Source organism: Mercenaria mercenaria, chromosome 19, assembly GCF_021730395.1.
Source record: "Mercenaria mercenaria strain notata chromosome 19, MADL_Memer_1, whole genome shotgun sequence".
Taxonomy (NCBI): domain Eukaryota; kingdom Metazoa; phylum Mollusca; class Bivalvia; order Venerida; family Veneridae; genus Mercenaria; species Mercenaria mercenaria.
The window spans coordinates 10,401,836-10,523,731 of NC_069379.1; the positions used below are offsets into that span (position 1 = coordinate 10,401,836).

Here is a 121,896-nt window from a genome sequence, read left to right on the forward strand (position 1 = left end):
GTCAAGGTCTTTGATGCAAAGGCTATGGGCTAGCTGTCTGTAAACATGTGCAACCCAGGCCTACTTGTAATGTGACTGGCTTTTTGGAATTGTAGTATGCCAAAACTGATGCCTTTAACATTGCTATTTCGACCTTTTCTGAAGCGTTGTCTTGCATACTGTTCCAAATGACCTCAACGTCTTTTTAGCTCACCTGATCCAAAGGCTCATGGTGAGCTTTTGTGACCGCTCAATGTCCTTTGTGTGTCGTGTGTCCGTCAACATTTTCTAAAAAAATCTTTTCACAAAACCACCGGGCAGAATTACACCAAACTTCACAGGAATGATCCTTGGGTGGCCCCCTTTCAAAATTGTTCAAAGAATTAAATTCCATGAAGAACTCTGGTTGCCATTGCAACCAAAAGGAAAAACTTTAAAAATCTTCTCGTCCAAAACTGCAAGGCTGAGATCCTTGATATTTGACGTGTGACATTATCTAATGGTCCTCTATGAAGTTTGTTCAAATTGTGCCCCTGGGGTGAAAAGAGGCCCTGCCCGGTGGGGTCCCAAGTTTACATAGACTTGTAAGTGTAGGAAAAAACTTCTTGTCTGAAACCGCAAGACCTAAGCCTTTGATATTTGGTATGAAACATTGCCTTGTGGTCCTCAACCAAGATTATTCAAATTATGCCCCTTGGGTGAGAAGAGGCCCTGCCTCAGGCGTCTCAAGTTTTACAAAGACTTGTATAGGAAAAAATTTTTTTAAATCTTCTTGCCTGAAACTGCAAGGCCTAGGCTTTTAATATTTGGTATGTTTCATTGCCTTGTGGTCCTCTTCCAAAATTGTTCAAGTTATGCTGCTGGGCTGAAAAGAGACTCTGCCCTGGGGTCCCAAATTTAACGTAGACTTGTACAGGGGGAAAAAAATCTTCTTTTCTGAAAGTTTGATATTTGGTGTGTAGCATTGCCTAGTGGATCTCTAACAAGATTGTTCAAATTTATAATGCCCCTGGGATGAAAAGAGGCCCGGCCCTTGGGGTCACTTGTTATTTGAGTTATACAGAAATAAATACATCAAAAATTATCAAAAAAATGATCATATTTCCAGTTTAATTATAATTACCTGATGACCCCAAGTGATTAGGAGCCACTTGACTGTGACCTTGACCTACTGACCTACTTTCTTGTTTTTTAAGATACAGCCTTGGAATTTGGATGACATATACAGTTTTGCACACCAATATTAAAACTGACTCTCAGTGACCATGAGTTTGACCTACTGACCTACTTTCTAATATCTTAAGGTCAGTTTACCATTTGAAACATGTGGCTCATATTACTCAGGTGAGTGATTCAAGTTCATCATGACCCTCTTGTTTCATTAAGTCATGCATGGGACTCTGCCAGTTTTGAATCGAACTTGGACAGATAAGTGATCATATACAGGAAAGTTTCTAACTCTGTTTTGTTTATTGGGGCTTTCATTTCCACAATTGCACAACTTTTTCTGGATCGGGCTTCAAGCCGTCAGCTGTAAGTACATGACGGAAGTATTTTGCTTCTTGGGAGCCAATTATATATTTGTCCGGGTTAAACCTTTTACCCTTTTCATGTGCTCTGTTTAACGCATATATAAGACATACATCGTGCTCCTCTGTTGTCCATCCATAGATCAAAATGTCGTCTACTTTTTATGTAATGCCCAGTATGTCCTCGAAAAAAAATTCTGACAAAATATGTCTTGGGAACTCATGATTCCCATGGGAAGCCTCAAATAACGATATCTTACAAAGGGGCTGTTAAACATCGTCAAGTATGAGGAATTGTCAGTCAGTTTTATAGACCAATAACCTTTGGTTGCGTCTAGTACACTGAAGAACTGAGCACCTGTCAATTATATCGTCGCGTCTTCTATAGTCCTAGTGAGATAGCGAGGTCTGATTATATTGTCATTTAGTGCTTTGAGGTCCAAGCACACTCTTTATTAGCCCAGCATCATCAGATGGTGGGCTATTCAAATCACTGCGTCCGTGGTCCGTCGTCCTTCCGTCCGTCCGTCATTCCGTCCGTCCTTCCGTTAACAATTTCTCGTTATCGCATCTCCTCAGAAACTACCAGGGGGATTTTGACCAAACTTTGTCAGAATGATGTATTGGTACCCTAGTTGTGTCTCCCTGAAAATCAGACTAGTTCAACAAATTTTTAGTAAGTTATGGCCCTTTGTTTATTTCTATAATTTACATAGATTTATATAGGGAAAAACTTTGAAAATCTTCTTGCCCCAAACCACAAAACCTAGGGCTTTGATATTTGGTATGAAGCATCATCTAGAGGTCCTCTACCAAGATGATTCAAATTATTTCCCTGGGGTGTAATATGGCCCCGCCCCGGGGGTCACATGGTTTATATAGACTTATATAGGGAAAAACTTTGAAAAACCTCTTGTCCAAAACCACAGGGCCTAGGGCTTTGATATTTTGTATGTGACATCATCTAGTGGTCTTCAACTAAGATTGTTCAAATTATCCCCCTAGGGTCAAATATGGCCCCGCCCCAGGGGTCACATGGTTTACATAGACTTATATAGGGAAAAACTTTGAAAATCTTCTTGTCCAAACCACAAAACCTAGGGCTTTGATATTTGTAATGTAGCATCGTCTAGTGGTTCTCTACCAAGTTTGTTCAAATTATCCCCCTAGGGTAAAATATGGCCCCGCCCTGGGGGTCACATGGTTCATATAGACTTATATAGGGAAAAGCTTATTAAAACTTCTTGTCAATAACCTACAACATTCAGATTTGGACCACATGTATGGTTTTGAGTGGCAAGATGAACCTTGACATGAGTTGACCTTGATTTTGACCTAGTGACCTACTTTCACATTTCTGTAGCTACAACCTTCAAATTTGGACCACATGCATAGTTTTGTGCACTGAAATAAACTTTGACCTTGACATTGACCTAGTGACCTACTTTCACATTTTTGAAGGTACATGCTTCAAATTTTGGACCACATGCATAATGTTGTGTTCCGAAATGAAATTTGACCTTGATTTTGACCCAGTGACCTACTTTCAGATTTCTGTAGCTATAGGCTTCAAATTTAGACCACATGAATAGGATTGTGTACCGAAACAAACTTTGACCTTGATATTGACCTAGTGACCTACGTTCACATTTTTGAAGGAACAGGCTTCAAATTTGGACCACATGCATAGATTTGTGTTGTGAAGTGAAATTTGACCTTGATTTTGACCTAGTGACCTACTTTCTCATTTCTCAAGCTACAGCCTTCAAATTTGGACCACTTGCATAGTTTTGTGTACCGAAATAAACTTTGACCTTAAGATTGACCTAGTGACCTACTTTCAAATTTCTCAAACTACAGTCTTCAAAATTGATGCACATGCATAGTTTTGTGTACAAAGAACTTTGTCCTTGAAATTGATCTAGTGACCTACTTTCACATTTCTCAAGTTACAGCTTTCGAATTTAGACCACATGCACAGTGTTGTGTACGGAAATGAAATTTGACCTTGAGCTAGTCAGTAAGTCTTGAAATTTGGAACACACAAAAATGACACATTGGTGGGCGCCAAGATCACTCTGTGATCTCTTGTTTACCAGTGCTGGGCTTTTTTGATGCAAACTAATGAATAAACCCACTCAGTCGGCCTAATAACTTTCTGAATAATGCCTTTATTCTCCATGGATTTGAGTTCATTTTAAGCTCATCTGATTTTTTGAAAAAAAATTATGAGTTATTGTCATCACTTGATCGACGTCGGCGTTGCCTGGTTAAGTTTTATGTTTAGGTCAGCTTTTCTCCTAAACTATCAAAGCTATTGCTTTGAAACTTGGAACACTTGTTCACCATCATAAGCTGACCCTGTACAGCAAGAAACATAACTCCATCCTGCTTTTTGCAAGAATTATGGCCCCTTTTGGACTTAGAAAATATCAGATTTCTTGGTTATGTTTTATGTTTAGGTCAATTTTTCTCCTCAACTATCAAAGCTATTGCTTTAAAACTTGCAACACTTGTTCACCATCATAAGCTGACCATGTACAGCAAGAAACATAACTCTGTCCTGCTTTTAACAAGACTTACGGCCCCTTTTGGACTTAGAAAATATCAGATTTATTGGTTAAGTTTTATGTTTAGGTCAGCTTTTCTCCTAAACTATTCAAGCTATTGCTTTGAAACTTGCAACAGTTGTTCACCATCATAAGCTGACTATGTACATCAAGAAACATATCTCCATCCTGCTTTTTGCAAGAATTATGGCCCTTTTTGGACTTAGAAAATCATGGGTAGGACAATTTTTCTATTATACAAAAAAAATCAGATGAGTGTCAGCACCCGCAAGGCGGTGCTCTTGTTCAAAGGTCATCGCGGTGCCGGGTGATTTGGATTTTTGGCCAGATTTCTTCCCCAAGTAGTAAACGTCTTTGTTCCCAGATCGAACTCAATTGTTGTTTTGAATATTCAATGTTTTGAGTGATTTAGATAGCTTTTTCTAATGTTAATGTAGCTCCTTTGTTAATAAACTTCCTACATACTCTAGACAAATTTGTTCCAAAGACATTTTTGTCATGTATCATTTCGTCAGTATTGACAAAGCTACAATCTCGCACACATTCTTAATCTTGTAACAAATGAGTCAATAGTGTCCATGTCCTGTGTCTGATTAAAGAATTTGTAAAGAGCAAATATTGGTGTTTAGGTTTTACATACATCTGAAATTTGTTGTAATACGTCTAAAGCTTTTTTGGCATCATCTTCCAATGTCTTTCCACCTACAGTGGATGTCTCTGCCTTTATCTCCAATCAATAGTAGAAAGTAGGAAACGTGCTCTTCCTCTGTTTTTTCCTTCAACGGTTCAGAAAACTCTTTGAATTTTGTAAATATTGTTTTAACTACTTTGTTTTGTTCGTCCGTTAAATTCCACGAGAAGTGTATTGTTCTTCCTCTGTCTCCAGTCCAAAGTAAAATGTATGCACATTGTTCTTTTCTGGTACTTCCCTTGAGAGAACCGTCAGACATTAGTTTACAATGTTTCTCGAACTTACTCAATGCGTCTGGTAAGTTGCTTGATTCCTAGTCCATGGTTGGATAAGGTACACCTTTTAAATCCATCTTTTTAGCCCACCATCATCAGATGGTGGGCTATTCAAATCACTCTGCGTCCGTGGTCCATCGTCCTTCCGTCCGTCCTTCCGTCCGTTAACAATTTCTCGTTATCGCATCTCCTCAGAAACTACCAGGGGGATTTTGACCAAACTTTGTCAGAATGATGTATTGGTACCCTAGTTGTGTCCCTCTGAAAATCAGACTGGTTCAACAATTTTTTAGTGAGTTATGGCCCTTTGTTTATTTCTATAATTTACATAGATTTATATAGGGAAAAACTTTGAAAATCTTCTTGTCGAAAACCACAGAGCCTAGGGCTTTGATATTTGGTATGAAGCATCATCTAGTGGTTCTCTACCAAGATGATTCAAATTATTTCCATGGGGTCTAATATGGCCCTGCCCCGGGGGTCACATGATTTATATAGACTTACATAGGGAAAAACTTTGGAAAACCTCTTGTTCAAAACCACAGGGCCTAGGGCTTTGATATTTTGTATGTGACATCATCTAGTGGTCTTCTACTAAGATTGTTGAAATTAGCCCCCTAGGGTCAAATATGGCCCCGCCCCGGGGGTCACATGGTTTACATAGACTTATATAGGGAAAAACTTTGAAAATCTTCTTGTCCAAACCACAAAACCTAGGGCTTTGGCATTTGTAATGTAGCATCATCTAGTGGTTCTCTACCAAGTTTGTTCAAATTATCCCCCAGGGTAAAATATGGCCCCGCCCTGGGGGTCACATTGTTCATATAGACTTATATAGGGAAAAGCTTTTAAAATCTTCTTGTCAATAACCTACAACATTCAAATTTGGACCACATGATTGTATGGTTTTGAGAGGCAAGATGAACCTTGACATGAGTTGACCTTGATTTTGACCTGGTGACCTACTTTCACATTTCTGTAGCTACAGCCTTCAAATTTGGACAACATGCATAGTTTTGTGCACTGAAAAAACTTTGACCTAGACATTGACCTATTGACCTACTTTCATATTTTTGAAGGTACAGGCTTCAAATTTGGACCACATGCATAGTTTCGTGTTCCGAAATGAAATTTGACCTTGATTTTGACCTATAGTAGTGACCTACTTTCACATTTCTCAAGCTACAGCCTTCAGATTTGAACCACATGCGTAGTTTTGTGTACCGAAACAAACTTTGACCTTTACATTGACCTAGTGACCTACTTTCACATTTTTGAAGGTACAGGCTTCAAATTTGGACCACATGCATAGTTCTGTGTTCCGAAATAAAATTTGACCTTGATTTTGACCTAGTGACCTACTTTCACATTTCTCGAGCTACAGCCTTCAAATTTGGACCACTTGCATAGTTTTGTGTACCGAAATGAACTTTGACCTTAAGATTGATCTAGTGACCTACTTTCACATTTCTGTAGCTACAAGCTTCAAATTTAGACCACATGCATAGGATTGTGTACCGAAACAAACTTTGACCTCGACATTGACCTAGTGACCTACTTTCACATTTTTGAAGGTACAGGCTTTTAATTTGGACCACATGCATAGATTTGTGTTCTGAAGTGTAATTTGACCTTGATTTTGACCTAGTGACTTACTTTCACATTTCTCAAGCTCACACTGGCCATAGCTTTATCAGATCAAGTGGTTCCAACGTTGTTTGAGCGGTGAATTTTACGCCGATCAGATGGAGAAATATGGCCGATACTACAAATTTCCAGTATTGTAAGTATGATTTAAAGGAATTTCTACCTGTTAAATAACGAATCAAATGAAAACGATGGGTGCACCTGGAGCGCAAATGTGTCTATGTTTTAGCACGTATGTCCATTTAGCTGAGATTTGTACCGTTTATTCAAACACTTCTGTACAGTCCGGCGGGAGAAGGAGATTTTTTTACAGTTTTTGACAATGTCGCCTCAAATATAGTGTTAATCGGGAACAACTAACTGTTCAAACACTTTTTATGTAAAGGGCTACCTCTTAAAACAAGGGGAGTGTATTTTCATAGAATTATTCAGCGTTGTTTCTGAAAAATCGGCCAAAAACCTAATGCAACGCTGTTTCGAGTGGGTCGCTATGCAACGTGGATACCGTTCTGTGTCTTACTTGCGAAGTCTTATCCGTCTTAAAAACAGTCTAAAAGCCTAACAATGAATAAATTTAGAGAGTTTTATATCATTTTAATGATCCCGCCATTTCTTATATATTGTACTTTTACATTTTTATGTTAGCTTAACATTTAACGTATCTTTGAGGACATTGTCAAAAAACATCAACACAAAAACATAAAGCTAGGATGAACATCGAACAATATCATTAAGTAAATAATAGTAATAGTTCGTAAAAACAAGAACCAGTTCACGGGTATTTATCTCCTCCACGAATGTTACTGAACAGCATACCAAAATCGGGTTGACTCTTTAAATCAGTAGAGTTACAGTTGGTTACTTTTTAGTCCCATAAAACCAACACGTTGCGATTTCATTACTGATTTGTTGTGCATTTGAGCTGTTCATACAAAATAAAGAAAATTTGGTCCATGATAAAAGTATTGATCAGTTGTTTGTATATATTTTCAATCATATTCCTGTTCATTTATTTTCAGAGAGATAAATCACAGAGAACGTTAAAATTGGCCAGGGAAAAGGCAATATTTTATTTGTCCTCCATAAAACAGAAACGACGTAATAAACCTCTATGGTCGCAGTTCAAAATGAAAATACAAATGAAATACAGACACCAATGAAAGAAAATAACCGGACCAGCAATACTAATAGAGACGTGTCATCAAGCAAACGATTAAGAGCGTTTTCTTCATGTCCTCAAAGTAAATAATAACTAATAAAAGCACACACACAAAAAACCCCGAAAAGACTGCTAACTCGAACTTCAAGCACCAAATTATCAAGAAAAAGACAGGTTCACTAAAGAGAGAGTTTTATGTGACGAAATGTTTGAAGAATTAACAGAGGAAGAGACAGACTTTTAGACATTGCAAGCGACAATGCTATCCTGAGACAAGTTTCTGCAGCAAAAGATACATTATTTCACAATATTTTAACTCTTATCAAATTGAATAAGTACCCGTTGGCAAGCATCGCTTTTGTTATTTGTTTAGAGACAGTTAAATAGTACAACTGTTGCACATCTCTATTAGTATTGCTGGTCCGTTTATTTTCTTTCATTGGTGTCTGTATTTCATTTGTATTTTCATTTTTGATTGGCGACCATAGAGGTTTATTACGTCGTTTCTGTAGGGATAACGCATGTTTTTTCGTGTTATAACATCTGCAGAATCCCGAGGGAGTGGTTGGTACCCGAGTCCTCGGGTACCAACGATTCCCGAGGGATTCTGAAGATGTTATAACAGGAAAAGAACATGCGCTAATGCTATTCTAGCATAAAACGCATGAAAACCAGGTAAATGAATATATTGTCCCTCGGCGTCATTGAATTTCCATGAAATGCGCGGTAAAGTCTACGTTGTTAATTCACGTTGACGTCATTTCTTTTTGAATTATCCGTTTTGGGGCCGTAATACGTTTACGCTTTGCCATGGAAAGCGCATATATAAAAAGGTGTTATAACAGCACATGAGCGCGAGAATCTCTGTGTTAACACACGTTTTCTCTCCTGTTAAAACACCCCGAAAAGTGGCAATAACAGCAGTTTTATGCTAGAATGTTTGATGGAGGACAAAAAAAAAATTGTCCTTTCCCTGACCTGTTCTCTGTGATTTATCTCTCTGAAAATTAATGAACGCTACCACAGGAATATGAATGAAAATATGAACAAACAACTGATCAATACTTTTATCATGGACAACATTTTATGTATTTTGTATGAACAGCTCAAATGCACAACAAATCAGGAATGAAATCGCAATGTATTGGTTTTAAGGGACTAAAAAGTAACCAACTGTAACTATACTGATTTAAAGAATCAACCCGATTTTGGTATGCTGTTCAGTAACATTCGTGAAGGAGATGAATATCCGTGAACTGGTTCTTGTTTTTACGAACTATTACTATTACTTACTTAATGATATTGTTCGATGTTCATTCTTGCTATATATTTTTGTGTTGATGTTTTTTTTATTAATGTCCGCAAAAATATGTTAAATGTTAAGCGAGCATAAAAATGTAAAAGTACAATGTATTAGAAATGGCGAGATCATTATAATGATATAAAACTCTCTAAATTTATTCATTGTTAGGCTTTAATGACTGTTTCAAGACGGATAAGACTTCGCAAGTAAAACACAGAATGGTATCCACTTGATTGCGTTGCATAGCGACCCACTCGAAACAGCGTTGCATTAGGTTTTTGGCCGATTTTTCACAAATAACCCTGAATAATTCTATGAAAATACACACGCTTTGTTTTAAGAGGTAGCCCTTTACATAAAAAGTGTTTGAACAGTTACTTGTTCCCGATAAACACTATATTTGAGGCGACATTGTCAAAAACTGTAAAAAATCTCCTTCCTCCGCCTGACTGTACAGAAGTGTTTGAATAAACGGTACAAATCTCAGCTAAATGGACATACGTGCTAAAACATAGACACATTTGCGCTCCAGGTGCACCCATCGTTTTTATTTGATTCATTATTTAATAGGTAGAAATTCCTTTAAATCATACTTACAATACTGGAAATTTGTAGTATCGGCCATATTTCTCCATCTGATCGGCGTAAAATTCACCGCTCAAACAACGTTGGAACCACTTGATCTGATAAAGCTATGGCCAGTGTGAAGCTACAGCCATCAAATTTGGACCACTTGCATAGTTTTGTGTACCGAAATAAACTTTGACTTTAAGATTGACCTAGTGACCTACTTTCAAATTTCTCAAACTATAGCCTTCAAACTTGATGCATATGCATAGTTTTGTGTACAAAGAACTTTGTGCTTGAAATTGATTTAGTGACCTACTTTCACATTATTTAAGCTACAGCTTTCGAATTTGGACCACATGCACAGTGTTGTGTATGGAAATGAAATTTGACCTTGAGCTAGTCAGTAAGTCTTGAAATTTGGAACACTCAAAAATGGCACATTGGTGGGCGCCAAGATCACTCTGTGATCTCTTGTTTACTAAATATGTATTATGAATGAATGAAAATGTTTTTATCCCAGTTCTGTCACCATGTTTTGGTATCAACAGATACCCAATTTATGAATATATAAAACACAACATGTGTTACTTATGCCGCATGTATTATCAGACTAAAGCTTCTATATAGAGGGGAGTGCGCCAGAATTATAAACATCATTACGCATGCGCAATACATGAATATTCAACATGTAACACCTAATAAAAATTCCCAGTAAATTTCTACATCTTGGCATTCTTTGAATAAAATAGACCTGCTGTAACTGATGTTTCGTAGTGTTATAGTCAAGTACTGCTAAAATCGGTGTGTCTTAACCTTTAACCTCCTGGCGGTAAGTGATTTTGTCTTTGCGAACAGTGCAGACCAAGATCAGCCTGCAAATCCATGCAGTCTGATCATGGTCTGCACTGTTTGCTATTCAGTCAGTAAATTTTTAATGTGAACACCCCTTCAATTGAAATTAAAATGGCACTGTCCAAATTGAATGATAGACCAGTCCAATTTAGAAATTTAGCAGGGTAAAGGTTAGATATTACTAAAGCAAATGTATAAGTCATTTGGAAACTACAACTGACTGGAAATGTTGTGAATGATGGTGTTAAATGGAATGTGCCTCTTTGATTCTGCACATTTGTCCTAAAAAGTCTGGTTTGAAACTGTTGATATAACAAATCGTTCCACAACAGTCTGAATATCTCCACGAGCAGGTCAACAGAAACTGCCAGGTTTATGTGTTGGTGGCATGAAGTTATAAGGTTTAGTATGTAAGCTGGAATCTCAGTAAACACTTCAGGGAATGGATTGAAATTTCACACACTTATTTACTGTGACGAGCTGACTTACACTGTAGGGACCTCCGTGGCCGAGTGGTTAAGGCCGCTGACTTCAAATCACTTGCCCCTCTTCGATGTTGGTTCGAGCCTCACTTGGGGCATTGAATTCTTCATGTGAGGAAGCCATCCAGCTGGCTTACGGAAGGTCGGTGGTTCTACCCTGGTGCCGGCTCATGATGAAATCATGCACATAGGGGCAGCTGGGGTCTTCCTCCACCATTAAAGCTGGAAAGTCGCCATATGACTTGTCATATGTTGGTGTGACGTTAAATCCAACAAAAAAAACAAAAAAAGACTTACACTCGCAGCACAGGTTACATAACTCTGTTTTGCTCTTTAGGCTGACTATTCGGCATTGGCGTCTGCATCACACCTTTGTTAAAGTTTTGCATGCAAGTACATATGGCTGTCATTTAACGGCATATTGCTTTGAAATTTATTTTTTCTTTTTCTAGGTCAATTACCAACCTCACTGGGTCAAGTCCCACAACTCTGATAATTATGTATTTTGAGCGAATTATGCCCCCTTTTGGACTTAGAAAATCCTGGTTAAAGTTTTACATGCAAGTTACTATCTGCAAAACTAAAGCAGATATTGAATTAAAACTTCAAGTGTCTTGGGGGTTTAAAAAAATTAGCTGATAGCATCAAGTCCCATAACTCTGACCTGCGTTTAGGCCAAATTATGCCCCCTTTTGGACTTAGAAAATTCTGCTTAAAGTTTTGCATGCAAGTACATACAGCTATTACTTAAAGGCATATCTTTTGAACTTAATTTTTATTTTTCTAGATTAATTTCCAACTTCACTTGGTCAAGTCCCATAACTCTTGACATGTATTTTAGGCAAATTATGCCCCATTTTAGGCTTAAGATATATAGTTGATTTCTTGTGGTATGTTTATCTAAGAAAAGTTCTGAGGGGTTCTACCCTGAGGTGCTCGCTTGTTCTTGAAATAATGCCACCATCAAAAGTTGGAAGTCGCCATAATAATGACCTTAAAAGCACTGGACCATACAAAGATGAGACGGACCAAAGTTTGTTGATGATCGGGATCATCCATTAATTGGTTCATAAAAATTTATTTAGTTCTTCTATTTTAACCTATAGCGGTCCCATAAAGGGGCAAAATGGAACCATTTCAACAAATTTGTGAGAAGACCTTACAAAGGTTACTACAGACCAAGTTTGGTTACTGTTTCCATGTCAGTCTAGCAGTTTCTAATGCTCCAATTACATACATTTATTGAAAAGTGACCTAGCCCTCTAAGTGGTTAGGTGTTGATGAAACACGAAAACTTGAACGATCTTAGTAGTGGGTCACTCACAGAACATTTGCGTAATATTACACGAAAATGGGACCAGAAGGTTTCTGACAAGATTATTTTTAAAGCTTCCGCGATATCCATATTGGGGAAAAGAGATTAAGCACTCTGGTTGCCATGTGTTTTATGAATCAGAAAATTTTTAACAATCTTGTTAAGAGTCAAACTAGGAACATCTCTGTGGAATTATTATGAAAATGGGCAAGCTGTTTCTTACAAGACTTTCATTATCCCATTATGTACATAAAGATCTCCCTGCGGCAATATTTTTCAACAAATTGGAATAACTTGAACAATCGTGGTAGAGGGGTACCCAAGGCACATTTTTGTCATTTTGAAATCCAACATTCTACATGGGAGTAAAATTCTTTACACAACTTTGTTAGAGGATCATGCAGTGCGCACTCAGGCTAAGTAAAAAATAATTGATTTCCACCAAATGCTTTTAGAGCAGATATCATTTGAAGAAGTGTGGATGGATGGATGGATGGACATACGGAGTGATTACAGTAACTCATCCCCTGTTCTGTTGCACAAAAACAACAAAAATGCATGTTTACAGAGACCCTGTGTCCATATTGTTAAATGAATGTTAAATGTTTCATTCAATTACTGTGCAATTACTGATAACTGATTGGTACTAAAATTGACTTCATATAACAGCCATTTTGGCATGAACCTTGAAATTTAATGAAAGCAAAATTAACAGATTTAGCAGTTGATTGACTTGCCTGAGCACAAACCTGAACTAAACAGCTCACTTGCCTGAGCACAAACCTGAACTAAGCAGCTGACTTGCCCGAGCACAAACCTGAACTAAGCAGCTGACTTGCCCGAGCACAAACCTGGACTAAGCAGCTGACTTGCCCGAGCACAAACCTGAACTAAGCAGCTGACTTGCCCGAGCACAAACCTGAACTAAGCAGCTGACTTGCCCGAGCACAAACCTGAACTAAGCAGCTGACTTGCCCGAGCACAAACCTGAACTAAGCAGCTGACTTGCCCGAGCACAAACCTGAACTAAGCAGCTGACTTGCCCGAGCACAAACCTGAACTAAGCAGTCACTTGCCTTAAGCAGCCAGTCCCCTAACTTCCTGAATTGACATTTAACTTTTGTCAAGCCCGCTTGCAGTGAGCTGGATATAGTCGTCACTTTTGGTGGGTCGGTGTGCATCCGAGCGTGCGTCCGGACGACAACTTTGACATGCATAGACAAATAATGTTTATATTTAGCACAAATGTTTACCTTAATGAGAAGGAGTGTCATGCGCAAACCCCATGTTCCTATCTCAAAGGTCAAGGTCACAGTTGGAGGTCAAATGTCAAATTGAAGTTTTTCTGGAGCATTTCTTCTTGCATGGTGGGATTTTGATGTAACTTAGCATGAATGTTCACCATTATGAGATGGAGTGTCATGCGCAAGAACCAGGTCCCTAAGGTCAAGGTCACACTTAGGGGCCAAAGGTGCTGGTGGGCTCAACATTCTGCCTGTGGGCATGCAGAATGTACTTCTAGTATTCTAATTTCTTCTCCGCCTTAGCAACCAAATTGTGTTGTGTGCCCTTAGCTGGCTGTTTAATACAGGTCTGACATACAGAAAACAAAACAAAAATAGCAGTAATGTATTTTTATTTTTCAAATTGCTATTTGGGATATATAACAGTATATAGGGAATCACACAATTTTATGTTTTGCGGGTTTTTTGAGAAGCCCCTACTGGAATATTCACTGAAACAACTGAGCGTGATAAATAGGCTTTGTATTTTAAAATCCTTTTAAGGTAGCAGAACTGTAATTACATTCAGCAATTTCCGTATCCTCATTGGCCTTTAGCAAGCGATTCTGCCTTTGTGACCAGTGCAGACCAAGATCAGCCTGCACATCCGAGCAGGCTGATCATAGCCTGCGCTGTTCACTATTCAGTCAATAAATTTTCAGTAAACACCCTTTTAAATAATAAATGATACTGCCCAAATTGAAGGTCAGACCTATCCATTTTAGAAATGTAGCAGTGTAAAGGTTAGGCTATTCGGCATTTTTCGGACGCAAGTATATCTCAACAGGCACAGGGCTTCAAAGTACGTATTACTAAAAACAAGAGAATGCTGAAAACACATGCAAAATAAGTAATTTGCCAAATGTAGTCACAGGTTTACTACCTTAAATGGGACTGGTTCACTAGAGGTACTTTCCCGAAATATAGACACAACATTTTATTACAAAAAAATCTTTCTTCACAATGTTGCCTTTAAGTTTAATATATTACGATTAAACTGAGAGAACTTCCATTTGCTTAAAATACATCAAAATTGTTCAATGTCTGTAATGTGTTCATTATCAAAACTTGAAAAAAAAAACACAGCTGAAAGTGGTTTCTGTGCCGCAGTAAGTTTGCCAATTTCAAAATACAAAGCCGATATACCTCGAACTACTAACATATTCCTGGTCAAATTCAAAGTGAAAACTTCGTACAATTTACCGCTACACAACATTAACAAATGACAGCAAATACAACTTTTTTTTCTACTTCATGAAAATAACAAAAAAAAAATCCCATCAGACTGATGGCAAATCATAAAACTTTTAACACCAAAGTAAAGAACGTTATTCGCAAGTTCTTGTTATACTTTGATTAAGTTTATTATTGCACTTTTAACAAAGAAAGGTAATACCCTGAACCAAATATCCTATATATATTCACCCATAAGTCGGGTACAAATATCCTATATACTCATCCATAAGTCTGTCTATAAAATAAGTCTAGGCACAAAAGGACTCTAGAGTAGAACCACCTATTTTCCACAAGCCAGCTTGATGGTACATTTAATAAAATCTGAAAGTCTGATATGCCAGGTTTTCGTGTTTTCATGTGCAAATAAAATGAAAACTTGAAAATTACTGGATATTCAGATTTTTCACAAGTATCAGAACTTTTCATAAACAATACTTAAATTCCCACCTTGTGCTCCTATCCAATATGAATGAATTTCTTGATTATTAAAAGCACATACTGTGGCACCTTAAGGCAACATTATATTTTTCACAGGCACTAGATTTTACTGGACATAAAAATTATATCTAAAATTTAATTTCACTAACAGTTTTTCAAGGTAAGAGCGTATTTTTTAGTGAAGTTCCAACTGATAATGTTACCTCCAACACTTTGAAAAACAGTACTCAGTTTATACTTTGAAAATGACCAGTCAAAATTCAACAAAAAAGATAAAAACAATTGTTTTTAAACAAGAGAGTAACAATAGAAAAATAACCACATATATTATAGGTTTAACACCACAGTAGGCTAACAGCTTCATGGTGTTATCATGTAAACAACACACCGTGACAAAAAGTAGATAGCACATTGTGGTCTCATACCTATATATTCAGTGAGAGAATCTTCATAGTATATACAAAATACATATAGAGAGACTAACGCAGAGCAATAGCTACCAACTTCAGGGTACAAGCAACTATAATTAAGACCAGTTCTATCTACAGATTACAGAAACTTTGAAAAAATAATTTTCTTAAGTTATATGTTGTAAAAATTGGGCCCCTAGTAGCAAACCAGACAGTCAATAAGTATCTGGGTCTACATACACGATAAACATCATTCTTTTTCAGCAAAATCACAAAATAATACTTGTAAATGACAAGAAAAATGTCATCAAATTAATGTGCAAAGGAATTTTTGAAAAATTAAAAGATTTTCTAAATGCATGTAAAAATGGCCACATATGGTAAGTACTTTTGGACAATTACACCGATCTTAATAGAAGAATTGGTCTCAATTACCTAGCTTGTGTTTACACCATTAAAAGCATGATTTCTGACCTAACGTACGAGACATTTAAATTTCATATGTGTACAGGTATAGTTTCAGTAAAGAATTACTTAGCACTAGTCTATACACCTGACAACTTGTCACACACGTACATGTATGGTTTCAGTGAAGAATTACTAAGCACTGGTCTAAACGCCTAACAACTGCCAACTTCAGGGAGTCAATTTTATGCACGGGTACAGTGTCAGACTTCTGATCCAGCAGTCAAGGGTTCAAAGCCACATGAGGGCAGAATTTGACAGGAATTTCCACTATCCCTTACAGAGGCATGAATGTTGGTCAGAAATCCAGAAAACTGCCATCATGCGTAGTTAACACAAGTTGTAAGAACTTTCTCTACAACTGATGTAAAATAAAACAAGTTTAAACTGATGTGAAATTTCAGAAAAAAAGAAAACACTCTTCTGCTACGACAGTACCAAGATTAGGCACTTGTTTAAAAGCCTTGTTGGTATAAAATCAAGAGGTCTATGACGGCACTGCATCACTCATTTGGTAAGCTTTCTTTCTCACCACAGGGAAAACATACCCCACACTTCGCTATGTCTTTTACAGGCTCTTTAGAAAAACAACCCTTTAGAAAAACCATCTCCTAGTAACAATTTCTTTGTAACCATGTCAAATTCTGACCACTATTTACGAAGTATGACAAATTTCTTTAAAATCCATTTTGGAAAGCCATGTACCACCCCTGCATGGATTAGCCAATGAAATATGAAACATTTAGATAATTTTCAAAGGATACATTTTTTTTCTACCTCAATTATTTTCACCTTAATTATTTTTACTGATATCCATACTTGTACACACAATGAAATCAGAACTTCTCTCAGTATAAACAAAATAACAATAACAATATACTTAAACAGCTCTGCACCTTTAACAACCAAGTTTAAAGCTCCTATCAGCTAAATATCATTCATTAATAAAACATGTTCTTAGTACATTAATACAGTCGACATCGTACTTGCGGCCACCTCTATTAAGTGATTTTTGTATTAAACCACCGGTCAAAATCCCTCCCGAATGTTTTCAGTAAATAAATTCATTCCATTAAACAACTTTTTTATTAAAAGACTAGCGACCTAATTAATGTAGTCCCGACAGGTAAAATATCCGACGAAAGTATCTATTAAGCAACCGGGTACTAAAATTCTACCGGGCATTTCTTCATCTGTTTAATTAGCGAGTACGTTTTGCACGTGGCTGAATGCAATAACCCTTGTATCAGTCGAACTGACAAACAATCCAGCTATAATTTTCACAGTTTGTGGACTTGGAAAAGTGTTCATGATGTTAAAACAGATTTTGAAATCATACAAGTATGTTCATAATAAAATTAATACAGTTACATTAACAGTTAAAAATAACTTTTCTTTTCATCTAACTGAAATTCATTAAGAGACCACTTCTTAGCAGTCCCTTGGGTGGTCTCTTAATACAATGTCGACTGTATTCACCTTTAACATGATGAGCACTAGTAGATTTTTATTCAAGCTGATATATGAAAATTTGATACATTTTCACCTTTAAGTCTATCATCTTTACCTAAGAATGTGCTAAAAGCAGTATACCAATACCCCGACTTATGACTGTGATCATTTAACCAATTCACTTTGCTGAAATTCAGCATCCAAACATATGGCGAAATTTAAAACTTGTGTATAAGCATATACAAAACCAAAGTCTATGATAATTTTTTTGCTCAGATGTAAACTAAGAGTCAGAACAATAAATCTGTCAACAACTTGCACATATTTATTTAATAAATAAAAAGACAGAATATTAAAAATACCTGTTGTCTGCCTAGAATGCAAGTTCAAATGCTTTTCAAGAGTAAATGTACAACTTAATTGACAGTAACATCCAACTTGTTTTAGGAAACTATTCAAGACAGCAACAACTAAAAACAAATAGTACTGTTCTGACAGACATTAAACAAGAAAGGTGCAAGAACTTTCAACAATCTACTCACAAACTATTTGAGGACAGCAATAGACTTTCCACATTAAAATGTAAATTTTTGTTCATAAAAATAATTAGAAGAAGGAATTATGAATTTATTTAATAACATTGCCCAAATGAAGCCATACCCTTAATAAATATTATAACATTTCTGAAGTACATTTGAGCCATGCCATGAGAAAACCAACATAGTGGGCTTGCGACCAGCATGGATCCAGACCAGCCTGTGCATCTGCGCAGTCTGGTCAGGATCCATGCTGTCCGCTTTCAAAGCCTATTGCAATTGAACAAACTGATAGCGAACAGCATGGATCCTGACCAGACAGTGCAGATGCGCAGGCTGGTCTGGATCCATGCTGGTCACAAACCCGCTATGTTGGTTTTCTCATTGCGCGGCTCATATGTTTTCAAGCTGAAACCAGACAGATCATAACAAAGTAGTATATTTTGAGTTCATTTCTTAGTGACACACTGCACAGTAACTTGCAAAATATGGGAAACATCGCTCACTTGAGAATCCATGGTAAAGTGCTTTACACAGAACCGTATATTTAGTTATCACTACACAGGAACTGTGTATATTGCTCTATACAATATCATGCATATAGTGGTCACTACACAGGAACTGTGTGTAAAGTGTTCTACACAGTATCGCTCTCATATAATGCTAATTAATAACACAGTAACCAACATATAAGTAACAAAGTTTTGCTTTTCACTGATTCTCAAAATAAGAGCCCTGGTACCTCTCCTTGTATGTCAACATTTGAAGGACACCTTTTCCATAAGCCAGTTTGACAGCTTCAACACAAGAGAGAACTTCTATATCTATTGCCATCATGAATTAGAAGACAGTAACTATAATTTATCCGCTAAAGAGGCCCTTTGTTTCTATAATGAACAGTAACTATTTTTGATTAAACATTTAGACAGACTGGCCCCAAGGTTATAATACTGAGAATGGAGAATCAGTCTAAGATTGCAGCCTTTTCATAGGTCAATTTTGAAACTGTTATCAGAAACAACCAATCAGATGGCGAAAAGAACAGACTGTTTTCCAAATCCAAGTTTCATAACCTTGCAGCCTGGTTTGTATTGTTTTTGAATATAACATATGTACAGTTATGTCAATTTATGCTGTGTATATGAAGTGGAGCTAACACTACAAATTACCTTTAAACAGAAATGCTTTACACAGCAGTCTGTGAACACACGGCAAAAGTATTTGACACTTCAGAGTTTACACTACTTTCTATGGAAATCGAGGTTATATTTTATCCATACATACATGTAATAATTCAACAACTAAGCCCTTTTGAAGGGAAAAAAAAATAACATAGCAAAGTGCTTTAAAAAGGGACAAACGTGTGTGTAATCTTATTCTTAACAAGTAAGACATAGAACTATGACAATACCATGAAAAAAATAATACTATATACAAATATCAATTTGAACAAAAATTGATCATAATGGAAGGGCAAAAAAAATGGAAGTTTAAAAAAATATGAATATTTAACAACAATTAAATTGCTTTTAACATGCATTTTAAAACATCAAGCATAAAATATGATAAGCAACTGCAAGATAATATTTTAATGTCACATAATGATAAGTCAAATTTCTGACCCAGGAAGTATACTGGGCCGTAACAATCGATTGGAAAAAATTCTCACGAAACCTTTTTCTCTTCTGCAACGATCGCAGACACACTGCAATAAATGTGCCGCGTCATGAGAAAATCAACATAGTGGGTTTGCGACCAGTATGGATCCAGACCAGCCTGCGCATCTGCACAGTCTGATCAGGATCCATGCTGTTCGCTTTCGAATCCTACTGTAATGAGAGATACCATTAGCAAACAGCATGAATCCATTCTGGTCGCAAAGCCACTATGTTGGTTTTCCCATGACATGGCTCAAATGTGTTTGCTAGGCCAGGACATGTGAATGTTTAACAGATATTAGAACAATTACCAAAACCCTCCACAGTATTGAAATTTTAACAGTTTAATTTACATTGAAACAGTAACAGTTTAATTTACATTGAAACAGAAACAGTTTCATTTACTTTGAAACAAAAGTCAATGCAGTATCCCTTTAAATCAATAACCGGAACTTTATCCAACTTCAAAGTTCCATAAGGCTTTCATTTTTATGTGAAATTCAGAAAAAAATATCTGTCCAAACAGAGGCATAATTACATGGTTAGAATTTTGCACATGAAACTCAGTCAGAGCCATAAAGGGAGGTAATAAAAACAAGAGCACCGCCTTGCGGGTGCTGACGCTCATCTGATTTTTTTTTTGTGTAATAGAAATATTGTCCTACCCATGATTTTCTAAGTCTAAAAAGGGGCATCATTCTTGCAAAAAGCAGGATAGAGTTATGTTTCTTGATGTTCAGTGTCCACTTATGATGGTGAAAAACTGTTGCAAGTTTTAAAGCAATAGCTTGATAGTTTATGAGAAAAGTTGACTTAAACATAATACTCAACCAGAAAATGATTTTCTAAGTCCAAAAGGGCAATATTATTGCAAAAGCAGATGGAGTTATGTTGCTGTTGTACAGGGTCAGCTTATGATGGTGAACAGTGTTGCAAGTTTCAAAGCAATAGCTTTGATAGTTTAAGAGAAAAAGTTGACCTAAACATAAAACTTAACCAGAAATCTGATATTTCTAAGTCCAAAAGGGCCATCATCTTGCAAAAAGCAGGATGGAGTTATGTTTCTTGCTGTAGAGGTCAACTTATGATGGTGAACAAGTGTTGCAAGTTTTAAAGCAATAGCTTTGACAGTTTAGGAGAAAGCTGACCTAAACATAAAACTTACAAGAAAACTGATTTTCTAAGTCCAAAAGGGGCAATAATTCTAGCAAAAAGCAAGATGGAGTTATGTTTCTTGATGTACAGGGTCAGCTTATGATGGTGAACAAGTATTCCAAGTTTCAAAGCAATAGCTTTAATAGTTTAGAGAAAGTGACCTAACATAACTTAACAAGAAATCTGATATTTTCTAAGTACAAAAGGGGCCATAATCTTGCAAAAATCAGATGGGTTATGTTTCTTGCTATACAGAGTCAGCTTATGATGGTGAACAAGTTCCAAGTTTCAAGCAATAGCTTGATAGTTTAGGAGAAAAGCTGACCTGAACATAACTTAACCAGGCAACGCCGACGCCGACGCCGACGCCGACAACCGCTCAAGTGATGACAATAACTCATCATTTTTTTTCAAAAAATCAGATGAGCTAAAAATAGTTTCAATAATACTTTTAACTATGTTGATCAAATATTTAGCCTATGACACAATATCTTAGATTTAAAATACCCAAACTTTGAATACAGAAATATTCATACATTTAAGTTCTTGCCATGACTAGTGGCTTCTACTTTGAAATTATGTGTTCAAAGATGAGAACTACGGCAAAATATTCACCAAAAATTAGCTATGGTAAACTAAAGGTGATTTTGATACTATTACAATTCATTTTAACTTCAGTATATACTGTTTGCAATTTGGATTCCTTGAAGAAGTGCCTTTAATATAAGATGTGTAAAGCAACAGCACACAAAACTGCATTTATAAAACGGGCATATTCGTCAAAATAAATCTCATAATCTTCAAATTACTGAAATACATGAAGCAGAAGTGTCCACTGTACTAGTGTATTTTCTCAGACAACCAAAAAATTCAAAACATTGAGAATACCCAAACATCTACAGAAATGATCAGTAAACCTTAACCCTAATCATGCTGGACACGATTGATTCTGTCTTTGCAACCAGTGTAGATCATGATCAGCCTTCACATCCGTGCAGTCTGACCATGATCTACACTGTTCGCCATTCTGTCAGTATATTTTTGGAAAGTACCCCTTTTGACAGTTAATGGTACTGTCCAAATTCAAAGATGAACCAGTTCATTATAGAAATTTAGCAGGGTAAGGGTTAAGAATGCATGCCTAAAACTGTTATACCTAGATTTGAAGAAGTTTCAGAATACAGAAAAGATACTTTCAACTTCAGTTTATTTAAAATTGTCCTGTCTAGCCGAGAGAAAGATCCTTTGGGTTATATCATACCAGACAACCATTTCAGACGATATGTACCCATACTAATACACATCAATAAAAAAAAAAGGTTTCAAAAAAAGCATCTGTATGACACAGACTCGGCAGCAGTAAAGCATCTAAGAGATGTTGATCACAGATTCTTTTACACAGGTACACCTATATACATCCAATTTAACACGTATTATACACAGTATGATGTACCAATGCTTAAAGCCTCGATTTCAAACTGACAACACATACTTTCTAAACTTTTTTGTCAAAAACTAATTGACAGCAGCTTAAGTCCAAAACAAAATATCTACCGTGTTAGTGACACAGTAAAATATTGATAATATTCTATCAGTACCTTTTTATCCTCCCCATAAAATATAATCTGATTTTTTATTATCTTATAGTATCTGCCTCTTTTTTAAATTTTGATTGGACGTTTCAAAACACAGACTCTGATCTCTTATCCGCATAGTTTACCAATTTGACTAAAAAAGAACTCTCAAAAAAAGACTTTACAACTAAAAATATCAAATCTCATTGACGTCACGCCATAATGTTCTCCATTATGTTACATATTTCAGAAAATGAAGCATTCTTTGTTTGTTTTCTTCAAATTGTAAGGTTTTTTGGAACAATGTCACATTTTTGAATAACGCAAGTCTTTCAGTTATGTTTCGTTACATCTTTGTGAAATAAGGTTACATTTTTGGGGGGAATCGCATAAACACCAAGAAATAAAAGTCAGTTTGAAGACGAGGTTTAATATAGGAATAATGAATAATGAATATCATTCAACTACCCTGCTCATCTGTATAGGCACAAACAAAAGGAATTAACAATATGTGAGAAGTTACTGTAAAGTGCAAACATTTTCCCAACAAACTCAGTCCTACACTGCTGTTTATCACCAGTCACGTCTGTTTATCACCAGTCTCTAAAGTAAATCATTATCAGTTTCTAAAGCAAGTCTTATTTGTTGTTTATCACCAGTTTCAAATGTAAGTCATTATCAGTTTAACAAGAGCACCGCCTTGCGGGTGCTGACGCTCATCTGATTTTTTTTGTGTGATAGAAATATTGTCCTACCCGTGATTTTCTAAGTCTAAAAAGGGCCATCATTCTTGCAAAAAGCAGGATAGAGTTATGTTTTTTGATGTACAGTGTCCACTTATGATGGTGAAAAACTGTTGAAAGTTTTAAAGCAATAGCTTTGATAGTTTATGAGAAAAGTTGACTTAAACATAATACTCAACCAAGAAAATGATTTTCTAAGTCCAAAAGGGGCAATAATTATTGCAAAAATCAGGATGGAGTTACGCTGCTTGCTGTACAGGGTCAGCTTATGATGGTGAACAAGTGTTGCAAGTTTCAAAGCAATAGCTTTGATAGTTTAAGAGAAAAAGTTGACCTAAACATAAAACTTAACCAAGAAATCTGATATTTTCTAAGTCCAAAAGGGGCCATAAATCTTGCAAAAAGCAGGATGGAGTTATGTTTCTTGCTGTACAGGGTCAACTTATGATGGTGAACAAGTGCTGCAAGTTTTAAAGCAATAGCTTTGATAGTTTAGGATAAAAGCTGACCTAAACATAAAACTTAACCAAGAAAACTGATTTTCTAAGTCCAAAATGGGCAATAAATCTTGCAAAAAGCAAGATGGAGTTATGTTTCTTGCTGTACAGGGTCAGCTTATGATGGTGAACAAGTATTCCAAGTTTCAAAGCAATAGCTTTGACAGTTTGGGAGAAAAGTTGACCTAAACATAAAACTTAACCAAGAAATCTGATATTTTCTAAGTACAAAAGGGGCCATAAATCTTGCAAAAAGCAAGATGGAGTTATGTTTCTTGCTATACAGGGTCAGCTTATGATGGTGAACAAGTATTCCAAGTTTCAAAGCAATAGCTTTGATAGTTTAGGAGAAAAGCTGACCTAAACATAAAACTTAACCAGGCAACGCCGACGCAGACGCCGACGCCGACGCCGACGCCGACAACCGCTCAAGTGATGACAATAACTCATCATTTTTTTTCAAAAAATCAGATGAGCTAAAAAGTAAGTATTATTTGTTGCTTATCACCAGTTTCCCAAGTCATTACCAGTCTCAAAAGCAAGTCTTATTTTAATTTTATTGTTTATCACCAGTTTCCCAAGTCATTACCAGTCTCAAAAGCAAGTCTTATTTTAATTTTATTGTTTATCACCAGTTTCCCAAGTCATTACCAGTCTCAAAAGCAAGTCTTATTTTAATTTTATTTTAAGTTTATAACCAGATTCCAAAGTAAGTTATTATAAGTTTATAAAGTATAACTTATTTACTGTTTATCACCAGTTTCTGAAGCAAGTCATTACCAGATTCTAAGCATTATCTATTGTTTACCACCAGTTTCCAAAGTAAGTTTTAAAAGTTTATTAAGTATAACTTCTTTATTGTTTATCACCAATTTTCAAAGTAAGACTTTACTACTTATAAAGTAAGTCTGATCTATCGTTTATCACCAGTTTCCAAAGTAAGTCTTTACTACTTATAAAGTAAGTCTGATCTATCGTTTATCACCAGTTTCCAAAGTAAGTCTTTACTACTTATAAAGTAAGTCTGATCTATCATTTATCACCAGTTTCCGAAGTAAGTCTTATTTACTGTTTTTCACAAATTTCCAAAGTTAGTCACTATTACTTTATAAAGTTGAAGTCTCACATACCTTATTTAATAACAGTTTCCAAAGAATGTTTTGACATATATTTTGCAATTAATTGCCAAAATAAGTCTTAATACACTGTTCATCACTAGTTTTCAATCCAATTAAGTTTACCACCAGTTTCCTAAAATCTGGTTCATATAAATTTTCATCAGACTTTTACAAAATGTAAATGCACTTCAAACACTAAAAGGATCAATTTTTAAGATGTAGACACAGAAATATATAACTCTTAACCAAGATGTTTTTTAAAAACATAAAATAAGCCTTGTTTAACAGGTGGATATAAATGTACACAAAAAAAAACATACTGTTTTTACCTACATAAAACTAAATGTCACTGACCTAAAGCATTCATATCAGTCTAAAAATTCTGCCCATTCAAAATTAATTAAAGGAACCTGTCTTTTAGACAAGTTAATACGGTACAATCATGTTATATTGAAGAATGAAGACACGGGTATCATCTAATAGTAATCCTTCTTTTCTTTCTTTAGTTTTTAAATCACTTAAGATATGAACCTGAACAATATTCAGACCATAAATGAAATATGGGAGAAAATCGTATCTACTGGTTGGGATCTAGTTTCAGGACAGTACCAGTTTCCAGACAGTACCAGTTTCCGCACACTTGCAATAACCACTTTAGGAGTAAAATACAAATTGCTGACATTCTAAACCTTAAAACATTTAGACATAAAATACATAATATTTTAGACATAAAACAGAACTGATAACATTTTAGACATAAAACAGAACTGATAATTAACATTTTAGACATAAAACAGAACTATGTATCTTTTATTACAAACAGTCAAGCACGTTTTATAAACAAAAATTTAAGCATATTTTATAAACACCATAACAAATTTGTTATACTGCTATATATATTCTTTATATACATGTCATTATCAAAATTCACAGATACTGATTTCAGGACACTGAACATATTGTATGTATTTCAAAGACAAGTGTACAACAAATTAACATAACACATGTACTTTGAACAGATATTTCATTGACAAACGGGACATTTCCGATATAAATGTGACAATTTACACAATAACACAAATAACATACATTAATAGGTAAAATCATGTGATATTGTCAGCTTGTAACTTCAGAAATGTTTTTTTTTAATAGAAATTTTCAGCTTTGCTAATAATTTCAGTAGGTTAAATAATTTAAAACTTTTAAGAAGTTACAAATCAACAGAATGCTTTCTTTTCAGACTTTCTATGTTTCTATTTAAATACTGTTCAGCCAGTTTCTGTTCCAGCAACAGTTTCACGTCTGCTGCAGGTTCTTTGACCCCATTTTCTTCTTTGGGTTCATTTTCTAAATTTTGCATTATAAAACTCTTCAGTGTTTCATTCCACTGGTAATCCTCATTCTCACCAATTAGTTCATCATCTAGTGGAAACTGGTTCCCTGCATTATCACTGACATCTGAAAACTGGTTCCCAGTATTATCAACAATATTGGAAATTTGGTTGCCAGCATTATCAGTGATAGCCGGAAACTGGTTTCCATTGTTATCAATAATATCTGGAAACTGGTTTCCTTTATTATTACTGATACTGGAAACTGTGTTACTTCCATCATTGGAAACTGGAGTTCCATTCATGGAAACTGGATAATTTGAGAACGAATCACTTTCTGCAGAGAATGCAATACTGCTACCAGAAGCCGGATTACTGCCAGTGGAAACTGGTTTAAAACTTAAGGAAACTGGTTTACCATTTACAGAGACCAGACTGCCTGAAATGGAAACTGGACAATCTACAATGGAAACTGGATTGATATTTTCCAGGCTATGATCTTCATCTAAGTTGTCTAAATCTAAACTTGCAAGATCATCAGTAGACCAGTCATGATCCGGTAATCCATTGGTCAGTCCAGGATTACTATCAGGTATCTGTGGAGATGTTTCTACACCAACTTTTGTATCAGACTTATTTTTGGCATATTCACCAATGTTCAGGTTCTGAGATTCACCGTTATTTGGCATTTCTTTGTTTAATTCAGTAAGCATTGCTTCAGACTGTGCACCACTGAATTCAGGTAAACTTAATTCAACATTCCTTTTCAACAATACACCATGTTTGTTAGCATCGCTTTTAACATCGGGTACTGACCCAACACTAAAATCTTTTACATTTTCTACATTTTCAAAGTTAATATGAAGATCCAGGGGTTCATTCTGAGTCTCTTCTTTCATATTTACAACAACATTAGGATATGTAAGGTTAAAGTCTTCAGGAGTAAAACTGAATGAAGATGTATCACTGTAGTTCACAGTATTAACTGTGTAGTCTGCCCTACCATTATTGCATTCTCCAGTATCTACAACTATATCACCAATCTTATTGCTTCTAATGTCTACAAGATTCCCATTTCTACTGCTAGCACTGCCCATAATGCTTGTCTGAGTTTGTAAAATTTCAGAAATTCCAACATCACTATAAGCACTATTCCTACTAGCAATATTTTCTTTATCAGTCTTAACATATTCCCCACTGCTCACGTCAACATCTTTAACATTTATCATACCACAAATCAGTGACGTATTTTCATCAACACGTGTGACATCCTTAACTTGTTTTACATCATTAACATTAATAACATCAGCATCAATACTATATACATCATTGCCAAGACCCCAAACTTCAGCACCGTAATGTGTTTCTACAGTATTTCTACTAACTATGTTTTTATCACTAAGTTTGTTGCGACTTTCTACGTCAAAGTTTTTGATCGATAGGTCAACGCAATCACTTTCAAAACCCTCAATTTGTTCAATATTTGTACTAAGCCCTCGTCTAGATAGGTCCGCTCTTAAGTCTAACTTATCCCCTCTAACTCTAGGTTTAGTTCCATTTTTAATCAACTTGGTTTCATAATTCTTCAAGTCCTCTTCAAATCTTGCCTTCAGCTTTGAAAGTCCTTGATCCATATAACCTCCTGCTGTTTTCCCATTTTGAGACAAACTTTTACTCAGGAAGCCTGCCTCAGGTGCAAATGAAAGCCTTGAATCAAGAAGCTTACTTTTGCTGTCAAACCAAGATTGGTCAAATTTGGTGGAATCTTGTTCTTGAAATTTTAAATCAAGCACCCCAGTAGCTTGTCCTACATTTTTCACACCACCAAAAGCAGGAGGCTCTGATGGTTTTTCATTATAATTTCCAACTGTTATTAATTCTGACCGATTTTTAGCCTGCTCTTTGCTTGCAACACTATTCTTTTTTTGAACAGCACCCTTTTGTTTTTTGGACTTTGAAACATCTGAATGCATATTATTTACAATACTTAATCCGCCATTTCTGGCAAAAGATGACATTTCCTTAACATTTTGTGGATATTTTGTTATCACATTCTCCGTTTCTCTTTTCGGCTTCCTATTTTGCGGATATTCCGATTTGTCATTTTCAAGTTCACGTTTAACTTTTAAATTTTCAGCACATTTAGACTTCAAGAGAGCTTTAGACATAGCACATTTAACATCAGAATCAGCACATTTTGTTTTAACGGAGGAAGTGGTTGAAGTTACTGAAAGACTTGCACGAATCCCATTTTTCTGCGCCCACGGGATCTTATCCATCGATAAATCTTCAGGCGAGTCCATACTTCCCGCAGCACAATCCATACAGTCACCGATCCACAGACTGACTTTTCTTATCGCCTCTAACCTTTTGTCAATCACCTTATTACCGTTGAACGGAGATTTCAAACACTTTATTCCCAAATATTTCTCTGTCTTTTGTCCCCGATCAAACATTGTTTCATAGACTCCATTACTCTGAATACCGTTAGAAACTTTTGGAGATCCATACACAGTGTCCAACGACAAATTCCGAGAACGGTTTTTATATACAGCATTATCACGCTCTGCCTTGGAAATTCCGTTATACACAACATTCTTGCAAACATCATTCCGACTATTAGGGGGGATATCTTCTTCGTTCATCTTTTTAGAACTCCCATTATGTATCACATCTGTAAGACATGTCCCTTTATCACAACTAGGAACAGTTTTTCTGCTAATTCTCTTTGAACCATCTGAACAAACTTTTTCTGGAGAAGTTTTCAGTAAACCACCATTATATACAGAATTCTGTGAAATTTTCCCAGTATCGCAGCTAGAATTTCCAAACAAATCACAGTGATCAGCGAAGTTATTAGCGATATTTTGAGACATTCCTGTTGCAGAAGATTTGTCTATACCTCTAAAGTATTTCTTTTTTTGTTTGATGGTGAAATTTATTCCCGAATTTATCCTATGTTCCGGTAATTCTGCTTTATCATTATCTGATATAGTATTATCTTTTACATTAGTCTCTGCCAAATTTTTATCATTATCCTGAACACCTTTAAAAGTAAAATCTGCACCAAATATTTCAGATGTTAATGGCACTAAGTTGGAAACTGGAGGCTCTTTTTGCAAGGTCTGAGAACTATTTTTATCTCCGTTAACTTCCGACCAAGGTTTGTCAAGATCTTTCGAAGAACTAAGATGGTTGCATTTCTCCAATTCTTTCTTTGATTTTTTCGAATTTGAAAACTTAGCACTTGTTTTACGTTTATGAAGTACGTTTTTATCAAATGACTGGTAAGAAAATTCCGCACTCTCATTTAAGTCAATTTCATCCTCAAACGAGTAAATGTCGTCTTTTTTAACAGCAGCGGTTTCTTTGTTTGAAGAACAATTATTTTTCTTTAAACCGTTTGCAACTGTAGCTTTCTGGGACCCTGTAATTTCATTTGGCAATTTTGCCTTTTTACTTTCAATTCCGAACTTTTTCTCGAAGAGTTCATCAGATTTTCTTTTCTTATCTTCTTTATAGTTTGCTGGAAGGAATTCATTTTCAAAAGTATCAACCAGTTTTAAACTGTGATTCTCAATTTTTCCACTTTTGCCAGCATCATCAGAATCCTTGATGACGATACTTCTATTATGATTTCCAAACACTGTATGTCTTCTGAAAGATTGAGTTTTATTAAGTCTATGAATAGAAGTTTCAAGAGTTGAGCCACAGTATTTTGTTTTAACGATTATATTCATTGTACCAAACAATTTCAAATTCGTTCTGGTATCTTGAAATTGAAGCATTTCATCAAGTTTTGATCAGACTTAAACACATCTAGTTCAACACCACTGGTGTTATGCGTTTTCAAATTATTTACTTTATTGATTTCAGTGCTTCCATTTTGTTGAATAGCATTATCAGAAAGTTTGTTAAAGAGCTGTACATTTTCCATTAATCCTTGTTGATTTGAGAGACTTCCGGGAGAACTATCTTCTACACTATCAATGGTATCCCAATTGAGTGATGATTTTTTATTTTCAGACATTTTCAAAGAATCATTTTCAAATGTGTTACAAGAATTTTGATTGGCCAACGAGTTTTCCAATGGCTGGTGATCTTGAAAGGTTGGAGGCGTAGCTAGTCACGGTTGAGTTGGTGCTATATTTAGCTCAATGTGTTTCTTCATATGCTGCCGCAGCAAATACTTCTGCGCAAACGGTTTCTCGCACAGCTCACACCTGAAAATATAAATCAATCAATCAATCTTTTAATCTACAGTGAAACACCGCTCGCTCGAGGTCGCAAGGGGATGAGCAAAATGCTCGAGTTATCCATGGTTTCCAGCGACCCAAACATTGACCAACATACGAAGAAAATTGAAGTTTTATTTTACCAATTGTCATAGGGACCATTTGCAGAGGCAACGGTGATGCGTAATAATAACAAACTCGTGACATTTTAAAAAAGTATTACAAACGTTATATATGATGTAATAAGTAATAACATACTTGCTTCAATCTAAAGCAAACAGTAATTGATCAATATTTGATCAATAAAACTTTTCTTTAACCTTTCATCAATAATTAATCTCATTATCAGATCAAATATACCGACAAACAAACATTTAAGATAGTCGGGGAATAGACCACACGATTCTCACGGCGTGCGAAAATTTTAAATTAACCGATACATTCTGATCGCCGAAGTGGCGGAAAATTATGACACCTCTGCTTGAGTAAGCCAGAAGCAATAAAGAGTAAATTAATACACAGGGACCAGGTGTCATGCTCGAGCAATCGAGTTATCGATGCTCGACCCAGCCATGGTAATTTCACATAGAAAATAGAAGGAAATCGGCCGGGACCACATGAATTGCTCGAGCAAGCCCGGGTGCTGGAGTCATCGATGCTCAAGCGAGTGATGTTTCACTGTAGTACCAGCAATGCTGGGAATTGCAATACTGAGTTTAACCCTTATCATGCTGGACACAATTGATTTTGCCTTTGCGACCAGTGTAGATCATGATCAGCCTGCACATCCATGCAGTCTGATCAAGATCTGCACTGTTCGCCATTCAGTCAGGAAATATCTATGAGTTCCTGCAGCAAAAAATACTGCGCGACTTGAGGAGCCCAATATTCTTCTGCTAAAGAACGAGTGCAGATTTCCCAAGCAGATAACTAAAGCTGCTTTTGAGAAAAGCGCATGTCTTCCACAACTGCATAATCATCTAGATAGTAAGTCAGTCTTTATATATGGTTTACTCACAACAAATATACCTTTGAAGAGTAAAAAGACCGATTTTGGGTATTCAATGGCCATAATTCTGAAGTGCCTGGGCAGATTTGGCTAGTTATTGAACTTGGCTGATGACTTATTGGCAAACACATTTTGTTCAAGTTTGGTGAAGATCGGATGAGAAATATTCGACTTAGAGCATGGACAAGAGTAAAAAGGCTGATTTTTGGTAATTCAAGGGCCATAATTCCAAAGTGACTGGGCCCATTTGGCTAGTTATCAATCTTGGCCGAGGTCTTATGGTTAAACACATTTTGTTCAAGTTTGGTGAAGATCGGATGAGAAATATTTGACTTAGAGTGTGGACAAGAGTAAAAAGGCCGATTTTCGGTAATTCAAGGGCCATAATGCCGAAGTGCCTGGGCCAATTTGGCTAGTTATCAAACTTGGCTGAGGTCTTATCGTCAAACACATTTTATTCAAGTTTGGTGAAGACCGGATGGGAAATGTTTGATTTAGAGTGCGGACAAGATTTGTGACAGACACACACACGCACACACACATACATACTCAGACAGGAGTAAATCAATGTCTCCCACACTACTGTGTGGTGGGTGACATAATAACCTTTTTACTACATATTTATCTACATGTATAAATATCATGTAAATATTATGAATTTATTAAATAGCCTGAATAAGACTGACAATACCGAACTAAATAAAAGAATTAACGCAACGACACACATTAAATTACGTTAAGCACCCGATATGAAATTCAGGCATCAGTGTATGGAAAAAAAAATTCATGTTTCCGGTACTATTATAACTTAATGTGGAATAGAAATGAGTATGTTATAATAATTATTTCACAGTATCATGGACCAGTGCTAAACACAAGGAATTGTCGATATGTCTCTAAACATTTCAGAGGCAGACGGCAAAATTCTTCTGTCAAATCATCAAGGAGAACATTTCCCTTCCGACAATTTGAACTGGTGACAGTCTCAACCTTCAAATTAGGAAAACCCTGTCCAACACAAGCATGCATGTAAGATATTCTGCTTTTGTGGAGATTTTTGTTTGTTTGTTCTGGGGTTTACGTCGTTTTTCAATAATATTGCCGGCAGTTAACCTAACCAGTGTTCCTGGATTCTGTACCAGTACAAATCTTTTCTCCACAAGTAACTGCCAACTTCCCCACATGAATCAGAGGTGGCGGACGAAGACATGATGTCTTCTATCAAATCGTCACAGACAACATACACTCCACTCATGACGCCGTGATACATAGTTCTGCACTCTCCCTACTGAGCTAAGCGGGTGGGCTCTCTGCTTTTGTGGAGAGACTGGGAAACAATCAGACTTTACTGTACACACCGTTAAATAAGAGAGAAGACAGGAAATATTTAACATTTGCTAATACCATACCTGAAAGGTTTCTCTCCAGTATGAACTTTTTGATGTGTTTTCAAACTACTTCTCTGGTTGAAAGATTTACCACACGTCTCACACTTGTAAGGTTTTTCACCTACAACAAACATATACGTTATAGTTTTTATATCCTTTGGCCATATACTGTGAAATCATTTAACTTAGGCCTAAAATATAATATTGTTTGTTTCCCCTCCAACAAACTACCTTCAAAAACTGCTCCTACCCAAATTATTTTATTGCAAATACGAAAGCAGTATTGTTTGATTAAGATGCGTAGATCTAATTCTAAAAGAAACTAGCCTTGTCAGTTTTGTTACTTTTAAAAGAAACTGATGATACTGTAAAAGCACAAATTTTTGCAAGGGTTTAATTTTCGCTACATTTGCGAGGCCCTACACTTCACGAAAATTAATCCTCGCGTAAATATTCACCATTAGTATAATTCAAATTCAAGTATGATACTATTTTTACAATTTCGCGAATATTAAACTTTGCGAACATACTCTACGAAATTTTGACCCAGCGATAATATGTGCTTTAACAGCACACATTACAGATGTATTACTTCAGTTTATGATTTAAATATGAAGGAGACAGAGATTAATTTTATATCACAGTTTATTTTATAAAATGAGCCGTGTCATGAGAAAACCAACATAGTGGGTTTGCGACCAGCATGGATCCAGACCAGCCTGTGCATCCACGCAGTCTGGTCAGGATCCATGCTGTTCGCTAACAGGTTCTCTAACTGCAATAGGCTTTGAAAACGAACAGCACGGATCCTGACCAGACTGCGCGGATGCTGGTCGCAAAGCCACTATGTTGATTTTTTCATGGCGTGGCTCAAATAATGTTTGTGGATTAAAAATATATGAACATATACCGGTAAGAATTTTATATAAAAGAAATATTTTCCCTACCTACCTACCCAACCTTTAAGGCATCGCCACAGTCACAACTCAGTATCAGTTCATATTTTCAGGCCGAGTATTTTTCTCTTGAAAATTGCACTAAAGCCTTAACAGCTGGTCAAATTATCATCAACATAAGAAGCATATGATGATTTATAGTACATATGCCGCTTGTAAAATATTTGAGTCTCGTTTAGACAGAAAATTTACCCCAAAATATTGAAATTTTATGTGCAGTAGAACTCCAATATAAAAGATATTACAAAGACAAAATTTAGTTAAATTCATAGTACAATATGTATACTGCAAACTCCTACGGATTTTTGTCGAAATTGTTCCTGGTTATTGCATTAGACACAAAAAGACAACCCCATGTAAATTTAATTTAAAATGTTGTTTGTACATGCATTACTGACCACAGGTAGTCAGGTAAACCTATACTAATCCCCAATGATAACAAGATTCCCGCCGAAACGCGAGGACGATTCTATTTCATGATAACCGATGAAATACCAATCCATAATCATAATGCTTACATATTACCTTCTAAGTAAATATTAGTATTTCTTTCATCTTAAATATACTATTATTATATGGAAACATAGCTCAGTCGGGTAAACTGCAGATAACAATTGAATATTATAAGTAAATCATTTTGTGGGTTCGAACCTTCGTGAGGGTTTTTTCATTTTTTGTCTTTTTCTGGTTTTTTTTCTTTTCGTTTTCATTTTTATTCCCGTATTTTTGTTTCTTTCTTTGATAGTTTGTATTTGTATGTATGCCTTAATATAAAACAATAGTATTATTATTATTTGCATGGCTTAAATGCATGCATTTAGTCAATATCATCTTTGATATAATGGTAAACTTTTCTGATCTGCCATATCGGCTTAAGATACTTCTCAGCTGTGTTGTCACAAAGTTCATGACGGAATCTAAATCTTTAAGAGAAAAAAGATTAATGTCGATGCTGAGTTTCGAACCCACACGGCAAAAGATCTATTTAACACGGACTGTATGCTTTACCACTGAGCTAATTTGCAACTGGTACAAAATCTAGACATAATTAGATTGTAACATGTTAGAAAAATGTTGAATTCCCTATGTTCCATTTTAATCTATTTATAGTCATGTTTGTAAATATCAAGTTATCGTTGGGGCATAGTACATAATCCTATAATATCACCTGTTTATATACATGTAAATTATGTGTGAACAGATAACACAAATTGGATAAATTGATGGTGTTGGGACTTTTGTGTATAATTCAGTAATCAGGTAAAATTTCAAAATAATTTCTGAAGACTTTATTCTTCACGGTCTGCTTTACAATTGGCTGTAATTATCTTTGAAATGTATTGAATATATATCGAGTTTGACTGCAGATAAAATTGCAAAATTTTGTCATAAAAAATATCGAATAAAGGCATAATACAGGTAGTGAAATGCACATCCTTTTACTTGCATATGTTCACATAGATATTTAAAACATAATTATGACAAATTTATTGACTTTATAGTTACCACTTAGTCATCTTTTATTTTTATGAAAATTTGCATGTAAAATTTTGAGTCATATGGCTGCCACTGTAGGCGATGCCTTAATGTTATGGGTTACGGGAGGGGAAACAAAGATATTTTTATGGTTGGCCTTAGTGAGCATCAAATTTCATGGTATTGGTTAAAATACTGGGTATGAATTTGGTATAAATGGGTGTTTGAATTTATGGCTTTCAAGTTTTGAAGATAAAACAAATGGGAATTTCATCTGTTTGGCAGAATTTATTTTCATGGATAGACACAAACCTGAAATCCCTAAAAATTACATCCCCAAGAATATTAATAATTTCACTGTAGGCAACTATTTTCAAACTGACGACTGTTATTTTTTCTTAACCCTAATCATGCTGGACACGACTGATTCTGCCTTTGCGACCAGTTCAGACCAAGATCAGCTTGCACATCCGTGCAGGTTGATCATGGTCTGCACTGTTCCCTATTCAGTCAGTAAATTTTCAGTGAATACCCCTTCAAATAATAAGTGGTACTGCCCGAATTGAAAGATGGATAAGTTCATTATAGAAATTTAGCATGGTAAGGGTTAAGTTTATACGTCTCTTACAGACCATTTCAGGTGCTCCTTAAAGCATAATTTCAGGCACAGATAAGCTACAAGTTTGTTTTATATGCGATTAAGTTGTAAAAGTTTATACATTTCAATATTTATATTTTCAAGGTTTGTCAAATTAAATGAGCCGTGCCATGAGAAAACCAACATAATGGGTTTGCGACCAGCATGGATCCAGACCAGGTCAGGATCCATGCTGTTCGCTAACAGTTTTTCCAATTTCAATAGGCTTTAAAAGCGAACAACATGGATCCTGACAAGACTGCGCAGATGCGCAGACTGGTCTGGATCCATGCTGGTCGCAAAGCCACTATTTTGGTTTTCCCATTGCACAGCTCAAATGTTCTTGCTGGTACAGGCTCTATGGATAGGGTAGTGTGTAGTATTTCTTTTTTTTAAAGTATTAAGTGATGGCACCATTAACCAGGGGCTTTGAACCTCTATAATGCAGCCTGTCTGGGCGTACAAAGCACTGGTATTCGGCAAAAAGCCTCATGGGGCAGGGTGTGGTCATAACTGTTTGTTTAAATAAAGTTATTATTATTATTATTATTATGTATAATAACGCCACTGAATATGTCACTGTATAGAAATAGGCATTTAATCAAATTATTCAGTTCCAGTACAATGCCCTTAATCACTTGACCACTTGTGCAAGGAGAATTTTTAACAAGTGATATATTATTGTTAATTTTGTCAGATTCACATATCCCCATGCCAGCTGTTAGGCTTTTTTGCATAAACAAGTCAATCTCTAAAATAACTACAGAAAATGAAAAAGTTGTTGTTTTACCTTACACTAACTTAATAAACTTTCAAGTTTTTAATGAAAGAAGACCAAAAATGTCCCTCTGGGCATTATTTAAGTCAAGGGCACTAAAGCAGAACTACCAACATACTTCTACCAAGCTAGATGGCTTCCTCACAAGATAGCAGAGAGACACTCAAAACACATATAGTGGTTAGCGGCATGGTGAAACTCTAAAGGCAACAAGGTTTATGAAAACAGCACAAAACAAAAATCCATATAAAAAAAGGCCATAGTGGTCCATGTCATTTTTAGGTATTTCTAGTTTTAGTTTTAGCTTTAGCGGCCACTAAATGTGGCGAAGTGCCCCAGTTTGAAATAACTTGGCAGAAGTCCTTATCGATCCTACATACCAAGCTTTTATATGTTAATATATGCAATCTCAGCATTCTTCAGCCGCAAAAGAAAATTGTTGGGTTTTTTTCGCAACAACCAGAAAATGCCGAAATCACATAAGGAGAATGCGTATTCAAATGAAAAATGAAAATTATCATCAACAAGAGACAGTACGCTTGACATTTTTCAGTGCTTGACTCTGAATAAGAGCTCTGCCAGTCAAAACTTTATAAAACTTTAACCAAAAAAATCTAAATTAAAAAGGGACATAACTCAAAAATTCATATCAAAGTTATAGGAATTCTTTTTCCTGGTGTAAACTTTGATAGTAAATAACTATTCTAAGTTTCAAGTCAGAAGCTTTGATAGTAACAGAAATATCTGACTTTATCAAAAACTTTAACCAACGGCGACACCGATGTCAGGGCGAATGCAATGGCTCCACTTTTTCTTCAAAACGTCGAGCTAAAACCTGAAACATTTAGTTAGAATTATCTACAATAAGCACCAACACCTACCAGTATGTATAAATCTGTGATGTTTAAGGTTACACTTCTCCTTGAACCCTTTCCCGCATATGTCACATTTATATGGTTTTTCTGCTGTGTGTATTTTGCGATGACGCCGCAACCTGTCGTTATGACTAAACTGTTTTCCACAAATTTCGCAGTCGTAGGTACGATCCTCCCCATCACCGCTGACACTGGTGTTGGCACCTAGACTCGAAGTTGATGACTGTCTAGCCAGAGGATCTCGTAAACTCTCGATACTGGTGGGGCGGCCTCGACTTTTCCGCCGAGATCCAGTTTTACCGGGTGACATATCTGTGGAAAGGACCATCATAAAAATTATCATAAATTTACTTCAAATCAAATTCTAAGTTTGCAGTTTCTTGTCAGAAGCAAAAGATTTGTATTTCAGGCTTTTAACAAGAGCTGTCCAGAAGACAAAGCACTTGACTGTTTGACAAATTCTAAGTCAAATGGTCATAACTTGGAAGCCCCAAGTGGTTCTGGGACGATCTGTGTATGAAAAGAATTGGAACCACCGCCTTACCCTTGCATGATCATAAGAGGCCACTAATAGGGTCTTAACACTTGGTTTTGCTGTAACTCTGTGATTCCAGCAGGTATGCAAATTTTGATTCCATACCTCGTTTTTTTTATTTCGATGTAAATAAGATGTGAAACCAAAATTTGTAGTCCTGTTTGGCACCATATAACTTAAACTGTGTTGGTGTGCCGTAAAACCCAAATAAATAAATGGAAAGAATTACATAACTGAATTATTTTATTAAAATTTAATACAAATTAAAATTTTATTATGGCAATAACAACTTGAATACGAAACTCATTCTCAAAACGGAGTCATATATGCAACTTCTCTGCCATAAAGGGAACACCATCCCCGCCCCCTAGCGGACATGTTTCTTCACAAAAAAGAATTATTTGAAGGAATTTGGTAGAGGGTTACTTAAGGTACATTGCCATGACATTATTTTGAAATCAGGCTAGCAGTTTCTGAGAAGATTTTTAAAGTTTTCCATGTAGTCATGCAGAGAAAAGTAGCCCCATCCCCTGGTGGCCATGTTTTTTAACATAACCGAAAGATCAGAGGGAATTTATGAGAGGGTCACCCGAGAATCATTTAGGTGTGATTCAGAGGAAGACTTTCAAAGTTTTCCGTACAGCCATATAGGGAAAACAAGCCCTCGCCCCTGGTGGCCATTTTTCTTTGTTGAAGCAAACTGATTTGAATGAATCCAAAAGAACATTTCTATGAAATTATTTCAAAATCAGGCCAGCAGTTTTTGAGAAGATTTTTAAAATTTTTCATTTCGGATGCAATAGCAACCTGAATTCAGCATGGATTTGAAGGCATCTGAAAGGTGACCTCCCATGGAACATTCCTGTAAAGTTTGGTTTAAATTGGAACATCATTTTATGGAGATGTTATTTAAGGCAATTGCTGATGACGCAAGGGATGGAGAGATGACAGACCAACGGATGGATGGATGGACAATAAGCATACAACAATCCCAAAGAACTCACCAGGAGCACTTCAGGTTCAGGAGAGCAAAAAAGTGTAATGAACAGAGGAACAGACAGAAAGACTGTATAACTATATCCCCCTTCCACTCTCGTTGATTTGGAAGAGGGGAATTTAAGCATGCTATCAACAATACCTGAAGTAAGTTCCATCGGTTCCTGTTGCTGTAATGCCTGTAGAGCTTCAGCATCGTAGAACCTGTGGAGTTCCGACTCGAGGTTCGAGGCTTGCAGTTTGGCTAACAACGCTGCAGCATCTATATTCCCCGCAGCTAGAGCACCCGCTGTCAAATCTTGTACCTGAAATAGAATACCGAAATTACTGAACAATTCAAATATACAGTCAAACCTGTTTCATGCAATCGGCCAAGGGAGCCACACAATCTGGTTGCTGCCTTAGACAAGTTGAACTTAGAATAGAAAGTCAATTTGGGAAGTTAGCTTTCTGCAAGTGCCTACTCCTGGTCTCCAGCTATTTCTGCTACTGTGAAATCATTAATATTCGTGGGGGACTAATTTTCGTGGATTTCGTGTTTGTGTCAAACCACGAAATTTAATCCCAACGAACAAGTACAATTCCCATTCATTTTATGCTCAAAAGTTGAAATCCACGAATTCATATCCCCAAGAAAATACAGTTTTGACCAAAACCATGAAATTTCATGCCCACGAAATTAAATGATTTTACAGTAGGTGTTCCATGATTCTGTACCAGTACTAATTTGTCCTCTGCAAGTAACAGCCAAGTTCTCCACATGAATCAGAGATGTACAACAAAATGACTCGAGACACAATGTCTTTTATCGAACTGCACAGAGAACACAAGCCTCACCCAGGGTTTGAACTCACAACCCCTTGATCAGTATATCTGCCTTTTCCTTAAACAGTTAAACAGGCAGGAAAAGTGTGACGGACAGCTGGTTTTGTAATATAGACGCAAATTAGTAAAATATTCAAAATACGACTTTTTTTTCAAACCTCTGTATTTAACATTACGTCCCATTTCTAAATGCCCAAATAATTTAATCTCCTGACTTTATAACCACACTCCTCTATTGACAAAAGAGCATTCATATGACCTGTACATGTTTTAACCTGAAATATGCCAATCTCACCACCTTACTCAAATAAATTGCAAATATTTACTCTTTTTAACGACTTTGCAAAATTGTAAACCAGAGTCTCATTTGAAGTTTAAGGCATCAGTCATCTTGACGATATGGGTGAAAATTAAACTTGTTAAACAATTATGGTGAAGTAGTAATTCATTTTGGTTGTCAAAAAATTTCATAGTTCCGACGACAGCAAGTATCATGGGAGATGTACTTGTGGATTTCATATTTAAGTAAAATAAACAAACAGTTTATTTTGAGCCGTGCCATGAGAAAACCAACATAGTGGGTTTGCGACCAGCATGGATCCAGACCAGCCTGCGCATCCGCGCAGTCTGGTCAGTATCCATGCTGTTCGCTTTCAAAGCCGTGCCATGAGAAAACCAACATAGTGGGTTTGCGACCAGCATGGATCCAGACCAGCCTGCGCATCTGCACAGTCTGGTCAGGATCCATGCTGTTCGCTTTCAAAGCCTATTGGAATTAGAGAAACTGTTAGCAAACAGCATGGATCCTGACATGACTGCGCAGATGCGCAGGCTGGTCTGGATCCATGCTGGTCGCAAACCCACTATGTTGGTTTTCTCATGGCACAGCTCATTTGTTTATCTCTCTAATTTCAAGGATTGATACATCTAAGAAATCCACAAAAATTATTATTATACCAAATTTATATAGTGCCCTTTTCATGATCAATTTCACGTTCAAAGGCGCTTTACATAGTTCAAATGCAGCCACACAGGGCACATAATTCATCCTCTACTAGTAGACACAGAGCGATCTGACCAGAGGGACAGAGTGAGACAAAGCCCCCACGACAGAGAGATCAGAAATCAGATACAGCCTAGCTCGTTGCGAATAGACTGCCTGGTTCTTTAACGTGCCCAGTGTATAGCACTGATACACGCAAGGATTGCCTGGGTTCCGGACCAGTACACCTCTAGTTGGGTGGGAAACACTGAAAAGCGTTTCTGAAAATTCCCGAGTAGCTGCCTGGGATCCAACACCCGACCTCAGGATTGGAAGGCCAGTGTGCGAACCACTGAGCTATCTGTCCACCTGTGTGCAAACCACTGAGCTATCCGTCCACAAAATTTAGTCCCCCTTGAAAATTTAACGATATCACAATAGATCTATATAATACCTGTTGTTGCACAGCATTTAGCTGATGAGCCGCTATCTGCTCCTGTATCGTTCTATCTGCTATCTCCTTCTCCTCTGACGGCTCCACTTTTAACTTCATCGCCGCGGCAACAAGGTCAGACGGTTTGATTCCACTTGATACTGGTAGCTGTGGACAGAAAAATCATGATATTCTATTACTTTGATATCAAAATTTTGTATTTCACAAATATTGTAAGCATCCCATCCAAATTTTCAATACACTGACTAGTGTGTACAAGTGCTGTTATAAAACAGTTATAAGAATAATTTCTATAAGACTTTTCAACTGAAACTTCGATACTTGTCCAGCTATCTCAATAACAAGAGTACCATCAGAAACAATCCTACATTTTACATTGATTTATCTAATGTAGAACAGGCTGAATTAGCCTCGTGTAATATAGAAAATAATTCAGATAAAGATCAAAGATGAAAGTTCTGAAAATATATTCCTCAAATCCTGAAATATCCTTTTAAAGTAGTATACTGTGAAATCATTAAATTTCGTGGTCATGAAATTTTGTGGTTTTGGTCAAAACGGCAATTTCGTCGGGATATGAATTCGTGGATTTCAACTTTTGAACATAAAATGAATGGGAATTTTACTTGTTCGCTGGGATTAAATTTCGTGGATTGACTCAACCACGAAATCCATGAAAATTAGTCCCCCACAAATATTAATGATTTCACAGTACATGCTTAGGGAAATTCTTGCGACTAAATTTTCATCTCCATGAATTCCTATCTAGCAACCTTGAAATAATAGATCTGCCTATCTTACTACCTTAAAATAGAAAACTGATCTTCCTTATTTAGTATTAAAGCTGCACGCCTCCAGACTGATATCACACTTTTCAAATTAAGAAAATGCTTTCATTAGTTAGTAATTGCAATAGAAAGACATTTAAAATGATTCTGTACATTATAGGAAGTTTTTATCTATTAAAAATAATCTTTCTGTCAATAAAATATGTAGAAATTCGCAAAAAGATTAGTCACACTATTGAAATTTGATACAAAATTTAGGAAATTTGGATGTACATTATATCATACACATTAAAATATCTACTTTACCCTTAGCCTGCTAAATTTCTAAAATGGACTGGTCCATCATTCAATTTGGGCCATACCATTTGTTATTGGAAGGGGTGTTCAATGAAAATATACTGACTGAATAGCACACAGTGCAGACCATGATCAGCCTGCACGGATGAGCAGGCTGATCTTGGTCTGCACTGGTCGCAAAGGCAGAATCACTCGCCGCCAGCAGGCTAAAGGTAAAATAATACTGGTTTATCATTTTCGACATCTAATATCAATCTCAATCAGTTTTTTAATTTTTTGAAAATTCTGATGTCCATCTGGAGGCATGTCCCTTTAAAGTAATATTCTACCTGAAGGCCTCCAGAATTCTGATCTGGTGTTTTCTGTGCTGTTGTTTTACCCATAGCGGAGAAGTGTTGAATACTGGGTAAGGTTCCCATAGCAGATTTACTCTGATAGATAGACGGGTATTGATGCTGGTGGCTATGTGCAGCTGGAATACTGTAAAATCAGAAAATTATGCAAGCCATTAGTTTTTGCAGAACTGACATTTTTAATAGTTCTAAAAAGAATTACCCGTGAAATCATTTCAATTCGCTGGCATGAAATTTCGCGCAAATGTGAAAAAGGACTGTTTCGCGCGGGCTTTAATTTGCACATTTTCAATTTAGAAATGAAAAAATAAAATTGAAAAATAATAATGGCGTGGTCTTTAATTCTAGCGCGTCCTAGCGGGAAATACGCGAAAATTCGTCCTACGCGAATAAAAAATAAAAATGATTTCACAGAAGTCCTAAATTAGCCCTAGTGCTGAAAGACGCTGACATGATGGATGTCGACGCCAGGTCAAGTAGAATAACTCTCCAATCCATATACTTTGTATAATCAAGCTAAAGGACACAGGTTTCAGAAGAATCTTAATATAAAGTTGAGACTGAAAAACCTACTACAGTCAATAATCAGATTCACGCAATGATTTATTTCCAAACATTTCGTATGCAGCAATTTCCTGCACATTTTTACAGTAAAAATAATTAATTTCTAGTTTTGATGGGAATACTTAAGTTTTCAAGGTATTTTAGTCATTAAAGCAGTTTGCTTCTTATTGCACATGTTTTGGAAACATACCAACTACCTTTCAAAAGACTTGAAAACTTCCGCTACATGAAACAATGCTGCAAATGAAGAGATGAAAATGATTTTTGCTTTGTGAGTCATCCAGGGTTTTTCATCAGGAAATTGGGAAGAGGCCCTGGACATTCCAATTGGGAAATTTATATGCGGTAAATGCTCATTTTGGGAAAAGAGCATTTTATTAAAACAGGGCCTTTCTTCTATGTAACAGAGAACACAATTTGGTGGTTTCCTAATCATAAATGAGCTCATTGCTTCCTTTTACTTTTTTTTTTACATTTCGGGAAGTTCCTCTGCCACAGTTGGGAAAAAAAAGACTTTATTTTCAATTGGGATGTGGCCGAATATCGGCCTCTGTTATATAAGGATGAAAAGCCCTGTCATCATACAGAACAACCAGCCTGGGATAATTTTGATGCAAGGTTTGTAAGTACACTACCCTTCCTATTATTCTATCAAAATCTGTCAAGATCTGTCTCAAATCAAACACAATATATTTGAGCCGCGCCATGGGAAAACCAACATAGTGGCTTTGCGACCAGCATGGATCCAGACCAGCCTGCGCATCTGCGCAGTCTGGTCAGGATCCATGCTGTTCGCTAACAGTTTCTCTAATGGCAATAGGCTTTAAAAGCGAAAAACAGCATGGATCCAGACCAGAGCGCAGATGCGCAGGCTGGTCAGGATCCATGCTGATCGCAAACCCAATATGTTGGTTTTCTGATGGCACGGCTCATTTGAACTTTTCAGGTTAACTACCCAACATTAAATAACTGAAATACTCATGAAAAACAACTCTAACCCCTTTCAACCTCCCCAAAGACAAAACAATACAAACTGTAACTAGAAAATGCTTTTGTAAAAAAGCGCATGTCTCCCCCAATGCAAAGTCCTATAGGCAAGAAGTCAATAGGGGTCAGGAGCAAAGTCAAAGACACACTGATGGTTGGCTGCAATAGGGATCATCTACTTGGCATGTCCAGTCATCCCGCTAAATTTCAACACTCTTGGCCTAGTGGTTCTCAAGTCACTGTTCAGGCTCCTGTGACCTTGACCTTTGATCAAGTGACCTCAAAATAAATAGGGGTCATCTACTCTGCATGTCCAATCATCCTATTAAGTTTCAACATGGTAGGTCAAATGGTTCTCAAGTTATTTCTAAAAAATGATTTTACATGAACAGGCCACTGTGACCTTGATCTTTAATAGACTGACCCCAAAATCAATAGGGGTCATCTACTCTGCATGTTCAATCATCCTATGAAGTTTCAACATTCTGGGTCAAGTGGTTCTCAAGTTATTGATCGGAACTGGTTATCAATGTTCAGGCCTCTGTGACCTTGACCTTTAACCGAGTGACCCCAAAAACAATAGGGGTCATTTACTCTGCATGAACAATCATCCTATGAAGTTTCAACATTCTGGGTCGAGAGGTTCTCAAGTTTTTGATTGGAAATGGTTTTCCATGTTCAGGCCCCTGTGGCCTTGACCTTTAACAGAGTCACCCTAAAATCGTTAGGGGTGATCTACTCTGCATGACCAATCATCCTATGAAGTTTCATCATTCTGGGTCAAGTGGTTCTCAAGTTACTGACCGGAAATGGTTTTCAATGTTCAGGCCCCTGTGACCTTGTCCTTTCACAGAGTGACCCCAAAATCGTTAGGGGTCATCTACTCTGCATGAGCAATCATCCTATTAAGTTTCAATATTCTGGGTCAAGTGGTTCTCAAGTTACTGACCGGAAATGGTTTTCAATGTTCAGGCCACTGTGACCTTGACCTTTAATGGAGTGACCCCAAAATCGATAGGGGCCATCTACTTTGCATGTACAATCATCCTATGAAGTTTCAACATTCTGGGTCAAGTGGTTCTCTAGTTATTGATCGGAAATGGTTTTCCATGTTCAGGCCCCTGTGACCTTGACCTTTGATGGAGTGGCCCCAAAATCAATAGGGGTCATCTACTTTTCATTACCAATCATCCTATGAAGTTTCAACATTCTGGGTCAAGTGGTTCTCTAGTTATTGATCGGAAATGGTTTTCAATGTTCAGGCCCCTGTGACCTTGACCTTTGACGGAGTGACTCCAAAATCAATAGGGGTCATATACTCTTCATGACCAATCATCCTATGAAGTTTCAACATTCTGGGTCAAGTGGTTCTCTAGTTATTGATCGGAAATGGTTTTCAATGTTCAGGCCCCTGTGACCTTGACCTTTGACGGAGTGACTCCAAAATCAATAGGGGTCATCTACTCTTCATGACCAATCATCCTATGAAGTTTCAACATTCTGGGTCAAGTGGTTCTATAGTTATTGATCGGAAATGGTTTTCAATGTTCAGGCCCCTGTGACCTTGACCTTTGACGAAGTGACCCCAAAAACAATAGGGGTCGTCTACTACAGCAGCCCTACAACCCTATGAAGTTTGAAGGTTCTAGGTCAAATGGTTCTCCAGTTATTGCTCGGAAATGAAGTGTGACGGACGGACGGACGGACGGACGGACAGACGGACGGACGGACAGACGGACGGACAGGGCAAAAACAATATGTCTCCTGGGGGAGACATAATTAAATGGCTGCCTATTAAATGGCTGCCTATGCCATTTTCTGGTACATACCTTATATGTGGGTTCTCTGCCATTAAATGGCTGTACGTATTTCTCGGTGGGGACATTATCTGGCTCGTGCTGCTATCGGACGGTGACATGTTGCTACTATCGGTATCTGTAACATCTTCTAATTCCGATTTCTGACCGTCTTTTCTGTCTGTGTCAGCCTCGGAGAAAGCCTTCGGGTCAGCTTCAATAGCTGCATTAGCTAATGCCTAAATATGAATAAAAGATTATTTTACTTTGGTATATTTCAGAATAACTAAAGTTTAACATTAATTAGCTGGAGATTGTTGGCTTCAGCTATGCTGACTCCAAGTACTGTGAAATCACTTTATTTCGTGGGCATGAGATTTTGTGGATCTGGCTAAAATGGCTATTGCCTGGATAAGTGAATACACAGATTTTGACTTTTGAAGATAAAAATTAACAGAATTTGAGTTAGTTCAATGGAACTTTAATTTAGTCCCACGCAAACTAGAGTTGTCACAGGAGTGACAAATTATACCCCCACAATACGGCCTTGTCACACAACTAAGCCAATGTCAAAGCCAAACTTGCTTGACCTTTGACCTCAAAATCCATAGGGATCATCTGCTGTTCATGATCAACCTCCCTATGAAGTTTCATGATCCTGGGCCCAAGCGTTCTCAAGTTATTGTCAAGAATGGTTTAAATGTTCCGGGTCACTCTGACCTTCAACCTTTTAAACTCAAAATCAATTGGGGTCATCTCCTGGTCATAACCAACCTCCCTATTAAGTTTCGTGATCCTAGGCCCAAGTGTTCTTAAGTTAGTGTCAGAAAACGATTTAAATGTTCCGGGTCACTGTGAACTTGACCTTTGACCTACTGACCTCAAGTCGAACTTGACCTGTATTTCATGATGTTACACCTGTGTTCCAAAATTTATGATCCTAGGCCCAAGCATTCTCAAGTTATCATCCGGAAACCATATAACTGTTCAGGGTCATCGTCCTTTGCAACCAGTGTAGATCATGATCAGCCTGCACATCCGTGCAGTCTGATCATGATCTGTACTATTCACTAATCAGCCAGTCTCTTTTTTGGTAAGCACCCCTTTTAATAGTTAATGGTACTGTCCAAACTGAAAGATGGACAAGTTCATTATAGAAATTTAGCAGGGTAAGGGTTAAATTTGTGTAAAATTTAATCTAAATCTTACATAACAAGACCACAATTCTGGAGGGAAAAAAAACAGTAAGGAAGCAAACTGGGAGAGTGGTTTATCAAATAAACTTTTATGAGATAGACCCGGGGGAGTTTATGAGATAGACCCGGGGGAGTTTATGAGACAGACTCGAGGGAGTTTATGAGATAGACTCGAGGGAGTTTCTCAGATAGACTAGAGGGAGTTTATGAGATAGACCTGAGGGAGTTTGTGAGACAGACTCGAGGGAGTTTATGAGATAGACTCGAGGGAGTTTATGAGATAGACTCGAGGGAGTTTCTCAGATAGACTAGAGGGAGTTTATGAGATAGACCTGAGGGAGTTTATGAGATAGACCCGAGGGAGTTTATGAGAAAAAATTCTCAAGGGAGTTTATGAGATAGACCCGAGGGAGTTTATGAGATAGACCCAAGGGAGTTTATGAGATAGACCCACGGGAGTTATTAACCATACATCAGACCACCTGCATCTGACAATACTGACAGAACATCTGTCACAGTTCAAATTACAAATGTCCTTTTGTTTCATCAGACTTTCAGTACATATCAATATACAACTGTAAAATCAGATATTTCTGAGGGGAACTTCTGAGCGACTGTTAGTTCCCTGTATATAAAATCATAGAAAACTAGAGATGCTTTTGAGAAAAGCGCATGTCTTCCACAACTGCCTAATCATCTAAATAGTAAGTCAGTCTTTATATACTGTTTACTTAATCTACATGTGCATGCCCTTTCTTGATATCAAAAGGACGCCTATAGGCGTCGGTTTGAGGGCAAAACTGCTCAAGAAATCTGAGTGTTTTTGGTAATTCAAGGGCCATAATTCCGAAGTGCCTAGGCTGATTTGGCTAGTAATCGAACTTGGCCGAGCACTTATTGGCAGACACATTTTGTTGAACTTTGGTGAAGATCGGATGAGAAATGTTCGACTTAAGAGTGCGGACAAGCTTTGTGACACACACACACAGACACACACACACACAGACTGGAGTAAATCAATATGTCTTCCACACCACTGTATGGTGGGAGACATAATTTATTTAAGGGTATTACATGAGTGTCTTTTCATATTAAATTTATCAAAGGAGTTGAATAAAATAATAAAATGTGTTTATCAATTTTATTCATGTTTAATAAACTTAATGTGGGAAGTCACAAATGTAATATTCCTTTTATTACATGATAGCTTTTCCTGCAGAAACATCAAAATTTCTACTTCTTTTATTATTATAAAGAAGTCAAATTGACTAATGTCTCATATACTTTTAACAACATCGACATCAAAGCTTTCTTACACTACTGTATTATCAAATTTATGTAATGGCTTTATTTCACTCCCACGACATCAAACATTGCGATAATTTCGGATATGTAGTACAAATCTTTTTTTCTTTTGTTAGATTTAGAGTCATACCAACACAATTTAGGTCCTATGCCATCTTTTGATGGTGGAGGAAGATCAAAGGTGCACCTCCAGTTAGTGTTTCAGGCATGGGCGGTTGTCTTGGTAGAACCACTGACCTTCTCTTAGTCAGCAGGATGGCTTCCACACATCAAGAATTCTACGCCCCAAGTGTGGTTCAAACCCACACTGTTGTGGGACTACTGATTCGAAGTCAGCAACCTTAACCACTCTGTCACAGAGGCCCCTAGGTAAAGCTTTGTAGTATCTCCAACCAATTACACGCCAATTAAAGGGTACCAATTACACACCAATAACAGGGTACCAATTACACACCAATTACAGGGTACCAATTACACACCAATTAAAGGGTACCAATTACACACCAATTACAGGGTACCAATTACACACCAATTAAAGGGTACCAATTACACACCCATTAAAGGATACCAATTACACACTAATTAAAGGGTAGCAATTACATACCAATTAAAGGGTACTAATTACATACCAATTAAAGGGTACTAATTACACACTTATTAAAGGGTACTAATTGCACACCAATTTAAGGGTGACCAGATAAAGCAATACTCAAAACTCAAAAGAACTCCTTTACCTGTAAACCGTAGGCTTGCACATTTTGTTGTATAGCAGTGGTTGACGGTTGAAGGGACGGTGTTCCATGCATCACTGTCGACGGTGCTGGTTTGCCATTTGTCTTTTTCGTGGAGAGGTTGAGTAACACAGAATCTATACTTGGTAGTTGGGAGCCTATCTGTTCCGCCAGGGAAGCTTGGTTTGGTACCGCTGTAGTGGTTGTCGACGTCCCTGGTGCTGCATCTGCCTTTGAAAACATAGACCGATCCTACAAAAGATGAAGTTGCCTTTCATTTACTCATAAAAAAAACAAAAAAAAACAAAAAAGTGAACTTTGAGACCACCTTAATTGGAGATGACAACTTTTTACACAATTAACGGAACACAACTTCTGTCAATTTTTTCCAAATTTTTGCTTGTCAGCAACTGAATACATAGTGATAGTGTAATTTCTACACACAGTCACAGGTTTTGTTTTTAGGAATTTTCCTAGATTTTCATACAATACCCAGAAAATATCAACTCGAGTTAGTTTTTAATATAGTGTGAAATCATTAATATTCATGGGGGATTGATTTTTGTGGATTTCCTGGTTGAGTCAATCCACGAAATTTAATCCCAACAAACAAGCAAAATTCCCAATCATTTTATGTTCAAAAGCTGAAATCCACAAATTCATATCCCCACGAAATTGCATTTTTGACCAAAACCACCAAATTTCATGCCCAAGAAACTGAATGACTTTACAGTACCATGAAACCATTAGTATTCATGGGGAACTATTTTTCATTGATTTTATGACTCAATCAATCCACAAAATTAAATCCGAACAAACGTACATTTCCCATTCATATGATGTGTAAAGGTTAACCCTAAACATGCAGGATACGACTGATTCTGCCTTTGCTACCAGTGCAGATCATGAACAGCCTGCACATCTGTACAGTCTGATCATGATCTGCACTGTTTGCCATTCAGTCAGTATCTTTTTTGTATGCAACCCTTTTGACAGTAAATGATACTGTTCAAATTGAAAGATGAACATTCAAGTTCATTATAGAAATTTATCAAGGTAAGGGTTAAAATCTAGGATTGTCCATGTCCCGATCAAACTCAGGTTTGGCAAAAGCCACGAAATTTCAAGCCCACAAAATTAAATGATTTAACAATATTTTTTAACCTGTCTGAAATTTTACGATACTGTGATCGACATTCTGGGGCAAGCTTTAAAAATCATGCAGTTATACAAGAAAATCCTTAAGCAAAAAACTTTTCTTTTTCTAGCCTTAATATAAGATAACATACACCATCAAGAACAATTAAAATCAATTTTTTAACCTTTAAGACAAGTTTTTCTTATACACAATGAGGTGTTATATTGAAACAAGTGAAAAGTCCTATAGAATATAGATCTGTGACAACAGTAAAATGTAACAGATGTTTTACGTCCTTTGAAAACCTCTTTTTTGCAATGACAGATGTGTTCAACTGTTGGACAAAACTTTTAATTTGCTTCAAACTAATTCATCTTAATATGCTGTGAAATCGTAAACCTTTATCCTTCTAAATTTCTAAAATGGACTGGTCCATCATTCAATTTGGGCAGTACCATTTATTATTAAAATTTACTGATTGAATAGCAAACAGTGCAGACCATGATCAGCCTGCAAAGATGTCCAGGCAGATCTTGGTCTGCACTGGTCGCAAAGGCAGAGTTACTTGCCGGCAGCGTGAATGCCAAGAAGAAGACTTGCCGGCAGCAGGCAGGTCTACTTTTTCCTGATTTTTTCTTTGGATGCGTTAAATCACGAAATCAAATCATTTCGAACAAGTAAAAGTCCTATTCATTTTATCTTAATTGATAAAGAAATTTAAGCAAGTCCGACGCCAACAATCAAGTGACGACAATACCACGTAGATAATCAGAAAAGCTAATAAAATTCTTACTTGCAAATAGTTGTATCCATATTGTGACAGGTAGTACTGTTGTGCGAGCGTACTGCTCATGGAATAATTTAACATTCTACGATAGACGTCTCGCTGGGCTTCTATCGTGTTTGGGTCGTCCGCTTTTGTTGTGGCCGACTGGCTGTTGGTTGACGTCGTCACTAGACTCTGCGGTAACTCTTCTGAAATTTGATAATGGGAGAATTGGACAAAATTTCAAGTAACAGAAACAATCTAACTGCATGAGGTTTTATCTTTATGTAAGCCAATGTATTTTCCCTTAACCCTTACCATGCTGGACACGATTGGTTCTGCCTTTGCAACCAGTGTAGATATATGATCAGCCTGCACATATGTGCAGTCTGATCATGATCTGCACTGTTCGCTATTCAGTCAGTATCTTTTTGGTAAGCACCCCTTTTAACAGTTAATGGTACTGTCCAAATTGGAAGATGGACAAGTTCATTATAGAAATTTAGCAGGGTAAGGGTTAAATGTAATTTAAGTTTCACATTTCCAGTGGAATTATTCTGCAAAATAATCAAAACTGCTTAAGCAAAATTAAACCCTTTGCGTATCTTTTTGATGTAACTGTGAACATACGAGGTGAAAAAATCCAGACAATTGCTATTTCATCCAAATTTAAAAGAACATTTTTTTTTTCAACACTCATAAATTCCCTTTTTGAGTTGTAAATCCAAGAATGTGTATGTGTAGCTAGACACTCCCACAATTCTAAGCACATAATATCGAAGGTTTTCTGCATGTACACGTGTTAAATTACTAGCAAAAAAAAAAAAAAAAAAAAAACGCTCCATAAATATTACTTCAATCAAAAGATGTACATACACATCTAAGCTTATCAATATCGTTTGAAAGTAACCGAGATAGTATTTTTTAAAGTACAATATCATATCCTTTAAGACATTGTTATCTGACAAGCACACCTTACAGTCTGAAGTTATATCGACATGCAAAATGCAATACAGTAAAACTGCGATCTCTTGAACTCGGATAATTCTCCTCGGTGGACGGAGATCTGAGGTGCCACTCCAGGCAGTTTCAGGTGTGGGTGGGCACCTGGGAAGAACTAAAAACCTTCTGTAAGCCAGCCAAACTGTAGTCTGTCTAGACCGGCTAGATAATCTCTTTTTTTTTATAAACAAAATAATTCTGTTATATATTCTGACTTCATCAGTCTTGGCTCTGATTATCTACTATGTTTTGAGAAGAAAATGGACATAATTATACAAAATCTGAATAGCCTCAGAAGTTAACTCCTGTGAACAAAACACAAGGACTGAACACAGACTAGGCGCATGGCTTTGTCACATAAAGAATTCTACACCCATAGTAAGCTTTCAAATCCACATCAGAGTGCGTGGCAAAAGATCTGCAGTCATCATTGTTAACCCTTACCCTGCTATATTTCTATAATGAACTGGTCCATCTTTCAATTTGGACAGTACCATTTATTATTACTAGGGGTGTTCACTGAAAATTTACTGACTGAATAGCGAACAGTGCAGACCATGATCAGACTGCACGGATGTGCAGGCTGATCTTGGTCTGCACTGGTCGCAAAGACATAATCAATTGCCACCAGCATGCTAAGAGTTAATATTTCTCCCACTGATGTTTCCTCATGTATCAGAAATCGTCACTTGCAATTTTATTTTTTCGCGACAATATTTTGTTTACTAATAATCATATTATTCCAATGGCCACAAATACATGTACCGGTGTCCTAGAAAAAAATCCATCCAATTTTGTTGCTGATTTTTCAGCGACCATTTCATGACCATCACAGCTCACAATATACCAAAGAAGTGGATTCAAACCGAGAGATTAAAGTGGTCTAAATATATCGTCACCTCAGCGAAAAAAACTAGATAACTGCTTTCTTATTTCAATGCATTTATCCACTTTTCACGCTGCGGTCATGACATATGATATCTACTGACTCCTCTTAAAAGCTCTTAAAATTTATTACATATTCAATATGACTTCATTTTAAAACCACAAAACAATTAACAAATAATCAGAAACAATTAAATTTTCTCATAATTTCCAAGAAGTAGAACAATTTTTTTTTCCTATCCATGTTCATGAATCTTGTAAAGTAACACAAATTAACCTCAAATAGATTTTAAAAACCGGACAGATGGACACTTCCACGCACCAACATAATTTTTTTGGAAGAAATTCTTACTAACATACATATTAATATCATATAAACTTAAACATTTTGATTTATGTCAAACAAGGAAGTGGTAAATAAAATCCTAGTATACTGTAAAAGCAGAAATTTTTGAGAGTGTTTAAATATCACTATATTCACGAGGCCCTAAAAATAATCCTCATGTAAATATTCGCCATTAGTATAATTCAAATTCATGTAGGATACCATTTTTACAATTTTGCGAATATTAAACCTCACGAACATACTCAAAATTTCAAATTCGCGAAATTTTGACCCAGCGAAAATGTGTGCTTTTACAGTAGTGTTGTCTCTGTAAATAAAACCTTTTGGAGGAGAGGAAGACAAAAAGACTAATTTGTATGGATAGTAAAATAAATAGGACTTTTGATTCATTCTCTGCAATTAGACCTCAATCTGCACAATTCACTCCTCACCAATTTTTCTATTGTCGGAACCAACTTTTAAGGATTCTGTACCCACTTGAGATTATTTTTCCTTTCTTCGAAGGGGTTTTTGTTATTGGTTTATATCAAGTGTGTCCCTAACCCTTACTCTGCTGAATTTCTATAATGAACTTGTCCATCTTCCAATTTGGGCAGTACCATTAACTGTTAAAAGGGAAGCTTACCAAAAAGGTATTGGCTGAATAGCGAACAGTGCAGATCATGATCAGACTGCATGGATGTTCAGGCTGATCATGATCTACACTGAATCAATTGTGTCCAGCATGGTAAGGACTGAACAAGTATGGGATGTGGTGTTATTGAACAATATATGTATCATATATCCCTCAAATTAAAAACGTCAACCCCTTTTTTCCCAAAATTTGTATCTAAGATCAAGAAACTTTCCAAAATTGTTCATTTAATGGAGGACCTTCGGTGGATCATGGGCTTAGTTGCTGTTATATTGAATATTCTTACAAAGAGTCAAGTTTACAGAATATAAAGAACCTTATCTCATTGTCCACACACATGTTTCACAAGACCCCCAATACGGCCAATAGTATCAGGATAGCTGACCTCCTGGCAAACTTAAGTTAACTCTTATCCTGATAAATTTCTATAATGAACTAGTCCATCTTTCAATTTGGACAGTACCATTAACTGTTAAAAGGGGTGCTTACCTAAAAGTTACTGACTGAATAGCGAACAGTGCAAGTCATAATCAGACTGCACAGATGTGCAGGCTGATCATGATCTACACTGTCGCAAAGGCAGAATCAATTGTGTCCAGCATGATAAGGGTTAAAATACAAACAACCAAAACGTCTAATACCTTGTGTGAATTACATCAACCTTTTAACTTCAAAATTTACGTCAAACTATCATATCAGTAGTTCCAATTCATAAAATAACCCTGAGTTTCATAAAATAACTTATCATATGACTGACGTGGCGTAAATAAAATAAAGTCATTGTATAATTTTGGTACAACACAGTGTAATAACACTTTGACAATGACGTCATTTTAACCCTTAATATGCTGGACACGATTGATTCTGCCTTTGCGACCAGTGTAGATTTTGATCAGCCTGCACATCTGTGCAGTCTGAACAAGATCTGCACTGTTCACCATATAGTCAGTTATCTCTTTTGGTAAGCACCCCTTTTAACAGTCAATGGTACTGTCCAAACTGAAAGATGGACAAGTTCATTACAGAAATTAAGGGTGAAGTATAGTAGACATTGTCCACAAAAGGTAAAGGACAGAAAAAAATTTGATGCTTCAGCAGGAAAAGGTTACCTGTGATAAAAAGAATAACATCTTTTCCACATTTAACAATAAAATAATAAAATGCACGCTCTACCTTTACATTTCCTTATGTTAATGTGTAACCAAAGTTACAAAACCCATTACTTCCCTTACAAATATATCCATTTACTTTTCATCAACTACAATGTAACTGTTATATTCCATAAAGTAACTGTTAAATTTCTTTAACTCACCGTTACATTTCATAAACTTACCATTCCATCTCATAAACCAAATTTCAGCAAAAATCAAAGTCCAATTTTGTTAAACTGTTTCATAAATTAACACTGTATCATTAACACTGTAACTATCACTCAACCTGACCACACTATTTCGCTACATCAAAATCTGCCCCTAAGTCATCCACTTCCCTGTTCTTTGAACTTGTTCAATTGCTCATTAAATAAATTATCAGTCTTACTATACAGCTTATCACTCTATCTATCACAAAGTATTGTACCTCTCATATATAGTGTAACAACTTTTTTTTTCTCAATCATTTGTGTTTTAACAAAGAATTGTACTTCTCATATATATTGTAACAACTTTTTTTCGTCAATCATTTTGTGTATTTACAAAGTACTGTACCTCTCATATATATATTGTAACATTTTTTCATCAACTGTCTGTGTACCTACAATGTAATATACCACTCATACATTTTGTAACATTTTTATGAACCATTTGTGTATTGTACCTCTCATATATATGGTAACAACTTTTTCCATCAATCATTTTGTGTATTTACAAAGTATTGTACAACTCATACATATTGTAACACATTTTTATCAACTTTTTTTTGTACTGACAAAGTACTGTACCTCTCATATATATGGTAAAAACTCTTTTATCAATAATTTGTGTAGGCCTACTTACAAAGTATTGTACCATTCAAAGATACTGTAACAATTTTTATTAACCATTTGTGTACACACAAAGTATTGTTCCTTACATATTGTAACAACCATTTGTGTATTTACAAGGTATTGTACCACTCATACATGTACATGCATATTGTAACATTCTTTTATCAACTATTTTTGTACCACTCATACATATTGTACCACTCATACATATTGTACCACATATTGTACCACTCATACATATTGTACCACTCATACATATTGTAACAAAAACTGTTTATCTATCTTGTGAACAACTAGGAGGCATTGTATTCTCCTATATAGCTAAAAACATTGCAAACCTATCACATGTAGTATTGTACCACTCCTTTATACTGTAACAAAAATTTACAAAACTACACTATCACATAAAGTATTGTACCACTCCTTAATTTAATATTGTAACAAAAATTTGCAAAACTACACAATCACATAAAATATTGTACCACTCCTTAATTTAATATTGTAACAAAATTTACAAACTACACTATCACATAAAGTATTGTACCACTCCTTAATTTAATATTGTAACAAAAATTACAAAACTACACTATCACATAAAGTATTGTACCACTCCTTAATTTAATATTGTAACAAAATTACAAAACTGCACTATCACATAAAGTATTGTACCACTCCTTATTTTAATATTGTAACAAAAATTTGCAAAACTACACTATCACACCATTCCTTTATACTGTAAAAATGTACAAACCTACACTATCACATAAAGTATTGTACCACTCCTTTATACTGTAACAAAAATTTGCAAAACTACACTATCACATAAAGTATTGTACCACTCCTTTATACTGTAAAAAAATGTGCAAAACTACACTATCACATGAAGTATTGTACCACTCCTTTATACTGTAACAAATATTTGCAAAACTACACTATCACATAAAGTATTGTACCACTCCTTTATACTGTAACAAAAATGTGCAAAACTACACTATCACATAAAGTATTGTACCACTCCTTTATACTGTAACAAATATTTGCAAAACTACACTATCACATGAAGTATTGTACCACTCCTTTATTCTGTAACAAAAATGTGCAAAACTACACTATCACATTGGTCCGAGAGCTCACGGACTTTTATTGCAACAATTGAGGCCAAAAGAAGTTTATACATTTTTGAAAACAATATTTCATATCCGCCATGAAAACCCATTTCTTAAGTGTCAAAGCCGTGCCTATCTATATTTTGTTCACTTATGTTTGTGAGAGTGGAGGTAAAACTCACTTGTTAAAATTTAGGGGGTAGGGTAAAGTTTACGACTACCAGTTTTTTCAGTGTTTAATTACAGTAACTATCTTATTGTCAGTAAATGTATATATATCAACCAATGTCAGCAAAAAGAAATTCATCAAAAAGGAATGAAGGGTAAACTTGATATTTAAGGTCAAAGGTCAAATTTATGTACAAATCACAAAAATGGCATATTTGAAATTTATTTTTATTCTTAAAAATTAGTTTGTTATCATAAGTCACTCAGTTTTACTTATGTAATGTGTATATATCATCCAAAGTCAGAAATGCAAATCGTATTGCAAAACGTCAAAATCAACCCTGATAATAGAAGGTCAAAGTTCATTTTCATGCAAAAATATGAAAAATGTTACCTTTACTTTTTTAATCTGTTTAATATTTATTCACATTATTAGTCACTGAAGTTAATTTGTTTTAATGTCTGTATGCCAGGCAAAGTCAGCAGTGCAGATGTAACCCCAAAACTGCCAAGGGTAAAGCTTATATCAAAGGTCAAAGGTCAAATTTATGTGAAAAATTGCATGAATAGCTTCCTGTTTGACATATAAATGCTATTTCTAATCATTATTAGTAATTGCTCTTGATTTATTTTAATGTATATATGTCCCACAATGTCAGTAATAAAGATATCGTCTGAAATCAGACAAGTTTAAATGTGATATTAAGGGTCAAAGATCATTTTCATGTAAAAGAATGAAAAAATGGCTCTTTAACTTTTCTTCTTGTTGATAATATTTCGTCGATATTAGTAAACGATATCAGTTCATTTTAATGTATAAATGTTAGGCGATGTCTAGTATGCACATATAATTTCAAAACATTCAAGGTCAACCATAATTTCAAAGGTCAAAGGTCAAAAAAGTGAGTAAAATGTTGCAATAATATCACCTGTTTGTAACAATTTTTATTGTTTAAAAGTATTTGTTTTGTCATTTTAGTAACTGATCGTTGTTCATTTTACTGTATATATGTCAGACGATGTCATGGAAGAGAAAATAAGTCAAGGTCAAACCTGGTATTGGAGGTCAGGGGTCACTTTTGTATAAAAAATCACAAAATTTACCATACTTACTCATTACTTTGATCAAAAATAGCGTGTTGTTATAATTCACTATCAGCAATTTACTTTAATGTATACATGTCAAGCAAGGCCAACAATGTAGGTCTTATTCTTATAAGTCAAAGGCAACCTTATTATCAAAGGTCAAAGGTCAAACTTGTGTAAGAATTCGCAAAATAACAAGAATTTTGCAATGATTTTTCTTTATTGTATAGGTTATTTTTGTCACTACTAGTAAAACTGATCAGTATTCATTTTAGCGTATATACAACTGACAATATTACTGTTGAAATAATAATGAAAAATAAGTCAAGGTCAAACCTGACATTAAAGGTCAAGGGTCATTTTCATGTAAAAAAAATCAAAATACAGCATTTTTAATTTCTTCTTCGTTACAAATTATCTTGTCATTTTGTTCATTGAAAATAATTGTGTCTTATGTTTATTTGTAAATCAATGTCAGCAATGCAGATCTAATTTCAAAAACAGTGATTGGTATAGGATATCAAAGATAAAAGGTGAAATTTGCGTGAAAGATCGCAAAAAAAAAGCATTTTTGCAATACTTTTCATTGTTTAAAGGTATTTTGTCATTATTAATATCTTATGGTTATTCCTTGAAGTTTCATACATGTATATATATATGGGTCAATGTCAACAATGAAGATATCATAAGACATGAGTCTAGATCAGCCCTGATGTTAAAGTTTAAAATTCATTTTTTGGGTAATAAATTCAAAAGATAGCACTGTTATTTAATTTCTTTATTCAAACATATCTTGTTATAACTTGATGTTTATTCATTTTAATGTTAGCCTTTACTCACTTACTTCCTTACTGCCTTCCATCTTCCTATGGCCGTTTTATATCTTATGATTAGATGCGGCAATGAACTGCATCGTATTCTGCAGGTTGCTGGCATCTCTCCACGGCTTGGTCTCAAGTGGGATGTCTGTTAGCCAAACTTTCTGGCGTGCTTCTTCCAGATAGAAACAGCTCTGCAGAATGTGAAACGGTGTTTGTTCCTCTGATCCGCACTGACATTTAGCTTTCTCTGCAACACCCAGCTTCTTCATATGTTTTCTCAGGTCATAGTCTTCAGTACGCAGACGGAAGACAGTTAATTCGCTGTTTAGCTTGTGTAGACAGTCCTGATTTGGCAGGTAATCTCCAATCTTTATGTTCTTCCAGGCTTACGCAAAGCTGTTCTTCCACAGAGTCTGAGCTTCTCTGTATGAGTGAGTGAGTGAGTGAGTTGGGTTTTACGGCGAATCGACACAAAATGGTCATATATCGCCGAGAAGAAGCCATACCGCAAACGCCAACTGTAAAGCCTAAACATTGATGTAAAAATGTAAAGCATACCTAAAAACATCCATGTAAAAATGTAAAGAACACTATGAATAATGTAAAACATATCTAAAAGCATCCATGTAAAAATGTAAAGCATATCTAAAAACAGTAATGTAAAAATGTATGTACGTGTGTTTTTCAAATATCAGCTGCAAACATAATAATATTGCAAGATGTAAATAAGAATAAGAAGTGTTAGATCTTTTGATATATTCCTATCTGCTTTAAAAACGATAAAATATTTCCGACTGAAACGTTGTCAAATAATTCTCTCAAAGATTGAACGTCAAAATATGTACTGCGTTGTGTAGCAAAGTTCACACAGTCGATTAAAATGTGTTTAATAGTTAGCGGTGTTTGACATGGTACACATTCGGGTTGGTCTTCTTTATTCAAAAGGTAAGAGTGAGTCAAACGGGTATGACCTATTCGACAGCGAGAAAGAACAACCTCCTCCCTGCGAACAGATCTGTTCTCTTGGTGCCATTCCCCTAGAGTAGGTTTGATATCATGAAGTTTATTGAATGAAGCACGGTTCCATGACGATTGCCATTTAGATAAAGTTGGAGGTTGGGGCTGTATTTGCCCGATTGCTGTCTTTGCAAGTTTGTGCGCAGCTTCATTTCTAGCTATGCCCACATGTGCAGGAACCCATCGAAATGCTACATTGTTGCTCTCAGGCAGGAGATTGATGTTTTTCAACAGCTGTCTGATTAAGTTGTCTGATGGACCTGCTGAGAGAGCCTGAAGAGCTGACTTGGGGTCTGTTAGGAATATATTGTCCCTTTTCTGTGAGGGCTTGCATCTGGATCTGTTGTTGGAGCATCTCTTGCCGACTGGATGAGAGAGTATGAAGGAGGAGCTGTCTGAAAATTTGATGTAGGCACCACTCCCAGCTTTCTGAACTGCCTTTTCCACTGATCCATCGGTATATGCTTGGATCCAAGAGCGTGCTGGATAGCGGTTATTGATCATTTCTAGCGTAAGAGATTGTTGGTAAACCTGATGTTGCTTTCCCTTTTCTTTCACTCCTGGCACCGCCAATCTGATCTTGGGAGCACATTGTCTGGGAACCCATTCATTGGCTCGAGCGGCTCTGTCTCTGTGTCCAGTGCTGCTGCTTTCCTTTTTGCAGTTCTTTGACGATATGGTTAAGACTCTGTCTTTTCAGTCTGTTCTTGGGTCTGCTCTCGAGTTTTGAGCGGAGTGGTAGTCTCTTTGCCTTCTCAGTATGAACAAAAGCTTTGTACTCTCGTCTTGTCTCTTATGACTCAGGGTTGGCTGTCTTTTCCATTTGTTTTATTGGATTTGTCTCAATGCCCCGGGATAATCCTCAGACCTGAAATTTAACCTTGTCCAGTTTATATTTACTGGTTTTGGAAGCAGTTACCCATAAGGTTGATGCGTACTTTGCTATGGGCCGTACGTTGCCTGTGAATACTTGTAGTAGGATCTTTGCATTTACTCCCCAACTTGTTCCGGCCATTTTTTTTCATAATGGCGAGTTTTTTGAAGGCCCTCTCCTTTGACCTTTAATGTCAGATTTGACCTTGACTAATTTTTCATTATTATTTCAAGAATAATATCATCTGTTATATATAATTTAAAATGAATAAGATTTAGTTAATAGTTTTGAAATACCCCCCCCCCCCCCCCACCCCCGCCAAAAAAAGAAAAATCATTGCAAAAATACTGTTTTTTTTGGCTAATTTTCACGCAACTTTGACCTTTGACCTTTGATAATAGGTTTGGCTTTGCCTTATATGCATAAGACCTACATTCCTGACCTTGCTTGACATGTATACATTAAAATTAAGTGCGAACATAAAATTCTAACAAGCGCTATTATTTTTGAACAAAGTAATGATTAAGTATGCTACAATTTGATCTTTTACACAAAAATGACCCCTGACCTTTAACACCAGGTTCGACCTTGACTTATTTTCTCTTCCATGACATCGTCTGACATATATACAGTAAAATGAACAACGATCAGTTACTAAAATGACAAAACAAAATATTTAAACAATAAAAATTATTACAAACAGGTGATATTATTGCAACATTTTACTCACTTTTTTGACCTTTGACCTTTGAAATTATGGTTGACATTGAATGTTTTGAAATAATATGTGCATATCAGACATCGCCTACTTTTTATACATTAAAATGAACTGATATTGTTGATTAATATCGACAAAATATCATTAACAAGAAGAAAAGTTAAAGAGCTATTTTTTCATTCTTTTACTTGAAAATGACCTTTGACCCTTAATATCACGTTTGAACTTGTCTGATTTTAGACGATATCTTTAATACTGATATTGTGGGACATATATACATTAAAATAAATCACGAGCAATTACAAATAATGACCAGAAATAGCTGTTATATTTCATACAGGAAGCTATTTATGCAATTTTTCACATGAATTTGACCTTTGACCTTTGATATAAGTTTTACCCTTGGCAGTTTTTGGGTTACCTTTGCACTGCTGACTTTGCCTGGCATACATACATTAAAACGAATTAACTTCAGTGACTAACAATGTGAATACATATTAAAAACGTTAGAAAAAGTAAATGTAACATTTTTCATATTTTTGCATGAAAATGAACTTTGACCTTCAATCATCAGGGTTGACCTTGACGTTTTACAATAAGATTTGCATTTCTGACTTTGACTGATATATACACATTACATATATAAAGCTGAGTGACTTATGATAACAAACTAATTTTTAAGAATAAAAATAAATTTCAAATATGCCAATTTTGTGATTTGTACATAAATTTGACCTTTGACCTTAAATATCAAGTTTGCCCTTCATTCCTTTTTGATGAATTTCTTTTTGCTGACATTGGTTGACATATATACATTTACTGACAATCATATAGCTACTGTAATTAAACACTGAAAAAACTGGTAGACGTAAACTTTACCCTACCCCCTAAATTTTTACAAGTGAGTTTTACCTCCCCTCTCACAAACATAAGTGAACAAAATATAGATAGGCACGGCTTTGACACTTAAGAAATGGGTTTTCATGGAGGATATGAAATATTGTTTCCAAACATGTATAAACTTCTTTTGGCCTCAATTGTTGCAATAAAAGTCCGTGAGCTCTCGGACCACATGAAGTATTGTACCACTCCTTTATACTGTAACAAATATTTGCAAAACTACACTATCACATAAAGTATTGTACCACTCCTTTATACTGTAACAAAAATTTGCAATTTTGGATTGTGAAGGGGCCGAACATCAGCCCCCTTTCATAGGAAGGAAAGAAAGCCCTGGAGGCCATTAGAAAGTATGGACACATGGGTAACACTGGTTTAGTGCTGTGTATACAGATCCCATGTGAGAAGAAAATCAACATTTGGCCAGTCAGCTTCCTAGTAAGGGAATCTATTTCGATAAATACGTTATTCTGATCAATGAAAAGCATGACAGCGGAAAGAGTTGATTGTCTAGTAATCAAGTATAAAATGGCTGGTGTATATTATCTATCTGTCTACCAAAACATAAAACACTAATTAGATCTCTGCAAGCATAGAAATGATCTGCTACTGGTCTCTAGGAATACACGATGGGTAAGTATGAGGAGTATTTAAAATCATTTTATCTAACCCTTACCCTGCTAAATTTCTACAATGAGTTTGTCCATCTTTCAAATTGGACAGGACCATTAACTTTTAAAAGGGGTGCTTAACAAAAAGATACTGGCTGAATTATAAAAAGCGAACAGTGTCATGATCAGCCTGCACAGATGCAAAGGCAGAATATCTTTCTGCCAACAGGTTTAAGGTTTAAATCATTTTATTTAAGAAATAATATATCCTAAACAATGACTTGTTGAATAAAATTATTGTTTGGCATACAGATGTGAAAGAATTTTATCATGAGGATGCAGCATTCTTGTTGATATCCACCAAATATTTGCCTGATCTGTGCGGGTTTCTTTACAAGCATGCCGCTATGACGTTTGATGCTATGATGTAATAACTGTGCTGTACAAACAGTGGATTGTTGCATAATAATGCACAATTTTCAGTCTTCATTGTTAATCGGGTCACGTTAGAACAGTCAATAAATCTTATGTTTTATGATTTAATATGATAACTAAATCTCTACTTTAGTCTTAACAAATAAATTTTTTTCTTAATTGTTTTATACCCTTATATATATATATATATAAGACCAAAAATAAACGATGTGAGACATTCTTTTATGTTACTTCATTTATTCACTTTCTTTTTACCGTTCATTTACCCAATACTAACAAATTAATGTACTTTCCAAAGTCTGGGGGAAAAAAATAGCACAAATCTAGAGAACGGACCCTTTAGGGGACAAATATCCTGTAAATGATAACATGGAATAAAAGTGCCACATGTCTCATTTAGATATAAATTTCTCATTTCAGAATCTGGAACTACTTTTACAAATAACTTCCTTGTAATTAATACTGTATTAATTTTGGTTATCTGTAGGTACTGAGATGATAGGTCACACTGATGTGGCTACCATAATACTGTAAAATCACATATAAAAGAGAGTGGATTAATTTTTTGCTATAAAGTTGTGAAAATTAGTCCTGAAGACAATTTGGAATTAAATTCGTTTTAAGTAAAATATTAACAGCTAATCGAACAATTAAACTACACTAAAAAGTTTATTAATACTGCTTTTAAATTTCATGAAACTTTGGTCAAGCGAAATTACAGGATATAACATGATATAACAGTACTTCTCAAGTGATCTCAGTTTCACATCTTGTACCAATTTATTTTCAAAACTGTGTATCTTTCCTTTTGTTGAAATGGTAAATGTTTTATCATTAGTACTTGTTTACACTATTTCAGTAACAAGAATGCCAGACTGTCACAAAATACGCCCGTCATCTAACTTGGCTTAATTCAAGGGGTATAATCCAAGAGTGCCTAAGGCGATTTGGGTGATTATCGTACTTGGCCGAGATAGTATGCCCACAAACATTGTTAGCAAGTTTGGTGAAGATCGGATGAAAACTGTTCGACTTAGAGTGCAGACAAGGTTAAATCGCAGTTTTTTTGAGTATTTCAAGAGCCATAATCCAAGCTTGCCTGGGGCAATTTGGCTGGTTATCAAACCTGGCCAAGATATTATTCCCACAAACATTGTCACCAAGTCTGATGAAGATCGGATGAAAACTGTTTCACTTAGAGAGCTGACAAGGCTAAATTTGCTGTTTTTCAAGGAATTCAAGGGCCATAATACAAGAGTGCCTGTGACGATTGGATGGTTATCGAACTTGGCCGATATATATTATGCCCACAAACATTGTCTGCAAGTTAAGTGAAGATCGGATGAAAACTGTTTGAATTAGAGAGCGGACAAGCTTTGGACTCAGACCATCCGCACGCCGCTGATGCAGCCCACCGCCACCACTGGTGTTCACATAATACGCCCCGACCTTTCAGAGACTGGCATATGAAACAAGAGGGCCATGATGGCCCTATATGGCTTACCAGAGATTATCAGGCCTACTGACCTACTTTTTGACCCCAAATGACCCAGTTTCGAATCTGACCTAAAGATAATCAAGACAAACATTCTGACAAAATCTCATAAAGACTGAGTTACAACTGTGGCCTCTAGAGTGTTCAAATGCTTTTCCTTTGATCTGGCCTACTGACCTAGTTTTTGACCCTAAATGACCCAGATACAATCCTGACCTAGAGATCATCTAGACAAACATTCTGACCAAGTTTCATAAAGGTTGAGTCAAAATTGTGCTAATGTGTTCACAAGCTTTTCCTCTGATTTGACCGGGTGACCTAGTTTTTGACCTCACCTGACCTAGATTCAAACTTGACCTAGAAATCATCAAGACAGTCATTCTGACCAAGTTTCATAAATATTGGCTCAAAACCATGGCCTCTAGAGTGTTCACAAGCTTTTCCTTTGATCTGGCCTACTGACCTAGTTTTTGACCCCACATCAAACTTGACCTAGAGATCATCAAGACAAACATTCTGACCAAGTATCATAAAGATTGAGTCAAAATTGTGGCCTCTATAGTGTTCACAAGCTTTTCCTTTGATTTGACCGGGTGACCTAGTTTTTGACCCCACATGATCCAGATTTAAACTTGACCTACAAATCATCAAGATAATCTTCTGACCAAGTTTCATAAATATCTGGTCACAACGTTGGCCTCTAGAGTGTTCACAAGCTTTTCATTTAATCTGGCCTACTGACCTAGTTTTTTTTTTTTTATCCAACATGACCCAGTTTCGAACTCAGCCTAGAGATCATCAAGACAAACATTCTGACCAAGTATCATAAAGATTGAGTCAAAATTGTGTCCTCCAGAGTGTTCACAAGCTTTTCCTTTGATTAGACCGTGTTTTTGACCCCACATGACCCAGATTCAATCTTGACCTAGAAATCATCAAGACAATCATTCTAAGCAAGTTTCATAAATATTGAGTCACAACTGTGGCTTCTAGAGTGTTCACAAGCTTTTACTTTTATCTGGCCTTCTGACCTAGTTTTAGATCCCAAATGACCCAAATTCAAACCTGACCTAGAGATCTTTAAGACAAACATTCTAACCAAGTAACAAGAGGGCCATGAAGGCCCTGTATCGCTCACCTGACCTATTGACCTAAATATCATCAAGATTAACATTCTGACCAAGTTCCATCAAGATATGTTCATAAATGTGGCCTCTAGAGTGTTAACTAGCTTTTCTTTTGATTTGACCCTGTGACCTAGTTTTTGACCCAACATGACCCAGATTCGAACTTGACCTAAAGATCATCAAGTTTAACATTCTGACTAAGTTTCATGAAGATACATCATAAATGTGGCCTCTAGAGTGTTAACAAGCTTTTCCTTTGATTTGCCCCATGACCTAATTCTTGACCCAACATGACCCAGATTCGAACTTGACCTAAAGATCAGTAAGTTTAATATTCTGACTAAGTTTCACGAAGATATAGTCATAAATGTGGCCTCTAGAGTGTTAACAAGCTTTTCCTTTGATTTAACCTAGTGACCTAGTTTTTGACCCCAGCTGACCCAGATTTAAACTTGACCTAAAGAGCATCAAGATAAACATTCCGACCAAGTTTCATTAAGATATGGTCATAAATGTGGCCTCTATAGTGTTAACTAGCTTTTCCTTTGATTTGACCAGGTGACCTAGTTTTTAATCCTACATGACCCAGATTCTAACTGGACCTTAAGATCATCAATATTAACATTCTGACCAAGTTTCATGAAGATATAGTCATAAATGCGGCCTCTATAGTGTTAACAAGCTTTTCCTATGATTTGACCTGGTGACCTAGTTTTTGACCCCAGATGACCCAATATCAAACTCGTCCAAGACTTTTTTAAGGATAACATTCTGACTAAGTTTCATTAAGATTGGGCCAAAATTGTGACCTCTAGAGTGTTAACAAGCTTTTCCTTTGATTTGACCTGTTGACCTAGTTTTTGACCCCAGGTGACCCAATATCGAACTCGTCCAAGATTTTATTAAAGGTAACATTCTGACTAAGTTTCATTAAGATTTGGCCAAAAATGTGACCTCTAGAGTGTTAACAGTCAAATTGTTGATTTGACCTGGTGAACTAGTTTTTGACCCCAGATGACCCAATATCGAACTCGTCCAAGACTTTATGCAGGGTAACATTCTGACCAAGTTTCATTAAGATTGGGTCAAAATTGTGACCTCTAGAAAGTTAACAAGCTTTTCTTTTGATTTGACCTGGTGACCTAGTTTTTTACCCCAGATGACCCAATATCGAACTCGACCAAGATTTTATGGAGGGTAAGATTCTGACCAAGTTTCATTAAGATTGGGCCAAAAATGTGACCTCTAGAGTGTTAACAGTCAAATTGTTGACGATGGACGGACAGACGACGACGGACACCGGACACGGGGTGATCACTAAAGCTCACCTTTGAGCACTTCGTGCTCAGGTGAGCTAAAAATTGTGGCCTCCAGAGTGTTCACCAGCTTTTCCTTTGATTTGACCGAGCACCTCGTAGTTTATTACCCCACCTGACCCAGATTCAAACTTGACCTAGAAATCATCAAGGCAATCATTCTGACCAAGTTTCATAAATATCGGGTCACAACTGTGGCCCCTAGGGTGTTCACAAGCTTTTCCTTTGATCTGGCCTACTTACCTCGTTTTTGACCCAACATGGCCCAGTTTCAAATTTGACCTAGAGATCATCAAAACTAACATTCTGACCAAGTTTCATAAAGATTGGGTCACAAATGTGGCCTCTAGTGTTCACAAGGCAAATGTTGACAGACGAAGGACGACGGACGCCGACGGACAATGACCGGTCACAATAGCTCACCTTGAGCACTTTGTGCTCTGGTGAGCTAAAAATGTTTTGTGTAAACTTGCACTTGGGAAAGATGCCTTTTAAATACAATTATTGATATATTTTTCTATAGTGTAAGGCCATGATAAATTAATCCTTTGATTATCATCTCAGCCATTTGCTAATTTTTTTTTGTTTACCTGTTCCTTGACTACATACTGAAGATATTCATTTTTTTCTCCCCAGCTGAAAATCAATTACCTAACTGAGAAAAGTCTTCCTTCAACTAGTAGCATGCTGAACGCAATTGGTTCTGCCTTTGCGACCAGTGTAGATCATGATCAGCCTGCACATCCGTGCAGTCTGTTCATGATATGCACTGTTCGCTATTTAGTCAGTATCTTTTTGGTAAGCACCCCTTTTAACAGTTAATGATGCTGTCCAAATTCAAAGATGGACAAGTTCATTACAGAATTTAGCAGGGTAAGGGTTAAAAATTGTAAATTTTTAGCAACAAATCAACTCAACATGGTATAACCTCAAACATGTCAAACAGATAGCAGGAGCTGAATAACTGATAATAGTTCAATTAATGGACCATCATTAACAGCTATCTATCTTACCTGGATAATTACATTCTATTAGTTTCACACTGTGTAACGACGAAAACACATATATACATAATTACAATGTAATGTACTTACTTTCCTAAAGAAAAATAAAATATATCAGTCATATTTTTTCTACAGTACCTTTTCTGCAGTTCCTTAATTTAATTCACTCCAGAGAATTTTAAAAAAATAATTTCAAAATATTATAATGTTTAAAACAGGTACATGTAAATATGTAAATATGTTTGGAAAGAATCAGATTTTAAGTAACATTTTATAAGATCTAACAAAACGAAAAGAGAAAATCTGGACAACATATTGATATCTAACATCAAATCGATAACATTATGGGACTTTAAATTCAAATAGATATCGCTGTCACATCTGTCGAAGTTACTACTGCAAAAGCAGAAAAGTTTGTTATGGTTTAAATTTTGCTATACTGCGAGGCACTCTATCTCGCCAAAATTAAGCCTTGCGTAAATATTCACCGTAAGTATAATTCAAATTCAAGTACGATACCGTTTTTACTATTTTGCGAATATCAAACCTTGTGAACATGCTCAAAATTTCAAAGTTCGCGAAATTCTGACCGAGCAAAAATATGTGCTTTTACAGTATAAATTGCATGATTTTGAAGCACTATTATTTTGTGATCTGACAGACAAAAAGACATATTCACATTGTTATTAAAGGTACTTGTACTTGTCAGAACAAAAAATGTTCAACAATGTAGATCTGTAATGTAACATCTGTAATGCCTGACATAGTAATGCTTGACACCAACACTGTAATGCTTCACACCAACAATGTAATGTCTGGCATCTACACTGTAATGCCTGACATATACACACTAATGCCTAACACCTACACTGTACAGTAATGCTTGGCATCTACACCTTTAGTTAATGCCTGACATCTATACTGTAATGTCTGACATATACACTGTAATACCTGACATCAACACTGCAATGCCTCGCACCAACATACAATGCCTCACACCAATACTGTAATGCCTCACACCAACAATGTAATGTCTGACATCTACACTGTAATGCCTGACATATACACACTAATGCCTGACATCTACACTTTAATGCCTGACACATACACTTTTAATGCCTGACATCTATACTGTAATGCCCTAAATCTAAATTGCAATGTGTGATATCTAAACTGGAATGTCTGGCGTCTACATTGTAATGCCTGACATCTAAATTGCAATGTCTGACACCTACACTATAATGTCTAACATAAACACTGAAATGTCTGACATCTACACTGTAATGCCTGACATATACACTGTACTGCCTGACATCTACACTGTGACCCCTAACATCAACACTTTGACCTAACATGTACACTACAATGCCCAATGGACACTGCTAATAGTTAAAATAAAAATATGTTGCTGTTATTTACCACCTGAATAGACATGTTAAAAGGCAGTAAAGCTAACATGAAATGGGTCAGATCATAGCAAACTTTGCCTCTATCTATTGTATGCATATCATATATCATGTACTTACTACTAGGAAGTAGGAAAGATATTTAAGTTTTTTTGTAAAAAAAAAATCTGACATATTACAAACTATTTTTTGACGAATCAGAAAAATTTGAACAATATTAATTTTGAAGAAGGTCACACAAGGACAATTTCGGGCTAAAAGTTTCTACTATATACATATAGGAAAAGAGACCACACCCCCTGGTGGACATGTTTTTTGACAAATCGGTATAATCTGAACAATCTTGGTAGACATAAGCACCATTTGTGTGAAATTAAATCAAAATTGACCATTGGTTTACGAGAAGATGTCGTTTGAAGATTTTTCTATTAATAGCTCTGGCGACCCCTATGTGCAACCAAGCGGAACTGTCTGAACAACTTTGGCAGAGGACTATCCAAGAAACACTCATGCAGCAGTTTCAAAAAGAAGATGTTTAATACAAGAGTTCCAGAATGTCACAATATATAGGCCCTTCATAGCAAATTTCTTTAGCACCTGTACTTGCAAATGGAATTTTAATTCTATGGTTGTGTAGTAATTATTGTAATTCTTTTGTTTTTCTAAGTCCATAAAAAACTCCTTACCAGAAAGTTTTTTGTTCTGTTTTGGGTTTAACGCCGTTTTTCAACAGGATTTCAGTCATGTAACGGCGGGCAGTTAACCTAACCAGTGTTCCTGGATTCTGTACCAGTACAAACCTGTTCCCCACAAGTAACTGCCCACTTCCCCACATGAATCAGAGGTGGAGCACTAATTATTTCAGACACAATGTTGTTTATCAAATAGTCACGGAGAACATATGCCCCGCCCGAGGATCGAACTCGCGATCCATAGACCAACGCTCTACCTACTGAGCTAAGCGGGTGCAGAGTTCTGCCAAGGCTGCGTTTTTGCGCCATTGGCGCGAAAAAAATATGAATGGCGCAGCAAATTTCGCGTCGGTGGGCCTTTGGCGCGCCAGAAATCTGAAACTCGAACCCGATAACAATTGCTAGTTTGCCGGTCTTGCACGGTAGATAGACATTCTTCCAGGGGAGATCACTGTGACGGATTTGAAAAAATAATGTGTCGTGATAATTGCACCATGACTGTATCAAAATGGCGGCCGCACCGAAAGGAAAAGCGATTTTGCACAAATTTTTCAGTCCTCCTGCCTCTAAGAAAATAAACCAGACTTTAGTTACACTGGGGAAAGATACAAATAGAAATGATACATTGAACAAAAGCGACGATTCAACTACATATGTCGCTGAACATTAAACAACAACCCCAGAATCACAGAGTGATCCGACCCCCACCCAGTCAAGTAATTTGAATAGAGCGAAAAAGTAAGAGTAAAACATCTGACAAACAGAGCTTTCAGAAGAAGTTATTGGTTGAGTATACATGGTTAAGTTATAAGGAAAAGAGAATAAATGGCATGAACTTTGTGTATAATTTTACATTTAAAAAAAAAAAAAAAATACACTTCTTAAATGCATAAGAAATGTAAAGTCTTTTTAATGTAAAATTGGTTTTTTTTGAATGGCCCCAAAAGTTTCAGAATGGCCCCATGTTTTCAGGGTAGATGGGCCATGGGCCCATCATGCTGAAATCCTCGGCAGAACTCTGCGGGTGGTTCTCTTACCAAGTAGAGATACTTTAAAATACACCTAAAATTTGAAAGTAACATCTATGTTGTACCACAGAAAAGTGGTCTTGGTTTTTCCCTACAGTCATTTATAAGTTCCCATAATACGTCCCGTTTTTCAAACGGGCGTATAAAAATGTTGATGCAGAACGAAGGACACAGGAATATGGACGACAGACAAGCCACGTACACTAACAACTCACCTTGTACAAAGTTCAGGTGAGCTAACTTTGAAAATGACTCTAGGTTAAAGTTCATACATTAGTTGACTGTTTTTAAAAATGGGGGCGGCATATGAAATTCCAAGTATGAGGAGTCTGCAAGAGTAGCTGATTAACTACTAGCAATTTTTGTCTATAATATTCAGACCGAATAATTAACTCACCTCCATCGGTTGTAACAGTCGCTGTAGCCGTGTTACCAGCTTCATTTTGCTTGTTTAACATTTTCTCTAACATGAACTGTCCATATTGCTGCAACAGCTGCTGTTGTATGGCCCAAGGGATGGAACTCTGGCTGTCAGGTGCCGATGTCGACTCTGAAGGCTTCACCGGTAACGTCATCGCCTTCCCATCCAAGAATGCAGCAGCTTCTAAAAGATCTGAAACAGGACAAATAATGCTGCTAAATTTCTATAATGAACTTGTCCATCTTTCAATTTGGACAGTGCCATTAACTGTTAAAAGGAATGCTTATCAAAAAGGTACTGACTGAATGGCAAACAGTGCAGATCTTGATCAGACTGCATGGATGTGCATGCTGATTATGATCTACACTGGTGGCAAAGTCAGAATCAATCATGTCTAGCATGTCTGTCTAAGGACTAAGTACTGAAAACAATGCAATTTTGCATGTACATTTATTTTTGTAAGGTCTAACGTCAGATACAAAAGTATAGGTCACAAGGCAATTTTCCAATTTTCGACGGAGGAGGCAGCCCCTCCAGACATTAATTTAGGCACAATCCAGCACTTGAGTAGAACCACCAACCTTCCAAATGCCAGCTGGAATTTTCATAGAATTATTGTGATTATTACAAGGGATATATGATTTCATAGTCACTGCTTACAACCCATCACATTATGAAATGTAACCGTACCAGCAGACTAGTTTCCGGTACAACTGGCAAATAATCAAATTTCAACCACTGGCATTTTCTGAACCCTTACCATGCTGGACACGATTGATTCTGCCTTTGTGAATCCTTAACCCTTACTATGCTGGAGGACTGATTCTGCCTTTGCGGACAGTGTAGATCATGATCAGCCTGCACATCCATGCAGTCTTATCAAGATCTGCACTGTTTGCCATTCAGTCAGTATCTTTTCTGTCAGCACCCCTTTTAACAATTAATGGTACTGTCCAAATTGAAAGATGGACAAGTTCATTATAGAAATTTAGCAGGGTAAGGGTCAAAGACAAACTTTTTGGTTGCTGTTGCTTAATCGGCTGTGGCCCTTAAATTCCCTTTATCCTCCATTATTCCTGAACAATATGGATAAGTTGTCCCCAAGTCTTAGTGTATAGTTATGTTCCAAAATTCTGCTTTAAAAGCTCTTTAAACAAGAGGATATTTTCACAATGAACTACACACTAACAATTAATCAATATTCTAGCTGGTGTGACCAGCTGCTGGACAAATTAACACTGTCTTACAATACTTTCTATTGTCCATAGTAAATCCTTTAAACTGTCTGGTTTGTTTTGTTACCAAAAAAATCCCCAGCCTGTAGGATGTATATTCAAATCTAATGTCTAAGGAAGAAAAAACCTTATACCTTGTACTTACTTTTATCAAAAAGTGAATCTGGTGGTTTTGGGTTGGCTGTTGATGGGTGGGCGTGTGCTGGGGGCGGAGCCACACTTATCTGCTGGGGGTCTGATGAAACAGTGGCCATTGACATGTGTGCCTGTGGGGCCGACAGTGGAGCCCCCTGAGACCACACAGGACTGGTGACCCCAGCCAGTGCCAGCTGTGTAGCTAGGTCTGTCTCCTCCTTCAGTGACGTAGCTGTTTCCATTACTTTTCACGTTTGTTCACCCAAGAAAATCAGCCCGCATTTCTCGGTCCAAACTTAAAAAATTTTGTCACAGGAAAGTTTACAGTAACATCCAATTTGTAAGGCATTTTCTGTAGATTTGCTATAAGTTTTTAAAGATAATTTTAACAAGAATATGAGGTAAGGGTCTAGGTGCTAATTAAGCACTCTGTTTTGCTTTTTTTATGTATTAAAACTTTCTTTTATTTTCTCTCTTTAACAGAATTGCCATTCATTAAAACACAAAGTCTTAAGCATGTATTAAAGAGTTTAGCACCAATAAAAAGAAATTTATAAATCTATTATCACAGAATTTGATTCTATTATCACAAAAGAGTGTATTGCTGTATCGAAGGGAAGTAACTCATTCACATTCTGTATCTTTAGTTTCGCAGGAGTTACACTTGTATTTTTCTTCTGAAACAGAAAGTAGAAATTTAAAATCACAACAAACAAGTTATAAATGTGACCAAGATAAATATGTTTTTTCATAACAAACAAAAAAAAAACAACACATGTTTACTGTAATAATTATTGTTCTATTGGACTTCTTACATGTATTTCTGGTCCATTGTTAAACAGAAAGTAGACATCTTTAACAAAAGCTCAATATCCTTTAAAGAAAATGTATGGCCATTTCATGTTTCCACAGAATACACATTTTAATGTATCAGAGTCTTTTTGAAAAACAATTGCAGAAATGTATGTAAGCAGCTCTCAAGTACAGAAACATCTGACATATTAGGCATTATGCCAACACCTTCAGACACACTAAAAAGGACCATAATAATGTTTTTCTTCATGAGGTTCGAAAAATCTCCATGTTATAGCCTTGTTCCCCTAGATGTATCCTTGTTGGATCTATGTTCATACATAGACTTTTAGACAGACGACCTCTGCGCCTGAACCCCTGGATGTGTGACTTGTTTTCAAATTTAGCCTGTATTCTTTCTATTTCTTTACTTCAGCGAAAGACTTTTGTCTGACGTCATTTTCTGTGTTGTCAAAAACATACATAAGCCGCTACTAATCTGCAGGTGCTGGACAATATGTAAGAAGAGTTGTAGTTGGCCTTCTTACGCAAAGCTATAGTAAATTTTCAAGAAAAGTGAACTTAAACAAACAAGAGGGCCATGAAGGCCCTGTATCGCTCACCTAACCTATTGATCTAAAGATCATCAAGATTAACATCCTGACCAAGTTTCATTAAGATATGGTCATAAATGTGGCCTCTAAAGTGTTAAATAGCTTTTCCTTTGATTTGACCTGGTGACCTAGTTTTTGACCCCACATGACCCAGATCCGAACTTGACCTAAAGATCATCAAGATTAACATTCTGACTAAGTTTCATGAAGATACAGTCATAAATGTGGCCTCTAGAGCGTTAACAAGCTTTTCCTTTGATTTGACCTAGTGACCTAGTTTTTGACCCCACCTGACACAGATTTAAATTTTACCTACATATCATCAAGCTTAACATTCTGACCAAGTTTCATTATGATATGGTCATAAATGTGACCTCTACAGTGTAAACTAGCTTTTCCTTTGATTTGACCTGGTGACCTAGTTTTTGATCCCAGATGACCCAATATCAAAAACGTCCAAGACTTTATTGAGGGTAACATTCTGACCAAGTTTAATTAAGATTGACTCCAAATTGTGAGCTTTAAAGTGTTAACAAGCTTTTCCTTCGATTTGACCAGGTGACCTAGTTTTTCACCCCAGATGACCCAATATCGAACTCGTCCAAGATTTTATTGAGGGTAATTCTGACCAAGTTTCATTAAGATTGGGCCAAAATGTGACCTCTGGAGTGTTAACAAGCTTATCCTTTGATTTGACCTGGTGACCTAGTTTTTGATCCCAGATGACCCAATATCGAATTCGTCCAAGATTTTATTGAGGGTAACATTCTGACCAAGTTTCATTAAGATTGGGCCAAAATTGTGACCTCTAGAGTGTTAACGGTCAAATTGTTGACGATGCCGCAGATGCAGCCGACGGACACAGGGCGATCACAAAAGCTCACCTTGAGCACTTTGTGCTCAGGTGAGCTAAAACCAACCAAGATAATACTGATTTTCTGGGTATAAAAAGGGCCATACTTCTGACAAAAACGCGTATTACAGTAATGGTTCTTGGCCTTCATAGAAACCTAAGGATGATAATCAGGACCTGGTGTGCAAGTTTCAAAGCTGTGGTTCTTAATATGGTGTTCAATAAAAGGTGGACCTAAACAAAAATTTTGACCAAAGCCTACACCAACGACAAAGTGACAACAATACCTCATACATTTTTTTTAAAAAATCAGACAAGCTAAAAATGTGCCCAATATCCTAATTGTATAACTGGGCATAATTTGCCTGTCCGCAAGCAGAATGTGACAAGACAATAAATCTACATGCAGGCATTAAAATCAAAGAGTTGTCGGCAATTCCTGGGACGGGGGACACTTAACAAGAGTTGTCACAGGAGACAGCGCGCACAACTATTTTGATGCTGGATAGTGAAACTGGGCACATCTGAGAAAGTTGGAGCTGTCACTGGAGTGTTTAATGACTCCAATGGTGGACGAAGAAATTGCACAACAGCTTGAGTCTGTGTCAAAAATATTAAGTAATAAGAGAGGTAAAGTGTATCAAAACACTAAATAGGTATAATCTTAAGCAAAATTGAGTCATAATTCATAAAATATTGGTGCAAAAGTTATGCACCTTGTGTCATATGATGTGGGTGATAAGGTGGAACAACAATGATAAGTTTGAATCAAACACATTTATTAATAATTGAGATAGAGTGAAGGTGCACCAAACTTTAACCTGAAACCCTAAGTAAAAGGGGACATAATTCATTAAATATTGGTACCAGAGTTATGGACCTTGTGTCATATGATGTGGGAGATGAAGTGGAACAACTACTTTCAGTTTGAATCAAATCCATTTAGTTAAGAAATAATAAATATGTCCCTATATTTTATATGTTAATAAAATATGGGCAGGAGTTCGGATGCGTAATAATTAAATCACGAGTGCGTAGCACGAGTGATTTAATATTCACATCCGAACGACTTGAAAACACTTGAGTTTGACGTAAACACTTGAGTTCGGATACGTAATAATTAAATCACGAGTGCGTAGCACGAGTGATTTAATATTCGCATCCGAACGACTGCCCATATTTTATTAACTGATAAAATTATTGGAACATATTTATTATTTCAATTCTAACCATGCAAATTCTTCGCATTTTACAGAACTACATTTTGCTCGATACGTCATTCGGCTGGCCATATGCTATTTTAAAAACCTCCCCACGAATGAAAAGCGTTGTATCAAACGGAATTTTCTGATATTCTGTAAATTTTCGTTAAAGTATTAAGTAGTTACTGCTGTGAAAATGTTATTTTCATATAAATACGTAAACACTTGAGTCTGGAAGATTGGAACATGAATTATAATTTATTTACTGTCAATGTAGAATCTAGTTAACATTTGTGTAGCCTACAACGCAGAAAATTGTAAACTACGCACACGACCAGATACAGATGCACCGATGTTGAAGTTGAAACTTACCGCGCTGAAACATTTTCTTTCAGTAAAAATATAAACAAATGAATTCATCAGTTAGAAATTGTTTGTTTCAGAAAATTTGATGCACTTTTTATTACTACTACTTAGCACTGAAACAGTCAAGTATTTAGTCTGCATATAACGGAAGCAGAGTAGAACCTCAGTCATGTTACAATGGTAGGGTGGAATGGAACAGCTATATTTTATCGTAGATTCATGTATAGGTGATTTCGCTATATGTTTATATAGCAACTACGGTTGATCGTGTTAGAATAATAAATGAAATAGAGTGAAAGTGCATCATAACTATAAACTGAAATTGTATGTAAAAAGGGGGGATAATTCATAAAATATTGGTGTGAGAGTTATGGCCCTTGTGCCATATGATGTGGGGGATGATGAGGAATAATTATTTTATGTATGAAACAAATCCATCAATTAATTACAGAGATAAAGAGAAAGTGCATCAAAACTTTTAACCGGTGTGGACACGGAAGGACGCCGAAGCCGGAGAGCTCCATACCTTGTTAGTCGAGTTAAAAATAAAAGAAATATTAGCGTTTTTTGTGTTGTTTTGTCTCAAAACAATTTCTCACAAATGTTCCAAATCAAATTAATACTTTTTTTTGTTTTATGATAATTAACATTGAATAAATTTTTATTTGATATGGAACATTTGTGAGAAATTGTTTTAAAATGGGTCTGCAATTTCTGATATTTTTTAAAAGCGACCACTGTATGGTATTACATAAAGGGAAAACTGACTATGCCTCCTTGTGGCCTATTATTTGAAGAAGAATAATTTGAATATATCTTGGTAGAGGTTTTTATTTCAAAAACAAGCAAGTGGTTGAGGAGATGGGTTTTTTTAAAAGCTGTAGTTTGTGCAACAGAGCAGAACTATTTGCACACCTTTGGAAAAGGACCTGATCCATGTTTCATCAACTTTCACTAAATCATTAAATGGTTTCAGAGTATTTTGGACACCTTTGGAAGAGGACCTGATCCATGTTTCATCAACTTTCACTAAATCATTAAATGGTTTCAGAGTATTTTGCACACCTTTGGAAGAGTGCCTGGTCCATGTTACATCAACTTTCACTTAATGGTTTCAGAGGACTATTGTTTGGTGAAAATGCTGACAGAAAATTTATGAAGGAATCAAGGATCATAATAGCTCCTCTTGTGTGCTCTGGATTCTGGTGAGCAGTCTGATCACAGCCACTTATTCAGTACAGGAGAACTCATGTAAACCACACTGAAAGGCAGATGGTGACCATATTCCATATGACACTAGTACTGGTTTTTCCAGGAAGCAGACTCAATAGTGATTCAAACAGTTAACACACTTCAAGGTTTCATCACAACCTTGCTCAAATTTATACAGATAGATCTTTGGATTCAATTTCCTTCTGCCTCCCTTAGGTTCTGGATAACTATTTCTTGAAAAGCCATAATGTGTGATATTGAACTGTGTCATCATTTTCCACATTACGATGGTCAGTGTTATAAATAGGGATATGCCCATTTGCCCCTTATTAAAAGTAAGAAATCAAAAGGGCTAATTAAAATGCTAACAAGGGCAACTTCAAGTTACAGGTTTATAATAATTTCTTTTAGTATCAAGTCTTACTAGTGAAAGTCCAACAGATCTGTAGTATCAGATGCCAAGTATGACATATTTCAAATGAATCAAAAGGAATTTGTACAATATTAATATTTGGGCAAGTTGAAGTCAGTGCAGGAAAGTTAACATTAAGTCAAACTTGCCCAGCCAGAAGCCTGATAAGAAAAATTAAGTCTAACACTGAGTTATGACTTATGACAATATTCAACAATGTCTTGAAAACAGCAACAGGCATAGGAGCACCTATTTACTTAATTAATACATACTACCAGACAAAAATAATTCTCTTAAAGTAATATGCTTGCAGAAAACAGGAGAGTTAGAAAACTATCCAAAGTATTATAAGTATCAGGACCATTCAGTATTACTGTCAAGAGTATGGAGCTGTAAATTAATAAGGAGTAATACATTACATATCTCTAAGGTGTAACACATGTATAACTTTAAATACTTTCAGTTCATTGACAACATGTAAAAATTTGCTCATATCTTTTTTGACAATATGAGATGCTTATTGAATTGTGAACATTAATCATTAAATTATTGATTTAACAATTATTCCAAAACTGTCATGGACAGTTTATAAATTGTAAATTGTCTGACCTAAATTGAAGGTATTTTGTGAAACCAATGTATTAAAACATCAATTATATACATGCTGATTCAATAGAACTTCAATTTTCATCACAAAATTCAATTAAAATGCCTATTCAAATACGCCCAAAAGCTGTTAAACTTGAATACAATGAGTAGCCGAGCGCGACATTGCACACAAGCGCTAATGTATTGAATAGCCAGACTATATTGACAATTGTGCAAGTGGTGAAGGTCATATACACATTTTATCCCAGATTCACTGTACAAAACCCCCGCCCAATTAAAACACATGTGGTGAATTATTACCAAAGTTTTGCCAATTATCTTACCTATCTCTATTATCCAGAATGTTCACTGCACAGAATAAAGCCAGTAGCAGATCCCTAAACCCCAGAAATGTACACGAAAATGGGGTAAATATCATGTATAGTCTATATATGTCCCGCATATACAAACTCCATCATGTACATTCCGCAGTGGAAAACTTGACCTCGACTGTCTGGGGATTATCTGCGCATTCGCTATGACCCGGATATGCAACACTTTGCGGCTTTAAAAGGAAAATCAACTCACCTGTGCGACGAATATTGTTTCTTGCTTTTGGCTTTACTTAATTTGAATTTAGTAAAGCCATAAAAGGACAAAAAAATACAAATTTAAGGCAGAATTTGGGGTTCGGAATTATCCCCGGAAGTTAGTTCTTATAACTCCTACTATGAGAGTATTTAGTACGAATGGAGTTGTTCCCCTTGGTCTGTCTAAACCCAGTGTAAGGTACAGTAAGGTACATTTTAAACGCTTCACAAAATAACTGTATTCTTTGTATTTGAACTACGATGGTAATCAAACATGGTTTGCATGGAAAAAAAACAAGCGTCTCGTTACAAATTGACAGTGACATAGATTTTTACATAAACATTCAATTGTATTGAACACAGAAATAGCTAAATATTATATTTCTAATTGATTTAAAAAAACTAACCCTTTTTTACAAATATAAATTTAGAGACATATATCGTCATGTCAGCGCAATAACTCAATAAGTGCTTATATAATATATATGCACTTATTGAGTTATTGCGCTGACATGACGATATATACCATAGGATAACCCATAATTAAAGTTTTCCAACTTATTTCCAATGTGGTCCTTTAGTAAGACAATTATTAAATTAATGTAGTATGAACATTTCTTGAATTAGATCATACTGTTTTTCTACAGTGTAAGATAGTTATTATTCTATGTTTTTAATGTTTTACTGAAAATAAAATGACTAAATAATTTTGCAGATGGAGTTGTGAAAACATCGGCATTTATTCAACAAAGAACTATAAAATGCATTATTTTTTATAGCTCTTTGATTCATCTACATCTACATCTACATGATACTTCCAACAATCATTAACGATTATGACTGGAAGGCGGACTTGAATTGTCCACTATTATTAGAATGATTTGTACGAAGTTCATGTTGGAGGAAAAAGTAGTTCACCAGATTATGGTGGACATTTGTTATTATATTTTTATTATTATATTAAAATGTTCCGAGCAGAACGTTCAGGCATGCAGTAGTTCTTAACCTTCAAGATTATGGTGTGTGCCTGCAAGTCCTCAAGTGGTCTGAGGTATCTCTACCCAATAGCAGTCGGTCTACAAGTAGCCTTGGAGGGTGACAATTCCGAAGAAGTACCTGAAGCTCAGTCATTATGATAGGGTATTAGACACGGCTTCCTCCGGGTATCCTTGATTGAGAGGGAAGTACCCCATAATAAGGGCAACTAAATAAAAAACAACCCTTCAGATATATGTGTAGTTAACTGCATCAAGATACACACTCTGGCATGATCATTAACTTTTTTTAATTTCAGCCGACAAAAACTATCCCGAGTAAAATATTTGGAGAAAATGACGACAACTCTGCTAAAACTTTATTGCAATCCTAGGTGAACTTGTACTTTTCTCTCTTTTTTTTCAAACTATATGCAGCTTAATTGTTACCTCTATAGGTGGAAATTTGAAAAGCATGAATAATTGCTGCAGATAGATTTGGGTATAGCTTTAATTAGTCATTGATTAACAATTTGAAAAAGAAAATATGTAAAGATCAAATCAAGAAATGCCCTACCTAAGAAATTGTGACATTTTCTGTAGTTAATTTTGTCAACAAACAACATTGATGATTTTAAATCTAACCTGAACAGCAATGCAGAATTAACAGCAACAACCATCTCCTGCACCAGAAAGAAACCACCGAATGTTAAAATTCGTGAGTTGATACTGGTCTTACCACGTTACACTAATGAAGATGCGTAGATCATGGCCCAGCGTTGACAAAAATATTAATGTTGAAAACTCTGCGGTGTCCAAATGTTCGCCTAAATCTACTGTATGCAGGAAGGTCTAATACGTATTAGTTGTTCCAGCTGTATATGTAATAGAATCCCACTTAAGCCGGTGCTAGGGTCTGGGGATGTTGAACATTTCATTAATTCTCGTAAACAGACTAAATCAAAAACAAAGACAAATATCAAACAGGGAACGCCACGTACCAAAATCGCAGCCTCCCCAAAACGAAACCTACAGCACGCAGACGTGCACACCACAAACACACACACACATACACGCGCACACACACAAAGTCAACCCTCGAGGACAAAATGAACAAACAAAGGAACACAGTGGGATCTGCTGTAATTTTGCTTGGTTATGCTTCCAAAGGATGTTCTCGAAGATTTTATTGATATTTTCATTCTAAAATTTAAAGACAAGTTTATTTTCGTGAATATCTTTTCAATAGGTATAGCATGTTTTGATTAAGGTTCTGTGCGAGTTGTTTCACAACTTAGTTTTCAAACAGTCTGTATTGTTAGTGTGTGGTCTCGAAAAATCGTTCAGATAATTCTACAAGCAAACCACTTTGCATGGTGATTGCTTGAAAATATTTTGAACGAGGCCCAAACCCCAAGATCTACATGGCGTCTGAAATTCAGGACGGCCAAAAAGATGACCGCTAATTTTACAAGACTTTAGATTTTTGGATTTTTTAAGCAATCCGTCTGAATATTTTTCCGTTACAGCTTCTTTTTGTTGTAAGCCTACTTTGCGATACATGGCTCTATAGCTGTGTTTGGGATGTTCTGTGTTTGTTCTGTGTTTCCGGGAAATTTACCCTTACCTTTTTTCTAGAAGAAACGATTTTCTAAGTACAATTTTATGTTGGAAGAAGAGCAAAATGGATTTTTATAATAAAATATTGCTGGTAACATACTCGTAACAAACCTTAACGGGAAACCTGGAATGGCTAAAGGATCAGATACTACACCCTGCATTTTCTTGAAGGAACGTGTAGATGAGATCTCGCAAGTACTCAGTGCTCGTTAACTAAGTGTCAGTCCATGATGAAAGAAAAATACATTCTCGTTACACCATTTTTCAAGATTTCTGCTGGACTTCAGAAATAAGTTCAATAAGACCTTAAACAATTTTCGTCGCCAGCACCTTGACCTAAAACCTCACAACTATCATACTCGTGGCAACAATCTCCAGTTTGAAAGGGGATTTTCACTGAGAAGTCATCAAGATTGTGCCGACAGTTGTTTTTCTTCTGACCCACTCAGGTCTAGTCTTCCACAGCGAACACATCCATTACTATTCCTTCCTTAGACAGTATCCTATACTACATGCCTCTATACTGTACTGGAAGATCCACACTGTGCAGGACACCAATTTTCCAGGATGCCTTACGGTTGAAATAACTGGCTATATGTTCTTCATGTCATTGAAATGCTCAAAATTATTGAAAGGGGTGGCTCAGTTTGAATTGTTTATATCAAATTTTACAGGACTTTGGATTTTAGATTTTTGGATTATTTTGGATGGAATCCCATTATTTTGTTTTTGTTATAATTTTCTTCCTTCATTACGTTTTTCTTTAGTTTGTAAATTCTAGATGTTTTAGTGTTTTTTGTGACTTTTCAAAGATGGGCTGAAGTCGTAAAATGAGTGAATTTATATGATAGCATACAAATCGTGGGCTGAGCGCGAAACTATTGTAACTGTATATAAATAAAGAACAAGATACAATAGTTTCGCGCTCAGCCCTCGAAATGTAGTTTGATTTTTTTTTATTGTAAAAACTTATCAACAGCATATTGTTCTAAGCGTAGACTAAATTTCAAAATTGTACGTTCAATAATTCGTAAATTACTGACAAAAGACCTAATGGTGGGTTAGCTGGGTTGTTTTGTTGTGTTTTTTTTTTCAGTATAGAATTTTGGAAAACATTGCCATTTGTTTTTCCCTCCCCCTACTTTTTTTCTGAGTAATCGTATATAAATAAGATAATCTGCAGGTTTTTCCACCTAATGCAAATCTTAAACGCTGATGAAAGATGATCAACAGAAACGAGTAATTAAAACAGATAATCATTAAAGATGTCTCCGAATTCGGACAAAAGGTCTATATTTGTAAAAAAAAAAAATAATCACGTTACACTAATGCATGTTTTTTTAGATTGTAACATCTGCAGGTTCCTTCCAGATAAGTTTTACATTTCGCGTAGAAAGGACAACCAATAAGGACTGCGAATAGTTTTATATGGAAACACAAGCGTTATGTGTACATGTAGCTTTATGGAAATTTAAAACTGAATAGATTGTCTATAAAGTTTGAAACCACAGAAATGCTGAAAATTAGACATTTTTGTTGAAATAGCGAAAGTAAGACATAACAAATCGACAAAAATGTGCATAATTTTACAGTAGTTACACCCTTTTGAAGTAAACACACACACAGGAAAACTACAACATCGGGCACTCAGAATTACATTTAATGATATTACATCAAGTTTTGAAGATCTTCTTCAGCATGGTAATATGCCAAAATTATATTAATCCATAATTAGAGGAATTGCAATTGAAATGTAAAATTATCCATTATTCATTACCACTATATTGGCGTGATTTTGTACAACTTAAAACCTCAAAACATTTTCCAGATATCAGAACCTTCTACACGTGCCAACAGTTCGAACCACTACTTACGGCAAATGTTCCATTGGATACAAGGCCGCTCGGGTTTGGAACAGCCTCCCAAAATGACTTCAGGGTGGTGTAAAGAGTTTAGCGAGTTTGTGAGGCTGGTGCGTACTTGGAGCTGTCCAGCCTGAAATTGTCCTACATTCAAAAGCTTATAATTATGATTTTCAACTGATTTGTTTGCTTTTGATGTTTTGCTGCATGGATTTAATATGCATTATAAGCTTTGCTTTAGTCTCTGGCTCTATAATTTGTTCTGCTTGTTTTGTGTTTTAACTTTGTCTTACTAGCAAAGCTCTTACCTTGCATGATATATTCAAATTTGAGAGAAACATAAAATGAGTAAGGAGCAGAGTTGAAATGATAAGAATAGAATACTTAGATTAGGACTTGCAGGAGTAAGGAAAATGTTTTACAGAAAAGAAAAAGGATAATTGCACAACGCGAGGTCGACTGAGAGATTGGAAGATGTATGGAAGGTTTTGAAATGGGTAGAATGGTTGGGTTTATGTAACATAGAACTCTCAGCTTACAGGAATAAATAATATAAAGGTTTTGCTTAAAACAAGATCGTTTAAGAAGCTTATATATTTATAACCGGAAGTATATTTATAACCGGAAGTATATTTCGTCTTGACTGGTCACTAGGTTATGTTGTAATTGCTGAGAATGTAGACCAATTAGCTAAAGAAGCTGCACGATAGGCTGAAGAAATGAAATTGGAATTCAAACGCAAGAGCCCATCACTCAAGAGGATATCAGGAAGGTAGCTAAGGAATCAATTATAATGTTATGGCAACGAAGGAACACATCGGGAAAGGGAAAGACGTTGTATGAGTACAGGAGTTTGCTTATTTTGTTAAAGAACTTGTTTTTGTCGGCCAAAAAGATCTTTTAGCTAGTTTTATAATGTTGCACTCAATCCGACACAAATTAAAGCTTATTGTGTTTTGAAACTTTTATAAAAAAAAAAGCACAAATTAACTTGTTTTACAGTTAGACTTACTGTATATATCATACATATATTAAACAATGCATACAAGCACCCCTACCACCGGCACGGTATAGACGTTAGGTGTTTCAGATGAATGTCTGTGCCTATGTTCTACTGCTTAGTAATCATTAACGATTATGACTAACAGGCGCGTTGTCAGGGATAGCTGTTAAAAATAGTAAAAACACATAAATTATGTGCATCAAAAAGATAAGTAAAAGAACCTTTTTACAGACCAGATTAAAAGTAAAAACAGGAAGTTGAAATTAGAACTGATAGAAGGGTGGCAGCTGCCCAGCAAATATCTCTAAGCTGGTACTAGCTTGCAAAGACAAAGGGAGACTGTTCCACAGACGTATACTTCTGGGAAAAAGGAGTTCTACATCTACATCTACATCGGTACAACCAACAATCGATTTCCGATTATGACTGGTTGGCGCTGTCAGAGAAACAGTTGTTAAAGAAATTTAATATGTTACAGTATTAAAAGTAAAAGATAAAATGACAGTATGCTACAGTTAAAATAGGACAGAATGGAAGAATTACATAGTGACCTCCGCCAGCCTCTCTGTAAAGATACTGGGGGTAGCTTTGACTGATGTGGGAAGGGAGTTCCAGAGACGGATGGTTCTAGGGAAATAAGAGTTAGCAAAGTATTGGGTGCTGGAATAAGGGATCAAGTAGTTAAGATTTCTAATGGGGGTCAGGTAACCTTGGTCAGTTGCGACGGTCTGTGTCCTTATTTTGTAAAACAGAAGTAATGAACAGTTTAACCTACGATACTGGAGAGTTTTCCATTCAAGTGATTTCTACATTTCATTTACACTGATTGTGTAGTTGTAATCGTTCATTACATACCTAGCTGCTGACCTTTGGACTCGTTCAAGTTTATGGGTAAGAGATTTCTGCCAGGGATGCCACACATTTGAGCAGTATTCTAGCTTGGGGCGGACGTAGGTGGTATATGCGGCTTGTTTAACCTTTATGTTGTCTGTCTTGACATTTCTCTGGATAAATCGAAGGGAAGAGGTTGCCTTAGAGGTTATATTATCTATATGTTGTGACCAGTTCAAATCATTGGTGATAGTTATTCCTAGATATTTGGCTGATGAGGTGGACTTTAATTCTGTGTTGTGTAAGTGTAGGGATAAATAATGGGATTTCTCTTCCTACTTATTCTAAGGACTTCGCATTTGTCAGAGTTAAATTCCATTTGCCAGACGCTTTCCCATGTTTCTAACTTATGAAGATCTTCTTGGAGGGATAAGCTATCATTATTTGATTTGACCGTAAGGTAAACAATTGTGTCGTCTGCAAACATTCGGGTTTTACATTTGACTGAATCTGGCAGGTCGTTTATATATACGAGGAAAAGGCAGGGCCCAAGAACAGATCCCTGAGGAACTCCAGACAGGACTGGCTGGGAGTTCACTGGACAAGTGACCTTCAACTGCGACCTTCTGGGTACGATTAGAGAGGAAGGATTTGAGCCAGTTAGTTATTTGGGGACTAACACCTAGGGATTGTAACTTGTAAATTAGCCTCAGATGGTCAACTTTGTCAAATGCCTTAGAAAAATCCATAACTATGACGTCAGTTTGTTGACCTTGATCTAAATTGCTATGAAGTTCCTGTGTAAAATTAATAAGTTGGGTTTCGCAACTATGACCCGACCTAAAACCATGTTGGAACTGGCTAATAATGTTACGTTTATCAAAGAAGGACATGAGATTTGAGACCACGATGTGCTCAAGGAGTTTGGACGCAATACAGGTCAGAGAAATTGGTCGATAGTTGCTGGGTTTTGATTTGAGACCTTTTTTGAAAACTGATGCAACTGTTGCCTTTTTCCAGTCTTTAGGGACAATGCCTGTATTTAGAGATAAATTGAAGATGTGGCAAAGGATGGGGGCGATTTCTTGAAGAAGTTCCTTGAAAACACGGGGGAATAATTCATCTGGCCCCGACGCTTTATGTGGGGATAGGCCAATGAGAAGTTTGTCAACACCCTCTGGAGTTACATTTATTTGGTCCATTAGGGAAGAGTTTGCATAATAATGTGTCTTTGAATACGGTATCAAATAGTTCAGGTTTCCAGTTCTTCTGAATAGATATATTATATATAAGATCTAGCTATTGCTGCATTGATAATATGTTTCCATTTTATATTGATTAGGGACGGCTTTTTGATTTAGCTTGTTAATACGGTGTGGTCCGGGTTGAAGAGACAGGTTTTAGCTAAAACCCGATCGCGTCACTTTTGAAAAATCAAAACTTCCGCCAAAATCAAAACAAAGATTTTCTAAAATTCTGGTAAAATGTACAACAAAACAATTGCTGACTGGTTAACGGAGACGAAAGATGACATTCTCAATCTGTCAAGATGTCGACTTATGGAAATTGGAGCTACAGTTTTATTTCTTTTCATGATAACGCAAGGACGAAAAACATGGCTAAATTTCTTGCACTTTCTGATGTTTATGGAGGGAATAACGTACACGTTTTACCCCAAAACAATGAATATGTTATTGGTAATGAGTTAGTCCTTTCCATGTATTTTTACATCATAAGCACTCAACTTTAAAGTGGGGCCAGCATAATTTGGCTTTCCCCACCACAAATCCTCTCAGGCAGTCCGACTAACTTTGTATGCAAGTCACAATACAGGCTTGTTTATATCTACGGATAGTTTCTATGAATTTGCGTTTAAAAATACAGACTACAATTTACCAGAAATTCTAACACGACCAGCAAATAACCTACATACATGTAGAGCAAAATCTATCTCGGGTTATACTAACCACTCGCGTGCAATGATCCAGGCGCGTAGCACGGTCGTAAAAAGTAGTTACCACTTTTTCTAACAGTTGAAACTAGTATGTCGTGTTAGAATCGAAATAAAAAGTTACCAAGTGATGTATGATTTATGCGAAATAATATATCACTCAGGCCAACGGCCTTCGTGACATATTCTTACGCATAAGAACTCAAAACTTGAAACTCTGGTTATTCTAAGATAAACCACGTTTGGGAACTTATTTCTTAAATAACTGGGAAAATTGTCTCGGAGATCGGGCAATTGTCCTTACGATCTATGTGATACATGAGCAGTCAGGGGTGTAACTGTTTCAAGTTATCGCAGTTTATAACCAATTTGAGTTATTGCTTAAACTTTCATAACTTGTTTCAGTTATCATAAAATATTACAAAGCCCTCCTGTGCCAATTCCTCATTTTGAATGAGACTTTGCAATTATTTCCTGAATTCTTGACCTTTTATCTTTCCAGCTGTGCAGTAAATTTTTTTACGCAAGGCTGATAAAGTTTTACGCAAAAGTTTTAAAGCTATAAAACTCTTAATATCCCATTATGCTTATCAAGTCTTGCTCAGAATAAAAGAGAATTTGATTAACCACAGTTTGCAGGGTTTTTTTCGGCCGTTTTTATAGCCGTTATTTGGCTATATTCCCAATACCAAAAAGTATGTATTTTTCCCAAAATGAGTGCAAAAATTCCCAATCTACATTCTGAAAACATTTTCATCAAAATTGCCCAAAAAATGACCAAATTATGGACAATTTTGTAATGGAAGTATGTTAAAGAGGTTCTACAATGTGAAACAAGTGTATAAGAAAGTGCTTAAACACATCCTTACTATATCCTATGGGACTAAATATTTCCCAATTTGGAACATTTACACGTCACAATTCCCAATTTTAGGGGTATAGGCTATGTTCCCAAATTAGCCAGAAAAAACCCTGGTTTGCTACTAATTTCACTTTAAAGGTCACTTTGTGAGAACAGCAAAAACAGGGATATAAATTAACACTCGCCCAGTGCGACCAGATTTGAAGCTGGTCGAGTCAATTTTCCAAGATAGTCGACCAGCCGGCAAATGGCTTTGGATTCTCCTAATGTCAATATTCTGGGTTTTTCCGAGACTGCCGTATTATCTTATTAATATGCACGACGTCACTTAAATCGACCAATTAAAATTATAGATATATACTACGACATATACTATTGAGAGAAGAATAAGCTCTTACTAGTTTGTTTTAATTATTACCATGATTACTGATTAAATGTTTATTCCATTAATTTTTTAGAAATAAACAAATCCGCAAAACATTAAATTGTATAATTTTTTTAAAGTTTTTGAAATCAAAAGTAGGTTATCTGCTGCAACGTCCACAACTAAAGATATTCAGGCTATGACACTGTCACAGCCCATGCACATATTATAATCTAAAGTTGTCCAACATTCCATGTCTATTTCAGGTAAGCGGTGATTTGGATGATACCCATTTGATACTCACTAGATGCTTTGGTTTGCTTTATGTAACATGGTCATTTGGATACTTTCTGCTGAGCAAGTCTACAGACTCTACAACGGAGACGAGCATCTTACTGGCCTGGTCTGTGGTGAGGACATAAATTTTTCCTAGGTTATAGAGAGAGAGAATTTCACCAGTATTTTAATTTACATGTTTGCGCTAAAATGTAAGACAGACTTTTTCAATTTAGTGTCAGAATAAAAAAGATTGGGAAAGCAAGTGTGTCCTGTTGCAGCCAAAAGAGCAGCAAACTGACCTTCAGGAAGAAGATTTCATTTGCAATTATTTTGGACAATTTGGTTTATATATATGTGTGAGTTGTGTCTGTGACTTAGAACTCCCGAAAATCTTTATATGCTTGTGTTGAAAATGAAAGAAAAAAAATGTGTGCAAAGTTAAACCCTGTTCTGCAAGATCATGAGGTGCAGAATGAAATGTTGTAGTAAAATATAATTATTTTCACATAAGAAAGATGGTATTTATATTTACTGTTAAATTTTACAGGCTATGCTGACCAGTCTGATGGCGAAAGGCTACCTGCTAACACACCCAGGACCAAAGAAAGCCACTGTTAAAATGGAATCTGAGGTAACAAAGTTAAAGTTAAATTGTGCTGAGATTCCATGATATATGAGCCGCGCCATGAGAAAACCAACATAGTGGCTTTGCGACCAGCATGGATCCAGACCAGCCTGCACATCCCCGCAGTCTGGTCAGGGTCCATGCTGTTCGCTATCAATGCCTATTGCAATTAGAGAAACTGTTAGTGCACAGCATGGATCCTGACCAGACTGCACGGATGCGCAGGCTGGTCTGGATCCATGCTGGTCGCAAAGCCACTATGTTGGTTTTCCCATGGTGTGGCTCAATTATGATAATATGAACAGTTACTACACAGTACACATGTACCTATGTAAATATAAGATAAACATTTTGTGTGTATAAACTGTACTGTGTGTTTGGTTAAAAAAATACTACACACTGATATAGGTAAACATATTATGTATATTCATTCAATACCACTGCAAAATCTGAAAGTTCTTTTATACCTTATCATGCTGGACACAATTGAATCTACATCCATGCAGTCTGATCATGATCTGCACTGTTCGCCTGTCACTTCGCCATTCCAACAGTATCTTTTTGGTAACCATCCCTTTTTTCCGAATTGAAAGATGGACAAGTGCATTATAAAAATTTAGCAGGGTAAGGGTAAACAAATTGCTGTCAGTAGATGTATTACATTTTGTGATTACAGCTCTACTGAAATAGTTTTATTAATACTAGTGTAACAGTCTCAGGAAAAATGTGCAGCCTCGACCGGGATTCGAATCTAGGACCTTCGGCTTACCCTGCCAACGCTCTACCAATTGAGTTACCAAGGCCACCCGATACGAGAACCGCTACACTAGCAAACTCCTGAAAAATATATTTTCTAGAATTCAAATCATGATCTGTAATAGATAAAATATTTGTGAAAGATGTGTATGATACATTTTTAGCTCACCTGAGGGCAAAGTGCTCAAAGGTGAGCTTTAGTGATCACCCTGTGTCCGGCGTCGTCCGGCGTCCATCCGTCGTCAACAATTTGACTGTTAACACGCTAGAGGTCACATTTTTGGCCCAATCTTAATGAAACTTAGTCAGAATGTTACCCTCGATTAAATCTTGGACGAGTTCGATATTGGGTCATCTGGGGTCAAAAACTAGGTCACCAGGTCAAATCAAAGGAAAAGCTTGTTAACACTCTAGAGGTCACAATTTTGGCTCAATCTTAATGAAACTTTGTCAGAATGTTACCCTCAATAAAATCTTGGAAGAGTTCGATATTTGGTCATCTGGGGTCAAAAACTAGGTCACCAGGTCAAATCAAAGGAAAAGCTTGTTAACATTCTAGAGGTCACAATTTTGGCTCAATCTTAATGAAACTTTGTCAGAATGTTACCCTTAATAAAATCTTGGAAGAGTTTGATATTTGGTCATCTGGGGTCAAAAACTAGGTCACCAGGTCAAATCAAAGGAAAAGCTTGTTAACACTGTAGAGGCCACATATATGACTATATCTTCATGAAACTTGGTCAGAATGTTAATATTGATGATCTTAAGATCCAGTTTGAATCTGGGTCATGTAGGATCAAAAACTAGGTCACCCGGTCAAATCAAAGGAAAAGCTAGTTAACACTCTAGAGGCAACATTTATGACCGTATCTTAATGAAACTTGGTCAGAATGTTAATCTTGATGATTTTTAGGTCAAGTTTAAATCTGGGTCAGCTGGGGTCAAAAACTAGGTCACTAGATCAAATCAAAGGAAAAGCTTGTTAACATTCTAGAGGCCGCATTTATGACTGTATCTTCATGAAACTTAGTCAGAATGTTAAACTTGATGATCTTTAGGTCAAGTTTGAATCTGGGTCATGTGGGGTCAAAAATTAGGTCATGGGGTCAAATCAAAGGAAAAGCTTTTTAACACTTTAGAGGCCACATTTATGACTGTATCTTCATGAAACTTAGTCAGAATGTTAAACTTGATGATCTTTAGGTCAAGTCCGAATCTGGGTCATGTTGGGTCAAAAACTAGGTCACAGGGTCAAATCAAAGGAGAAGCTAGTTAACACTTAAGAGGCCACATTTATGACCATATCTTTATTAAACTTGGTCAGAATGTTAATCTTGATGATCTTTAGGTCAATAGGTCAGGTGAGCCATACAGGGCTTTCATGACCCTCTTGTTAAACTTTGTGGTTACCCTTAATATAGGGGGCAATATAGAAATATTACATTAAATGTAGGAGGCGTTGTGGAAATTTTATAATCACAAAAGTTTGGTCTGTTTGTTGAAAGTATTACTATTAGAGATTTTTGGTAACATTATTATATTATTGTGACTTGTGTTTAATGAATTTGATTGTGACATATGCAGTATTAATTGTATCTCAACTCTCCTTCCAAAGAAGAAAAAAATGGTTAAAGTATAATAATAAACTATCACTCTATTTTAGTTTTAATAATTGAGCCGTGCCATGAGATAACCAACATAGTGGGTTTGCGACCAGCATGGATCCAGACCAGCCTGCGCATCCGCGCAGTCTGGTCAGGATCCATGCTGTTCGCTTTCAAAGTCTATTGCAATTACAGAAACTTTTAGCGAACAGCATGGATCCTGATCAGACTGCGCGAATGCGCAGGCTGGTCTTGATCCATGCTGGTCGCAAACCCACTATGTTGGTTTTCTCATGGCGCGGCTCAATTATTCTTTTCAGGAAATGGTGACTGTATTTTACACAACACTGTTGTTCACCGTTGGGGTAGTGTTTCATACCCTCAAGTCTAATGACTGGGGCGGGTTTGGCGAACAACAATCCCACGCCAACTTCCATCTGAGACTCCAGTTTGTCTTTCTGCTGATAATGGGCATTGTTTCTTACGCTATGCCACAGTGGACTGTTAAAATGATGGTAAGTGTAGGCAGTGAGCTAATTCCTATTGTATAACAGTTGTAATTGCACAGTCGTACTTTAATCCCATGGTCCATTTGTACAGCAGTTTGTAATTATTTTTGAAACACTATACGTTTCAGCTATAACTTACAAATCATTCGAAAAATTCAGATGAAACTTCCAGTGAGTTTTTTATGTACCTTCCAGGCGAGAAAGGTAAGGACAGATAGTGGGCATACTAGCACAAAAGTACTTTTTGAGTCATTTTTCATTGCAAATTTGTCATGACAAGAAATTTGTTTTAATTTTGAGAAAATAGTCCAGTGATTTTTTTCAGTTTTGGGGGAAGGGGGTCGGTGCCCTTTGGAGGGGGAAAAATACGACGTAAAACTAAGAAAAGGGGAATTTTCATTTGTATGTAAATAAACTATAGTTTCAAGTTTATTGATAAATTCAGGGCCCATAAGAACATTGTGACATGACATATCATGCATATAACACAATGTAGCATATCAATACCAAATATCTGTATAAATTTTTCAAATGTAGAGGATAAGACATCCATTAGACTACCAAAATTTACAGCAGACATCTGGTCCCTTCCTAAACAAGTCGGTGAGTGGCCGTTTTTTTTTTTATTTCTGTCAAATTCTGACATTTGCAGTCGCTGTTACATTTGACCTGTCACAATAAAAAACAAACTGTAAAAAAAATTGCGTTGGACTAGTCCCTTCCCAAAGCATAAAATCAAATCCTGACTGACTAGAAGATGGAAAACTCAACACTACCCGGCCAAACAAATAGCATGCAAATCATTTACAGACTATCATTCAACAGCGTTGTTGTGCAGAATAATAAAGCGCTTCGATGATACTGATTTATCAAGGGGGTATCGAGACAATACTCCTCTGGGACAATACACCCTTGGACTTTACTCCTCCAGGTCTTTACACCCTAGGACTTTACACCTCCCTTATTTATATACTATAGATATCTATTGTGTAGGCAGTAATAATTATTGATTATTTAAGTTGAAATTGATTTGATTAAATAGAGGGAGTTTGTCACACTTACACTGAGTAATTGATAATTAAAAGTTAGGCATGTGGATATTAATCCACTGTTGATGTTAATGAAATAGATTGAAATTGTTTGGGAAATAAAAGTTAATTGGGTATTTTTGTAGGCTCTCAACACAAAATAATTAGCCAAATCTGACTGATATTTTCCAAATAGATTTTAAATCTTTTGTAAATGTTTTAAGAATGGATGCTGGTTCAAAATTCTGTCTTGTTGAAATTTGCTTTTTTCAGATTTATGTATTATTCAGCTTTCTGATTAATAACTCATTTTTTAACATATTTATTTATAATTATTATATTTTAATTAATAACTCATTATTAAACATTTTTTTTAATTATTACAGTATTAAAATTATTATAACTCTGTTTCAAACTTAATGTGAATTGTAATTGACCAATTTAGGATTATTTGTCAAATATTGTCAAGGTAGAAAGATTATATATTAAAAATGATAATTAAAAGGTGTTTGTCAATGCATTTTGTATCAGTCATTACATTTTATAAAACAATATTAAAATATTTTTTAATGTATTATGAAGTTATTTAATTTAAAAAATAATATACATATATTTGAGACAACATTAATTTTGTCTGTTTAAAAACTGATCTCATTGCTTTATGATATATATTGTCCAAAATAGAAGAATTAATTCTAAAAAAATATATTGTCTTAAATTACATGTTAATATTATCTTTCACATTCCTGTGAAATTCCAATTCAAGCAAGTGTCACTGTTTGATAGTAATGTCACATTCCAGAGATGCTATTATGTCTAGCAATTAGTTTATTCCCACATATCACATGCCTGTATTGTTTTATTAAAGTATACATGGAAAAAACTTAAAGAAGGAAAAGAACAAATTCAAAGATATATCACTTTTTAGCTCGACTATTCGAAGAATAGTCTAGCTATTCTACTCACCCTGGCGTCGGCGTCGGCGTCACACCTTGGTTAAGTTTTTGCATGCAAGTACATACAGCCATCAATTAAAGGCATATAGCTTTGAAACTTATTTTTTCTTTTTCTAGGTCAATTACCAACCTCTCTGGGTCAAGTCCCATAACTCTGACATGTATTTTGAGCAAATTATGCCCCCTTTTGGACTTAGAAAATTTTGGTTAAAGTTTTACATGCAAGTTACTATCTCCAAAACTAATGCAGATATTGATTTGAAACTTCACATGTGTCTTCCGGGTTATAAAACTAGTTGATAGCAGCAAGTCCCATAACTCTGACTTTCATTTTGGCCAAATTATGCCCCCTTTTGGACTTAGAAAATTCTGGTTAAAGTTTTGCATGCAAGTACATACAGCTATTTCTAAAAGGCATATAGATTTGAAACTTATTTTTTCTTTTTCTAGATCAATTACCAACCTCAAGACCCATAACTCTGACATGTATTTTGAGCAAATTATGCCCCCTTTTAGACTTAGAAAATTTTGGTTAAAGTTTTACATGCAAGTGACTATCTCTAAAACTAATGTAGATATTGATTTGAAACTTCACATGTGTCTTCAGGGTTATAAAAGTAGTTGATAGCAGCAAGTCCCATAACTCTGACCTTCATTTTGGCCAAATTATGCCCCCTTTAAGACTTAGAAAATTCTGGTTAAAGTTTTGCGTGCAAGTACATACAGCTATTTCTAAAAGGCATATAGATTTGAAACTTACTTTTTCTTTTTCTAGATCAATTACCAACCTCACTGGGTTAAGTCCCATAACTCTGACATGTTTTTCGAGCAATTATGCCCCCATTTAGATTTAGAAAATTTTGGTTAAAGTTTTACATGCAAGTTATTATCTCCAAAACTAATGCAGATATTGATTTGAAACTTCACATGTGTCTTCGGGGTAATAAAACTAGTTGATAGCAGCAAGTCCCATAACTCTGACGTTCATTTTGGCCAAATTATGCCCCCTTTTGGACTTAGCAAATTCTGGTTAAAGTTTTGCGTGCAAGTACATACAGCTATTTCTAAAAGGCATATAGATTTGAAACTTATTTTTTATTTTTCTAGATCAATTACTAACCTCACTTGATCAAGTCCCATAACTCTGGCATGTATTTTGGGCAAATAATGCCCCCTTTTGGACTTTGAAAATTCTGGTTAAAGTTTTACATGCAAGTTTCTATCTCCAAAACTAATGCAGATATTGAATTGAAACTTCACATGTGCCTTCAAGGTTATAAAACTAGTTAAGAGCAGCAAGTCCCATAACTGATATGCATTTTGGTCAAGTTATTTCCCCTTTTGAACTTAAAACTCTTTTGATATTTAACCTTTTTGGGTAATATTTTCCTGCTTCTGGGACAATATTTCGAATAGTCGAGCTTGGCTGTCTTATGGACAGCTCTTGTTTTAATAATTTTCATAATTTATCATTTCATTCTCATGTAACACTGTAACAAATTAATGTATAAAAATGTACTTATATGTATATCTAATAATCAATCATGCACTTCACATCTTAGAAATTTTACTCATATTACTCAATACCTATAGTCATTTTTAGCCAATATATCACAAAATACACAGTCATAACAAATATATGTTTCTTAATTTATCTGAAGTGTTCGCTTTCTTAAATGCATATCAGCCAAAAAGTCGAGTCTCATAGACAGTTATTTAATTACCAGTTTAAAGTTACGTAGACAAAAGTGTTTAACACTTTTGAATATCAGTTATTCTATACACAAATCAATCAGTGGTCATTAAAACATCAAAGATTCAGGTGTTAATGTTTCTTTTGTGATGATCAATTGATTAACATAACAATTATATTAAGGTTACTTTAATCTTGAACTTAGAAAAGTGTGACACAAATCATTATCACTTTTGTATTATTACAGCTATAAAGTTTGATTTTTAAAAAATAAACAAGATTTTATACTCATAATTTTGAATAAAATAATTAAAATATATGAAAAAGTTGTAAAAATATATATATAAAACCTTGGACTTTACACCTCCCTTTTGGAGGAGTAATGTCTCAGGTTTGGAAGGTGTAAAGTCCCAGGGTGTATTGTCCCAGAGGAGTAAAGACCTGTATTCATCAAGGGAAGTTACTCCAAACGGTGTCGATGTAAACAAAACGCGAGATACCGCGGTGAACTGTTTTCTATATGAAAATAAATAAAATAAACTAGTGAATTATGATTTAATTAATTGGCATTTTATTTTTTATTTTCGGAGGGGAATTTTAGGCATCGGAAAGGGGAAAAAAACATACTATTTCGAGGGGGGAATGGGGCCGAATTTCGCCGAATATTTTGGTGAAAAAAAACGCTGTAGTCTTTTAAGAGCCATATGAAAAAGGTTTGTACCAGTTACATAAAACTGTAGCAAGTGGTTAATGGGTTGTAGAATAACACCAGACAGGGTTCCCACATGCGAACAGGGGCGGACAAGTAGGGGAGTAAGGAAAACTTGAATTTTTTTCAGGAAATTTTCAGTTTTAAAGGTCATTATCATCATCCCTCAATATAGAACTCTTGCAATTTTCAGAACCTGCCTTAGATTTCTTCAGAAAGTTAAAGCATAAATGTTTCACAAATACAGCATCTTTAATGAGATCATTGACACTGAACCAGAGCGGTGTTCTGTTGGATTAGGTTTCAGCCGCTCAACCAAAGGGTTATAGGTTAGAGCCCAACTTTGGGTCATATGACAACAGTACCGGTTTTCCAGAAGCAGACTCGAGAGCGGTTCAAATAAGCTTCATAAAACTTCACAGCTCAAAACCAGATGACTTAAATTACTTAGAATTGTCTATTTTAGAGTTCTTTGCCTGTTTGTCTTGAAATCGCTGGTAGGTTTCTGACCCACTTGGGTTACCATACAATGTCATCCAGCTGGTTCTACCCAGGTGCTCACTTATCTTTTTTGTGTGGATGGGACTTCTGTGGTCTTCATCAGTAAAGCTGGAAAGCTGCTATGTGACCTGTGTTGGTTTGACTTTTAAAAAACGTCGATTTTTTCCAAAAAGACAGTCCACATTGTGTTGTGATCTAGAGATCCATATAAAACTCCATAATTCTGTTTCAGGGTGACGTGGACAAGGTGGATTCTATTCATGCTTTCTTTACTCGAGTTGATGCTAGTTGGTTACTTGCCATGGCCGTGATAGCAAATCGTGCTGCCAACTTCCTCCGTAACAACGACAAAGATGCAGTTATCTTCAGTCAATGGCTGGTAAGTGTTACAGCAAGAAATTACACATTCACCAAACCACTAGAGCAGAAATGATAGGATTGTGGCAGTATGATGGCTTCAAGTTGGCAACTGTTTTAGTCTTAACAGGTGTCTTGCTAGCTTTAAAAAAAGTTGAGCAACTGGGTCTCCAAAACGAAAACAATTTTATGAAAGAAAATTGAACAATTTTGAGACCTGTATGCAAAATAGGTTTAGCTACTTTCATGGAATTGCAGCAAATGTCCGAGGACTAATGGCAGAATAACATCTGCTTTGAATCCTAGATAAACTTTCAGTCTTTCAGGTGCTTGCTCTGATGAAATAATGTACAGAGGGGAACCTGGAGTCTGCTTCCACCATTAAAAGCTGGAAAGGCACCTTTTGACCTATATTTGTGTTGGTGAGATGTTAAACCCAACAAAGAAAGAAAGAAAGCTGTGCTAAATGTAATTCGATTGAAATAACTTGATCCATTTTGCAATGAAATTGCGTCAAACTGCAAAACATGGCGTGGAAGTGTCAAAACTGCCTGAACTTGTAAATTTTTTAGCAAAAAATGACCTTTTTGTTACATTTTTCCGGTTTATTGTGAGAAAATAATGCTTCTGCAATTAACGGCCCTTATGGAAGGGAAAAAGCCATCCAGGATATTGACTGAAGATTCTTACGTTTTGTGCTTGTTTTGTTTCATTTTCTGTGTGTGAAATAGCATGTATGCTAGTTGGATAGACTCAACAACATGCAGACAGTCAACTGTCAAGTTGCTGTACAAGGAATTTTATGTTAAAAGTTTGTGTGTTTCAGTTCTTTGTGTCAGCCTCAGTGCTCGGCTGGATAGATACAGCTGGCAAATGGTCAGAGTTGCCATGGAGTCGTATAGCTCTACAAGCATTCCATGATGCTGTCCTTATCCTGAATGCTACGGGTAAACTTTTATTTTAGCCTTGTTAGTACTTTACTTTTTAGTTCGACTATTCGAAGAATAGGGGAGCTATCCTACTTGCCCAGGCGTCGGCGTGAGCGTTAGCATCACACATATGTTAAAGTTTGCGTACCACCCCAAATATTTTCAAAGTCCATTGAGATATTGCTTTCATATTTTGCATACTTGTTTTCCATCATGACCCCATTCTGTAAACAGGAGCAGACAACTCTGTCAACCATTTTGACTGAATTATGGCCCCTTTTCGACCTAGAATATGCTTATTGTAATGTTAAAGTTTTACTCAGCTTATATTATACTCTCAAGCACTGAGAGCCCGCCCGCTTAGCTCAGTAGGTAAGAGCGTTGGTCTACGGATCGCGGGGTCGCGAGTTCGATCCTCGGGCGGGGCGTATGTTCTCCGTGACTATTTGATAAACGACACTGTGTCTGAAATCATTAGTCCTCCACCTCTGATAATTCATGTGGGGAAGTTGGCAGTTACTTGCGGAGAACAGGTTTGTACTGGTACAGAACCCAGGAACACTGGTTAGGTTAACTGCCCGCCGTTACATGACTGAAATACTGTTGAAAAACGGCGTTAAACCCAAAACAAACAAACAAACAATCAAGCACTGAGAATAGTCGAGCGCGCTGTCAACTTACAGCTCTTCTTTAACCCTTACCCTGCTAAATTTCTTTAATGAACTTGTCCATTTGGACAGTACCATTAACTGTTAAAAGGGGTGCTTACCAAAAAGTTACTGACTGAATAGCGAACAGTGCAGATCATGATCAGACTGCATGGATGTGCAGGCATGTGTCTAGCTTGGTAAGGGTTAATTAAAGCCTTATAGTAATCATTCTGTCAGTCTGAAGAGCGTCGGTCTAAGATCGCGGGGTCGCGAGTTTGATCCTCGGGCGGGGCGTGTGTTCTCCGTGACTATTTGATGAACGACATTGTGTCTGAAATCATAAGTCCTCCTCTGATTCATGTGGGGAAGTTGGCAGTTACTTGCGGAGAACAGGTTTGTACTGGTACAGTATCCAGGAACACTGGTTAGGTTAACTGCCTGCCGTTACATAACTGAAATACTGTTGAAAAACGGCGTTAAACCCAAAACAAACAAACAAACGATCTCTCTCCAGACATCTTGTGCAGACCATAACTTAAACTTTATAAATGTGAAGTTTCCATGTGACAAACAGCTTGCCAAGTTTTTAATGCATTTTGGGTGACCATCAACAAAGATTACTCCACTTATTGTGATTTGTCAAAAGCATTGCCACTTGTTTCCCTATACCAATATTATAAAGTGTGACCTTCAAAAAATCTTCGGGTCAGAAATGTTTTGTGTGAGTTTGAAAAATAATTTCACAGAAATGTTCCATGGAGGACCATCTATAAGTCTTGAGTTTTACTGAGAATTCGTTCTATGTTCTTGTGAGTTACAGTTCTGGTTTATTTTATAGATATTTGTCACAGATGATGATAAATTGATAATGATGATTTTAGTGGATATAAACTGTTCTATACTTGCAGGTGCTCTCAACAGGGACTTCTCAGTGGTCAAGAGGGTGGTGATACCACGGTTTAAGGTGGTACCACGTGATGTACGCGACTTCTTTAAATTCAAGCAACAGTAGAAACCTCCACTTATCACAGAATGCTCAGAGCTGTTTTGATACCTTAAACTGCATGCCTGAAAATTTATGTAAAAGGTTTAAAACTTTAGAAAAGAGGTTACATTAATAGTTAAAGGAAGAAGTTTTAACTCGATTGAATACATTTTATGAAGTGACAGAAAGAAATTTTGAAATGACTGCATAATTTTTATGAAGCTTTTATCTTTTTAAGCCAATAAAATATGTAGAAAAGTGTCAAAACTGTAAAGGCTTAAAGCATTGTTTTGAAATTAGTTGTCAACATTAAAAATACGGTTCATGATTTTTGATATATCGATATCAATCAAGTTTTAACATTCTAATGTTCAGTCTCAGGCATGCCCCTTTAATTTAAAAGAAATTGAATGAAATCGAGTTTTTTGTGTGTGACCTGTGAATGTTTGCAATTTACATAGACGTATAAGTATTTTACTTTTTAGACCAGAATTTTTAGTTGTCTTCCAATATATGTATATATTCAGGAATTGAAAAAAGATTATGTAGATTTTAACACAAGATATATAGGTTTTTAACACATCATTTATAGATTTAAACACAATTTGAACAGTGAATTTATTTTGAAATACCTTTAATTTTTAGCTCACCTGTCACTTTGAGGTGAGCTTTTGTGATCGCATGGCGTCCGTGCATAAACTTTTGCTTGTGACCACTCTAGAGGTCACATTTTTCATGGGATCTTTATGAAAGTTGGTCAGAATGTTCATCTTGATGATATCTAGGTCAAGTTCGAAACCGGGTCACGTGCGGTCAAAAACTAGGTCAGTAGGTCTTAAAATAGAAAAACCTTGTGACCTCTCTAGAGGCCATATTTTTCATGAGATCTTCATGAAAATTGGTCAGAATGTTCACCTTGATCATATCTAGGCAAGTTCGAAACTGGGTCACGTGGGGTCAAAAACTAGGTCAGTAGGTCTAAAAATAGAAAAACCTTGTGACCTCTCTAGAGGCCATATTTGTCAATGGATCTTCATGAAAATTGGTCAGAATGTTCACCTTGATGATATCTAGGTCAAGTTTGAAACTGGGTCACGTGGGGTCAAAAACTAGGTCAGTAGGTCTGAAGACTTTGTGACCTCTTTGGAGGCCATATTTTTCATGGGATCTTTATAAAAATTAGTCAGAATGTTCACCTTGATGATATCTAGGTCAAATTCGAAACTGGGTCATGTGTGTCAATAACTAGGTCAGTAGATCTAAAAATAGAAAAACCTTGTGACCTCTCTAGAGGCCATATTTTTCAAGAGATCTTCATGAAAATTGATCAGAATGTTCATCTTGATGATATCTAGGTCAAGTTCGAAACTGGGTCACGTGCAATCAAAAACTAGGTCAGTAGGTCTAAAAACAGAAAAGCCTTGTGACCTCTCTAGAGGCCATATTTCTCAGTGGATCTTCATGAAAATTGGTGAGAGTGTTCACCTTGATGATGTCTATGTCAGGTTCTAACCTGGGTCATGTGCGGTCAAAAACTAGGTCAGTAGGTCGAAAAATAGAAAAACCTTTTGACCGCTCTAGAGGCAATATTATTCATGAGATCTTCATGAAAATTGGTGAGAATGTTCACCTTGATGATATCTAGGTCTACTTCAAAAGTGGGTCATGTGCCTTCAAAAACTAGGTCATTAGGTCAAATAATAGAAAAACCTTGTGACCTTTCTAGAGGTCATATTTTTCAATGGATCTTCATGAAAATTGGTCAGATTTTTTTATCTTGATAATATCTAGGTCACATGTGCTCAAAAACTAGGTCACTTTGTCAAATAATAGAAATAACGACGTCATACTCAGTTCAACACTGGGTCATGTGGGGATAGGTGAGCGATTCAGGACCATCATGGTCCTCTTGTTTAATTATCATGATTTTGTTTTTCACTATAACTGGTATTAGCATCATCTACACCAAAATGGCAGCTGTTTTAGTTAACAGGTTTTTATTCTACGCATTTTTACATTGTTGAAGAATGAATGTGATAGCACAGTAAGATAGGAATAGCACATGCCAAAATCATTCTAGTGGTCTGGACCAGTATGTAAAATGAATTACTTATTTTTATAAAATTGAATTTTTGTCATTTTGATTAAAACAGCAATTTTGCGGAGGTATAAATGCGTGCATTTCATGTGTTAAAGATGAAGTCAATGGGAATTTTATATGTTTGTGGGGATTAGATTTCATGGATTGATGCAACCTTGAATAAATCTGTTTGAATGATTGTTTTACCTTTAAAGGGAAAAGAAAATTGTTCTAATTGTTACTTCTTTCTGCTAGGTACTTTTGTGTCATGAATTAAAAGGCAGTGAGGTTTGTTTTTTTTTTTTTAATTTGACTGAAATGAGAAAGTTATGAACATTTATGGCAATATAAAACAAAATGGCAGATTCAATTGATTTTAAGAGACTGTTTGAGCTGTACTTTTAATAAGGTAAAGTAGTATCAGCTTCTTCCAGTTAGAAAGAAAAAAAAAATATTTTGTAATCTTTCTTAATTTCACAAAATAGGCCATATTGAAGAAATTTGGTATGTCCAACTCCTCGTACACATTTTGAAAGAATGGATTCAAAGTTGCTCACATGCACAACTTTATCTGAATACAATTTGCTTCAAACTTTTATTCGAACATCCTTCATGTGAAGGTATGTGCTAAAAACTTTGATATTTAAAGGATGGCACAGTATGTGGGGGCATTCATGTCCAATGGACACTATTCTAGTTATCATCTGCACTAGTTCTTTGAACAGCATCATTAAAACTGCTTCATGAAAATGGAGATATCATCATCATCATCATCATCATTGCCAATTCATACATCTTAAACATCCTTATCATCAATGCTTCATCATCATTACTTAAAGCATCATTGTCATCATCATATTGAACATTGTCATCATCATTACTTAAAGCATCATTGTCATCATCATATTGAACATTGTCATCATCATTACTTAAAGCATCATTGTCATCATCTTTACTTTTAACATCATCATCATTACTTACAGCATCACCAAATTGAACATCATCATTGCTTTGAACATAATCATCATTACTTTGGACATCTTCATTATCATTTTTCATTGAACATTGTTATCATCATCTCTACATTGTATATCATCATAGGCATCATCATCTCCTCTTCATTGAACAATGTTAGATTCATCATCAGCATAATGTACATCATCATCATTATTCGCCACAAAAACAATCTGCCATCAACACACAGCTATCATTATTTTCATCATCACTACATTCATAACAAACATCATCTCCAAATCCATTGTTTGTCATCTTTATTCATCACTTTGATCATTATCATTTATCACCATTATTCATCTTCATTATTGAGCACATTTTGATCACATTATCATTGCAACATTAATATTGCCATCGTCATTGCTGTTTGTTCATTGTTGATATTTTTCCATCATTGTCATCATCATTTTCCACACCTCTACTGGTATTTATATCATTGTCAGAACCCAAGGCCATTTGTTGCTGACTTTAAATTCATCCACCATTGTTAATACATTTTACCATCAGCAGCATCATTTTCAGTAGCATTCTCATTGTCATCATCATTTCCATCAGCAGCATCATTTTCATCAGCATTAACTTCATCAGCATCATCATTTCCATCAGCATTATCTTCATCAGCATCTTCATTGTCATCAGCATCATCATTTACTTCAGCATCATTTTCATCAACATTAGCTTAAATTAGCAACAACAAAAACGGAGTATGGTACAGTAGTTTTTATCTGACATTTAAGTGTATGACACAGAAGTTTGAAGACCAGTCACTTCTGCACAATGTTTTAACCAGTAGTGAAAAATAAGTACTGTAAAATTACATATTTTTGTTTGACCAAATTTCACAGAATTTAAAAAGAATCTCATAACCACTTTGTGGAATATTTGCATGAACTGTCAAGTTTTTCTTAAAAAAGTGATTAAAGTATGACTTTTGGTGATGGCAGTATTTTGCAAAATAATCAAAAATGTAATTAGCAAAAATTAATCCATCGTTTATATTCCTGATTTACGGTAGCTTTTTTTTTGTAAATAAATGTGTCTCATAGTGCTTCAGTGTGGTTCAGAACATTGTAAAAGTGGGATTATGTTTTGTAAATGAGTGTGAGACTTTAGTTATCTAGATTTGCAGTTTTATTATTGTAAAGTGTGAATGTTTTTAACCAGTAAACCATTTACATCCTGAGTAATTTGACCTAGTTCTAATGTATTGTAATTAAGGTCATGGTCAACATAATACGATTTGTACAGTTTATACACATGTAAAGGTATTAATACTTTTTGTATATTTTAACATCCTTAGTAATTTGACCTAATTTTAATGTATTATAATCATTACTTTGAATGTAGTAGAGGTCATGGTCAGCGTACAATACAACAATTTGTACAGTTTATACACTTGTAAAGGTATTAATACTTTTGTATAACTTGATATGTAAAGGTATTTTTTTAATTCACATTTTTCCACCGGGCAGTTTTGTCAGTTTCTGTTTAAATAGTGGATGGTAGTTGTGAAATATCCAACATCATCTTTGTAGACACAGAATGGTGTTTTGAATTCTTAAAATGAGCCGTGCCATGGGAAAACCAACATAGTGGGTTTGCGACCAGCATGGATCCAGACCAGCCTGTGCATCCGCTGTTCACTAACAGTTTCTCTAATTGCAATAGGCTTTGAAAGCGAACAGCACGGCTCAAATATGTATATTATTTGAAATTACAATTAACCCTTACCATGCTGGACACAATTGATTCTGCCTTTTCAACCAGTGTAGATCATGGTCTGCACTGTTCGCTAATCAGTCAGTATCCTTTTGGTATGCATCCCTTTTGACAGTTAATGGTAATGTCCAAATTGAAAGATGGACAAGTTCAGTGTAGAAATTTAGCTGGGTAAGAGTTAATAATACCCTTTTGGTTGATTATTTTACATTGTTATACTTCTGTCATTTTGATCCCAACTTTCAGTTTGGCTCCATTATTGTCCGCTCCATATAAAGTCTAAATATCATTTAATAAAGCAACGTGTTCTTATAAAACATGGTAAAACAAATAGCTCTGCTTACCATTTACCGAATCTACATTTCTTTGTGTCTGTGTGAAATACTTGTCTCCAGTAGATCTTTGACGGTTTTGTAGAAACAAAAATTATGTTTAAAGCATCTATTTACTCGCATGTTTTTTGTACAAGAAAATATACCATCTCTTGAGCTTTGTTTTTATTTATTTTTAATACCATACTTTTCCAACCATATTTTTAACGTACAAAGGAAAGTGATGATGCAGGATTTATGTTCTTTGCATGTGATATAACAAAGAGTCACATGACACAACTAAAAGGGTGTTATGTTACCCAGCTTTTAAAAAGACAGCCAAATGAACAAATGCTAATGCATCTAATGTCTTGTCTATTTATACTCGCAGTATATTTTAAGATCGTTATCCTGTATGTCTTAAGAAACATAGGCTTATATGAAAACTAGTATATCCACATTTCACAAGAACCTTTCTAGTCTGCATGTCAGCTAGTTTATTAAGCTTGTCCGCCTTTCTTCTCAAAAATCTCGGGTCGGATTTTAATTAAACATCACAGGAATGATAGTATGAAGGCAAATTGTACATTTTTCAGCATATTTCAAGAAGATTTTTGTTTGCAGAGTTATTGCCCCTGCAACTCATTCTTGATTAAGGTTGTTTTCTTCACAACTGTTGTTGGGATTTGAATGAAACTTCTTGGGGAATAATCATTACCAGTATTGCCTAGCTTTTTATATATTATGGGGTTTACAGTGAATTACTATGTATTTTCATTGAGTTACAACCCTTAAATTGCAAAGATCGGATCAGTAACAAGCCTAGTTACGAATATAGAAGTTATACATTTGAATGATTTTTAGCTCATTTCAGCTGACTTTCACATTTCTTGAAAAGTTTTGGTACATGGGACCATTGGTCATGCAAGGAAATGTCATTTCATAAGTAAGCTGGCTTTTTCGTTCTTAAAATGTTTTGTTAAAATGATGTTAAAAGAATATTGTTGTGACCTTGCCTTCTGCAGGCAGTTTCTAGTAATCATAGAGAACAAGGTAGCTGTTTGCCAATCTTCAAAAATTACATCTTGTAGTTTGTGTGAAGATCATTATGTTATTTTTCCTGCAAGTTAATCAAAATGGAAATGGATCATTGAAATTGTCCACAGTTACTCAACAGATATACATGTGATGAAATGGCATTTGAATATTGAGAGTAAGATTTTCCTTTTCAATAGTATATCCAGCAAGGTGACTAGGAACCGATACATATAGAAGCGAGACCTCGTCTTAAAACTTTTACATTCTCGTCATCCAACTATGACACCCGACCATTTAGACGAAGTATGGTCAAGTAATGCTTTAAAGTAGTAAAAGGTTGTTAAATAAAGCTCTACAACTTTATTTCGATGGAATCCGTGTAATAATTTAAAAGTACTGATATTTGGACAACAAATGATATCACAAAATGTAAACGTTTCTGCACAAATAGTGTTTAACATTCGGCAGGTTAAAAAGGTACTAGTAATATGCCTCCGAAATAAAGAAAAGTCAAACATAGTAGACCAAAATATACCATTTTCGATGCTCAGGAAAGCCACCTTCATTCGGGTACAAAACCGAGACATTCATCGACATTAAACCGATACATCATTCGTCATCCAACCATTTCTCGTGTAACCTAGTACCGCCCCTATTGGCCTTGACACAGGATATAGACTAGCTCATAACAATGATTCATAAAAATGTAAAAAAGATATTTCATTGTCTATGAGCTAGTCTACTGTTGACCCGCAGCGTTCATTTTTTGTACGACAGTTTTGAAAAATTCACGTCCGGAGCATAACTTTATAACCATTAAAGGTATTGACTTTGAACTTGGCATATGTCTATGAGACGACTTGAATTGGCATATTTCGTGTCCGGAGCGTAACCATTTGATGTATTGACTTCAAACTTGGCATGTAGGTAGGTTGCAATGAGACATTATGCAGAGCACATGAACCGGGTCTGTAGGTCAAAGGTCGAGGTCACAGATTGAGCTCAAATATCAAATCTGTTCGTCAAATTACGTGGCCGGATCATAACTTACTAACCATTCAAGGTGTTGACTTCAAACTTTGGATGTAGGTAGGTGGTGATTGGACGATGTGCAGAGTGCATGAACCAGGGTGGTAGGTCAAAGCTCAATGTCAAACATGCCCATCATAGTTCATGTCCAGAGCATAACTTAAAATGTTAAAGGGAAACTTGGAATTTAGGCAGTTGGTGATGAAACGATGTGAAGACTGCAACAATGAACATTACACCCACGCCCCCATTAATTCCCGATCCACACACACGCACGAACAACTCCCACAATTTTTCTTTTGGCTTTTCTTTAAATTTTGTTTCCGTCCTTTGCACCGCTTGGCGAAGCTCTCGTTGAAGTAAGTTCTAAAAACTTTGATGCAATTTTTTCGTCCGAGGTAAGAAACTTTTTTATTTTTACTTGCTTTTTTCTTGTGTGAATATTTCAGTGCGGTAGACTACAGAGTAACAAGGGTGGCATTAAAATGTTCTATAAATTTTGGTAAAACGGTACGGATGGGTTTCAGATCCACGTGGCACGGTTACTACTGACGTGTTTTCGCGGGCGAAATCGCGGCAGAATGAAAACTAATGACCGCTTTCAACGAGTGTCTTATGTTCCGCTCGTACTGGTGATTTTAATACAGGTACAACGTCTTGCCGCGGGGGTACAACGTCTTGCCGCCCCCGGAAAAATGAAATACCTTGTATTTTTTTTCGGTTTTGAAGCTTCTGGCATAATGTAGGACTTTGACTAAAATGATCTTTCTTTAAAACTGAACTTTGGTCTTATTATGAACATTAGAACAAGACTTTAGTGTTTTTGTTTCTAAAACTCTTAAAAATGCCAAATCAAAAACGGAAAAAAACACATGCTCGAGTCTGGAATTGAAGCTGGGCCTTCGCGGCAGTAAACATTTTCCTGCCGTCTTGACCAGTACACCAGAACGGACGTGAAAAATAAAGCTTTTTAATTAAGGCAGTTCTCCCCCGGTACACATATAAGACATAAAGCAGTAACTTTCCGATAATTTTTATCTAAAAGATTTTTTTTTGTAGTACGATCTGGAGGTCAGTACCAAGATAGTTTTATTTTCAGCAGAATTGTGTCCTGACATGATAAAAGACATAGTACGGGTGGGGTTCGAACCCACGCGGACATTCGTCCATTGGAACTTAAGTCCAACGCCTTAACCACTCGGCCACCGTACTTGATGACATCCGAAAAGAACGTAATATCAACTGCATATAAATGTAAACAAATTAAAAATGCCCGCTTTATCAAGAGTATAAAATCGAGTTTCTCTTCTAATCAGGACTTACTATTACCTAAATATAGTTTATGATTAATTTAAACTGAAATTTTTATAAGTTTAAATCGTTTGAAAATTTATGTTGTCAATATGTTATATAATAATACTTTATTACAAATATCAGGGATATAAATAGATATACATTATTCATGTATACATCATTCTTGCTAATATTATACAAAATACATGAATGATATCAGTACAAAAGTATACATGAATGATATCAGTACAAAAGTATATCTAAATAGCGCAAATTGATTAAAATTAGGCCAGACAAACGTTGATCTATGATTAGCGTCCTTTAATCAGGTACTGAACAAATCTAATCATGATTTCATTTACGGCAGTGGTGGCAAATAAAACGTAATTACTCTATCCATTTTTATTAATGACAACTGCTACAATACCAGAGTTCATACTGGTCGTCGACTTAGTAAAACATAATGCATAAATAACTGAAGTTAATCAAGTACGAATATTATTCAGTTTTTACACCTGGTGTTTTATTCGGGATTTCATTAGTCGAAACCAAAATTACCCTTAGCCCCACCCCCTCACGCCCCTCCCCTCTCCCGTCCTCCCTACGTAATCCTTGCCCTAACTCTAACACCGCCCGTCATCAACACAAGACCCCAAGGTATAATATGTAAGTTTACTTAATATTGCTTTGTGTACAAACAATATACGACTTCAGTGACCTAGATAATAGATAAATGTTTATACATACATTTTGTATTATAAATATAAATGATATCAAGATTTATCTAATGAACAATATATTGCTAATAAAATTTTAATACCTATTTGATACCTATTATGTATTACAATAATGCTAAAATATCTCCACCGTGACGTGTGATTAACGGCACTGGGGTTGGATGACTTTCCTGATTTAATTGTGGAATATATATAGTCCTTTCCATTGGTCTAGATATAGTCACATGATCAATGATAAAAAGTCGTATTGACTTAAAAGCGGAGCCCAAAGCACGTATTGACCTCCAGCTAAGATGTCATCACGGTTTGACGTCAATGCGACGTCGTATACAATTTACTACGAAAAATGACCAAAGGCTGCAGATATTTGTATTTAACCTTTATACATATAAGTAGGCTGGATTTATTAATAAAACAGTTGTTGCCTTTTAGGTTCGGTCGACATGTGGATTTATCGAACTGATAAAAGCGATATCGTCCTCCGGCCGCGCCCACGGTCGATATCAACATATCGACCTCACCAAAAAGGCAATAATTGTACAGTATTTACATTGCAGGTGGGTATCCCTATAGAACCACCTATCTTTTGGCATCGGTTATACACAAAGATGGGCTATTATGTACATTTTAGCTGTTTCACATTAGTTTTTTTTTAGCTCATCTGATTTTTTGAGAAAAAAAAATGATGAGTTATTGTCATCACTTGGTCGGCGTCGGCGTCGGCGTTGTCTGGTTAAGTTTTATGTTTAAGTTAGCTTTTCTCCTTAACTATCAAAGGTATTGCTTTGAAACTTGGAACACTTGTTCACCATCAATAGCTGACCCTGTACAGCAAGAAGCATAACTCCATCCTGCTTTTTGCAAGAATTATGGCCCCTTTTGGACTTAGAAAATATCAGATTTCTTGGTTAAGTTTTATGTTTAGGTCAACGTTTCTCCTAAACTATCAAAGCTATGGCTTTGAAACTTGCAACACTTGTTCACCGTCATAAGCTGACCCTTTACATCAAGAAACGTAACTCCATCCTGCTTTTTTCAAGAATTATGGCCCCTTTTGGACTTAGAAAATATCAGATTTCTTGGTTAAGTTTTATGTTTAGGTCAGCTTTTCTCCTAAACTATTCAAGCTATTGCTTTGAAACTTGCAACAGTTGTTCACCATCATAAGGACATTTTTTCTATTATACAAAAAAATCAGATGAGCGTCAGCACCCGCAAGGCGGTGCTCTTGTTTTCTATTTTGATAAAAGATTTAGTACGGGTGGGGTTCGAACCCACGCGGACATTCGTCCATTGGAACTTAAGTCCAACGCCTTAACCACTCGGCCACCGTACTATTCTATGTATACAATGCATGTGATAATACGTAAAAATGAAGTGAATTACACAATCAGGTTTATTGCCATAAATTGCGAAGATATTTGGACATATCACCTTAGATTAGATTAGATGCTTTTTTCTGAGTCTTTTCCAAAATGGACAACCTAAACAGTTTCAACGCACAACCTAAACAGTTTCAGCGCACGTGAACAACATCTCTGTCTGTCTCTCTCCCTGTTTCTCACTTTCAGTAACGATAAAATTTGGGTGCCATTAAAAATAACGAGTGTTTCAAACTTATTGACATACAATTTCTGCAAGATATTGTGATAAATTAACAAATATATCCGGACGAGAGTGAACTGTCGAAAATGAAGAAAACAAACATTCTTCTTGCTTCTTTGCCAATTTCTAATACATGTAGATATTTTTCACTCGGTATATTTTTCAGTGTCATAGATACAGCCTTAGATAGATATAATTTTTTTCACTGTCATAGACACAACCTATGCCAAACTTGGTGGAAATGAATATGTTCAAAAAAAAAAAAATAAACACCAAATGTGGGTGAGCAACTTTAAAAAAGGAGTAGATGAAAAATCGATATTAACGCAGGAAGCATTAACCGTGCGCTTTGAGGACTGCAGTATGTCACATCTATATCGGAGTGAGGACGTCTGACGAAAAGCGGAGAGCATCTTATGACGCTGTGTTATGAGGACTTGGTAGATATTCTTTATGCGAAGATGTTTAAATGTTCACAAAGAATATCGTTTACTAGCGGTGACTTTCATGAAAATTTAAATTTACATACCCTTAACAAGGAGTAGTTCAATATCATATGTATTTTTTCTCTTAGGGAAATGACGACCAAGTGGAAAATGAAATTCTCTTTTTATTTGATTGCAATGCTTCATTGTACAAGTAAGTGATTGATTATGTAATAGCTTTGCATTGCTATCACCAAAAGAAAAATTAATGTAGCTAATGACATGTGAATCATTGATGTAATAAATTAAACTGTTTCCGTAATAAATTAAACTGTTTCCGTATTTTGTACATGACTATTTCAAAACTCGTAGGTGAATTTTTTGTAAAAATATACCGGTCCTCACATGTGCAATTTGATACTATGTAAACTTATAAAAGTTACTTCATTTTTAACTAGAGCTGTCTGAGGAGAACAACGCTTGACTTTTCAACAGCGTTTTCAGCTGAATATAAAAGTCGAGAAAGGGGCACCGTTTTGTAAAAATGCAAAACATTGTTATAGAACCAGTACAATGCATATCAGCTCAGCAAAGTGGACAAATATGTGAAGTTTCAATCCATTCCCAGCTACCAGCTTACATACAAAAACTTAACAAAAATTTCTAAACTGAAAAACGCAAAATGTATGAAAACTGGACAAAGCCTGTCAGGTTATCACACTGAACAAGTGTGTGAAGTTCCAATCCATTCTCATGAGTGAGTACTGAGATACCTGCTTGCATACAAAAACTTAACCAAAACTAATTGCAAAACAAGTCGAAAAAGGGTACATGTATATGCTTTTTTTTTTTTTTTTTTTTTTTTTTTTTTTTTTTTTTAAGCGAAACAAAATAATGGAGCGTGTGCAGTGTAAGTCAGTTTATCGCAGTGAATAAGTGTTTGAAGTTTTCAATCATTTCCCACAAGCAGTTTCTGAAAAAAAAAAAAACAATCGGGACACCGACACCCATTTTAGCATAAAACTGCTGTTCCTGTCATTTTTGTGTGTGTGTGTGTGGGGGGGGGGGGGGGGGGGGTAACGGGAGAGAAAACGTGTGTTAATAGAGAGTCTCGCGCTCACGTGTTGTTCGGACACTTTTTTTATACGTGAACGCGAGAATCTCTCTGTTAACATACGTTTTCTCTCCTGTTAACTCGCGTTTTCTCTCCTGTTAAAACACCCCCGACAAGTGACAAGAACAGCAGTTTTATATTAGAATGGCCGTAGGTACAGCGTCATGTGTCAGAGTCAGTCTGTCCTCATTGGTGTCAATGTTCATTTTGTGTAAATCAGTCATTGTTTGTGCCGTGCACTTGACCTTTGTCGTCGTCGGTACTGTCGTCGTTAAGCATTCTCCTTCGCCGTCGGTATTGCATACCATACATAGCAGTCGTTGCTATGTTTATGTAGACGTCGGGATGACTGTCGGTGGCAGTTTAATCAGTATTTTCAGTTTCGAAATTGTCCTGAATGTGATACCACGGTTCATATCGCCGTCGATTGAAACTGCCGGCATATAATAGAAATGGAAAGAGCAATGTCAACCTTAATTTGAGCGGGCTTTCAACGACTGATGATATGACTACGAAGTGTGAAACTAAATGTAATTGGTCAATCGTTTTTTTTTTTTCGTTTTTTTTTGTGTGTTGTTGTTGTTGTTGTTTTTTTTTTGTTGTTTTTTTTTTTTTGTTTTTTTGCTTAGACTCAATAAATTTAATCACTGCCTAAAACTAGCATTAAAATAATGCGACTGATTGGATAAGATCGCTAATTTTCCAAGGCCCTGCTCCTCGCCACTGTGGGTTCGAACCCTGTTAGCGATGATTTGTGCAGAAGCCAACCGTTGATTTGCGCAAGATGAGGCCTTGTTTCAAGACACCCGTCCATATCTGAAATACTGTACAGACGGGGCACCTCTGGTCTTTACCATTTAGAGCCGGTACGTTGCATTTGTGTTACCCAAGAAAACTGATTTATACTCTCTGAGGGTATCGAAGGGAATTCCGTGTGTTCGTTCAGAACAACTTTCCGTCATGTATGCTCACAGAAAAAGATACATAATATGGGTGGGGTTCGAACGGAGAGTGTTTCTTGCCAGCGGAAATAATGTGCTAATGGGACACCCTGGTCTTCATCATTTAGAGCGGAAAGTAGTATTCGTGTCACTTAACAAAACCAATACTCTGAGTGTATCGTAAGTAAAGTTTAATAAAAGGTTAACTAGTACGGGTGGGGTTCGAACCCACGCGGACATTCGTCCATTGGAACTTAAGTCCAACGCCTTAACCACTCGGCCACCGTACTTGATGAATTTCGGGTAGAACGTAATATCAAATGGTTATAAATGCAAACAAATTAAAATTGCCCAAGACTGCGTCATTCATGATATCAAATTGAATTTCTCCTTATTAGATAGTACATTTTTATCAAGCCTGAATATGTCAAATTTAGGATTTACTATTACCTAATCAGGACTTATAAATTCCTAATTAGGAGAACATATCGCTTAATTAGCACTAAGTATGTCCTAGTTGGCAGAGAATAGGGTGTATTCATCCGTCGTCATCATTTGATGCCCCTATTCTAATTATTCGTGTCACCAGCTGCAATGTTACGTCGCCGTTGGTCGTCACCGGTTTCAATGTTTAAATTACCATAAAACTGACGCGACTGACTGGGTAAGACCGTAAAATATCAAATTTCCTACCCCTCACCACTCCCGTCCATCCCTGAAATACTGTCCGGATGGGACATTTCTGGTCTTCATCGTTTAGAGCGGAAAGTAGCATTTGTGCATTCCAGCAAAACTGACCAGTACTCTCCCAGAGTACCGAAGGTACACGGTATAAAGAAATAATAAAAAGGATATCTGGTACGGGTGGGGTTCAAACATACGCGGACATTCGTCCATTGGAACTTAAGTCCAACGCCTTAACCACAGGACCACCGTACTTGATGACATTCCAAAGGAACGTATGCTATCAAATCAGGATTTAGGACTTACTATCACCTAATCAGGACTTAGTAATTCATAATTAAGAGAACATATCACCTAATTAGTACAAATTATCTCCTAGTAAGAACTTTGCTACTTCTTTCCAGAGAAATGGATCTTTTTATCCGTCGTCATCACTTGATGCACCTATTCTAATCATTCTTGTCAACAGATGCAATGTTGCCGCCGGGGCTGCCGTCGTCATTACAGCGTCAATAAACTAGTTGGTTGCCAACGGTTCCAATGTTTAAATACCATAAAAATGACGCGACTGACTGGATAAGATCGCTAAATTTCCAATTTCCTGTCCTTCGCAACTGTGGGTTCAAACCCTGTTCTTGTTGTCTTACGAAGAAGCCATCAAGTTGGTTTTCGGAAGGGGAGTGGTTTTTGCCAGCGGAAATAATGTGCTGACGGGGCATCCTGGTCTTTATCATTTTGAGCGGAAAGTAGTATTCGTGTCACTTATAACAAAACTTATACTCTGAGTGTATCGTAGGTAATGTTTAATAATAAGTTAATTAGTACGGGTGGGGTTCGAACCCACGCGGACATTCGTCCATTGGAACTTAAGTCCAACGCCTTAACCACTCGGCCACCGTACTAGTTGACATACCGAAAAATCGTTTGCTATCAAATCAGGATTTAGAACTTAGTATAACCTAATCAGGACTCAGTTATACATATTGCCTTATTCTAAGTATCTCCTAGTTAGAACTTTGCTACGCAGAGAAATGGATCTATTCATCCACCGTCACCTTCTAATTATTCGTGCCATCAGTTTTAAATCACAATAAAAATGACGCTGCCGCTAAATTTCCAAATTCCTGCACCTCTCCACTGTGGGTTCAACCCCTGTTCTTGTTGTCTTACAAAGAAGCCATCAAGTTGGTTTTCGGAAATGGAGTGGCTCTTGCCAGCGGAAATAATGTGCTGATGGGGCACCCTGGTCTTCATCATTTTGAGCGGAAAGTAGTATTCGTGTCAGACTCCGAGTGTATCGTAAAGTAATGTTTAATAAAAAATTTATTAGTACGGGTGGGGTTCGAACCCACGCGGACATTCGTCCATTGGAACTTAAGTCCAACGCCTTAACCACTCGGCCACCGTACTATGCGATAAATTTTGAGGAGTAAAATTGTACGACTTTATGTATTTGAACTAGAAACATTGCGAAATGCAGTAAGAAATAAAGGGAAATAGCTAGTGCATAGTATTTGAAATTTACTTCCATGAGTTACCTTTTATAAAGTGGCTATAATGTCAGGCTCTTACATGTCTTAACGAGGTCCTTAAAAAGCATAGAATGCAACCAAGCAAAATACTGAGATGGAGGTTTCAATTACTTTACGGTCGATTTTAAATACTGATCTAATACGGATTGGGATTTTCAAAGATAATCATTTGAATAGTGGCAGTGTTCGTGACAGTATATTTTGAGCAATATAACCATTTTCTCGTATAGAGAGTCCTATGTAACTTTATCCTGGAAAGTGTGTGCTTCAACAGCTCGATACTTTGTACTAGTATTCATTAATAATTGTATCTAAGATTTTAAAGCGTTTAATATCTATTTCGCAGATTTTCCCTTGAATTACTTCGATACAACAATAGATAACAAAATAAATAATGCTAGACTTAGAACATTGAAAAATCGGAGTTCTCTGAATTGCTCTATCCAATACACTTCATGGCACAACATTTTTAAATCAACAGTAACATTAGATATATAGTTATGTTTCAAACTATTGGGCCACTGAAACACTGTGCCATTCTATGATATATTTAATTGTGCAACTGCCAAGACCCGCGCAGTTAGGGCAACTGCAGCTGAACTCTTACTTTATCCCAACTGCTACAATGTGAACAAATCGCATATTCGAACCGTGTGCAAAAAGCTGTTATTATCATTATTTTAATATTTATTTACTTGTTATTTAATATCCTCTTCAATATGAAGATTGCATATAAATACTTACACATAAGGATATAGTACGTTAATGTTTAATTTAATGCATGAATTCTACATCCGTATTTAAACAGGTTTTTCGGCGAACGCCGTCTAAATTCGTTTTCGTTACCTATGCCACGTGACTTCAGTTTGCAAATCAAACTACTTGATGACGCATTATAGATAATTTATCAAAATGGAAGATTTATGCAACACTGCCTGATTGGACGAGAGTGTCAATTCCTTTCACTCTGTTGATTGTGCTACGCTGAGTGAAAAGTAGACAAAGCGTTTATCCTAAATGACGCTGTTCACAGTTTTAAAGCTAACTTTGGCTCAGTATATTTAGCAAGAATATTGATATATTTCAAAATGATAAGTAAGTTTAATAAATATGATAAAAACCTGTTCAAATACCAACATATATCAAATTAAAGAAAGAGCTGAATACGGTCTGCGTATCACATGAATAAGGGTGTGATAAGAGTCTTTTATGTAGAGAAGTGCTTTTCAAAAGATTTTCCTTGTTACAATTGTCGTCTGTATATGAAAAGGTTTCTTGCTTTTGTGACTTATTCAGATTGCATATTTAAATGAGTACTTGTTTGCTTTGATATATTTGTTATAAATTATTTAACTGATTTATTATATATGAATATTTTTCTTTAGTATTGTATGCAAATATTGAACTCAGTTGAAATCTGTTTTATTATATATATGCTATATAATGACTGAATCTCATTGCACTGAAATGAAGGTACGCTGCATACAGTTTATCTCTGTGATATGACTACGGTCAAACTTTGCTTTGTGATATGACTGCGGTCAAACTTTGCTTATGAAACAGAAATATTGAAATAATTACAATTGTATGTTTTGCTTGACCTTCACTTTTTTATAGGTGTGACGTCATTGTCCAAAAATTCATGAATAGCGAATATGCATTTGTTAAAGTGGGATCAGTTGGCCTATTTTAGAAATAAATAAAAATAATAAATAAAAAAATCCTTTGATTTTTTTGTCATGTATTCTAATCAAACTTGATTTGTAGCATCTTTATTAGGCCCGCAGCCAACTTTGTTCAGCTGGGACATTTGACCCCTTTTAGGGGCTGCTAGAGCTAAAACTAGAAATGCCTTTATACAGCGTCTCATGAACAGCTTGGTGGATCTTTGTCATATTTGATCTGGAGCATCATTATAGGGTCCTCTTCCAAATTTATTTATATAGGAACTTGGGCATTATTAGGGACCACTTGGCTAAAAGTAGATATGCCTTTCTTCGCATTAACCACTAAAATGTAATGGATTTTTATCAAACTCGATGTGTAACAATATCGTAAGGTCTCCTGCTATTTTGTTACAAATGGGGATAGGGACCAATTTAGCTAAAAATATAAACAAGTTTAATGACCTCTTCTCATGAACCACTTCATGAATCTTCATTAAACTACTGCTGTAATTATTCGTCTAAGGATAAGCGAAACAAAATTGCAACCCTACGAAACCTTTGCGAAAAATTAAAAGAGAACCATTTAAATTGTTAAAGTGCGGTGTTTAGTTTTGCAATTTGAAAAATGTTAGATGAAAGATGAATGTTAGATGAAAAATTCATAAACTTCTTTCCTTATTACAATTCGCCGACCATCATTTTTAAAGATATTTCTTGTTGATAAATGTATCTACCAAAAAATTGCAAATATTTAAATTTTTCTCAGACATGCGAAACGTAACTTTTTTTCTAGTCTGCATAAATTGTTAAATGGTATCCAGATTGGATATAGATTGAAAGATTTAATTGCAACCAATAAAAAGTCAGTATCACGCCAAGATTGTTATATTTAGCGGTGTTTTTCTTTTGTTGTTGTTGTTGTTGTTTTTTTCTTACTCGAGACAGCGGCTGATCATTTTTGCTCTCCTACTACCAATAAAACGCATGTCATTTAAAAACTTGAACTGCAGAGTGAGACGGGTATCCTGTTTTTGTGCAAACAAATTTTCCGACATGCCCAAAGTGAGTTCAGTGGATATGCATAATGTTATGTTGGTATGTTTGTAGAAAACGAGCGCTCAGTCGTGGCCGTAGAAACTTGCATGCACAATAGATTTGTTGGATATAACGACGCACCGACACAAATTTAGATGTATGGGATTTTTTTTTAGGGGGATAATGTTTTTATTTCATAAGACATATAAATAATTACAGACAAGCTCTATGGCTTTTCAATGACTACACTAACATTTTAACAAGGAACTACATGTACTCATTATTCAGTATAATATATATGTAACTATACAGATTCAATACCCCCTTTTATATGGTGCAGAAGAGAGCTAAACGAGAAAAAATATAAATATTGTATATACAGTGCAAACAATAAAGAATGCTACAGATTTTCACATTACTGTAAAAGGTTGATAGGTTTTTTGGTAACTATTTAAAAAATATATATATTGGTTTTATGTCCACTACACAATATCCAGTACTATTTACTTTGATGTATGTATGGAAACTTTCTAGTTTTGATGGTGGAAGAAGACCCTAGGTGCCTCTCCGTGCATTATTAACAGACTATAAGACAGGTAAGATTACATTTTGTTAAAGTCTAAGTATCAGACGAGCTGTAATAACTTCGAAATAATGTACAAATGGTTACCAAAAACAAGCAAAATTTCTCGTCGCTTTCTTTTTTTCTTTTCATTTCCCACCATTTTAGCTCTGCTTTCAACAGTTGGGTAATAAGCAAATTGCTCGAGGCTTGAATTGTTCGACAAACCTGCAGACCTACTAAACTTCATGCCCTCTTTACCTACCTTAATAGAACATCACTTCTTCCAACACCTATTTTCATGAAAGTTCTATCATAAGTTAAAGTAACGATAAAAATAAAGAGGGAGCTGAATAGTTCCTTGTAAAATGCCGGTCAGTTGTGGTTTGCTACCCTAAAATGGCGCACAATAAACCCCCTACTTTTGGTTTCGATCTGCAAAACTTGTATGTGAAGTGTATAAACATATCTCATCTCATTTACATATCTCAGTCATTATGTATTCCAGCAGTAAAAAGGTGTGATTAATGCACTTGTTCTACACGAATTTTCGCACACAAAAAAAATGGGGAAATAAGGATCTGTTTACTACTGACTTCTTCCGACTACTCAAACGAAGCAACTCAAATAACAAGACAAAACGTACGGAAGTCGCAATATTCAATTGAAAATACACCTAAGAATGTGTCTATGTAGGTGGATCTTGAAAGCGAACTTGAAGAAATTATGTGAGAATTAAGTTTTTCTTCGGATAGGCTGCTTCCAGTAGCCCAGGAGAGTATAAAAGACCAAAGTTTTATCTTTATCCTAGCTGACCATTGCATATTATCGCTAAATTTTAGAAAAGGGGTCTGCGCCAATGTAATGTTCATTTCAATAACGAGGACGGTATCCGCTGGATTGACAGAAACAACGAGGATGGTACCATGGTACATCGTCAGAGGTAACTTATTTTCTACACACTGTCTTCGAAAAAATCTATCTAATTTTACTGTGCTTCAAGTTTTTGTGAAATGAGAGCAATGGCTAATACACAGAATGACTGCTTTTCATTTTCCTAACAAAAAATTCCTAATATAATCCGAAATAATACCATTAATGGTGAAAATATATACCATCGCCTTAAAATACCTTCATTTTCGCGACAAAAAACGTATTTTTTTCACAGTTATTCAGATTATATGAGATAGATATTTGACATGGATATAGTTAAGGTATGATCTTACACATTTAATACTAAAACTTTTCAAATCTTCAGTAAAATACGGAATAATTACGTGTTATAGGTGTGAATTTCCTGTTCACCAACATGTACATTAATCAAACGAGGGCGGTATCGCTCACACGAGTAGGTACCCGAATAACCAGTGTGTATTTCATCACGGGCGGCCACCTAGGTAGAACCACCGACCTTTCGTAAGCCAGCTGGATAGTTTCCTCACATGATATACACAATATAATCTCTGTTTGACAGAGTATCGCAACTTGGAGTTTGTGGCAAAATGATTCCCCTGAAGTGGTGCTCTAAATCTAAAACATCCAATTGGCTACACTTTTGAATATTTATACTTTGTTTAGCAATACATGCATTTTGTCTTCTTTTAAGGTAGTTCTGCACGTTTGATAAACCGGAAGAGACCCAGATAGCAGAC

At 36.0% G+C, this 121,896-nt stretch overlaps 2 protein-coding genes and 5 non-coding genes across 8 annotated transcripts; 1 reads left to right on the forward strand and 6 right to left on the reverse strand.

Moving 5' to 3' along the window:
• Positions 1 to 30,062: 30,062 nt before the first annotated feature.
• LOC123542953 (zinc finger protein sens-like) lies at positions 30,063 to 80,327 on the reverse strand. Of its 2 annotated transcripts, XM_045329005.2 has the most exons (12): positions 80,165 to 80,327; positions 73,792 to 74,458; positions 72,388 to 72,603; positions 51,363 to 51,544; positions 49,435 to 49,683; positions 46,233 to 46,438; positions 42,829 to 42,979; positions 41,415 to 41,561; positions 39,296 to 39,458; positions 37,629 to 37,934; positions 32,922 to 33,021; positions 30,063 to 30,491 (listed from the first exon to the last, which is right to left on the reverse strand). In XM_045329005.2, exons 2-12 carry the CDS (start codon positions 74,021 to 74,023, stop codon positions 30,395 to 30,397), a joined length of 2,049 nt encoding a protein of 682 aa, XP_045184940.2. In that variant the 5' UTR covers positions 74,024 to 74,458; positions 80,165 to 80,327; the 3' UTR covers positions 30,063 to 30,394. The 2 variants fall into 2 exon arrangements, with proteins under 2 accessions (XP_045184940.2, XP_045184941.2); XM_045329006.2 differs by lacking the exons at positions 72,388 to 72,603; positions 73,792 to 74,458; positions 80,165 to 80,327 and adding an exon at positions 55,536 to 55,812.
• A 7,773-nt stretch (positions 80,328 to 88,100) lies between these two features.
• On the forward strand, positions 88,101 to 106,759 carry LOC123542737 (uncharacterized). The gene is made up of 7 exons (XM_045328720.2): positions 88,101 to 88,397; positions 90,144 to 90,287; positions 90,704 to 90,787; positions 93,462 to 93,656; positions 98,770 to 98,916; positions 99,721 to 99,841; positions 101,382 to 106,759. Exons 1-7 carry the CDS (start codon positions 88,185 to 88,187, stop codon positions 101,483 to 101,485), a joined length of 1,008 nt encoding a protein of 335 aa, XP_045184655.2. The 5' UTR covers positions 88,101 to 88,184; the 3' UTR covers positions 101,486 to 106,759.
• Positions 106,760 to 109,778: 3,019 nt separating this feature from the next.
• Positions 109,779 to 109,861, reverse strand: Trnal-uaa (transfer RNA leucine (anticodon UAA)). The gene has a single exon. It is a non-coding gene; the product is annotated as a tRNA-Leu (tRNA).
• A 2,071-nt stretch (positions 109,862 to 111,932) lies between these two features.
• Trnal-uaa (transfer RNA leucine (anticodon UAA)) lies at positions 111,933 to 112,015 on the reverse strand. Its single transcript has one exon. It is a non-coding gene; the product is annotated as a tRNA-Leu (tRNA).
• A 2,956-nt stretch (positions 112,016 to 114,971) lies between these two features.
• On the reverse strand, positions 114,972 to 115,054 carry Trnal-uaa (transfer RNA leucine (anticodon UAA)). Its single transcript has one exon. It is a non-coding gene; the product is annotated as a tRNA-Leu (tRNA).
• Positions 115,055 to 116,267: 1,213 nt separating this feature from the next.
• Trnal-uaa (transfer RNA leucine (anticodon UAA)) lies at positions 116,268 to 116,350 on the reverse strand. The gene has a single exon. It is a non-coding gene; the product is annotated as a tRNA-Leu (tRNA).
• A 425-nt stretch (positions 116,351 to 116,775) lies between these two features.
• Trnal-uaa (transfer RNA leucine (anticodon UAA)) lies at positions 116,776 to 116,858 on the reverse strand. The gene has a single exon. It is a non-coding gene; the product is annotated as a tRNA-Leu (tRNA).
• Positions 116,859 to 121,896: the final 5,038 nt, after the last annotated feature.

What these genes read in the sequence shown, in the direction of transcription:
- LOC123542737 (XM_045328720.2), top strand. Translation starts at nt 88,185, where the DNA reads ATGTACAACAAAACAATTGCTGACTGGTTAACGGAGACGAAAGATGAC. An exon ending in TCTTACTGGCCTGGTCTGTG is followed by an intron (nt 90,288 to 90,703) that starts GTGAGGACATAA and finishes TAAATTTTACAG; the next exon opens with GCTATGCTGACCAGTCTGAT. An exon ending in AGTGGACTGTTAAAATGATG is followed by an intron (nt 93,657 to 98,769) that starts GTAAGTGTAGGC and finishes ATTCTGTTTCAG; the next exon opens with GGTGACGTGGACAAGGTGGA.
- LOC123542953 (XM_045329005.2), bottom strand. Translation starts at nt 74,023, where the DNA reads ATGGAAACAGCTACGTCACTGAAGGAGGAGACAGACCTAGCTACACAG. An exon ending in AGAATTCTGGAGGCCTTCAG is followed by an intron (nt 41,562 to 42,828) that starts GTAGAATATTAC and finishes TTCTGTCCACAG; the next exon opens with CTACCAGTATCAAGTGGAAT. An exon ending in TCACAGATTTATACATACTG is followed by an intron (nt 33,022 to 37,628) that starts GTAGGTGTTGGT and finishes TGTTTGTTGTAG; the next exon opens with GTGAAAAACCTTACAAGTGT.